We start from the raw sequence: 144,179 nt of genomic DNA on the forward strand, positions 1-144,179 counted from the left end.
GAAAAACATCACTCCCACACATCCTGCTCCTGGACTGTGGTGTCTGCAGCACAGACAGGGAGCGGGACAGAGCTGCTCTCTGGCTTTTACTTAGTTTTAGCTAGCTGAGGCAGAAGAGTTCCCTGGACCTTTGTTTTTTCCCTTTTTTCTTGGATCTGTGCAAACCTGCTCTGGACTGAACACCCAGCCAAACCCTGGGAGCTCAGGCCTGTGGCCCACCGGGGCCTGGGCCTCGCCACTTTCCAGCGCCAAAAGGACCGATAAGAACCTGAGCGAGCCGAGCTACACCACATGAAAAGGACTTTTCTTCCTGGATTTGCTATCCCATCGAACAGCGAGAGGTTTTATTATTTAATATTATTCAATTTCTGTTAAATAAACAGCTTTTTCCACTTCTCTCCAAGGAATTTTTTTTTTTTTTTCCTTTCCCGGACCAGTTGCTGGGGAGGTATCATTTCCCTGGGAAACCCCCATTTGCCCAATTTGCCCTAAACTAGGACACCTGTGTTTCAAGCTTGTCCAGGAGCATCTTGTTCATATGTGCAGCTGCCCTGCATCTTTGCCTGCAATTTCCCTTGCAAGGAGACAAGCCTTGAACATCATCCAGCTCTCTTGGGGCCCTGCTGCCTCCAGGGCTCTATCCCCTGGTACTCTACCAAGAAGAGGCTGAAATCTGCTCTCCTGAACTCCAGGGTTGTGAGTTTGCTATGCAAACTTCTTGCTGCCCTAAGGATCTCAAACTCCACCATTTCACAGACCCTGTAGTCCAGAATGTCCCTGAACTTCACATTCCCCATCAGCAGGCCCTCTCTGTCAGAACGTAATCTACCATAGTACCTCTCCTCCTTGGCTCATCTATCCAACCTCTAGAGGAAAGTTAGCACCAAAGATTTCCAGGAAGTTCCTAATGCAAATGGTTTATGCCTCTCTGCGTTGCCCGTTCAACAGACACTTGTGGTTAAAGTCTCCCATGAGAATCAGGGTTTGGGAAAGCAAGGCCACTCCCATCTTTCTGTGAAGGGCCTCAGTTGCTTGGTCTTCCTGGTCAGACAATCTGTACCAGATCCCCACTAAAAAGTCACCTGTCCCTTGCCTGCCTTGAATCCTGACCCACTAACTCTCAGTTGGCTTCATCCACCCAGAGGTGAGGCTCCCATGAACTCCTGCTGGTCATTGACACAGCGGACAACACCGCCTCCTCAGCTGCCTTGCCTGACCTTCCTAAGGAATCCTTAGCTCCTTTCCATTTGGGTTACAGGAATCAACCCACATTTCCATGATGCCAATGACTGCAGGCCTGCACCTCTCTCTACTTCCTCCTGTTTATTTCCCCTGCTGTGTGTTAGCTTAAGAGGCATTTGAGTTGGGCCCCTATGAAGCTTTCTGGCTGGAGTATCTGGAATTCCTTGATGTCGTAATTCAGGCTCTCTCCTGCTGACCTGCTTACCCCTCTCCAGGCACTTCCTGGTGACTGAAGAGCATGTTATCCCACACCTTATCACCATTAAATCTGATTTCATCCCCTTCCCCCATCATATCAAGTTTAATGCCCTATAAAATAAGCTCTATTAGCCCTCAACAAAGACCCTCCTTCCTCTTTTAGAGAGATGAATCCCATTCAAATTCATTATGTCCAGGACCATGGAGGCCAACCCATTATATGAAAGAAACCAAAATTGTGACAGTGTGTCACCAGCCCCCGGTGTTAAGACTGAGTCCATCTGATTCTTTCAGAGTGTCTCTATCTCCACCCCTAAGTTACCTCTCCAACTATCCCTTGAAGTCTCTTTTGACACAGTCTTCGGACTGTGCATTGTGGCTTTATCACCACACATATGGAGGACCAGCAACAAGTAGCATGAGTCTGATGGCTAGGGCTAGGTAGCTTCCTGGTGACATCCATAATTCACACCCCAGCGAGACAGACTTCTCTGCTGGAGAAGGACCTTTGTCCTAACCCTCCCCACTGATTTTCCTACCACATCCAGAGCCTCACACTTATTGCAGAGAGGCACCTGGGAGGGTGAGGTGGACAAGAATGGCTTTTTCTTGTTGTGCCAAAGGATGACTTGCCTCCATTCACCCTTTCCTTCTGATCTACTGCCTGGCAGGGGCACATTACGCAACACTCTTGATAGGGATTTCTTTCTGGTCCTGTCTCAGGAAGGCCAGAGTGCAGTTCAACTGGTGTATCTCCACCTTGGAGTCCCTGATACTTCTTTATCTTTCTATCTCATCTCTTGGAAAACACACTAGGGCAATCACTTAGTTACACTGCATAGCAGCCTGCTAGACAGACAGCAAATTAATTTTCACTGAATGCATTTAATGACTCTCCTTTATTATATCAGCCTAAGTACTGAGTGGTTAATGCAAACTAATTCTAAAGTAACAGAACTGGTACACAGCTCCAGTCTTACTTCCTTGTTGGTAACTCTTATCCTAACTGAAATTACTCAAAGGAGCTCAAAAGCTTTGCAGAAACCTTTCACTGAGATTGCTTACTCATTAAAGCAGTGGAAAATATGGCAAAAGACCAGCTTATGAGACTGTTTTCCCTTCAACTTTGTTTATTGATGTACTGAACATGAAAAAGTACAAAGAATCCAAACACAAAAGAAAACATGTACAACCTCTTAAATACCCAACAGAATATATTCTCTATTCCGACAAATGTGAATTAAGTCATACTATACAACTTCAAATAAATACCAGCCTTATATGTTACTTAGTGCTCTGATAAACACTGTAAAGTGAAGCCCAATTTACATGCCTTCTCATCAATGCCGTTAGTTGCTACAGTAGTATAGGAAAGAAGCATGTAGCTACTATTTCTCCCACATCGGAAAGTTTGTGATTTCTATACTATATACAACTTTTAATGCAGAGGATTAGCTTTAACAATCTAAATGCATCTAAGAATGAAGAAGTACTCAGGAAGCCAATTGACTTTTGAATAGCATTGAGTGGGTCAGCATGAAAATTTGCTTATTCACTTTAGCACGGCTTCACAGTATATGTACTGTACTATACTGAAAATTTTGTAACTACAATTGAAAAGAATAAGAACCAAAAACAACTGCAAAGATAGTGTACAACTATGGTATGCATAGAACATTGCTTTTTCTAAGGGGAAGCGTATGAGCATCTCAGTTTATACAAAAAGCAGGACGTAACTACATAGTTGTCAGTGCATCCTGGTGAAGGCATCAAACCTTCAGCTTTTTTTAAAAAAATTTAATTATAAGCTAGATGCTAATCAGAAAATATTCTGTATTTGTTTTCCTTAAATTTCTTCAATACATGGTAAAGACTTTTTCTATTTCCCCAAATAGTGATTTAAGCATCATACAAAGTTAAACTTCAATAGCATACAGGTATTTATGGTTTTCATATGAAAAATGTAAGGAAATTTGCTCAAAACATATGTTTATACTTGTTCTTTTACCACAAACATATTTATAAACAAAAATGTTGCATCACCATAAACAGTTGAAGCTAGACTATCTACAGACAAAAATAGCAACAGATCAGATGCACTGTAAATTCAAGTCCTCAGGACAAAAAAAAAGAAAAAAAGAAGAGAAAAAAAGAAGCAGACCTCAAGTAACAATGTTAATGCCATTTACAAAGAAAAAACTTATATAAAAACATTCAAAATTGAACATCACTTGGCATGTAACTTAAAAATAAACTATAATCAAAATTAGCTGAAAGGTTCATAACTTAAGGTCTTATTTACATTACACAAAGCTCAGGTGTTAGGCTTGAACATAACTTTCAAAATACCTCCTAACGTGTCCAACTCAGGCCACTTCTGCTGATTTGCTACTGCACAAACCATGCTCAATGTCTTTCGTAAGACAAAACAATTCTTCAAACCATAGCAAGTACATCACTAAACACCATGAGCTCTATCTGAAGGGAATTCTTTAGGAAGAACAGATTTTTTTTTCCCCCATATCTCAGTGTTTTAAGTTTTCTGCTTGCTCTTATATCCTCTTTTTTAAATTTTCATTTGTTTCAAAATCACAAATTAAAGTGAGCCACCTATCACTTAATAACCAGGATGATCAATGACTCCACTGATGATTACAAAAAATGAAACCAACAGTGCATCCCATTGACTTTACTTCTTAATACAAAGGTCTCAAAAGTAGTTCTACATCATAAATCTTTCTAAATTTTTTTCCCAACAATTGCAAATTTCCTGGTAAGTTTTAAAAGCTCACTAGGTGTCATACGAAGAGATTTCTCAAAGTATTCAAGTCAAAATATTTGTTCCAGGACCAGTAAAAAGTTTCTCCAAATTTTTTATTTTTTTATAAAAATAGATGCTTTTTTAAACCCACATCAAAGAGGCTCTTATCTCTTTGGCAAGGTACTGCTTTACGAAAAGTTCTCCAGTATTCTTACAATAAGCTTTTATAATGTGTTCCCATTCCCCAACCCAAATGAAGATGATGAAATAAATACTGCTTATAACTTTATAAATAAAATGTAAACTTCAGATACTTTTCTTAACAAAACAAAACAATAATGCATTACAATGTAAATTAAACACAAAGCAAATCAAGAAATGACTAAAGAAAATTTATAGTATTACACAAAGCCTCAGTATTTAATCATAGGTTAAAGGCAGTCATGTAAAAAGAAAAAAAACCGAAACTTCTTCCCTAAGCTGAAACATTTTAAAAGGTCCACCTTCTTCAAAGAAGGCAATAGAATACGCATTGTGACAGGTAAAAACCCTGTACCTCTTGTCAATACTCAAACACAAAAGATAGTTAAGAAGTTCTAATTCAAATATTAGCAATAAAAAAATCTCACATATTCTTAGGATGCTAAGTAGTCATTTTATCCCCATTTCCACGCTGGCATACAACAAAGGCATTTACGAATGCATAAAGCTTCTTGTAAATTGCCTTTGTTGTATAGTTTTCATGTATTAATGCACTGAGAGTAACTTGTTAGGCTTTGTGCGTTTTGTTTGTTTTGAAGGAGACCTGCAATACTCTGTCACCAAGGCGGTATCCATTCAGGCTGGCTATTGCCATAGCTGCCTCATCGTAGTTTGTCATAGTCACAAATCCAAAACCTTTGCACTTGTTGGTGTTAAAGTCACGGATGACCTTCACATTGGTTACTGCTCCGAAGGGTCCAAACATTTGCCAGAGGATACTCTCATCAGCATCAGGGGCCAAGTTGTACACAAAAATGCACCACCCAGTTCCTGCATGTCCAGGGATATTAATTCCGGCCAAACTGGTCATTCCATCAATGGTCATTGGAGGAAACCTACTAAAGAATGAGGGAAAACAAAATAGGATCATAAATAGCCGTTCACACAAAACCCCAGTGGAAGAAATGTCAAAATAAGAGAATGATACAGAGCTTTTCACAGAATGAACATGTTGCTCAGACTAGAAAGGTAAGATCAAAAATATTTTTTGCCCCCTAACTGTGCAAATACTATGTAAAAAATTATACACGAATACGGAGAACAGTGCTAGCTATGTCTGAAATGATGTAACAGAAAATCAAAAGGAAAGCATGCTATAAAACCAGTGAGAATTAGCAAGTCATTTGAAACAGGAGTTCCATGGAACTACTACCAAAGGCTTGTCTATTTCATGCAAAATGCATCAAACTGAACAATCTCAGCTGAAGTCTCAACATGCAAAAATCCAACATAAGTCTTACTGAAAAGTAAGAGTTTGCAAAATACTTCAAAAGTAATTTGGTTGTTATGAACCAACTAATCCTTTATTACCTCTTTACTCCATAAGCTATGTTGAGCAGATTGTCCAACCTGCAAAACATTTAGCAACATGTTCAGTCTTCAGACTTTTCCACCCTTTAAGATTAAGGAAACTTAGTATATTACTGTCACATCCATTACACTCTACAGAACCTCATGCAATGTTCAAGTATCACCACTAAAAGAGCCATGGCACCTTATTACACCTGATACTGAATACAAAACAGATATTCTTGTGTAGTAACCACGTTGTAAGTTCATTTCATAAAGTGCATCATGGCCACAAATTTAGCCTAAAATCACACACTGTTACCATAAGGTTATGGTCAGTGACCACATCAGTTAAGTTTTCCATATTACTAACTTGGCTGAGAAGAAAACTTTTATTGAGGCTTCTGACGTGTTTGCTGACATGACTACCAAGACAGATTCAAGTATTTTGGACCACTAGAAACTGTTGTAACAAGCTCCAAAGAAAGATTTTTTCATATTCCAACTCCTTCTGGCAATTCCAGAATGTTGGGAGGCAGAAGTATGGTTTGGCTGAGTAGGGCTAAGGCAAAAAAAAATTATTGTAAGGACAGTGGAGGCAAAGTCAGGTGGACATGGAAGGAATACAGAGATGTTGCTTGCCACTCAAAGGAGAAAATTTGTGCGGTCCAAGCTCAACAGGAGCTGAAGCTTGCCAAAAATGGGAGGGACAGCAAAAGAGGTTTTTAAATATGTCTCAAAGAGTAGTCCAAAAATAACATTAGCCTGTTACAGAATGAGGATGATCACCCCACAAACAGGGACACAAACAAAACAGAGAAGTTTAATGCTTCCTTTGCCTCCATCTTTAATGTCGATGATGGGCTAAGAGGGTCCCCGTGTCCTCAGCTGTGAGAATGATGAACAACCCTGAACTTGTGTGGGCTGTCCTGCACCAAATGGATCCCTAAAAATTTATGGGACTTGATGGGATTCATCCAAGAGCATCGAAGAACTGGCCGATGCCTGAGGACTCATTCAAGATTTCAATGATTTTCTTTCAATGATTTCTGAGTTGAATGGAAGCTGGCTAACACCACCTCAATTTTCAGTAAGGGCAAGAAAGATGACCCTGGAAACTGCAGGCCTGTCAGTCTCACTTCAGGGCCTGGTAAAATTATGGAAATTATTCTGGGGAGTACTGAAAAACACAGTCACAGCCAGCATGGCTTCATGATAGTGAAATCCTGCTTGTCAAACTTAATTTCCTTTTATGATACAATAACTCACCCAGCTGATGTAATCTTTTTGGAATTCAGGAAAGCTTTTGATACTTTTGATGCCCCTCCAGGTATCCTTCTGGACAAAATGTACAGCTCACAGCTGGATAAACACATCATGGGATGGGTCAGCAGGGGCTCAGGCACAAAGAATTACAGTGAACGGGAAGAGACCTGACTAGTCACTACTGGGATTCCACAGGACTTCATTTTAGGCTCAGTGCTCTTTAGCATCCTCATAAATTACTTGGATGCAGGACTTGAAGAATATATACTAAGTTTGCTGACAACAGTAAATTGGGACTCCCCTTACAGCAGAGAGACTGCAGAGAGACCTTGACAGAAGGTTGAGCAATCACCAACCACATGGCATTTAAAAAGGGAAAATGTCAGATTCTGCACCTGGGATGGGGCAACCCTAGATGTACAGACAGAACAGGGAATGAGACACTGAAAAGCATGGCAAGGGACCTGGGGGTCCTGGTTGAATTTGACCCTGAGCCAGCAGTGCCCTGTCAGGCAGGAGGGCCCCGGTGTCCTGGGGTGCATCAGGCCCAGCATCACAGCCGGGCAAGGGAGGGGATTGTCCTGCTCTGCTCTGAGCTGGGGCAGCCTCACCTCGAGTGCTGGGGGGCAGGTCTGGGTGCCACAATGTAAGAAATATAAAGCCAATTAGAGTGTTCAAAGGAGGGCCAAGAAAATGGTGAAGGGTCTGGAGGGGAAGCTGTACAAGGACCAGTTGAGGTCACCCAGCTTGTTTAGCTTAGTCTGACGGGTGGCTGGCCTCACACTCTACAGTTTCCTCATGAGGGGAAGAGGAGGGGCAGGCATTGATCTCTTCTGTCTGGTGACACTGACAGGACTTGAGGAGATGACCTGAAGCTGTGTCAGTGGAGGTTTAGGTTGGTTATCAGGAAAAGGTTCTTCATGCAGAGGGTGGCTCAGCACTGGAACAGCATTCCTAGTGAAGCGGTCATGTCATCAAGCCTGCCAGGGGTCAGGAACTGCTTCAGCCAATGCTCTCAGGCACATAGTGTAACTTCTGGGGACTGTCCTGTGCAGGGTCAGGAACTGGACTTGATGATCCTTGTGGGTGCCTTCCAACCCAGGATATTCTATGACACTATGATTTTCCAGGATGAAGTATTTCTAGAATATATATACACACAAACATATATGCATGTATTATTTTCAAGATTTCTCAAGATGTGTATTTTCAAGATGTGCTTCTTGACTCTCCTTCCCCCAATTATAGAATGATACCACTGCTCTAAACCCCTTGAAATTACCTATCCGATATCCAAAATATGCAGTGCATACCACTCCTATTGCTCTTACTCCTGGAATCCCTTAAACTGCTTCTTTCAAAAAAAATGTTTACCCTGAAGAAGCTCTTGTTCTTTCTGGCAAATCCCAGATACATGAAAAGGAAGTCTTATTATAGATCCTTTTCAAGACTCAATAAAATATGAGCTTAGGTAAAAAAACCTACACTTGATTTTATTTTCTAGAAAGCACTGATTCTGCAGTGAGCTGCATTTGCAGAATACACTGACCAGAAACTACCGAACCCCTAAAAGGGCAGAAAAAAGGAAATTAAAAAATACTTGACTACTATCAGTAGACAGTATGGATGACTGAGGTCTACTGTCATTGACATCAAGGGTGGAGAGAAAGGTGAATAGTTCTAGAAACACCACCACTTATAGGTCCTTGTTACAAGGATAGTCAAATGAGGACTTAATACAGTAATGGTATATCACTCGTATGATTTTTCATCAGTTACCCTGAAGACTTGAAAATACTCTGGAAAGATTCTCAGGGACTTGCACTGGAAAATTTTTAAAGATGCTTTAAGTAATACATCTTATAGAAACAGCAGCAATTATAATAGAGCTGCTTTCGAAAGTCCAGCTCAAGTTTTCTCTTAATAAGAGTAAAAGGAAGCATTGTTTTTATCCCGTTGCTTTCATTATTAGAGTTTAAGCTGTTTTTAGGCTTCTGTCAGCTATTAGCAGAGATGGGGCAACTGCATCAGGTAAGCCTGTCTGAAATGTCAACAACTAAGACTTCTTGCATGTGTAACATATTAAAGATCTGAAGCACTGGTGCTACTTCAATATCAGTCAATATCAGATCTGGGATGATGAAACACTGCAAGGAAGAAAACCTAAAAGACAAGAAAAAATGATTTCTCTTTACAGTGTAAAGATTTCAAATTTGGTAAGACTGTCTTTTAGTGATGAAATATTAACCTGAAGGCCTTGACAAAAAAAAGTAAAAATCTGTCTGCAACCTCGGTTTACCTTTTGACCAATAATTTAAACATTTTCTTCATTCCCTATCAATGAAAGTGAGAGTGATTTTACTTGCCTATTTACTACAGACTTGGTATTACTCGATGATTTTTACCATTAAACTTGTATGTGGGGGAAATCTTATGGTGCTTTTAAGCATAACTTTATGCTTATACTTTACACTTATGTATCTCAGAAAAAAACCAACAACTTCCCAGTGAAATGTAAATGGACATTCATAAAAATACAATTACATTTAAAGAAAAATGCATCTTCACCACTCAAAATTTAAGATACAAAGCCTAAAGTTGCAGGACAAGGGTAGTCTATTGAAGTTACCTAAAGTTACCTAAGACCTGCAAAGCTACAGGTCTTATAAAAAAAGAACCAAGCCCCACCCCCCCAAGAAAAAAAACAACCAACCAAAAAAACGCCAGAACATGCACACAAACCCCTCCACCACAAACAAATTAATACCCCAGAAAACCCCACTGCAAAACCAAAATACCTCTGAAAGCTGGGAGAATTTTTACAAATCATGATACCTGGAGTATCAGTAAAATACCAATGCTATCCCAGCCAACATCTGAGTGAAACTGAACAAAACAGTATCTTAGAACATGGGCAGTCAGAAGAACTCAAGGAGTCTGTGGGCCAAGACTTCCCAGCATATGTTGAATGTTGTCACACAACTCATGGTCTGATTTCATACAATGCACTCAACTCCATTCTGCAATTTCTGCCCCTACTCTTTCTATGGAATAATGGCAAATCTACTTCTATGCAATATTCAGAACACTGTTGCAAAGTAGCCCTTCTATTACCTAAGAAATGGTAAGAAGAGCCACAAAAAGCAAATGAAATTGTTTATCCCCTCTCCAACAGAACAGCTACTCCTCACACATGTAAGATGCAGCATGTAAGGCCAAAAAGCTGAAGAAAAGAAAATATGAGAAATTCTGAAAGAAGTGCAGTCCATGAACTCTTGAATATTTGTGTTATAAGCAAGCCTAGCCAATCCAGAGCTTTTGAAATCTGTTATTTTCTCTTTGAAGCAAGCTTTCAACTGGTTTTGTTTCTCAAAAAATAAAACAGAAATAGTCTTTGAGTGTATTACTATTTTACACAATCCAGTCACATTGTTCAGGGGCAGAGGGAGGATAGAAATAATCATTAACACCAAAAAAAAATCCAATGTACACATGGATGTAGGCAATAGTGTTCTCACTACCTGTTATTTTCAAGACAAATAGCAAAGGGAACTATATAGCAATCGTTTACAACATGATGGGAACACAAATCCCCAAAAAGCACATGCAGGAAATAAGTGAACAATCTTTATCATGAAAGGTTGTAACAAGTAAAGACAAAGTATGGCATGGAGAACACCGACAACTAGGCAGGGAAAGAACCTGAAAGCCAGAATGTGGAAGAGAAATGCAGGGGTAGATGAAGAGGAAGCTGGCTGTAGCATGCCACATGGCTAAGAAAAAACAGCTAAATCTCCTAGATCAATATTAACTGAATCAACTTGCACATTAATCAAGAATAACCTAGGAAATGAAAAATAATCTTTGAAAAAAATGAAAAATTTAGCGTCTGAGTGCAAGAAAGATGCCACCTTGGTTTAACTAAGTATGCATATTAGACACTCAAATGTTATCAGCAGGATGGCATGCATTTTTGGTTTTAGCTGTACTGTGGTGTAATAGCTCAAGTTGAACATTCACGTGTTTCCTTCCCACACAGAAGTCACAGCTAAGCAGGAAAGCACAAGTGTGGAGGCAAACAAACAGACCTGTGGGAACATGCAAGTTTCAGCAGAGTTGTGCACATTATCTGACTTACCTAAAACGTTGAGCCTGCTGAGCTAGAGGGGCGGGATACCTTCTGTTTGGAGAATGGTACAGCTGGGAAAGAATGGCCTGATTGGTTTTTTGGCTTGGATTGTTAGCAAACTTTACAGTGATGGGCTCTGTGGCACCTGGAGGTTTCTGGCCGTTCAAGCCCTTGATAGCTTCTTCTGCTTCAATTCGCTTGTCAAACCGGATAAACCCCACTCCCCGTGACACCCCTGCACAAGGTGAAAAAAGCATACAGCAATGAATTCACAGACTCCAGAATACTAGATGTTAACTTTTTATTTGTATGGCCAATTGCTATGCTGATGGTCAAATGCTGTGAATACGTGGTAACTTCGAGCTTAACAGACCTGAGCTTCTGCATAGAGTGAAAATTTTCTACTGTAATTTTGATTTTAGTTTTTAATTTAATTGATGTAAGACACATTTGTGTAAAAAGCTTTGAAGTTTGAGGGAAAACAGTGGAAACAAATATAGTGAGCCAAAGTGGAATTTGGAAACCAAGCAATTTTGTTGGATGGAGCTGAACCCAAACCAGCTGCACTGTAACCTCTGGTCAGCACATTCTACTCCGCAGCACCTAAATTCACAGAAATTCTGTACATAGCTTAGTTCTCTGCTCTCTAGAAGCAAAAAAAATTATTCTCCTGAAGTATCCCCTGAAGCTCTCTTTGGAGCAAATATGCTGAGAGGATGATGATGTGCAAATACTGTACTGCAATAATGGGAATTATGGCCATGTTTTAACAGTCAGTGGTTACCTCGAAGTAAAATATGTGGTTTTAGTGTAATCACCATACGTTACTTTTAAAGGAAAGCTTTCTTGCTATAGAAAAGCCAAAGGCAGCATGCAAAAGAATCCAAATGTGTTTATGGAAGGTCCTAGGAACATCACACATTAAAAATTCCATGTCTCTTAAACAAACACATTGAGCTGTGGATACTTGAACGAATTAACCTTAAAGCTACTAATAGGCAACATTAGTTAGATCGATGTTTTGTTGTAATATTTCTAGTGCCTTAGAGCCCCTTTACATTTTGGTTCATGAATAACCAGATGAGTTAGACACTTGTCCTCAATTGAGAAAGACATCAGTGATAAGAAAGGTATTCTGTTCATAAACAATGGTGATTTAAGCGATAAAAGTGACGATAAGAAAGTTTTAAAGAGGCAAATGTCACAGCTTCAACTTCGCATTTTTTACCTGTCAGTTTGTGTCACAACCTTATTATTCATACCATTCTGAGCCTACCTCTTCCAAGTTACTAAAAAGGAGGCAAGAAGGCTTAAGTCTTAACAACAATCTATATGACAGAAAGTACACTGCGAATAGCAGAATTCATGAATATGAACAGAATTATCATGCATATTAAAAGTTATAATTATATTTACTTTATGATCCATTTATTAAATTACATCTATTTCTGTGCATGAATATACAGGAACCTACAGTGAACAGCTATTTATTGCACAAAGACGAGGAATCTGTCCAGCAAATCTACTGCATCTACAAGTCAGTATCTGGCTTTCAGCTTTCCTTTCCAGGTCTCGCTACACTCTCAACTCAAACTACTAAAACACTCTCTAAGTATTAGGTGTCAATAATGTCATAATTATTGGTTATGATATTAATAGTAATACTGAAATTAACAATCAATAATAAATCTCAACTGAGATTTCTTTTAACTTAGTGGAAGTCAAAGGAGTACACACAAGTTCCTCTAAAGGTCAGCCAAGGCTCAAATGCTGGCATGTGCAAACTTTCCAAAGTAAGACAATTAAAAAACTTTATGACCTTATACAGTTGAAAGCTGTTTGCCACTGAACAGAACACGCAGCTTTGAAAAGGTACAACTATAAAAAAAAAAAAAAAAAATCACATCCAGCTTATTCAAGGAATAATTAGGTAAGTAAATTACTTTCTCCATCTGTTCCCCTTAGTGTTCCAGAAGAGGGAGAACTTGGAGACTCCTGCTTCTTTGTATGTTGCTTTGTACACTCAATACTCCTGACATGTACCTGGCTTTTCTTTCAGTTGCTTATTTCTGGCAGAGGCCTCACAGCCGGTGATTCAGAAAACCATAAAGCTCCTCAAGATCAGCCATTTGAGAGAGCAAAAAAACACAACCATTACTGTCTGAGTCTGAAGAGTAACCATAAAGTGTCACTGACAACCATTACCTGATTCACACACATACTGTAATAGTGCAAATAACTTGCTACATCTTAGTACTTTAAGGCATGGATAAACACAGAACTTACCTGCTCCTGAGGAACTCCAAGTTTGTATGTGCACAAATTTAATGAGTTAACCTAGAAAATAGTCTGAACAGCAACAGCAGGTCTGGGGCTCCTGTAATCCTAGCCTCAGAGAACCAGCTGTGCATTTCTGCACAAAATTTTCTTTTTAGAAAAAGCAAGTTTAATAGCATTTTGTCAGGCACTGGGAGACTATTTTCATGCAGCAGCTTGGAAAGGAAGATTATGGCAGCTATAAATTTATTACAAGGCATCAAACAAGCTTCAAACCTGCACCTTCAGGGTGGAAATGACCCAATCTGGCTCAGCACTACAGAACCTATTTTTGTCCATGCATATTTATGAACAATTCCAGGAGAAAAATGCACTTTCTGGCCTACATACACCTTTTATACATTATAGAGACAAGACAACTGTACTGAAAGATGAAGTATTTCTTGAACTGTGAGTCCATGAAAGGCCATGTAAAACTGCCTACTTACCAGTGACTTGGTCAACCAGAATACGAGAAGTAATAATGCGTCCATATTGGGAAAAGAGCTGTTCCAGTTCTTTCTGGGTCATTGTTTTTGGAAGTCCACTAACATACAAATTTGCATCTCTGATAGAAGCCGAACTTGGTCGTGCATAAGAAACCTTAGGAAAAAAAAAAAACCAAAACCCTAGAAAACAAACACTTTTAAACCAGCTGAAATAAGACAGTATTACTTGTTCTTGGACATTAAAACACCTCCAACAGCAGACAGAACAGTTAACTTTGCAAAGCTAATTCAGTGGGGTTTTTTCCTATTTTTTTTTTTTTTTTGGTTTTGGGATTTTTTTCTGGAAGCTGGCTTCCAAAACACAGAAGGAATGCAAACTTAGACCACACAGGAGAAGCTGACTACAAGGACTCATATATAAAAAGTACTTCCAAATAAATGAGAAAAAGTACACATTCCAACAAGCTTTGGTGAAGAACAGTTCTTAAGATTAAAGTGATAAATTTAAGAAGTTCCATGAATTCTCCTTATAAAACACTAAAACATACAAGGAATTAATATGTCACTAGGCCAAAGGCATAGAAGGACAGTGTGAAGCACTTCGAGGTTTCCAAGTGTTTTTCAAGTGCTCTGTCTTGTGTACATGTTGAACTTGCTACCAAATGACACAATCACAATCACTCATGACATCAAGATGAACTCTGCTACATCACTTTCACAGCCTAAGAATGAATGGCAGAAGCAGGAGTCCAATCTGTATTTTGCCTGTTCAGCAGTTTATCAATTTCTCCAAGAGGCCTTAAAAACAAATGTCATTTAGCAGTGAACTTCTTGGATCCTTTTGGACAAAAGTTTACCTGCTGCCTTGATGTGTCAGTCAAAATATTTTAGTATGATCGAGTAGATTCTTTGACCTTTAGACACATGCTACAAAACAACATGTTCACTACTTCCTACTGATGTTTGCACAAGTGGTTTTACTACAAGACTGATTAGGACAGATAAGCACATCTGTGCTTATCAAACAGGCCAGAATACTTCATCTATGCTTTTCACCTATGTAAAAGTAAAAAGGATCCTCAAGTAGTCAGATTTATCTCCTTTCCTACCCTCCCCTTCCACACACTGTTAGCCAATACTGGGCAACTGGAGCTTGATTCTGTCATTGTGTCTTTTTGCCTTAATTCTTTGTTAATTCTTTTAAAATCCTTCCTGTCTCATTTCCATGCAGATCAGCAGACACAAGACTGCTGGAGATTAAACAAGCAGTACCCTTAACACTGCTGTGTCCTTCAAGTTCCACACTGATGCATTGTGCTGGTTGAGGAAGACTGATCTCAAAAACTTGTAGGTATCCAACATGGAACCTTCTATGTCACACTGCCTTGCTCTTTCCACATGAGAGCAGCACGAGCTAAAGCCCTACGTTCAAAGTTACAGGAAATCAGAGAGTAAAGTTTGCCTGCACTCAGCCAAAGAAGCAACAAAGACAGCTATCCTTTTCTACCAGAAAGAATAAAACAACAGCTAAGGAATAAACAAACTTGCTCAACTTGCCCATTTGGCCCTAAGCTTCTGTAAGAAATAAATTTCCACACCTCACTTGGCAGGACTTTAAGGAGACCCAAGGCTAAGGAATGGAAAAAGACTGCCTGGGGAACAGGACTAGTCCCAGTAAAATCATGAATCACCAAACCCAAGCAGACACTGTCTTTCAAGGGGAAATTCACACTGCAGGACACGTGCTGCCACATATAAAAACAAACTCACACAGAGTCTATCAGAAGAGAAGAAAACTGCAAAAAATATTTGCTAACTTACTGCAAGTTTACCTTATGCTACAGAACTGGTATCTGTCAAGATATAAAGCAGCTTCTGGAAAACTTTCTCATTTTCCTCTGGTGAGTATGAGTTCTTGCATGGTGACAGCTGGTCCAGTATTGCCCATGCCCTCACTGGTGAAAGACATTTCAAATAGTTTGACATAGCAGCCAAGGCCTATATTGAACGTTATTTCAAGAATGCAAGTAAATGGAAGCAATACTCTAGCCAGTATACACTACTCTTATAAATCCAATTTCACTGTCATTACCTTCAAGTGACTACTCTAACACATTGAATTTGGGCACATTAATGGCAGTAATAACACATATTAAAAAATCAGTTGTTCATCATCAATATCTGAATGCTGCATTTAATTATCTTGCTAAGCACCAGAACTACTGGTCAGGCAAGAAATCTGAAAGAAACATGTAACTTCAGAAGTATGATGTAATTTAAATCATCACCTCTAGAGAAAAACAAAGACACCACAAAATATTACTGGCATAACTAATTCCTATGAAAAGAACCTTGCCTAGAGTGTGTGATCTATGTGGACCATATCCCTCTTCATTTTTGATGTCAAGGTCCAGTCATTTCACTTGTGATACACATTTAAAGCAGAACTACTCCACACTTATCTCCCTACCTATATCCTGTCAGTTTGCTCTTTCAGTAATTACTTGCTGATAGTTCTGTATTTAGTCTCTTTAAACAACTTTTCTGTGCCAAGATTTCAATTCCACAGCTAATTCAACAGGTGAACATTACAGCTATGTGGTATCAAAACCACTGAACACAAGGCAAGTCAAGAGACAGCCTGAAAACCTGCAGTTTTAAATATTGAATGATGACACTCACTTTACAACACTTAACAGGCACTACTCTGGAGAAACCAATTTGAAATTCAGTTTTACTGAAAATTTCCACTGTAGTTCATAGGAAATACACTTGTTTCCAGAAATGCAAACATTACACCACTAAGTCTAGGTATTTTCACTGCTTTAATACTTAATTTCCTAAAATCAAGATGAAGTGATTCACAATTTTCAAGTGAAAACTGTTAAAGTTAGCAGGTTAAACATAGAAATTACCAAAAATAATAAAGATCCACAGCCCCTACAAGTGAGCATTTCAGTTTCTTACTATCTGCTACTACCTACAGACACTTCAGTACTGTGCTTCGACCTCTTTTACCTTCTCATTAGTAGAAACAAAGTATTTTTATTCTCTCAAAGAAATTGAGCATTTAATATAATTTCTTCCCAAACACATCAACTTAATGTATTCTTCCAAGTCTTCAAATTTTAAATCTTTAAATGCTAAAATGTCTTTCAGTAAATATTTACATTCACTAAGTCAAGTGCAAACTTTTTGCTTAGAACACTGCTTGCCCTTAAGAGTAGTGTCAGTTATTTTAAAATGTATGTTTTTATGGGAAAAAAACTCCAACAAAAAGAACTACCATCCAGTATGCCCAGATGAAAATGGGTTAAACCTACCTACAAAGCAGACAGATTTATATTGAGAAAAGGAATACATTAGGAACAAGTATGCCTCCTCGGGAAAAACAATAAAAACAAGGACATACTGATTTTTCTTACAGTTATGTTCTCAGAGGCCATTGTGCCAGCCAAGTGTTCTTAACCTGCACTTAAATTAGTATGAGATACTATGATTTAAGAACTCTTCTTAATTTGATTTCTAGTAAGAAGATGCTGCAGAACACCGCAGAGATGAGGTCCTAGCTGTCTCTAGCCAGTGACAGGTTGTTGCCTAAGAACAGGCAAGTACATTGCCATGTATTCATCAACTTTACTTCCTATCTCCTCTCAAATATTGCTCCACCCTAAACAAAACTTCAGTGCCACTTTTCCCAGTACACAAGACTACCTTGTTGAATATGTACATGCTGTGCTGAGTTCATGGTAGAAGCCCACAGTAACACATTTCTGTGCACGGAGCCAACTGGAAATCCAGACTTCCCTTTGTAAAGGTAACTTACACCCAAGCCCGTGTGGAACTAAAAAAGCTCAACACAGCTTCACTTACAAGTTCAGATTAAGCTTATAAATACAACCATATCCCATAAAGGTCCTGCTTTTACAGCCTGATGTACGATAGGGGATGCACTGAAAAACCAGACACTGAAGCAATAGCCTTTCAGCACTATCATCAGAAGAGGTTTCACTATTTTGGTTCACCCCTCAAAGTGTTCCATGCTCTGACAGCTACAACCCATGCTGGAGTCACAGGCTTAAAGGTGGGTCATGGGATTCACAACTGCTGCTGCTCAGCTGAGAGCACAAATGGACCAACTGCACAAATTTAGACCTCAGACTAGTCTTTATAGATCACAGAGAATGAGAACTAGAAATCTTCCTCAGGATATAGCCAATTAATGACAGCACACTGCTCCAAGAGGAAGACCTCATAAAATGCTGCTGTATGTAGCACCAAGGAAGACTAGAAACAGGCTTTAAGAAGCCTGTTGAAAGTGACTGACACCCAAAACACCACTTTGTGAACAGAAGCAAGTGTATGTATGTGCTAAGACAGGAACTAGATGGGAATCCTGCCACTGATGGTAAACAGAAGCCACTGGTTTTCCCAGAAGTGCTCAAGATACTGCAACAGTTTTAAATCAGGGTCACAAATGTCTGATGAAAGAAAAACAATAATCAAGTTCCCCGACATAAAACATGAGATGGGAATTATGCACTACAATCACAGAGAGCAGTTCTGTGGTTTTGCCCTTAAAAGGACCAATACAGAAGAGCACCTTAAAACTTGCCATCTGTAACTAACACCATCTTGGCTAAAAATAAGAAATACTTAACTTAGAATTTAAGTACAAATAAAATACATGAAATGAAAGAAGATCAAGTCTCAAAACTTTTTGTTTCATACTTTTCACATTATTAAGAGTCTCAAAAGACCTTTCCTTCACATTCATGATTATGATCCCCACTCATGTCCAAACAATGAGAGCATAGGAGTTTCAGATGCACTAGGAATAAAACAAGGCAGCTACCTTTCTGGGAGGGCAGGAGTACACAGTATAATATTAAGCCCTCCACGTGAATAATACAAACAGGAATAGAATCTCAAAACTCACGACTCAATTATTCCCCTGAAGGAAATGAGTACATCTCAGGTTATACCTAAGGAGCTTCTACTACTGACAAAGACTCTGGCAAGCACAACACTTGAGCATCTCTTGCATTACTCCACAGGCACATCTAGAAATGCACAAAACACATCCATTGCAACTTACAGTTTACTGGAGTACCTTACAACCTTTCTGGAAAAACTCTTATTGCATGGATGAAAGACAGCAGAGTCAACATTTAATATGGCAAGAAAATGTTAAAGCTGATAGACTAACAGAGGTCTATTTGTCTCAAGACTGCCATAATTTCAAAAGTAAGCATGACCATTATATTAATGACTTTAATATTAATAAAAACTCTCTTACAAAGAAAACAGATATTGGATTTAAAACAATGAACTAAAAAAACCTCAACCACCACCAACAAAAAACCCCAAAACAACAACAACCCTCAAAAAAACCCCCAAAAATCCAAACAAACAAAAAACCTCATAACAACAGACCATAACAGATCTCTATGCCTGGCATTTACAGCATTTTGAATCCAAGCAGAAAGCCACAGCATTCAGAGAGGGCTCTTCCTATCATGGGGAGGGTAGGATACAAAGATGCATCATCAATCTTAGTAGTAACAAACAGCTTTTTGTTGGTTTTATAGACTTTTTTTGGGTTGTTTTTGCTTGGATATGACTTGGCTTTCGAGCAATGTTTGCAGACTTCCATCAATTCCACACAGGACTGCTGGCCCCTTCTAACATCTCCATTTCTGTGTCAGGAGTCCCCTGCGCAACTCAGGAAGGTCCTTACTGAACCACTGAAGCTCTCTGGCTGCAAAGCTGCTCAGCAGCCTTAGGGTGCAGCTGCACTAGTCCAGGAAGTCCTCAGAGGACTCAGAGTCCTGAGTCCCTCAGAGGAACAGGGATGGACTCTTTGCAAGACACTCTCATCAACACAAACATAGCACTTGGGGCTCAAACAGAAAACAAACTGTGATTCCTGGACATGAGGACAGCACCTTTTATGGCTTGGTCTGATACTCTCTGTGAATGGATAACCAACCACCTGGCCATGATGTGGGCTACAGAAAGTAACAGCAATATGCACCAGGATCAGAATCCTCCTCACAGTATGATTCAGCCACATGAAAAACAAGCAGCCAGCTTAAGCTGGATAAGTAACACTTGAAGTTTGAGGAGATTTGAACTTCAGTGAAGAACAAATTGTACCTGGGGGTGAAAAGATGTGTGTGTGTAATATTAAAATAAAAATGCTTTCAAAAGTTCAACTACTAACATAGCTAAAAGATTGCATAATTATAATTAATGTAACTCTTGCAAAAATTTAAAGAAAAAAACACCTTTACCTTTCTTCCAAGAAAAACTGTTCTTCTATTTCAGTTCTGCTAGAACATCACAATTTGACCTTAAGAATACAGTCCTGAGGTATTTAAATTACCCAGTCCAGACCACTAAGTGCTCTGGCATCATAGCCACTCCCTCAGCCTTTGCTGATTGACAAGACCAGTAAAACTCACTAGCTTTAAACGAAACTTCCACATTGGATTCCCTTTTGCTCATTACTAGATCAACGTTCTTTTACACAAGTGGAAAGATGAATGGGATTAAAAAAAAAAAGAAAAAAAATCTAGGTCACCTTCACAGCTTACTCACCTCTGGTATTTTAATAGAGTTTCACACGATTTTTGTGTACTTCATTGCTGAGATATCAGTTAATCAAAAAAATACTACTAAAAAGGGACACTACTAAAATTTTTCTCTTCAAGTATCAATGGTGAAGTCAGGAGCAATCTCAATCTTTTTTATTTGTTACACTGATCTCAAATCAAACCAGCATCTATCTTTTTTTCAGTATTTTGTTATTTTCCTTTTAAACACTTCCATTAAGTGTTTGAAGTGTTTTCAAGAGTACTATCACTGGTAAAATTTCTTAAAGAGTTCAGGTACTGAACAGTTAAGTTAGAGGATAGATGTAAAGCTACCTTTACAATGAATCTTACTGTAAATCTAAGTATAGTTCAAGACACCAAGTGAAATCACACTGTGTTAATGCCAAGTTTTAATGACAATGATTCAAAGAATGCTAATGAACTTGGAGTACACCCCTCATTTTCAAGTCTTCCCTTGCTATACAGCACTTTTTTTGGCATTTGTAAAGCTGAATGCTTAGTGTTCACACTTCTACTGAAGTCTTAACTAGCTCTTCTCATTACACAACTGTCTACAGTAGAGCAGTCAACTAGGTGATGATGGCAAAATAGGACATCTTGTGTTTGTAGCCAAAGAATTTGTCAAATTAATTCCAACAGGAAGTTGGCAGAATATTACACATTAAGCCTGTTTTTATTTTTATTACATGCAAAGTTCTAAAGGAGTGGGAAGAAAACCTACAGATTTAATGCTTTAGACAAAATATTCCTTAGATTTCTATTCCCCTGCCAGGTGGTAATTACCCACATAAATATCTCAATAATCCAAAGAACTTCAGAGAAGGAAAACCTTATTAAATTTCACTTTTAAGCAGCACTAGGCTAAATAGAATACAGACATCTTATAAATGCTATCTTATAAGAAAAGACAACTCCAAGGCCTCTAGCCTGGACAAACTATTTCCCCCCCCCCCCACTTTCCAACATGTATTTACAGACATCTCTACACATGTCTCATCAGCATTCTCTATTAAGAGAGCTGCCAGGTCCTGCATGCTCTGACACTTCATGCCCTGAGAAGGGAGGAACAAGCACAGCATTACTGTCGTCTTCAGTGTCCCCTTGGCAGCTACAATCCACAAAGAACTGCATCCATCATTAAGACAAAGATGCATCCACAAAGAAAAGTCAAAAATATTGTCCTGTGTCCTTCCTGCTACCCCTCATAGTCTAAATAAAAAGCTGCCTCCTAGTCACCCCATCCTGCATGGCTCTCACTAGTCCAAAGACAGGCATTTGTCTGCCCACTCCTTTTTAGACACTGAATCTTAATACACTCTTGTTAATGCAGAACTCTTTTACTTCACATTGAAAGATAGTCCTGCTCAGATAATCTCAAAATAAATTCACTTGTATCTTTTTGCTTTTTAGGAGTTTTCTCATAAAAAAACCCTAAAACAAGGGGAGGGGAAGCCATGGAGCATTTCTTCTATCCCAAACAAAAGCCAAGACAACAAAAACATGCACTCAATTTTCTTATCCCTACGTTGTAAATCAGTGACTCTCATATCATATTTGTTTCTCTGAGTTTTCCACATTTGTGAAGAACTGATCTTTCCAGGACAACCAAACAAAAAAGTCACAGACAACCAAGCAAGTAAGCAGGAAAATCATTCCAGGCACAAAAATCCTCATTTTTACTGCATCCTAAATAGAACAGAGATAAAAAGATTGCCAGCAGCATCACTGTCCAAAAGAGAAGCCACAGAAAATATTTTACCTCTTATAAGACGTAAGTTGTTTTCACACTAAGGATCTAATTCAATGAAGCCCAAATTTCACAGCCTATGTGTGGTACACATAAGCCTGTTTACATTTCAAATAAACCACAAATTATGCCACTAAGGGTACTATATAATAGAGGCAAACCATCCAGCTGAGGGGGGTTCACATATCCAACACACCCTAAGTGGCTTTCACTATCAGAGTATACTCCCACCCTAATGTTTTACTACTCAGTTAAATCAGAAGGCAATACCACCACACTAGGTTAGACAAGACTAAGGATGCTATTACTTGCTTAAGATACTCTGCGAAGAATTCAATAAAGTATTCCACAAAGTATTCCACAGGATCTTCTTTTAGAAAAGGGAAGAGGTAATAGGATTTTGTAATACTATCAATATTAAAAAAACCCCAGCCCTTAAGCCAGCATTTTGCACATCCACATTTTTCAAAGTATTTTATTTCAAGAAAACACTAGGTGGCATGCCCTTAGGGATGAGAAAAATATCCAATGATGAGCAGGCTAGTATAGAAGCTGTGGATCAGAGGTATCTGTCACAGCCCCAGTCCAGAGCATCAGACATCAGGCTCAGGACAGTCAGTTTCCTCTGAGCAGGATTACACTCAGTTCAGTCACAATGTGAGGATACATCATGCTGCGACTGGAACCAGTGAAGCTCCTTACAGTTTTATATACAAATGGGAATGAACCATCAGTCTGGTAAAGTACTAAGCATTCCTACAGAAGTCCCAAAAATGCAGAGAGAGAACAAATACCTAATTTTTTTTCTTTTGAATCCTAAATATACTAACATTCCTATTCAACTTTTTTTAATTATGAAGGTACAAATAAAAATCTCAGTTACACACACTTTTTGAAGCTGAAAGTTAGGGGTTAGATTCTGAGTTTGTCAGACAGTTTGGGCTTTTGTTTTGGGGTTTTTTGTTTGCTTTATTTTTTGGAGGGTGTTTTTTTTTCTTGGTGGTTTGGTTTTGTTTGCTTGTTTTTGTTGCTGGTTTTTTTTTTGGTTTTTTTGGTAATTGACTTACCAACTCTGGACAAATAGGAACACTGTGGTCAATAAACAGGAAACAATCTCTGCAAAGGCCCTGGGGCTGAGACCTCATAGCAAACTTCCTCCACCCAAGATGTTGCCTCCAGAGGCAGAAAAGATCTCAGACATCGACTGTCTGCTCACTGTTGCCTCCTGGCCAATATGAGGAACATGTAAGCTACAAAATGCTTCACAGTAGGTTGGGCATTTCTACTGATTCACAGGTAAATGCAGTGAGCTTGGGTCTTTAATGTCCATTCCAACCACTTAACATTCTATGATTCTGTGATCTTAGAAAATCCAGTCACAAAAAACTTGACCTGAAAATGTCCAAGAAGGAAGAAGAGTAAATAAAGGAGAAGAGAGCAAAGTAGTTTTGGCACTCAAGTCATGCCCACTATCACTGAAAGGTGCTGCTGAAGTTCAATAGGCTTGACTAGGGGCAGCTATTGTCAGCATTTACTTGTAACATTAACAATCAGCATTTAGAAAAAGATACAAATACTTTTCTCTGATTAAACAGATTTTTTTTATTTTGGCAAAGAGGCTTGTGACAACTCCAGAGTTGTAGCTTTGCTTTAGCTAAAGATATCTAATATACTAACACCTGGAAACAAAACCATAAGCTTTAGTCTCACTGCAAAGGTCTTTGTCTGGTATCTAACCTACAATGCCACTTTTTAATCCTGGGAAGGCAGGAAAGAAAAAGCATCACTGTCATAACACGTACCTGTCTACGCAGTTTTCACCTTTTTTCTAAAGGTGAAAATTTATTAAATTAATCACTTACAAGGTGAAGAAGGATTAAAAATTCATGTATGGCTGGCATGAAGTAAGTTACCACAACCATCCTGAAGAGAATATTTTGATTTGGGAGACCTGGTTTGATTTTCTATAACCACCTCCTTTTTTTTGTCTATATAGTCAACAGAACTTCCAGTTTACCAGCCTGGACATACAAGTCATGTTGGCTCAATCCAAGGAATTACGTGCAAAACAGCATTACTGGAACAGAAACAACCTTTTTACCACCATGCAAAAGACAGCTCAAAAAAGCCCTGGAGTACAAAATTACTTTGCTCAATTTCCCCCTGGAGTAGAAAATGAGAGATGACTATGGGCAAGAAGTCTGCCAGAAACAAACAGGGAGCTTTCAGCAGCAACACATCTGTCCATGTCTTTCATCCACACTTGTGTGCCAAAAGTCACCATTTATTGTTACAAAATAATATTTAAATTTCAAATAGTGTAATCCACTTTATCAAATCATATAAATACAGAACAGGTAAAACACTTCAGCCTAAACACTACTGCTATCTTATTTTTGTCTCAGCTGTCTTTCAGTGGCTCTGCACTGGTTTTTAAGTGCACATGCTTTTAGGGGTGAACTTTGTTTCATGTCTCAAACATGCTCCTAGTTAGAAGGCAGCCACTATCCAAGAGATCATCTAGCAAACCCTGCTGTTTAATGAGGAAGAACAGGCTAGCTGGAACATACCCTATCTTCAGGCACCAACACCTGTAAAACATGTTCAAAGGTCTAATAGTATTACAAAGGTTGTAATAGTTTTATTTAATATCCTCTCTCTCAGAATTTCAGAGCTCAGTTGCTCAAATGAGTATCTTCAGTCTTCTGTTACTGGATTAAAAGAGGAGATAAGAAAAATAACTCTCAACATTTGTTTCTAGAAATTTGAGAAACCCAATTTAGTAAACAAGTGTGTGAGAAGTTGTTACATGACAGAAAAAGACCAGAAAACCAAACGTTAGAGACAAAGACCAGAGCCCTAGAAATAGAGTGATTCACAGATAACCAATAGTTATTTCAGCATTTCATTCTAAGGATTTGTAAGAGGGACAAGACAACTAGCAACATTAAACCTGAAGGACTAATAAGGCAGTTATAGCATCCTAGAGAAAATGAAGAAGCACACCGTGTTCAAACAATATGCAATATTGCATTTCTTCAACTAAAGTATGTAACAATTTCTTGATTTAAACAATTCAACTGTATACCTAAAGTGTTAAGTGAGTTAAGAAAATGCCATTTTCTATACTTTCTATACTTAATCTAACTCTAAATATAAACAGACTACAAAGAACCATTTACTACAGGAAATCCCAGTTTATTCTACTGACATTTGCTGAATGCTTGTTACACTTGTAAAGGTAGAACAAATCAGGGAGTCAGAATAGTTCAGTTCCTTTTCATTATTTTAACACTACATACCTTTATAGTCTTAGTTTGAAGTCTCAATCCATTCAGGGTATTGATAGCTTTTTCAGCATCCTTGGGGTCAACGTAGTTCACAAAACCATAACCCAAGCTCTGTCCTGGTTAAAAAGACAAAAGACATGGTTAGACTTTTACATCTGCAGTGCTACACAATGAATAACTGTTTAAAACCTACAGACACTCTGAGCAAACATTGCATAGACTGAAGAACAGTATGCACTTCAAAGAACAAAACTGCAAAGGGTCACAACATCTAATTTTCCCACTAACACTGGTAGATTTCAAGTAGCTTCTTATGTTTTTGTGTTCAACACAAAAGAGTTCAGTTTAATGAAACACTTAAAAACTGCTAAGAAGAATAGGTTCAGAAGTGTGTTATGATCTGTTAGACACAAGAGGATGTGCAGAAGTATCAAGTTTGAAGTGACATCAGGAATCCACTACTTGCTCAAACTTTTTTATTGAACATAAAAAGTGTAGTGGCAAAATTATGGACTACTGCTTGAAAATGAAATACATTTGAAAGTCACTCAATGTCAGAATTTGAGCAAAATTAGAAGCCAAAAATTCTATACATGTTATTGATACACTACATATAGCCTTTCAGTAACAACGAGTTTAAAGGCTCGTTCTGTTTCAATACTCAAGAGAACAGGTAAAAGTATCTGATCAAGAACTAAGTATCAGCCAAAGTATTTCTGCACTATTATTTTCAGGTCTTTTAGTGCTGGAAACTCAGATGACAAATGGACATCAAGCATTTTTAATTATTAAAATTAATTCGTTTTTATCTCTGAAAAATAGCCCCTTTCTAACCATTAATTTTACCTAAGCACTTAACTTGAGTTTAGCAATAGTCATCTTTAGACAACTTCAAAACCTACAGTATATACTGTCCCTAACTAGCATCCTGTTTTGTAAGTACTTTTAGTGTGTAAGAATGCAAATAGGTGGAAAATGTTAACATAGTGAAAAGTTACACTGAACAAGAATACTATCCTTTATTAGCACATCTTTTTCTAGAAATACTCCCATACTCTGAGGTGGTTTTGTTTGATGGTGTGAGGTTTTTGGGGTTTAAGATACCAAAACAACAACAAAAGAAATCAGTCAACAAGCCATAGGGAAGCATTTGACGTATCTAATTCACAAAATGCTAGTTAGCATGATTAGCTTGGGTACACAACAATATAAAAGCTAAACAACATTGCATAAAGCACAGATGATACATTTATTGTCCAATAAAGATATAATGGAAGCCATGCTGTGTCAAATTCTTGTATAGTATCTATAGAGTATGCATTTAATAGTATGTAAGGCAAAAAAAACAAGAGGAAATTTTGCACTTAATTAAATACCTTAAGAGGGTTTACTAACTAGCCCATCATCACCAGCATTTACAGTTTTGCACCTATTATGCCCATCATGGCACCAAGGTCAGAGGACACCACCACCCCACTCCCCAAAGCAACTTCCATTCTCTCACATGTCCTCCTCAGAATACCTCAGGCAAACTTAAATTGTCTAGATGGATCCATGAACAGGTTAACATTAACAGAGAATCCATTAACAGAGAATCCAAACCCCAACAAGATAGGGGACTGAGCATCTCTAGAGAACCCTGCTCTGAGCAGGAGATTAGACTCCAATATATTCACGCCTTCAGCCTCAGCAGTTTGTCGTGTTTCCATATGGAAATAGCCCAAAGCATTTCTGTATTCATTCAGAGCTCTACCTAGATATTGCTAAGTTTCTAATCCTAGAAGTCTTTTTAATTAGTTTGATTACAGTAGAGCAATTTCTATACCTGTCACCTCCATCACTCTCACTGTCTGCAGAAACCCTTCCCAACAGCATCTCCAAAAAAGAAGAATCTCTCTTTTTGTGCATGACTGATTTCAGTGTTACCTCTTCCTCTTAATAGAGAAATGCTGATTTCAGGTGTTTGTTATTCATCTCCTGAGAAGCCCTTTTAAACAACCTTAAAGGATGTTAAAATCTCTAAGAGAAAGCTATTTCTTACAGAATGTTTCCAATACAACATTCACTCATTCCAGATCCAACAGGAAAAAATGGGAAGAAATTATTTCTCCTATCCCTCTCGATGTGATCTGCTTTTCATATGAAGAACACCCAGACTGCAACAGATAAAGAGCTTACAGCTGTTACAAAGGATTCAATTCAAGACCATTCTTCTGGAGACACTCCAATAGTTAAACTTGATAAATATTAGGGCACTAGCCTAGGAAGGTGGCCCCAAAAACCCCAATAATTTATTCAGAACAAGTTTGAAATAATTAACGCAATTTTATTCTATGACTTTACAATTAAAGAAAAGCTTTCACCATGACAGTGGCAAAATATGGAACAGGCAATCACAGGGGTTGTAAAGCCTCCATTTCTGGAGATACTCAAGAGTCTGAATGGACATGGTCCTGAGCAACCTGCTGAAGGAAAATCTGCATTATCTCCAGAAGTTCTTTTCACCCTTGATGAATCTGTGAATGAGATTCTATTTACTTCAGTTTTGTTTTACTTAGGTCATCATCTAAAATACAAAAATTTTCTTCATTTATTTATTTAGAAAGGTTAAGAAAAGACAAGACTTCTTAGACATTAAAATTATGCCTGAAGATTAGTTGTTCAATTAGACTGTAACAATAATTGAGAGTCAGAAATCACCTTCACAAAAAATAAGGAAGGCAAATGTTGACTTTGAACAAGCAATGCAAGTAAATTCAAATCAAACCCGATTTCTGTAATCAGTGTTTGAGGAACCACATCTTCCTGCTTATATTAACCACTTGTTAAGGGGTTTGTCAGTTCATAGATGGCCGAGTTGCAGAAAATTCAGACAAGCATTAATAAAACATAGTAGAAGCAGTTATTCCAAACACCCCATCAGATTCTCGTTCTGAGCTATGTCTGACAGGAGATGGGAAAGTACAAAGTGGGTTACAAGGAAGAAATGAATTTGTAAATTCTAGGTGAAAAGAATTTCAGTCCAAACTTCAAGTACCACTACAGCTGTACAAGCTAAAGAGAAGTGTCAGTTTACTGTGGGCTTCAGACAGAGAGACCACCATGTACTGTGCGCAAATTTTAGTCAAAATTAGAGGCAACTGGCCATGGCAACTCAAACCAGTCCTCCTGTGCAGTTTTTCCTCATTCCTCAATGTCTGAATATTTGCTTTCAAGACAAAATAAGGAGAAGCGAGATGTAAACCAAATCAGCTGCCAGCTAGGATATTTAAGAGGAACTACATTGTTAATGAATGTAGAGACTAGTTGTATTGTCTGAAGATAAGGACTGAACTGGACTCTTCCATCTGTGCTTCTTCCACACTCAAGTCCATTTGCCAGGACAGCCACGTCCTGCAGAACACATATTTGTCTCTCAGTGTAGTAACAGGCTCAAAAATAGATTATGTGTCTCAGTCTGCTAAAAGGTGACAGAAGAAAGAAGGTAAATCTATAGCTATCTGCAAGTTAAACAGTCCCCAGAGTTAAATGTGTATCAAAAAGCTTTTTAGTCTCCTGCTAAGACAGGGTCAGCTCCAGTAGGCTCTTGCTTTGACTTTGTGTTTCTGATTTATGATTAATGACACCATCTGATAAAACTCTTACACCTCTCCAAGTTAACTGTCCTGGTGCTCTGCCTGATACTATGTGTTTAGGTATTTTGAATAACCAGTTTTGCTTTTTTGAGGATCTTCAAAATTAAGGCCTACTCAGCCTTAACACAGACAAGATACTACCTGTGTCATCAGCTCTTAATCTCCAAAGTCAGATGAACATGTACTATTAAATTCAGATTATCCTAAATAAAGGAATGTCAAGAGTTTCTTGTTCAACTATCAAGTGAGCTTACACTCCTGGATAGTTCTTGTAGCTACTTCACTAACCTGTTTAAAGATGTTTCTGTAAACCTCCTACTAGATTTTACACTTTCAACACTATGAATATTAAGAGAACATAGAGTAGAAAAATCCCAACATTTAGTTAAATGACTGATAAAAGTCACTGAATTAGGAAAAGTAAAAATGATAACATGATCTGGAAGAAATGAGGAAATAAATGGGGAAAAGCAATCTGACTTGAATTTTTCTTCCAGTAAGTCTGAAAAACCAAAAGCCACATAGTAGAAGCAGTGCATCTAACAAGCCTGTAAGAGAGCAAAGAAGTTAGAATGAAAGTTATGATTTGAAAGCTCACATTGGAAATTCACAATTATCAATTTCATTTTATGTTTTATCTAACGGACACTTGTAACAAAGTCAAATTCAAGAAGAAGTAGCAAAAGAACTTTCAGTTAGGCATCTCTTTGAACCTAGACACGCTATATCCATTAGTGACTGACAAATATCCAGCCTCTGTGGCCTGAACATGAAAAAGTGCAAGAAAGCACTTTGCTATTCAGTTATTAATAGGGGAAACTGTTCCATTTTAATTTCATGTTTTTGAGCTTTGTAAATATGACTTGATCAACATGTATGATGATGCAAATTAAGCATTAATTAATTAGATAATGCCAAGTTGCTTTTTAGCACTACAGTCAATACATGGAATGGATTTTGAGATGAGAAGAACAAAAAGTTATTTCAAACAATTTAATTCTAATCAGTATAATCAGACTGCTCGAGAGACTGATTTGACATCCAAGTGTACACAAGAAAAGCATAAATGAAGTAATTTACCATTAGAAAACAAGTAATGAACACACTGATTCAGTATTTAGGAAAGGAGAGCAGACAGACTTCATAGGTACCAATCACCAAAAGATCAAAGAAGTTTCAAGCTCAAGTAGGTAGGAAGTCACAGCTATCTATGGTCACAGTGCTCCTGCATTCACTATTATCCCTTGAAAGATGACTTTTTTTTTGCTTCAAAAATGCACAAGCTAATTCACAATACCTACAGAAGAACCACAAATAAACTAGTTGTATCCTACCCAAGTTGTTTCATAACTGCTTCCTATAAGCTATAAATAATGCACACAGCTGTAAAAGCCCAAAGAAAAGCCTCTGCTGTCCAATATTCAGAACAAAATAGATGCTATCCAAAGAGAAAAGAGGTTGTGTAAAGTAGATGTAATAGAGGTGACACATCCATTTTTAACATTTTGCTTTTAAAGGTATCAACAACATTCCTTAAAGCAGGATAGAACCCCCTCTGAAAGCTAAATAATTAAATCTGGCCAGGGATGTTAAGGCAAACAAGAAAGGCATCTACATAGAAAGCTGGTGAAATAAAAGGTTAGGGAAAATGTGGGCCCTCTCTGGAATAGGAAGACAACCTGGTTATCAGGATATAGGGAATACAGAGGGATACTGAACAACTTTTCCTTACTCAGCCTTTACCAGAAACAGTGGCTCCAGCCACACTGCCCAAGTCACAGAGGGCAAAGAAGGGACTGGGACAATGAAGAACTACCTTCTGTACAAAACCATCAGGTTCAAAACCATCTAAGGAACCTGAAGGTGCACTAGTCCTTAAGAGCTGGTCAGATACATCTATGGGCTACTAAGGGAATGGGCAGAGGAAATGGCTAAACCACTATCCATTGTATTTGAGAAGCTGTGGCACGATGAAGTTCCCACTAAATGGAAAAGTGGAAACCTAACTTTCATTTTCAAATAAGGAAATAAATAGTGGGGTTACTATTGGCTCATCAGTCTCATCTCAGAGTGTGAGATCATGAAGCAGATCTTCCAATAATGGTAAGACAAAGAAAACAGAGGGGGTGACAACAGTCAGCAAATTGTGCCAGACAAATTTGGTGGCTTTCTACAATAGAGTTGAAGTGTTGGTGGATGAGGGAAGAGTGACTGATATCACCTACCCACAGCTGTGCAAAGCATTTGATTCTGTCCCACACAATGCTCTTGGTCTGTAAGTTGGAGAAACATGGATTCATTGGTCCCTAAGGAATTGATGTTCCCTCAAAGTGTTGCTGTCAGTGTCTCAATGTCCAAGTGGACATCAAGGACAAGCAGCAAGTAGTGTTCATATGGGGTCAGTATTGGGACTGGCCCTGTTTCACTCTGTCCAACATGGACAGCAGGATCACGCTCACCCTCCTCATCAAGTCTGCTGACAACACTGAGCTGCATGGTACCATCAATACTCTTGAGGGAAGGGATGCTATCTAGAGGGACCTAAACAGCTTGAAAGGTGTGCACCTCTGTGAGAATCTCATGAAATTCAACCAGGCCAAGTGTAAGGTCCTGAACCTGGGTTGGGGCAATCCCAAGGACAAATAAAGGATGGGCAGAAAGTAGACTAAGTACAGCCCTGCCAAAGAGGACTTGGGGGATGAGAGGCTGGACATGACCCAGCCATGGGCACTCCCAGCCCAGAGAGCCAAACGTGTCCTGGGCTGCATCCAAAGCAGCGTGGGCAGCAGGGGAGGGAGGGAGGGAGGGGATTCTGCAGCACCTCTCCTGTGAGGACAGGCTAAAAAAACTGTGTTTATTCTGCCTAGAGAAGGCTCTGGAGAAATTGCACAGCACCTTGCAGTACCTAAAAGGAGCCTAAAAGAGAGCTGGAAAGTGACATTTTACAAGCAAACATAGTGATAGGAGAAGGGGGAATGGCTTTAAACTGGAAGAGGCAAGATTTAGATCAGGTACAGGAAAGAAATGCTTTCTTTGTATGGTGAGACACCAGAACAGGTTGCCCAGAGAAACTGTGGATGCCCCATCCCTAGAGAAGTTCAAGGTCAGTCTGGATGGGGCTTTGAATAACCTGTTCTAGGGGAAAATATCCCTGTCTAAGGAAGGAGGATTAGAACTAGATGATTTTTCAAGTTCCCTTCCAAAACAAACTATTTTATGTTTCTAAAAGTTCAGTTATCTGAACTGTTCATTTTGCATAAAAGTGTGCAATAACTATGCGCTATACATTAAAAGGAAGACTTGAAAGGTAGATTAATACAATTTTTTACATAATGGTAGTTAAATAAGGCCTTTCAAGAGAGGTGGAGTCCCTCACAAATGCCCAGTGAACTAAAATGCTGCCTTTTTGGTAGTCCTGCAACATTTTATAGGTCCTGCAAAGAATGGGTATTACTTTCTGCCTGACACCATGACTAGAGAGCAGCTGTTAATATTGTAGTTTTATTTAATGACTGATTAAAGCATCTTGGTATTCCACTAGGTCTTCTCTCAATGGTTTTTGGGCAGAAATTTCAAAAGGTTTGCCCCTGGACATTTCTGGCCTATGGTCCTGATGACTCCTGCTGTCCAGCTATCTAAACCTGTGTTCCCATGATTTCCCTCTCTAAATAGGTGCTGCTGAAGATAATATGCATATCTGAGAAGCCTGTCTTCCCCAGCAGAATCTAGAGACAGTGCTGTAGAACTACTTTGCTTAAGCATACAGCTGGTACCTTCTTTTCCCCCCAACACTACCCACTGCAGTATACAATGGTATGACTACCAGATAACTAGCAGGTGCTGAAAGGAAAGCAGCTTCAGCACTGGAAGAGCCTGCATTGCTGCATTTCTTCCCACAGCCAACCAACTGCATCATTTCAATGCACACTTTCTACTGGCATGAACCAGGACAGCTTTTTGACAATGTAGCACAATTCTTTTGGAAGTCTGGGATACCCACCACACGAGGGAGTCCTTGGCTGCTGTTTCCCATCAGAGCTATTGAATACCCAGTCAAAGGGTTGAGCAAGCTAACTTCTGGAAGCAACTGCTGATTACATTACCAGAGTAACCAGATAATCCTGCATCTTGTCTGGAATAGTAAAACACTCCTGTAAAGTCTGAAGGTCAAACAAAATAAATAATTAAGAGTATCAGGTAATAATTTTTTCCACAAAAAAACTGAGTCAAGACAAATTCTAGAATCAGCTGAGCTCTCAAAACCTTTTCAGAATATACTGATCAAGTAAGACTGAGTGAGTTTTATGAAATGTACTGGTTCATTTTAAAGAGAAAGAAGAGCTGTTGTTTCTAAGTTTCTCACTAACAGGTAGAAGTAAGGTAACCAAAGCAGCCCCACTAATTGAATCCTGTTAATGCTAAATTTTGGAAGAGAAAATCCAAAACTGTCATAAATGACCATCCCAATAGGCATATAAAAAAGAATGAGAAAAAACCAACAAAAAACCCCAAAACATTTACAACCTCATTAATAATACATCTTAAAATTAATACACACCACTAAGGTATAAAACAATTTTCATGGTCTAATACACAAACTAAGCAGAGACTAACCAATCATACTCTGGAAAATTCAGAATCTGAACAGCAAATAACACATTCATACATTTCCACAGAAAAATCAAAAATTATCAATGAGCATACAGTTAAAAAATGGGATTTTTCTACAATAGTCACCATACAATCACTTCAGACATACCAGGCTCTTTCAGCTTCTGCAAAATAGATCTTATTGCAAAAGACTAAGCTACAGGAATATAACTGGTAAGAACATCAATATCACAGAAGAAATGGTAAAAAAACCTATATTGAAAAAAAAACAAATGGGACATACTATTTGCATCATTATTACAGTGAAGAACACAACTCTGAGTCTAAAAACTGGGATTTATTGTCTACAAGTCTACAGAAAGAGAACTTACAGGAATTCCAGAAGATTGAGGATCTTATTTCTTTTGATAATTTAATTTCAGCTACATATGCTGCCTTCAGTAAGGCAACTCTTAACTCCTCCAAAAACTGCCACCCAGACCTTGACTGGAAGAGAATAGTCCATTTTCTAGTGAACAGTAATGTATTTTCTGCTTCCAGCCATGTAAATGGTCATTTTACAAGCACTGTTTTCAATAATCCAAACTGTGCTTAAAGCCACAAACTTCTGCCTCTGTGTATGAAGTTAACTGGCAAAAATCCACTAAACTACTGCAAGAACAAGCCAGCTTCATATTTTTGTAATCAGGACCAAGTCAAATTCACAGAAACTTGGCATTACAGGTTTTATTCTGCCTTTCATCACTCCAAAGGCTGCATGCACTGGTGGAAGAATGCTGTTAAAAGAAACATCCACGACAACATACAAAGACCATGTATAAAGCTCCCATTAAAATTCTTCTCATGGACTCAATTTTTCCAAGTCCCCTAAAATTTTAAGGGTGAAGATCTGTTCCATGACCAGTACACCAAAGCAAAAGCGGCACTACAGAAAACCAACAGGATTATGTAAAGATCAACCGAAAAGCCGCAAGTAGTAGTCAACGCTGTTCTGAAAGCAAGCCAGCATGGCCATAGAAAAGACAATTCTAATAGACTCCAGCCCAACTTCAGAAGCATGGAAAGTTTAACAGAGTTTCAGATATAGAAGTAAGAAGCATCCAACCCTTTTGTCTATGTGGATTTTGCAATTCAAGTTGTTGGAATGTTTATGATAGTGCTAGAGTGATCCTGCAGAGTGAAAACCTCACAGAGGACTTGTGAGCCAAGATGAAGTATCATTCAGCTGGCACCAGCTCTTCTACAAAAAGTTGCCTCATATTCTTAAGTCACTACTGTCATCTGTGATTAATGCCTTGGAGACTACCACACTATTATCTTGGCACTGAATAAGGCCAGGAGCACACACTCAGACATACAACTCAATTAAGCATAGCACTGTATCTGAAACTCCCTACATGAATGTGAACAAGAAGGGCTAAATTATTAAGTAGAGAATACAATCAACCTTTCTATTTACTTGTAATGTAAGTCACTGTTCAAGCTTCAAACTGTATTTTAGTTTACATTAAGGCTTGAACTGAGTTTTAAGAACAACTTAGCAAAATGAGGGAACCTGCATATGTCATTGAACAATCCCTAATTTATTAAGTTAAATAACAAATAAGTTTGCTTATAGTTTCAGCAGATGGATTCTATTTACTGAACACACAACCCATACATCACTGAGCAGGTAAGGCTGAGCAGCATGTACGAAAACACCTGTAAACTATGATCGCTACTAGATTTCAGTATTTGATACTTCAATGCCTTTCTCCCAAACCATTGCTCAGTTATTTCCCTAGATCTGGAATAATGGAAGTTCAAGAATGAATTTTCATTCAGGATCAAACGCTGATCAAAGTATTTGACAGTATATCCTGCCACACAGTAAGTAGATTATGTATAATCTCAAACTCTTTATTAATTTGGTGCTATCCTCCTGCCTTGTAATTCTTCATCTGGTGCCTCACCAACCCAAGCTTGTTATTGCTGGATACAAAAGTGATAGTGCAGTTCTGGTTCTTCCCTGCAGCATCAGGATAAAGTGGTGGGGGTACAACGGATGCTAGGCATTATATGAACCTGATGAAAGATGTTCAACAAGCCAGAAGAGACAACAACTGAAGGTTATTAACAGGTTATTTGTCAAAACAGAAAATCACAATGCCAGAAAGCATGGTTGAAAGCAGGAACTGCATGGGAAGGTGCATGCTGTTGCACAAGAAACAGTGAATACTCAGGGACACTAAAGGAGGAAGAACACTGAGAATCATGCCCGTTACTGCCTCGTGTTTAAGCATAACAAACAGCCACAAACTACCTGAAATAATGAAGACTGAACCAGACACCCACACTTTCTTACAAACTAGCTTGTCATATTACAAGGAGAAGATCCTTACCACACCAAGGTAAAATAACACCATGGAATTTGCCAAACCAAGTACTTTTCTGGAAGCTACCTATACCCTTAATTTTTGCCATTATTAGCAGTAACATGTTCCAGGCATCCCAGTTTTGTCTTTTGTGTTCAGTTTACTCTTTGTCAGGAATACAGCCAGCAGTGTTACATATTCTCCTTAATGTTTCTACCTAGTCACCTTAAATAAGCAAGTGGATGTAGAGCACTTTATTCTACTCCTGAGGTGTTTCAAAACCTGTGGCAATGTACTCACCAGAGTTAAAAACTGGCACGACAGTTTGTTGTGGTTTAAACCCAGCTGGCAACTAGAAGTACACAGCCACATCTAAGAACACTCCCCCTCACATCCTTGTCAAAACAGGAGAAGTTAAAAAAAAAGCTTGCCAGTGAAGACCAGTTGAGTAACTGAAACAAAGTAACATGAAATACTACTAATGAAATAAAACAAAAAAGGAGAGAAACACCAAGGAAAACAAGTGACAGATAAAAAAAAATGCTCATCATCCACTGGCTTATACCAAATCCTATCCCTGAACCATGAGCAGTCCCCAGTTCAGGTAACTCCCCCAGATTATTAATTTGGGCATGAGGTTCTATGGTGTGGAACACACTGCTGGCCAGTTCAGGTCCCCTGCCCTGGCTATGCTCCCACACCTGCTCGCTGGCAGAGCACAAAACACTGAGCAGTCCTCAGCTCAGGGTAAACACTGCTCAGCAGCAGCCAAACCAGCCGCGTGCCATCAACATTGCTTTCACACCGATTCCAAAGCACAGCACTGTACCTGCTGCTGAGAATAAAGGAACTCTCTTCCCAGCCAAAAGCGGAACACACCTGAATGTAAGTTCTTTTCCAGAACTTCACAGAAACACATACTGCTTTGGAACGGTTGTTTTGGTTTGGTTTTTGTCCAGGTGTCCTGCTATTTAACCTCAGAGTTTTGAAAGACATCCTGGAATGTGCCATGATGTCAAGTTTGAAAATTATTTCCCTGCTCTAGGGAACTTTCTTCATAGGTTAACTTCCAATGTTACTTTCAATCACATGCTTCTGTTTTGATTTTTTTTTCCTGGTCTTTACTGATGAATAAAAAAAACGTAAAAAAAATAATAAATGGTTCTCAAAACATAATTTCTTTCCCTAGTAAAGGGTCTTAACTGTCAACTCAAAAAACATCTGCTTGAAAGTATGAACAAGCAGGACATTTTTTTCCAGTTTCAACAGCTGCAATTAACTAACAAGAACAACTACTAATCTGTAATACTAAATAGCTGGAAAAAGCCGTTTCTCTTTGCAGTTGCTAAAGGAACATAGGAAAAAAATATGTTGAGAAAAGCTGAAGTTTTCATTATTTGAAACTCAAGTATGTCTCCACAACAATTAATTCTTACACGAACACAGCAAAATTCTTTCACAAGTAAACCTGGCATTTTTAGTTTAGAAGGTGGTGGGGAAGAGGGGGGGGGAACTAAAATAATCAACACATCTTACTATAGATGCAAGACTTCATAACAATTGTGTAGCATTATTAGGCTCCAAGTGCATTTCAAAAAGAGCTTTGGTTTAACATGCACACAGCCACAGCTACAAGAAAGACTACAAAGAATACTTTATCCACAACAGATCCAGAAACTCAGAAGACACGAAAGAATTCAGATTAAAAATCTCCTTCTGTTTTAGTAAATTCTGCTAAATGCCTCAAATAAGCAAAGGTAAAACCAAAGTAATTGCAACAGCTGGTCAACAGTGCAGAAATTTTGAAAATAATATGGTTGTGTCCTTGATAACTGTGGGAATTAGTAGATTTTAAAAAAATATTAAAGGAATCATAAAATAAAGTACAAGATCTGAGCCCTCTCAGTTATTTTCTCTTTACTGTGGATTAAAGTATTGGGTCACTAAAGCCATAGGCTTGCATAGTTCTCTTCTATGGCATTCTATAGCTCTCCATTTCCATTCTGACTTGATATACTCCAGGAAGAAAAATTCCAGAGAATAGTAGAGTAAGCCCTTTTCTGCAGTTGTACACAGAAAACCACAATGGCAGTCTGGCAAATTTTTGTAGTAAGAGCTGCCTGTTAAGTACCATGACGAAAGAAAATAAAATGTAGCTATACATATATTTTATGGAAAATAAACACATGCAGCTAGAAAGTTCCTTCAATGTATTTTAAGGTCTTGCTTCTGCAACACGATATATTAGCTGCCTCAATACATGGACCAAACATGAACCTATTAGAACCACCTGCATGCTGGAGTCTTATTACTTACCACTCAGCTTGTGGAAGCTAAGAGGAAATATCTACTTTCTGTAGGGACATACAGGTCCTTATAATCCACATTACATCCTTGGAGTGAAAGAGCTCCAGGGCATGCAGGTCAGTTACATCACTACCCAAACTGAGACAGAAATCACTGAAACATACCTTCATACTTTGCTCTAACTTCACAGCACAATTACCCTGAAAAGAAGTTACGCTGTAAAAATTTATGCCTACGAGAGGTCTCTCACACACTAGCTTCCACTAGAATCAAACATTTATTCAAACAGCTGGCCTAGCTGTTTGATCACCAAGATGTAACAGCAACACATACCTGCATACACATACGAAAAAGTACACAGTGTAAGATATATCAAACGGTCAGCCTGGGACTCCCAGCATGAAGCAAAAAGCATGTGAGATAGTCCACATCACTACAGGACCAAAGCAAGTTTGCAAACCCCAACGCTTTCACAGCTTCTTGCAAGTTATGGCAGCCACTGACAAAAGTGAATGGTAATCTGTTTGTGGAAAGGTGCAGGATAATGTATATTGCAATCATCTCCATCAAAAGGCACAATGTTTGCTGAAAAGCAGTGATTCTGCAATCAGAAAGGTCCCTAGTTATATTTAGTCATATAAAAAGAGTTAAATTTTTAAAACATCAAGTTCTTGCTTATGCTATATATTGAGATCAACTCATTAGTTCACGTTAATATATGGATGAATAACCATTTTAAAAAAGAGCTTGCTTCCACAAAGTTAGCACTATGAGTGAATCTCTGGTAGGTCAGTCGAACAGGTCTTTTCTACCTCCTTTACCTGTGAAAACAAAGCCTATGAACTTTGAAAAGTCGAAACAGCGTTGTGCCTGCGAAAGCAGAAAGACAATTAAGTGCTTTCTTGAGTAACACAAGATGAAACAATTTTCTTTATCCTCACCTGTTTACATGACTCATTTCCAGGAGACATGTGAAGTATAATAAATTATGCCTTTACTATGTAAAGGTACAGTAAATACTGCTTAATATTTTTCAGTAATATTAAATAGCAATCAGAAATATGAAACACCACAGAATTGCCTGGGTTGGAAGGAACGTTGAACCATTTAATTACAACCGGTTAGGAGACTTAAGATGTCAGTTGTGCTCTGGGTCCACACATAACGTTTCTTTGAAACTTAACTCTTTCAGGATTATCCCTGTAGGATGGTATTTCAAACACCCAAGCTAGCTAAGTAAGCCAATACTCTGCTGCTGCACTTTTCTGCAACAAGCACATGAAGTACAGAATCGCTTTATTAACTTTGTGCTGTAACTCACCAAGTCCCTAGGCCACACCAGATACTGCATTTTAACACTGGCAGAGTTTGAAACAAACTTGAAAATTACAGAGGTGATTTTAAGATCAACCCTCCCCATCCCCAAAAGATCTATGCGTCAAGGTCTTGAGCAAGATGCTCCAGAGAGCAGTCTGTCACCACAAATATATACAAATTCATATAAATAGAAATTTGCCTCCAATCCCATTTGGTTTCTCTTCTTAACTTCACATTTTTAGTCAAGTTTTGCATAACATAATCTACTGGCAAGATACACTTTTCCAGGCAGCACCTTCTGTCCACAACCCTGCCTTAATCAGAAACTGTCAGGCTGACAAAAGCTCACTCACCTCAGCACACCACCTAGCATTAGCTAGCAAGTACCCCTGAATATTACAGACTCAGCACACCACTAAAGAGCAGGCAGCTTCAACTAGTTCTTCCTTCAGCTACCAAATCACTCTACTCTCCCAGCCAAGTGCACAAAACATCTGATGCATGAGAGCGACATAGGACTGCAAAGATCAAACACATTGGGAGTAAAGGCTAACAAGGAAAAAGATTTGGGGAGTTTAAAAAAATAGCAAGCCTTTCTTGAAACATGATGAAGTTGTGCTCTGTTCATCCATTAGAACTCTCTGTATCAGGCACTCATACTGTATGAATAAGTGCCTGAAATTCCAGCTACTCACTGCCCTACTATGCTCAAAATTATCTTTTTTTCCCATGGAAATGCTTAAAACTTTCTACACTGTAAATAAAGTAACTTTAAACACTAATCCCCTCCACAGATACACCAAACTCTCTCCTCCTGCTTCCTTCTTGCTTCTTCTGGGGCATAAAAAGTAAAACCTACTTTGCCTCCTACCTTATCTTCAAGGCAGTAAGAAGCATCAAATTAAGAGCCTCAGATTAAAGCATGATCGTATTTTCTTTCTCAATCTTCCTGTAAGGTTAGTTTATGTACCCTAAAATTAGACTTCCATTAAGGGAAGTGTAAGATTTAGAGCTGAAGAGAAAGCTAAGACTGCTCAGAGCAACAGTGACAAGAGACTTGAAAGAAACTGGCAGCCCAGGCTCAACTGAGATCACGTTCAAAGTCATGAGTTTTAGATATGCAGTAGCACTGACAAGGCATAAGGTTTCCAACAGATCTGCCCTTGCCAGACAAAAACATTTACAATGTTATGATAGGAGGAGTGAACACTGCAGAGCTTAGTGAGTTTCACGTGTTCTAGATTCAAGCAGCCAGTCAGATAACACACTGTGTATTGCTTCCACTAATGACACAAGGAGGTTTTCCCTTGACTACCAAAAGATTGCTGTCCAAGTCACAGCAGGTGTAAGAACCCTCTCTAAGAGATGAACTTTTCATCCATTCTCTGCTGAAACAGGCCACTTACCCCTCAGAAAAGAAAATCCTGCTCCAAGTCATGGCCCCAGTTGTTCTGGCTGACTAATTCAGCATTGTGACAAGTGTTTCTTCTGACTGCACTAGAGGAGACTGCGTGACCCATAACCAAGAATCTGGTAGAGAAGAGTCCCTCCTAACAACACTGATCAGATGCACATACATGGCCAACACTGAATTGTGACAAGTATTACCACTGTGAAGAACACAAGCTCTGCCTGATGACATTATGTCCAACTCTGTAATTTCTTTCTGTTTCTATGACCAACTCAGAATCCCTTGCATTTATTACCATGGTACTTTAATGAAGACTAAGAACATGCAGGAGAACTGAAACTGTCTGTACAAACTTTAGTTGCAAACATATTGACACAGCTGCTTCAACGATTTTATGGAAGCATTCAACTTTAAGGCAGTTTTTCTAGAACTACAGGTCTAGACATCTGAATTGTGTGCTGCATTTTACATCTTCACTTTGTGTAACACAAGAAAGAGAATACTTCAAAGTATCTGAGAAACTATTGTCTTCAAGAAGACAAGATGAAATCTACAAAATTAAGCAAGATACCCTGTAAGCTTTAGTCTTATGGAAACATGTTAGAGATAAAAATGTGACCCTTCCTCTACGTATCCATCACTGTACTGCAGACTGGACAACAGTACTCTGGATTGTACTCGAGACTGCAAAAGCCTATGTAATTTTTAAAGGGGTCACAGAAGACTTGAACTTTACTCTGTGAACCTATAAGGTTGACTGTAAAGAAACACCACCACAGTGGTCTGACAGACAGCTGCCAGCCACAAGACAAACAGGAATCCAGATTTTTTTGAAGAAAGTGTGTAAGAGGACCAGACTCAACAGCATGTAAGCTCCACAGCAGGGCAGCTGGACCGAGTCTGGAAAAAACACCATGTAACAGTGATCAGCAGGCATGTCCTAAAGTGGACTTACTCTTTATCTTCAAGCAGAGATGAGAGAAGGCAGCAGGAACTGATGAAGTCTTCAAGAGCAGAGCATCTATCTTCTTGTACTAAAAGTATTACCACAGCTTCACAGTTCATACACAAGTCTATGAATGTGAAACACAGCCCTAGGCTAAGTCTCTAAGCATATCCTGCCTCACTTTTTAGACAGAACAAGCAGGAATGCTAAACTGCAAATTTAATCCATATATAACCATTGTTACCAGTTCAAATACAGTCAAGGAGACAAGAAAACCAGACCTATTTACGAGCAGGTTCTCTTTTGAAGAAAGTAAGTTGTGAATTTTATGAGTACATGATTATTTTAATGAAAGAACAGTACAGAAGCTTTGAAGCAAAAAAAACCCAAATACTTTCCCAAACTTAAAACATCTGAGTTAGCTGCTTTCTGAAATTAAGGAGTCTATATTCCATGAGTTTCAGTTTAGCTAAGAATGCCACAAGCATGACTGAAAACTGGAACATTATTCCACCATGTGGAAATTAAACATTTATCTTCCACATGTACAACTGAAATTGTACTAAAAACAGTAGGAATTAAAAGAATGAAGCCATTGTTTTTTTAAGGCGACTATAGTCACATTTTTACCTATATTCAAGTTTCAGAAAAGTAGGTCTAGAAAATGTTGACCATACTATGATATTTTTTGCTTTTTAAGTGCTAGCTACTACTGTTTCTTGTATTTTTTTCCAAAAGCTGCTAAATCCATCTATCTTGTGCAAGCAGAAAACATGTGCTCTCTAAAGTGCTTAACCAGGGGCAGCTCCAATAATTAAACTTCATTCCATTTTATTCTCTTCCCTAACATTTAGAGTATTTTTAGCTTATTTTTTGTAACTATACATGCTTAACACTAGATTACATAAAATATTATCATTATATGATAAATGTTACCTCTGCTGCCTTTAAATATGTATAAGCACTTAAACTAAATTAAACAGTTATCTAAAGTGGCTGCCCGGAATTCAGTAATGTTGCTTTGTTGAGACCAGGGTCCCCTACCTATTATTAATCAATGTACACGGTAGTTTTATAATTTGTATTGATATACATCTGCATTAATCAAAAGCATGTAAGAGTTAACACATAACACAGACTCTAAAATATCTAGGCACAGTGACTCATTCCTGACAGATTCTCTGGTTAACATGTGAAGATAAAGTGATGCTCATGACCCACTTATCAGATGCTGCTGTCAGTGGGATTCTCACATGAAGAGAGACTCTTGTTCAGCACCCTTTAGAATTGTCAATACTACCAACATTTCATTTATTTACCTTGAGTAAAACAATAAAACAGCAATCAGCTACTTTAATTCTTACTGGCAACTCTTGAAATGTTTTTCCATTAATAGAGAAAGAAGACTTCACTTTAACTATTAATGCTACCCCCAACACAAAGTTCTGCCCATGAAGGGCATTCTTGGAGATCCATCAGGAACCTTCACAGATCAGCTTTCTCCCTTATTCACAAAGAAGTCCCAAGATAAAAATCAATAAAATAATCAGGACTTGGACTTCAAACTCCTCACATGAAATTAGTAAGTAAACTCCAGGGTGCCTCCTTCCCCTCAAACAGGTTTTCCATAGGGGAAACAAAACAAGGAAGGCCTTAAAATTCAAGTCCTCTCAATCCTAAAGAGTGTAGACAGCTTCAAGGAAATCAAGCACTTTGACCTCTACCCATGGCAGTGAGGTTGGAATTAGATGTTTATTAAGGTACCATCCAACTGAAAACATTCTGTGCTTCTACAATAATGCAAGTACACTTCAGTGCTGCAGATGTGATCACAGAGTGAGTGCTGAATAACAGGGTGGGAGATAACTTGGCTTAAGTCCACTGGATGCTTATGAGTATTTGGGTCAAGATGACAGTGGCTGGCCATGATATCTCTGAATTATAACACATGGGCCTGGCAACCCAGTAATCCCAGGGGGAATAACTCTGACTCTCAGGACAGGACTGTGGTTTCTAACTGGGCACAGCTGCAGAGATCACACTTCACACACAGCACCACTGGATGATGCCCTTTGGGCTAAACAAGTTGATCTCTGTCCCAGAGGTCTGTGGGCTATGGTTACTTCCTCCCTGTTGTTGGTCTTGAGCAGTGACAGTGGCCATGAAGTGAAACGCAGTCTTTGACACTGAGCTTGGGGGATAGTAGCACTCTAAGGCAAGGATAGGATTGGATTGGCCCACATGTGTTGCCACCCAACTTCACTCTGTTGGCAAACTAGCAGACACAGGGTGGTGGAGACACCAGCCATTACAGACCTTGTTGATATCCTAAGTATTGAAGTGTATTTCAACTTCTATGCTACCCTAAACTTAAAATCTAAAGATACTCACCAAGTAACTAGCACATATGACAGTTCATTTAAGAAAAACAAAAAGAATTGTTACATTTTAACAGAGGAACAAAACCAAAAAAAGGTCTGAAATTCATGTCGTATTTCTTCCTGGTAACAATCCTTGTTCTGAATTTAGAAGGAAAAGAAGAAATTTGCTTTTCAAAACTCTCTGAAAGTGAGTAAAAACAAGCTTGAAAGTTGAGAGCTTTCTCCTCAGCATCTACAAACACAAGGTTATCTTGCCCCAGGCTACTTAAATCAGAAGTATTGCTCCCAGTGCAGTTACAAGGTAAGACACTGTATTTCTCAATCTCACTTACAATACTAAAACCTTCTGGAACAAGACCGATGCAGAATTTTTTTCTGGCAGCTGAAAGCGTATCTCAAAGCTGAGGAGCTGCTCTCTGATAAAAGTAGTAAAACTATCTATCTATCTCAAATAATTTCAACTCTGTAGTTCTCTGCTACTGATAACATACTTTAAATTCAGGATCCTTTTCAGACATCATTTCATGTTATATGGAAAACATCACACCTTGAAACAATTAAGTCCAGCTCTATTCACAAGTGAGGAGTTTTTTGAAACTACACAGCAGCAACAGTGTGCTTCTGGCATAGAGATCAGACCCATCACGTAAGGATGTGGGCAATCTGAACACTGATCATGAAGAGCTTGAGGTTAACTTCTGTGGGCCTGCAGTAGCTTCTGAAGTCCTTTCTAAGCAACTTTGATAAGGAATGACAAATACATGGGATATGCAAGATAGAGCCAGTGTCTTTGAACAGCCATCCCACTAACTGATGAGATGGTACTTTACATCTTTCCACTCCAACAAGAAGAGGTCAGGAAACACCTAAAGAAGGGACCTTTGGTTTCAAAGCATTGAAGTCATTACCTACAGAGAAAACAGGCTTGTTTTCTCCATCAACCAGTCTTCACCTGAAGACAGCAAGCTGTGCCACCAGCCCCATCTGGTTTCTTTGTCATCCCCAAGAACATTCTTTACACTGAAGAGCAAAGATTGCTTTATGGTTTGGTCAGGCCAGAGCAACTAAAAGCAGTGATTTCAGTATCCCAGACTACCATGCTGAAGGAGGGTGCTTCACAGATTTACCCATTACCTAATGTCTTAAGAAAAAGTCATCTGCTGCAGGAAGATCTGCTGGTTATTCAGAGCCGTAAGGGAAACAAACAACAGAATTCAGCCAACAGAAGTCAGACAGAGACTGTTCAGTAAAAAGGAAGCAAAGGAGCATAAATTGATTCAAGTGTGTATCCTAAAGAAACTGTTCAAGTGCTGCAATTCAAAACCAGCTTTACCCATGAAATAAGATAATCTGCCCTTTTTCCAAGGTACAAGCTTCATCACCTGCATCGCTGAAAAGAAGCAGCTTTGCATCAAGCGCTGAAATCTAACTTCAATGAGGTTGAATTAAAATTCAAGGAAACTTTGTATAAACATCTGTTTTGCCACATGTGAATCTTCTTTCCTAGTACTCTGAATCCCAGATAAATGTCCTGTAAGCATTTATAGCACTCAAACTAACCTAAATGAAATGCAAATATAAAAACCTTAGTTTTGGGGTATAAAATTTCAAACATTAATATAGGTTCCTTCTGACCAGTAGCATCAGCACTGCTTCCTTCTGCCTTTATTCCACAACTTAAAAGAATTGCAGAATACCATCTGAAAGTTTGCTTGTTGGAAAAATGAAAAGCTACAGAAAACTCCAAAACCAACATACCTGTTATTTTGTCCCTGACAAGCTTGCAGGATTCTATTTCCCCAATGCTGCCAAACAGACTCTTCAGTTCCTCTTGGGTCATGTTTTGTGGAAGGTAGTTGACTATTAAATTGGTCTTGCTGTCTTCTGTGTTCCCAGAATCAACTGGTGATGAGCAATTGTTTATGGTAGCTGAACCATGGGCTGTGTTATTACAAGTTGGTCCATTAGACAGTTGTGTTTCCATGGCAGCAATTACCTGCTGAAAAAACCAGAAAACAAGAACCATCAAAATTTGTATTTCAGTATTTAGCAGTTGAGTTCAAACAAGAACCTAAAAGACCTGTCACTATGCAGAAATGGTACTGTCAAGGCCATATACTGCCTCTACATGCAAGAAAAAGAACAAGCAAACACCAGTACAGAAGGACATTAAACTGTTAGTCAAGACAATATTTTAGAACCTTGCAAGCAAATAAACTGTCTTCTACAAGCTCATTAAATGAAACCAGCACTCAAAGCTTAGTTTCCATCCTCTGCCATTCCCTCCATTCAGGGGAATCACAGTCTTTTTATTAGAGAAGTTACGAAACAAAACTAGCCTCTTTCAAAAGTAATCATTTCTAGCAACTTACAACTGGTTACTGAAAAAACATGAAATGCAGCTTTTAAGGAAGTAGAATTTGAGTATTTTCAAAAAGAGGTGGGCATTAACTATATCCAAAGAATACTTCTCATGAGAAATAGCAGAAATCAAGATTAGTATTTTGAAGAGATATTTAGAGGATATATGAATGCGCTGGGATGGAAAATACACGCTCTTCCTTGACAACATCCATGTCAAACCTCTGTCATCGCAGGCTGGAATCCTAAATACTTTTATTTGCCAAAATTGACGATTCTTATTTCTTCCCTCACCTGAACTCTGAGAACAGTTAAATTTGAATCTTGAATTTAATTTACTTTTAGACCATTCCAGAACTTCTCTGTGCCTGGAAGACCACAGAACAGATCCACCTAGAACCTGTGCTAATGCAGATGGAGAACAGGAAGTCCTGTCTGACCAACCAAGTGGCCTTTCTGTGATGAAATGACTCCATCAGTGGACATGGGAAGGGCTACAAGATGTTATCTATCTAGACTTATGTAAAGCCTTTGACACAATCCCCTACAACATCTTTATCTCTAAAATAGAGAATATTTATGGGTGGCTTAATAGACAGATAAGAAAGTGACCACCAGAGGTGGTGGTCAACAGTTCAGAGTCTCGATGGCCCTCAGTCACAAGTGGTGTCCCTCAGGGGTCCATACTGTGACCAGTGCTACTCAATGTCTTCACTAGGAGCACGACAAACGGACCGAGTGCACCCTCCACAAGTTGGCAGATGACCCCAAGCTGAGTGGTGCTGCTGACACGCATGAAGTTCAGGATATCATCCAGAGGTACTTCGACAGGCTCAAAAAGTGGGACCATGGGAATCTCACGAGGTTTAACAAGACCAGGCATTAGGGGCTGCATCTGGGCCAGGACACTCCCAGTATCAGCACAGGCTGGGGGATGAACAGGTGGAGAGCAGCCCAGTGAGAAGGGCTTGGGGGTGCTGGGGGTGAGAGGCTGGACATGGCTCAGCCAGGAGCACCCACAACCCAGAAAGCCAAACGTGTCCTGGGCTGCATCCAGAGCAGCGTGGGCAGCAGGGGAGAGGGGGATTCTGCTTCACCTGAACCCTGCATCCAGCTCTGGGGTCCCAGCACAGGAAGGACATGGAACTGCTGGAGTGAGTCCAGAGGAGAGCTTGGATTAGAGGGACAGAGCACATCTGTGACAAATCACAGAATTTGTCACAAACCTGAGAGAATCAGGTTTGTTCAGCCTAGAAAAGAGATGAATTTGGGGTGGCCTAATTGTGGCCTTTTAGTACCTGAAGGGAGCTTACAAGAAAGATGGAAAGAGCCATTTTTGAAGAGCACAGGACAAAGCGGTATTTCTTCAAACTGAAAGTTTGTGAGGTGGTAAGGCACTTGCCCAGAGAGGCTGTTGATGACCCCATCCCTTGAAATGTTCAAGATTAGGCTGGATGGAGCTTTGAGCAACCTGATCTAGTGGAAGGTGTCCATGGCAAGTATATTAGAGACAGACAATCTCCAAGGTACTTGCAATTCAAACCTGAGTCTACTGTGTCTCACTCCATAGTTACTGACTATGACTGCAAGATGCAACAGAAATAATCAGAGAGTCTGCCTGTACACAAGCACTTGTCCACAAGTTGCCACATATACAAAAGGCTCTCTGCCACCTCGATCAGTGACTGAATGGCAAAAGATGGTAAATACAATGGATTTTTAATGGCATCTTAATATTTAAGATTTGGGCAGCCTACTCTGTTTGAGACCAACTGTTTAGGGCAATATGCAAGAGAAAATTAAGTAGGTTAATTCTCCAGTAATACATATTTCAATGCAAGAAATTCACTAAAGAAATCCATCAATCACTGAAATTTAGCCTCATAATTAAACTGCTAAGAGTAGTTCTCACAAAAAAGCCTCTTGTAAAATCACAGAGCAGCATCACGACCTCTGAAGGGTCTGTCCTTACAGTTCTGTTTAGAGCATCATTTGCAATCAGTACATATCCAAACAGCTGATGAGGTCAGCTGTGTTCAGAGACTGCATAACTCAATCTCCTATTAGTACAAGAGGGTGTAAGTTGAGTTTCTTACTAGAAGTCCAACTTGAACATTCCTGGGAACACATTTCTATGATCTGTGCTCTGCATACTGAAGTATTTTCCAAGAGGTTACTTCAGCACAACACACACAAAAAAAAGATACATCTATTAGGAGCACTCATTAGAAAAGCGTGATCTAGTTTTCCTGAAGAGCTGCAACTGGAAGAACATTTTCTTCCCTTGTGACAAACTCCAATGGGTAACTTGCTCCTGGCACTGATGAACATGTCCACTGAAAAGATTACAGATTATCCCAATTAAGATAAATCACTTTTCAAAACACTAGCATACCTGTTAAAGGTAGTCACAAATGCTGTGCTCTGAGGCTATGTAGGTTTGCCTTTTTCCTCTTTTTGTGTTTTATTCTTGAATTCGAAGTGTCCATTGATCAAAATTAGCAGGATTTAACAAGGACAACAAACAATTCTCTCTTAATTGCACATTTACTTTCATGTTCAGGTGGCAAGAATGGGATCCTAAGCCAACATTCAAGTGAACAGCTGCAGTAGCCTGTGTGTGCTGAAAATTACAGCATCTCTCAGCTATAGAACCATCTGCTCTGAATAAAGTGATACTAATATGTTTTACAAATAATGCATACCCCACTAACAAGAAATTGTTCATAAAAGACAATGCACTAAATATTTTTCACTCAGAAAAATAGTTTGAGATTAATTTACAGTTTTAAAAAAAGTTCTTAGAATAGACTGGCAAATATAATTTTAAAATAGTAATCTTAACAACACAACTATACAGGTTTTCAAAGTTACTGCAATTTAGTATTCAGACCATACCAAAACCATTTTAGTACAATACTCCTCTTCAATTATCCACTGTGTATTTTCAATTAGTACTAAAATCTAATTGACAGTAGAAGAAAGGCAAGCCACTGCAGTGTAATTTCTACAGGAGATCACCATTTTACAGAGAAAGTTTTCTTGGTATGCCACTGTGCTCTAGGCTCTCACAGAATAGGAACACAACCTACAGCCCATAATGAAACATGTATGTGAGTTAGCGTTCCAAATGGAAGGTTAAAAGACTTTGGTATGGCCTCAGCACTATTAACATGTAAAGAAGTAGCCTACAGAATTTAAGAAAAGTCCCACAGACCCCAGTCCAAGGCTCTGCTGCCCACGAACCACTTCTAAGCAGAGAAGCCACATCACACAGTCTGACTGCCATGTTAGTTTGGAGTTGCCGTCTGCAATATGGACACAAAAAGTACTGTATGTTAGATTAGCAAGATAATGCAACAAATCAGCTTGTACAAATTTACAGTAATTGCATTTATATTCCCAGCACGTCCATGCAGTGTGGCTTAATTGGATTTGAGGCAATTCCAATCTAATCTTTACAAATTCAATTGTAAAATTATTTTTCTTATGTGAAATAAGATGCTTATTTTTAAGAAGGTTTAGAAGACAATGCAGTTTAGTTACCCCTGCATCTACCCTGGAAACTACCTCCAGTACCACACCATGCCTAAAAGAAACTATGCCACAAAACATGTTTTCAAATCTTCAAGATAGAAGAGGAAAGACAAGAAATACAAGTGAGTTGATTTTCCATCAGTACATAAGATGATCATGCACCACTAAAAGACAGTTCCCTTTACATGTCCTTTCCCAGCCCACTGGAAAAAAAAAAACGTACAAAGATGACAAAGTACTGTGTTAGAATCCAGTCCATTCTTGTGCAGATGGTACCCACTAAGTTTCTTTGCAACAGCTGTTTAAAAGTACCACTGAACATACAAGGGCAAACAGAGTCAAGGATTTATCAACTGGAGTAACAGGAACAAAATATGCAAGTGTTTTTCATAAGGGTGTTCTTATAACCAAGAAGCTGTTCTTCATTTTAACTAAATCACTGAAAATCCAGTTAGATTTACCCTGAACAATTCTAGGAGGATACCACAAAGGCTAATAGGCCATTTGCAGATGATTACAGGTTGTCCAGATGTGAAACATAACCACAACAGGAACAAATAGAAAGGCTCCTGAAGACTGCCATAGCTTGAGACTGCTGTTAGTGAAGAGATCCTTCTTGCCCACAGTTAGCAGATGAGGTAAGTCTAAACTTGATAAAAAAAGACAGGTTTCCTAAGGCTGCTGCATCCAGGACTTATAAAGATGTACTATAAAACTTCTTCTGTTTCAAAATGGTGCACATTACTTTTCACGTCAGTTTGCTACCAAGGTCCATATGCTTAGCTGACTTCATGTCTGGTCTTTATTTCTAACTTAGGTGAATAAAGACCTTCAATAACCCTTTTATACAAAATACTGAGGTTTGGAATCAAGTGCAAATTTGTATGTCATTCTCTGTGGTCTCAAACCAAAAATAACAGGAACTTCTCAAGCTCTCCATTATTCATTGGCAAACACATTCGATAAACTGCTTACTACATGAATAAAACCTGGAGGTAGGTTCAACTGACTTCTCTCAAGTCCAGACAAGCTTTAGTAAGAAGACTGCTTTAAAACAGCAGTCTCCAATACTCTTGTCCTACAGAGACTGTAGTGATGTGCACAAGATGATGCATTTGGATCTCTATGGCTCTCAGCAAAGCAGTGTGACCCCACAGATTGTTTGTTTCCTGTGAACCACACAGGCTGTAGATGGAAATCGTCAATAGAACAGCTTACTTGTTTGTACAGAACTTCAATGTACTCACTTCACCGTTCTCTCAAGCACTGCTCCACTTCTCAAAAAAAGCCAAGAGCACCTGTCGGTTGAAGTACTTCCAGCTTGCATAACACATTTATCTTCACTGAAGCCTTCTATACAGAACTTGCAATCAGTGTGCAAGTCAGCTCTCTGACTAAAAAAAACATTATGTCTCAAAAACTTACTTTGCTCTACCAGTTCTTCTACCATTTTTATTACTTTCAAGGCTGTACAGACTGCTCTCTTACATCTAGTTTGGAAAACTGGAATTCTTAAGATTTTATTTACATTTCTATCTGACCTAAAAACAGTATTCAATATGGCTAATTACATTCTAGGGAAAAAAAAAAAGAGAAAGCTTCCTGAAATGAGTTTTCAGCTTTAGCACTGTAAACCAGCACATTAACAGAGAATTTGAGCTGTGAGTTTTCTTCCCCCCTCCCACCAAAGATTTTTAAAATACTGAACTACTCAAGAATCCCCAGTATCATTAAAAAAAGCTAATTCAGTTTTTGACTACTAGCCTCAGAGACAGTATTACACTTCAGGTCATTAAAGTATCTTAGCAGTTACCGCATTCAAAACCTATAAAAAAACCATTATGCTCAGGAAGCAGGGTTCTATACCTGCTAAGGCAAAGTTTGTCTTTAAATACATTCAGATTAAGAGGGGAACAAAGTCAAGTTGACTGAGTAAATCTCTTTATAACGCTGAAAGGAGGCAGAACTAAAGACAAAGTTGTTCAGTTTGGCAATCTAAGTAGTTGTCTTTATCATACAGTGCATGGCAGACATCGATCTTTCAATAAACTTGCTTTTAGTTCATCAAGCACAGTAAGATTTTAAACCCAAACACTCTTAAACACTGTTTATATCGCATTAACTGAATGCCAGTTTCTAATTAGCTGCAGTTCAAGCAAGTCATGAGTAAGGTTTGCCTTGCAGAGAAGCAAGTAGGCTTTTTTGTTTTTCAAGAAAAAAGACATCAGAAGTTCAAAAGACATATGGTTTATGCAATTAGTTCTGGTTGCTATAGAACAGTTCCAATTATAACATCATATTTTTGTATGAGAGCTTTAGAAAATATACTGGAGCTAGCAAGATGAAGACTGGATAAACAATAGCCACAGTGACCTACTAACTTTCCCTTCAACACAGGTATTTTGGTGTGCAACATACTCAACTATTCACGCTCAGCTGAAAATTCATGCTGAGGCTGGATCTCAGCAGTGCTGACACAGAACGAAGGAGGTGACAAAACAGATAAGCCTTCAACCACCATTACCACCTCACATGCATACAGACGCTAGGCAGAAACATTTAGTGCATCAGACATATGACTGAAGTCTTTCTACCACCTGCTTCAATTCATATCTGTGCATCCTGGTCATTGCTGGGTGAGAAATCATTTCACATAGGTTTTATACACATAATTTAATTCTAATTATAGGTACTGCACTAAAAAAGTCGCTGCACACGTGCCTGCCACAATTACATCATATTCTTCTAAACAGTATTATCACATCAAGGTGATTACACTCTGAATTTAAGACAGCAGATACTAAATACATCTGCTTCCTTCAAATATGTTATGACTGTTCAGAGGCAACCCAAGCTAGACCATCAGATGCTGCCAGCCACAAAGTTCACAGCTGATACAATGCCCTTGATTAAGTCCTAAGAGATCTAAAGGTGCTCCTGTACATCCTCCTCAAGGCTTACATACCAGGAAACCTTCAGAGCATGCTTTAGTATTTAGTGTTTGCCCTCCCATCCTGTTTCCCAGTGCAAGGGAAGCATGCAATAATTGCAACACATCATTTGGACAAGCAAACACTACAGATTTTTTCGTAATACCGAACTGCAGAACAAGAACCACCTCTGGCTGTGCACATCATTCTTTATCTCTTCCAGACAGAAACGCCTAAACAAGAACTTTAGTCTCTGCTTGTAATGAAGTTGTTCTTTTTCCAGAGGATTTATTCCATCTACTTTGACTTACAACAGTAATTAATGCATTTTAACAAGGATAAGCTGCTTCTTCTCTGTGGGGACTACTGCTAAACATGTTAAATAAAAAAAAAAAAAAAAAAAAATCAATTATTTGAGGGCTCAGTGAAAGATAAGACCTGGCACAATACAGATGCTGAATTCTGCTTTAAAAAACAGAACGCAGCAAAACAATTTTTTTTTCGGGGGGGGTATTAAATTTTAAGTGCAGAATTACTGATACTTTGAATAGACACAATTCTTCATGCTTCCTCTTTAGTGATCTTCTTCTTTACTGGAGTGTTAATTTGAAGGACTCCTTTTTTTCAAATTGTCAAGTATCTTAGAAGCATACATAAAAGGACAGTACTAATTTGTGCACACTCAAAATAGCTGTACAGTAAGAGATAACAGAGACTGTTCAATCTAGCATATGGAAACTATTACATAGTTTGCTTGAGCACCCCAAACTCCTTTGTGGGTAAAGGCACACACAGGCCAGAGGGCATGTCTTCAGTTAACAACCTTGCCTGTCAGAGTAAAACACTACTCACTCTTTCAATTTCCCCATAAGAAGGATAGCTGTCAAGGAAAGCCTGATGAGTGCTCCAAGCTCCACATATTAACAACACATCTTGTGCTTGGCAAGTCTGCACTAACAGGGCGAACAATGCTCATTTCTTTGTCTCCACTTTTTGTTTAGTAGTATTAACCACCATGTCCCCATCAGCAGCCCTTCCCACCTACATGTACATTCATTTGCTGTTCTCCCTCCATTACACTATTTAAGAATGTGCAGCACAAACTACATTGGAGTATTGATTGATGAGAACTCATGCAGCTCAGGAGAACAAACCAGAGGAGTACCTCTTGATTTATGCTAAGTTACATGGAAGAACTTTGATAAAATAGATGAAAGACAAACTTCACAGAAAATTTAGAATTTTTCTGATAATGAGAAAATGATAATTTTCTCAAATCTTCAAGTAACTTGAAAAGTTACTAATGTAAACAAAGGCAATTAACACCAGAAAGCATGAGCCCTTTGCAACAATAAAAAGCAATTTCTAGCCTCCCAAAAGTGGCAGTTTACGAGAACCTTTCCACAGTGACTCTTCAATGATTCACTAAAAAAGTAATACCACTTAACATTTCTACATCTTGGCCTCAAAGTCATAATGAATTGTAGTAAGTAAAGAAATGGTTATAAAAAAAAAGTCGCATGAATTTTAGGGAAAAGGATTGTAATTCACCTTTGTGATTGCCGCTGCAGAAGCTAATCTGCAGAAGCTTTCAGCAGGAATGAAGAAGCAGCCAAAGCAGACTTTAGCCTATTCTAGGTAAGCAGTGAGAAGAAAATTGAAAAACTGCAGACAGTTGAACAAGAAATAGCTATTAGAGGCATGAAAGAGCTTAACAGTGCTGGTGACCACACTAAAAGAACAGAAGCAAGAAAGTGAAAATTATCTACTGAATGTAAATATTTGTAGGAACACTAAAAATGTATACATAGATTAAAATAAAAAGTCTCCAGTCATTATGAAGTGGTTTTGCAAACTCTTAACATTCCTACAAAATACTTAAGAGTATTAGGGTACTCTAAACAATGCCCTACTAAAGCTACTATGCATTAGGAATGAAGCCAACAAACACTTGCAAGGGGTTCTGAAAAAATAATACATGTACAACAAGGTAAGGGCATTGCTTGGCAATGGACTAATCTAGAAAAAACAAAGGATCTCTTCTGACTAAAAATTCCTGATTATCCTATCAGATGGGGTAAAGGGAGGGAAACATACAGGGTAACTTAAGTTATCCTAGAAACCATATTAGAAAGCTCAGCTCCAACAGTGTTCTGTAAAGAAAACAAGCACCTCCATTCCATTCAGGGATCAGCTCAAGTGAGACTCCAATAAACCATTAACCATTTTTACATTCCTAATTATTCAGGTAATGTAGACACACAACCACTTCTACCAACACAATTCCCTGAGCAAGACAGCATCAACATGTATTACCAATTAGCTCATATAAAAGAAAAAAACCCCAAAACTCAGCACAAAATTATACTTTCTTTTTCACTGCCCTCTTTCATGTTAAAAACACTCAAAGCCAGCTGAGGGAAAATGATTACTTTGGATTGAAATTTTTTTACTATTTGAAATTTTAGCTACATGTCAAGTTGGGACTGTTTGAACACAGCCAATATTGATGTTCAAGGAGAGTTCCACCAAAGTGATGACTAGATCACACAAACAGCTATTTCAGATCTCAAATAAATAAGCTCTGAACAATTACAATCCTTAACCAATATTTAAATAAGATTGATTTTTAACAGGAGCAATTTTTCAACTGCACTATACCAGCCACATAATCTTGCCAACTAAGTCTATTGTTCTTATTTGCTGTCCCAGTCTCCTTTGTTAACTCTCCCAGCCTTCTAGCAAAATGCTCTCCAAGGCAATACGGCTCTGTCAAAATGTGTATGTATTCTTCAAGATGAAACTGCATCTTATTGCAGACATTTCCTTTCAGCCTTAGACATTTGCAGTCCTCTCAAGCCTACTAACACAAGAGAACAGAAGATTCAGTGAGGGTGAAAGGAGACAACTTGATGACTCTTCAAATATAGCAACTTGATAGGTTGAAGGGTTTCAAAGTCAACATCCACTTGAACTGGCTAGGATGCCTACTTCAATTTTTCAGCATTTACCTCAGCATTCCAGTTGGGCTGTGTAAAACCTTCTCCCCTTACATACTGCAGTTACATCCTTCTTCCCCACTGACAAATTAAAAAACTGATGTTTATCAACAGAGAGGAAGAGGAAGCAAACAAAGTTAGTATGATTGAAGAGGTATATAAATCAGAAACACACAAATAAAAGAAATGGGTTCTTCCTAATCAAGAAAGCATGTGTCCAATTCCAAGGCCACACACTACTCCACAGTGCATCTTCCTGAAGGACAACATGGTTTTGTCCCTCATGCACTCAGCCTTCTTCACTGCAACAGAGAGCCCAACAGTGAATGACAGGATTCATCTTCCAGGATAAGGAAGACAAGGCTAAAGGAACAGCTCTCTTGTGCTGGCTTTTCATGGCAGTACTCCTTGCCCAAGGCTCACTGATAAACTGGAGAGACAGTCCGGCCCAAAACACACCCCCACCAGACATTCCATCAGAGGGTACACCCCAGCAGATCCACAGGGCACCTGGTATCCCCACCACAGCCCTACCCTTCAAGCTACAGGATGAATCCCATCTATTTTCTCCCTTAGGACAGTTTTTGTTCTGACAGAAACATTCAGCTCAAATGCAGATTAGACAAGAGAAAAGTTGCATGACTAAATATCCCTACCCCTTAAACACTCATGTATACTGCCATTTAGCTCAAAAAATGACATCCTCAACACCATACAAAGAGAGGGGAAAATACAAGCAGCTGTAAGTCAGAAGCCAGTAACAAACATGCCTCTCCCTTCCTCTACAACCATTTTTAGAAGTACTATCAAAGTGGTATTAGGCTGGACAGCAACACAATGCCTACACATTCAGATGTCTCCTTTGGCCCAGACCATCGTGGCCTGACATGTCACAGCATCCTTCCTTCTGCTCCTGAAGTCATGACAAGCAAAGCTTACATGCAACACAAAGTATTCAAATCAAACTGAAGCATGCACCATTATGTACACATATAGAATCAAGTAATTTTTGCACAGAAAGCATTAATACTTCCATTGAGGAAACCTTCTGGGGAAGATGATATCTCCATTAGGGTAACAGCTCAACTAGCAACACAAGGCAAGAGGTACTGGGATTTGTCAGGTACTCTGCACTCCAGCAGATACGACAGCAAACAAGACACCTGAACATCCCCAAAATTGTTTTAATGGTGTAGGATTACATCTTAGAGATTAAGTACTACTCAAATAATAAATACTTGCTTTCATTCTTTGGTGAAAGGTCTCAAAGTAGAATGAGAGGCAAAGAACAGGGACTTGTGGCAACAACTGACTTGAGCTGCCTTTTTTTTTTTTTGTCACAGCTGGGCATGAGGGCTTGGAAGAACATAAGGAAACCCTGTTCAAACTGAAACACTTCCAGTCAGCATACTCTGCTCTCATCAGTCAAGAGAAGATGAAATTTCACCTGAAGTTACACGGCTTCTATTTTATTACTTCTTTAAAAAAAGATTTCAAATCACAAGATGAAGATATCAACAAACCACTCTTGTTAACAACTCACAGTGAGCTAATATGAAAACATGTGGCCAAGGCCAGTTTATTTTCAAAATTTACTGTGGATTAAGACTGACTATTCAGTCCCCAAGAAGTGTTCTTAATGGCCGCAAGTTCATAAGCACATCTTGCAGGAAAAAAAAACCAAACAAGCTGAACTGGGGCTATGATTTCACCCATCCTGCCCAACCTACATAGGTTGGAACAGGAATAGGTAGGCACTGGAGTAGGTTCTACGAAAGCAGTAATAAAAGGCTTCCAACAGCAGATGAAATGAACTTTTATTTCATAATCCTGATAAACCATGAGAAATTAATAATGCAACACAGATATAACATGACAGACCCATATGCTGTGCTGTCTTGCGTGCAGAAATCTTTATTTCTATAATCCAACTAAAAATGCAGAGCAATGAATATTTAAAAGATTTGCTAGTTTAAAATAATCTTGCTCTTGCTTTCAGTCACCACAGAAATCCTGCCCAGGTCTTAAGGTTTCTGACCTCAGGGGATGGGAATTCTTGCACAAACATGAATTCAAGAACTGAGAAGCCAGAATGTCAAAACCTCTCACAAAAATTGTCAATAATTTAATACATCATTATTAATACTGGTAATCAGCTTTTCTTATTATTCTGTCCACAAATATCAGGTTTCTGGGGCCACTTGGCATCCACATGCTCTAGTTCTTTCTTCTAACCTTTTCTTCATGGCAAATTCAACCTGGTTTGTCTCCCACTCCCAGTTTTCTTCAGTAGTCCAAGTACCATTAAACTGTATCACTAAATTACCTTAATATACTTTTGCTCCTTACATGGGCTAACCCACATATCTTATTTTGACTCTCATGCTTTGTTCTTTCATGTATTATTCTGTGCTATGTCTGATATCCAAACCCATTAAAACTACAACTCAATGTATATATGTAGCTGACATTTCTATCATCTGTGTCTTAACATTATATATACGTATTACCGTAATCTAAATTTTTTTAACAACTAAATCTAGATTAGGCAATTTTCTTTCAAATTAGTTTCAAAAAGATTATTTCACTTAGATATTTATCTCTGCATCAAAAAAAACCCTAAGCTAACACTCTACTTCACCACAGAACTAATTACATGCCTAATTCAATAGCAAGAGAAACACAGCCACAGAAGTATGTCACTATAACAGAGCTCCTAAATACTTGAAATCATATCTATTTTATTCCCATGTATGTCTTCAAGTCTCAGTATCAAAGGAAAATCAAGAGAATTGTCTGTGAAAGAGACGGCAATAAGTATTATAAGATAGCAAAACAGCATAAACGAAGTCCGACCAACAGCACACAGCTCTGAATAAACTTTTCTGCCCTCTATCAATGCTTATCAAGGTCTACAAAGTCACCTACACACCAAAATCTTGCTCAGTTTACACAATCAGTAATACACACTGGGGTACAAAGGAAGAGCTTGGAAAGAGACACATACACACACAAACCAAAAAATCACTTTGAGAACATCAAAAGGTGAAAACTATGATACTGATGTCATCTGATTTAGAATATGCTTGCTTTCTGTACAGGCTAACCTGCATATTTTTACTATCATTTCATTACAGAAATGCACTAACTCTGAGGCACAGCAGAAGCGCTTCTGCTTTCACCCAGAACACAAGTTTGTGATCAGAAAAGTTAAGTCTTAGTTTAACTCTAGCAGCCCTGTAAGAGACCTGTCAAATCACATTATTTGTCATGGCACCCAAAGGCTGACTTCTCAAGTCTTGAAGAGTATCTTAAAATAAACTAGATGGATTTTATACCGCAACATTCACTCTAACATGGAGAGAGGAATCCAGGTTTGGAGATTTTAGCCGTTGTTTCATAATGAAGCTGGCTAGCAAAACAGGTAAGTTTCACTTCCATGGACTGAACCTTATGCTTGGGCAGAGAACTGGCTATCCTGTGCACAGGAATCAGTAAGTTAATGAAAACTGTTTCGGAGACAGTATGCATCTTCCCTCCTGACACTTTCACTTGCAAAAAAGATGACAGTGGTTTATACTGCATCACCTAAACTAGAGTACTTACATCTATACTTTACCAGGGAAGTCAAGAATGTTTTTTACTACAGCAGGAAAAAAAAAACCAAACAACCAAACATCAAAAGTAAGCCTTAATGACATGCTGACAAGAAGCCAAAAGGCACCAGTGCTTTGGAAGAATCTGAACAAAGGCCCATAGTAGGTATTAAAAACCTTGCTGGTATCAGGCATAGGGAATCACTGTGCTACCTCATATATTCCCATTAAATATACACAAGTCCAAAGCAGTTAAAAAGATAAAAGCTACACTACTTACATAGCTTGGTTTTGTTAGTAGGAGTTGAACTCCCTTAGATGCCATTGTCGTAAAAAGGGTCTGGAGAGTGAGTTCTGCTTTAGTGTGGAGGAAAGGAGTCTCAGGGGAAACCTTACAGTGGTAAGGTTTCAGCTCCATACAGCTTTACAGGTACAGCTCCATAGCTACCTGTAAAGACTTTAGACTGCAACCAGGAGGGGCTCACAGTTTCTTCTTCCACACAACCAGAAAGAGGACAAGAGGAAATAGCCTTAAGTTGGGCCAGAAGGTGCAAGATGTACATGAGGAGGAATTGCATCACTGAAAGGATTGTTATACACTGGAATGGGCTGCTCAGGGAGGCGACAGAAGTCATGACTGCTGCAAGTGCTCAAAAAATGTCTGGACATGGCACTTAGTGCTACTGTTTAGTTGACATGGCCATGTCTGGTCAAAGGCTGGACTCGACCTTGGAGGTCTTTTCCAACCTTAGTGATTGTAAGAATTTCCAGAAAAAAAAATATTAAAGGAACATTGGTTTTAATCTTGTGACTGCCAAAATTCATTTAACCATACCAAAGCTCTGGAGCCTGATGTTGAAAAGACTTCTAAGAAGTCAGTGCACAGAAAAGTTTAATAAGTCAAAGTTGAAGTTACAAAGTTTAATGTCACTTTAGCTAATGTCTATGACATTGGAAAAGATGAGGGCAAAGGGAAGGTAACACTGGGATAGTACACAAGTAAAGAAGGGCAGTATTCTGACACTGAGGACCTGCCATCAAGCATCACTTGTCTGACTATGAAAAGAGTTTCTAATATAGTAATTCTTTTCTGTTTGCAGAAGACAGACTATTGGTAACTTATCTCCCAAACATACTGCGAATTTCAAGAAGAAAAATACCAGAGTCTACATATACTAATTATAACCTTTGCCACAGAAGCATGTACAAGTTTAGACTTTGCTTTCTTGACTGCACACCTTGAAAGGACATGCAATTGCTCTGTAGGAATTATTCTATTTGCAGGCAACAGCTTACTGAAAAATGGACCAACATAAGCAAGTATCAAATATTCTGTTATTTGTCTCAGCTATGTCTAAACTCCCTGCAGGACAAGGAGGAACTACTCAAGTAGGGTTTAGCACGCATGGCTTTGAATTGCCCCAATAAATCTATAAAATCTCAGAAGGTTGCTAGAAGGTTGAACAACTGCAACAGAAAGGCTTGAAACAAATACAGGCAGGTATTAGTCTTGATTTGCTGTATTTTTCACTGGTAACATTAAATTATTTTTTCCGTTTCTTTCTAACGGAGATCCAAAATACACCCAAGTAGAGAGAAGAACACAGAATGCTGCTGTAACCATCCCTGTTAAATTCAGAGAAAATAACTCCCTTTTCTTCAACATCTTTGGACAACGACAGCAGCTCTCATTTAAAGCCATATGACAACTTCACTGAGATAAGAAACAGCTAAAAATGTTTAGGCACAGAAAGTGCTTAAACACAGGAAGGTTCTCAACTAGCAGAGGCTGTCCTCACAATAAAGACATTCCATATGGCAACTATTTTTAGACTGTTAAGTATCAGAGGTTAGAGAAATCACATGGGTGTCTACAAACTACCAGTTCCTCAACTCATTTTTTATCTCTTCCATAAAGAAAAAAAAACATTTAGGATAATTTTTAGACCTAACATAGTTGAAAAACTCAAAAACTGTGACCCGTCCCACCCTTCCAAGTTTTTCATAGCTACCCATTCTTTCAAGGAAAGGCCTGAAAAGAAAGCAAGCCTGTAACCTTTCACAAAAATACCTAGAACATTCAAAGCAGATCAGCTGAGTTTACTTAACCTGGTTCTAATTCACTGCAGCTGCATCTAATGAACCACAAAGAAAAGCTTATTACTACAGTAAGTGACAGAGTTAGTGGCTGAACACTCTCCAAGTTTCCAGCATACTTCAGTTGGCTGTGCTCAGTGTCGGCTACTGAATGATCTCTGTAGCGTAGCTAAGCATACAAAACCAACAGAAAACACCACCTCCCCCAGCCTTTGTAACTTCTAGGATGTACTTATCAAGAGGGTATTAGGCAGGGTGCACTACCAGATACGTTCAAACAATTGGCTGCTAGCAGAGAATGTCTGCATTCATTGATCCCTCAAGTACTCACCTGCTTTAAACACTGAACAAGAGTTATAGAGTTCTTGTAACGCTAAGGCATACACAGACTTTGACACAGGAGTTTGTCATCTCCCACATGGAAGACAGGAGAACACCCTGAGCTGCCTGCAAGGTCTTCAAGCTCATCTTTACATATGGGTGACCTAAAAACCTCAGGTCTTAACGCGGCTTGGTTAAATGTCAGTTAAAAACAGACCCCATGCATTACCTCTACATACTCACACAGAAATAACTGAGGGATTCCCACAAAGAATTATGTCAAACTTTTATTACAGTGAGCAGATGTGTGCAGTGCACAGGAGTCTTGGTGACAGATTACTAAAACCAAGCTTAATTTTCTAAAATATTGTCAGTTCTCACCACTGAGAATTTGACCTTTGATATACTAACTAGTATGTTTAAGTTTGTACTTTAAGACCAGGGTTCCATCAGGAACTTCATTAATACCCTTCTCCAAAATTTCATGTGTATTACTCCATGTGCCAGTTTTCCAGCCTCAAACACGACATAAAATAAATATATCAAAAAGCATTGCGAATAAACTGATTAAAGATTAAGTTAAATGCATCTGCTTCACCTTCTTCCTCTTATGTCAAAAAGGAGAGGGAATTGAGGGATGTGGTGCAGGAGAAGCCTCAGAAGTTACTCAATGTTTTTAGCTTTGACTAAGATGGATTCATACCAGGTGCTTCAAAAAGCACTGCCTAAGGGAAAAAAAAAAAAAAAAAAAATCAGCAAAATTTAAGGTCTCCCTTCCAATTCTGGTAACAGATAAAGTGATACACTGAAAACAAGAAACTTCACCAATTTACTCAGAACTGTACTCCTGCTTCACAGAAGTATGCAGAACACATAAAAAGATTCACAAATATACAGGGGAAACAATGACTGAGAGAAAATGCATTTTGTTCCAGGAAATTAATGAATTCCTTTTTGTTTGTGAAATAGCACAGAGAGTGTTGAGCTTTCTACTTCATTTATCAAAGAAAATGTACAATTAAGTCAACATTCTTAAGTAAACCCTTCAGAAGGAAGGTAGGTAAACCTCAAGGAAAAGAGGTAAATTAACCACATATCAATTTCTAACACACAGCAGCAATGACTTTAAACAGTCTTCCAGAGGAAGAGACACTAACAGGGATTTTAGAAATATCTTAGTATGCCCAAGCACTACAGGCTAAAATTAGAAAGAATATTTCCCCCAGAATTTCTCTCATATTTTTCGCCCTTTAATTTTTCACACAATACCAAAACCTTAATTCATTGAGAATTTCAAAAAGGACACAAATTCTCAGTGACATGTTTCCCTATAGATGATTTACAAAACAAGTACAACTTTTCTCCCCCTACCAGCTCCCACAGGGTCCCAAAAACAAAAGTGTCAGGTGAGAATCTGAATGAAAAACTAAAATAAAAAATATAAAAACTAATATAAAATGGCAGAGCAGAAAAAAAATACAAAAACTGTTCTTATTTCCAGTATGTTAGAAAACATTAAGCGGTGCAGTCTCAGAAGTATCACACCAGTCTGTTACATTCTATTTTGCCTATGCAAAATACAGATTGTTATATTTCTCTACAGGATCCACCACAGTAAGTGGATTAGCTATACAGAGTAACATTATTAGCAAGGCTCTTCTCTGAGGCACTAAGAGGTACGACTCTCAAGAAGAATTTCCGCATTTATTGAGACAGGGCACAGAAAAGAAGCAGCAGGAATCTTTCAAGAGAACTAGGAAAGCAGTAAGTGGTAGAGATAATTCAGCTGGCAGAGAGAGTGCACTTGAAAAGCAAGTGGAGAAAAGTGACATCAATTGTTTTGCAAGCCTATCACAATTGGATTACCTGATCCAGAATAAACTGCACCAGTGTAAACTGACCTAGCAGATTCTGTGCACCTCAGGGAGCAATCGGCTTCTGGGACTGTTTGTTCCTTCTGGTTTTTAGCCAAGTGTTTGTAATTCAATGATTGAACAGCACATAATCATGGGATCTTGGGAGTCCATTATAGAGGTAAACACTCTTATTACCACCTCCATGAAACCAACTCCTTCACCCCATGAAGCTGTGTCCCACAAACACAGGTGCTGCACAAGACTACAAAACAGAAATAATGAGTCAAGTTTTTCTAGCAAAACACAGGTGCACCTTTTTAGCTTTCAAGTGCTTCTGAAAGCTTAAAAATAAAGGCACTGAATCCTTAACAATTTAGCATTTTATTATAAATATTTACAGGATGCATCAAGCAGAGGATATCCCAAATGAAAACTGACATAAAATGTTAAAGCGCATCAATACAACCCAAGTAATAACAAGAGGAAATCAACAAAATCTTCATCAGGTGAGCTGAAGGTTGCTGGGATTCCTCTATTACACATAATCTTGACTTCCAAATCTTGAATATTTGAAAGCTTCATTTATGTTTTAAAAAAAAGCTATCAGCTAACAAACATTACAGCCTGCTCTAACTGGGTGTGTCTTTACAGCTCTGAAGAAATGGCTTCTATACATAAAGTACACATCCCAACACTATCCATGCTACTAACTCAAATCACCTAGATTTGACTACTTATCTTGTTTGTAAGCCCCAACTACACAACATACTTTTTCTCTAGCCCTAGATAGTTGCTTTTGGAGAACTTTCTAAACTTATCACATCAACAACACAACAATATTCTCACTGAGAAAAAGACTAATGTCCTAGTAAGGAATAAGATGAATGCTTAATCCCTTTTGTTTATCAAGTTCACCTGCAAAAAAGCAGAATTCAACAAATTTGTGGGGTGCGTTTTTTGCCTTCTTGTTTGAGGGGAGGGGTGAAGTACTTTTTTTGTTGGCTTTTTTTGTTTGGTTGTTTGTTGTTGTTCTTGCTGCTAGCTGAATTTGAATAACTAGAGAAAGTTAAAGAATCTACACCAAACACAGACAAGAGACTTTTCACTTGCAATTTGACTTTGCAGACCCTACTTTGCTTCAAGCTCCATGTCTGCTCCAATAATTACATGTGCTGTTTCCCACAGGTTTTCCAAAGTAGAAATTCAGCTCAATAAAGCAGCACATACACTATACCTCGCCATCTAGACCAGAGTCACACAGCAATCCTTCAGGTTTGGAAGAACCACTGGGTCCAACTGCCCTTTTCAAACAGGGCTAACTAGAGCCAGCCCAGCCACCCTGGACCATGTCACTGGACCATGTCAAGACAGCTTCTGAGCATCTCTGAAATGACATACTCCACCACATCCTTGTTTCACTCCTAAAAAGTCAACACAGAAATCTACTTCAAGAACTTAAAAAAGAACAAGATCTGGAAGCGTGTCAGTGGATGTGAAATTCTACCCATGGAAGGTGGGAGATGATCTATCCCATCTACTCAGCCCTAGCTGAAGCCGTATCTGGAGCTCTGGTTTCCTTAGCAGAAGACAAGGAACTACCAGAAAGGACCCAGCAAAGGCCACAAAGATGATCTGGGGCCCAGAGCATCTCCCTCATGAGGAGAAACTGCAGGCACTGGGCCTGCTCAGTCTGGAGAAGAGTGAGAGGCAATCTCATTAATGCACACAAATGTATCTGAAAAGGCAGATGCCAAGAGGATGGAGCCAAGCTCTTTTCAGTGGTGCCCAGAAACAGAATGAGGAGCCATAAACTAAACCACAGGAAGTTCCACCTCAACATGAAGAACTTCTTTACACTGAGGGTGGCAGAGCACTGGAACAGGCTGCTCAGGAAAGCATGAAGACATTCCAAACCCACTTGGACGTGTTCCTGTGTCACCTGCTCCAGGTAACCCTGCCTTGGTAGGGGGTTGGGACTGGATGATCTCCAGAGGTCTCTTCCAACGCTAACTGTTGTGAGATTCTGTAAGATATCATTAGCTACTACCTTATCACTTTACTAGAATTTATACAATTTTAAGAATGCAATGCAACATATTCAACCCTCCACTATCACTCCTTAACTACTTCACCATCAGAGTATTTTGTTCAGCTTTCAAAGAGCTAGTAGCTCAATGAGACTGCTGCTAGGCTTAAGTGAGAACTAATTTTCTAACTTTCCATTACAGGTGAAAATCATTTAAACCATCCCCCTGTCATGACAGCTAGAATATTAACCATTTCAGTGGTCTGACAAAGTCCAGAACAGCTGAACAGCAGTCCTCATGACCTACTTGCAAGGGACCTTTCCCTGAAAGATGGGCAGAATATAGTCATACCTGATTTCAGGTGTTAGCAATGCAAAATCCAAGATACCCAAGACGTTATATTTGACTTTACTAAAACATTCATCCAGCAATCTCATTTCTCCTCAGTCTGGGTGCCATACAAGATCTCCACTATGCCTAGGGCACTGTGCTAAGTGTCAGAGCTTGATAATGACTCCCCTGAATTGTTATGAATTGTTATGAGCAGTATACATAACCAAAAGATACTAATTAAGAAGATAAAAACCCCCATAACTACAGGTTAACTACCCACGTCACTCTCAGGTGAAACATCCTGCAGCCTTGCAGTTCTCTTTTGTCTTTTCATACCAATAATCCCTGACATCCCAACCTGCAACTGTAAACTAAACAAAAGGCAACTCTTTCTAACAGCTGAAGTTTTGGAAGTCCAACTGTATTGTGTTTGCACAAGTATGAAATGCCTCAAGTTTGACAGAGGTGACTAGTACCCATCTACAGGCATCAAAGTTGGCTCTTTATTACCAGCATCATAAATTTTATGTCTCCAATTTACGGCAAACTATTTGCTTCCTGACACCTCCCCAGTAAACCTCTGGCACAAGTAATGCTGAAACAGACAAGCTATTTCTTTAAGCAGGTTTCCTCTAAACTTTCATATACAACTACCAACAATCTCATCCAATTCTAAGCAGATAAATTGTCACATAAGAGATTTCTAAAAGCTCCTCTCCATTTTCAGTGAAAAAAAAAAAAAACACCTCACTTTAAGGGCAGTTGTTTGCATACAGAAACAACTGGATTTTTTTTATTTTTTTTTAAGAAAAAAAAGCAAGACCCATCAGATACTTAGCCTGCTGTGCAACCTACTACCTGGTGTCAGAAAACAAACTTAACCTATAAATAAATAAATGGAAACCATGCCAGAGTATGTCAAACATGCTACACCAACCTCACTTTTCCCAAATTACCACCCTACTCAATCCCTTTATTAAGTCAGTTTTTAAAGTCTGCTTCATGCACTGAGTATTCCACTGGCGCTCAGGTTTGTTTATACTCAATTTCTTTCAATCCATTGCCTCATTGAGTTAAATGCTCACCGTCCTCCTCAGCACAATCTGTCATACAGGGGTAACACTGTCTCACAACCAGGAAATCTCACATAATGAATGATTCAAACTTACTGGAAGTGTTAACGGGCATAAGGCACAAAATACTAACTTTTCTTTAGCTCATAACACTTCATTTTTGTACAGACTGCCTAAGTGCTTTTGATTCTGTCTTCTATTCTTTGCATCTGCTCAGCTCAATTGGTACACAGGACTCAAAATTTTGGCACACAATGGAGTTATTTAAACAGTGACAGTTATAAACAACCTAAAACAGATGGCCAGTTCTCCTCTAAGACTTCAGAGAAAGAGTCATGAAAGCTTGGATGTGTTCACTGGACCTGTTTTCCTGAAGCTCTGAGTCTAGCAGACTTACTCTGGAAGACTACCCTAACACAGGTTCAACCTGTCTTCTGCTTTTCAACACCATTTTCTACTATGGAAATAGATACCAGACATTTGCTGTTTCTTGTACTAAAAAAAAAAACTCCTTTAATCAAAACATGTTAAAGCACAGGAGTTTGTATCTGCATCACAAAAGCTAAGCTGGCCAGCTCCAGGAGAGCAGGGCACCATCACATGTAATGTCTACTTGGGAAGACAAAAGCTGTAACTGCAAACATCTGCCCCCTCACCTAGCTTTATACATTAAGCAGGATATCATGGTCTGGAATATCCTTTTGGTCAGTTTGGGTCAACTGTTCTCATGGTATCTCACCCCCAAGCTCCCATGCAACCCCCACTTCATTACCAGAGTGGCAGTACTTGTGCTCAGCACAAATAGAAAAGTACTTTGTATAAAATATCCGAGTATGGCTCTACACTAGCCACCGTGAAGAAAACTCAGACAAACCCAGTACACTCACACAGCAGCAGCCCAGAACCTATGGTATTGTCTATAAAGCCTACCCAGAGATACAAAGATACTTCTAATCATCATGCCTTTAGTATGCTGTACCATTTTCTTCCACCCACCTTTCAATGGCTAAACTTGTAAAAATAGAGCTGGATGCCATGCAGAAGGACCTGAGCAAAGTCATATAGTGGGAATCTCATGAGATTTAACAAGACCAAGGTACAAGAATGAGTACAAGGTGCTGCATCTGGGTCACAGCAAGTCTATGTATCAACAAAGGCTACAGAATGAACAAATCAATAGCAGACCTGTGAGGAGGACTAGGGGGTGCTGCTGGGTGAGAGGCTGGACATGACCCAGCCACAGGCACTCCCAGCCCAGAGATCCAAACGTGTCCTGGGCTGCATCCAAAGCAGCGTGGGCAGCAGGGGAGGGAGGGGATTCTGCCCCTCTGCTCTGCTTTGGTGAGATCCCACCTGGAACCTGCATCCAGCTCTGGGGGCCCAGCACAGGAAGGAGATGGAACTGCTGGAATGAGTTCAGACAAGGGTCACACAATTTGTCAGAGGGATGAAGGGAAGACCTCTCCTACATTAGGAGAACTGGGACTGCTCAGCCTGGAGAAGAGAAAGATTTGGGGTGACCTAACTGCAGTTTTCCAGTACCTACAGAGGAAGACTGCTAGGTAAGATAGAGAAGGACTTTTTGCAAGGGCAACTAGTGACAAGACAAGGGGAAATGGCTTCAAACAGAGACAGTAAATTCAGATTAGACATCAGGAAGAAAACCATTCCAGTGAGGGTCGTGAGGCACTGAACAGGTTGCCCAGAGCTGTGAATGCCCCATCCCTGAAAGTGCTCAAGGCCAAGCTAGATGAAGCTCTGAGCAACCTGGTGTAATGGGAGGTGTCCCTGCACATGGCAGTGGGATAATAGCCACATGATCTCTAACGTACCTTCCAACTCAAACCATTTTATGATTTTTACAGGGGTGACTTTGACAAGAACTACGAAACCTTCTTGCTGAGCTCAAAGTCTTGTGGAAGTTTATTTCTAGTCTCATCAGTAGTATTTTTGTCCTTTATTTAGAATTCATTTAATTTAGGATGATAAAATGCTTGAGTTTGTCAAAAATAGAGGAGTGATACTAGAGCACTGGCTCAGAAAAGATACCTAGCTATTTCTGTAACAAGAAAATTACTTGGGCCTTTAGTATTATCTGTAATTTTTACTGGTACATCCGTTCACAGACAGAAAGCCATAATGTAGCATCCTCAATGTCAAACACAAATAGAAAAGGTAAATGCCAGCAAGCAGACAAAACTTTCAAACGATAGTGAAAATCGGGATTTATTCCATCAAGCTCTTTACTAAAACACAAACTTATGGAAAGAAACAGCCATCTCTCTAAATAAGAACAACCTAGTATAATTTCAGGCTCCACTACAATTTGAGCAGTCTTACACGCAGATTAGAACACTGAGGATTATGTTAGCCGTAAAGCCTGAACACGGTGGAAATAAGCTTCCCTAACAAGTTTATGCAGATAGAAGACCTCTTACCCCCAAAACATTTTCAGTCAGAGGCTGCAAAAATGATGAGGAGATAGCTGTGGCAAAAATGTTCCCTGTGATTTAGCAATAGCTTCTGCTGTATTATACAACAAGCCTAGTACAAATTTACTCAGCTATCAATCATTTCCAGTCCTCACCATTTCATTACAGGATGTTGCTGATGACAAACAATGCACTTTACTCCTCCTCTGAAACACACAAGTTACTTTTTTTCCCCCCTCTGTCTAAACAACTGTTTAGCTAGTGCAATAATTTTCCACTACAGATTTGAGATCAAAATTAAACTCTAGACATATTTGATGGTTATTTGCTTTCTGACAAGGTCAACAATAACTTCATGTAGACAAACCAGACATATTTTTAGGCAAGTCTTGGAACAAGAACTTAGCTGGTACTGCACATCCAAAGCTCTTGTAAAACCAGATCTCTAGTAAGCATTGTATCCTTATCACACAACTCACAATACAGAAAGTGGATTACAAATATGAAACTAATTTTAAAAAGAGTACACAGTTTTGCACTCTTATACCCAACCATGCACCCTATACCACACTAAGTCTCCAAATACAGCCTAACATCCTGCAGAAGAAATGAGGAGAAAATATTCATGGTGTAACACTATTTTAAATTACCCAAGCTGCGTATTTAAACACAAGGGTGTTAACTACTCTTAGATAAGATGAAAATCATGTTAACTTTTCAGTAATTCACAGAAAATTTATTTTGTAGCTCTTTACAGATATATTTATCAATATAAACTCTTATTAATTTATTTTATTAATTTATTAACATAACTCTTCTTGTTAAGAATGTTAAAAGCAGAACTAAAGCCAGCCAGCTGCACAAATTCTTAATCAAGCACCTTAATATAGAGGGAGGAAAAATAATTCTGTGCATTGTTTTATAAACTGCTAGCAGGCTAACTGATTACACGATATGTACTTTAAAACTGCTGAAGTTAATACAACTTATTAGCATTGCTAGAGACATGTCAGCTTTAGAAAGTTGTCTGGGAACAGCAAGGCAGAAGGAAGACTACACAAAATCTGTGCCTTCTGCTGAATGGGGCAGAGAATCTGGTGACAATAGACATGGAAGAAGCTGAGTTTGTCTTAAGCCTTGATCATGACTGGTAAGATCAATATAAATACCAGATGGAGGGGAGTAAAGAATGTTGAGACACTCTTTTTAGAGTTATCCAATGTCAGGACAACGTATGTTTAAACATATGAGAACTTATTCCAACAGCTACTGACACTGACAAGCACAGAACAATGCCCACAGAGAACACAGACTCTCTGGACAGAGCAGGAGACATCTAAAACCCAAGAGAACACTGACTGGGGCAGCCTGCTCTAGGCTAACCCTGCTTTAAACTAAGGATTGAAGTAGAGTATCTCCTGAAGTGCCTGCCAAGCTGAATCATTTCAGTCATTAATATAACTTAAGTACCTTTGATAGTTTTTAGTGTATTAAAAAAACTGAAGTATGCAGAAGAGGGCTATTGACCACTAGCATCTGAACTCCAGTCAATGAGAAATGAATGAGTTGCTGAACACAAGAGTCTATGTCCTTCTGTCTTCCTGCAACTAAAGAAAGATCTTTCAAGATGTTTCCATGTCCATCTTGTTATTTCACCTGTAATGACAAATAGCGTTCACTTATACTGTATTTCATTAATATTCAAGAGCATTTGCAGGTACTGGAATATATTATGGTATATCCACACATCAGCTATTACCTTCCACAATTCTGTCAACAGCAATTATGTAACAGGCAAGATAAGGCAATGAGAAAAAGCTTCAAGGGATACCCAACACCTTAGGTACTCATGTAATTTTCAGACCAAGGTATTTTTAGTAATTTTCTGGTTTAGTGTTTTTTATTTTTAGTCAAGTTTCCAATTAGCATTGTGATATAATCCACATGAATATTGGGATAAAAAGATAATATATCAACCATACAGCCTGTGGACGGAATGCTACCTTCAAAATGACTTTTAGAGAAAGCACCAACAAAGTATATACTTGTGTTACACCATTAACCAGCATAAATGGAGAAAGAATTAACAAACACATGACTCACAAAAAATTAACTGGCAAACCAGCATTCAGCTTCTAAAATGAGCTCAATATTGTTCTTTATGAGCTCATTATATTACAATTATTTGCACAGTTTTCCACTTAACAAGCAATTACATTCTCCAGTTTATCAGACGAGATACATTCTAGAAGATGGGCCAGAATAACAGTGTTCTCAAGAATACATAAACATTCCACTTATGCTCAGGAGAATAGCCTACATTTTCCTTTAAAAGTCACACTTTTCCCCCAAGCATATAAATTTGCTGCTGTTACCAGCATGAATAGGTAAGTAAATGCAAGACCTGTGTCAAAACAATGCTACCCTCAAAAGTCTTGCCAACACCACCTTCTAAGGAACACCACTTTTCTAAGGAAATTAATGCAATTAATGAATAACCACACCTAGCAAGGAAGTTCGGAAAATAAAGTTTTATGCTTCAAAATTTTTGACAAAGATAAAACTCCTCAAGTATTAAGTTGGTATACCTCCCCAGTTCTGTTCTGACATTTCTACTGTAGTCTACCTCCTCAAGGCTGCTGGTGACAGCTTCTTTATCAACCACAGACAGACAAGATGTGACATGCCTTTACAGAGGCTTCAGAACTGAATTCTTCAATGCTAAGAAACAGCTGCATACAAGCTATAAAAAGAACGGCAAAAACACACATGGGAACGAACTGAAGCAGAAGGAAGCTGCCTCAAACAGCAACTGTTGCATGATCCATTGTGCAAGTTCATCATCCCTGTTCTGGCTTTCTAGGATTTTCCCCCTACACACATCAGATCTTGCCTATGCAATTCTTCATCCGTATCCACAGACCTCTCCTGCAAGTACTGTTTCACAGCTGTGTTATGCAGAAGTAATTCCATGGTCACCATGACCATCTGCTCACTCCTTTCTTGTCTGGAGCGCCTGTTATACTGAGCACACTTGCATTTTTCTTTTACACCCACCTCTCCGGGTGCTGGAGCTACCAAGCACCTCTGACTTTATCTGTCCGTGAACTGTAATTTTGCTTTGATCCACCACCCTCCTGGTCCTGATGGATGCCACAGTAAAAAAATTAAAACACTGGTGCAAAACTATAGAGAAGAAAAGGACCGGATAACAGTCCAATATTACCACTCAAGTCAGACGTCTTCTAATTACTTCTAGCTAAATATCTAGGACCTGCATTTCACCAAATACCTATCCCAAAACACAGATATGTCTATTTAACAGACCAATACCAAGAAGCAAATAATTCAAATTGAACCAAATAATTCAAATAAACACATAATAATTCAAATCAAACACAGCTTATTCCTGCTGGTAATTAAATGCACTCTTACTTTTCACACAGAATATGGTTTTGCAATGTCACATACATTGTGCACAAGGAGACATAAAGAACAAAGTAGAAACAGTCCTGCAACATAGAAGGCAGCTCTGGCTTTTGTACCCTTACCAGTGCCTTGTTGGCTTAGTAAATGTTGGAGAAACAACACACACCAGAACCAGTCACAATTATTCACAAAGAAGCTTCCTCTGCTTCTGGGAGCTCTCCACACAGCAGGCCAGGCACATGAGAGAACACCACCACAGCTACATATTCCATTTCTTGATTCATCTTGCATTAATTCAGCAGAAGATATATATATATATGAAAAAATGAAGACAACTGATATCTTAACATGAACAACAGTAGCTTATTGCTACTGAATTGAGGAGTATACAGTTGCAGGATCATTAATAATTTTCTCATTGGTAGGAGGCTCCACAGCAAACACAGCCACCTTGCAGGTCCCACCACTTCCATCTCCAAATTGGACAGTATGACATGTAAGCTTGACAACTTCAAAAAACACCTGCTACCTGCTTCACACAAATGAGAGTGGGACATATGCAAAATCCCAGAGTCACATACAACCCGTGTTAACACAACTCATTTTGTGCCCAAGCGATGTGGACAAAGAAGGGAAGAAAACACAGGTCTGTGTTTCTACACAATTTCCAATGATGCTTTACAGTTAAACAGCAGTAGTACTGCAGATTTTAAGGGTGAATACACTTAGCTTAAGCAGTTTTCATAATTGAATTTTTAAAAAAGGCAAGGAAATATTGACTAGATAGCGAAAGGCTGTTCTCTAGCTATACCTATACAATACAGTAGGTCATAAGCACTTCCCAATCCAAATTAACAGCAAAGCAGTTCCAGGAAAGTATACAGCAGGTACCTGTCAGGAAGTGTGCTTTCAGAGAAAAAGCCACAGAAATTGCCAGCTGCTTGCCATCAAAAGCATGCCAAGTGATACTCTCCTTAATACACTGACAGCATTACCCTGGTTTGTTACAGAAGTGGACCTTGAGGAGAGGCTATTTTTAATTAAGTTGTAAAGTTATTACAACTCACTGGACTGAAAAGATGTTTAAAAATTGATGTCAGCTTCTCTAGAAGAGGGTGATAAAGAACTCCTTTTATACAATTCCTTCTTGATGTTACTTGGAAAGGATGAGATTGAAGACCTCTCCTAGATATTAGTGAGGAGCCTCTGTGGCAGAACAATCTCAACATTTAATCACAGAAGAAGCACTAAGGACATGCAAGAGTTTCATCTGACTACTTCACAATTGGAGGTTTTTTATCCTTCTCTACAGTATCAGTCTCTATCCAGGCTTCTCAAGTTTCTTTTGTACTTGTTCATGACTGGATTCAGCAGCTTGCATAGACAGAACAAGCTTTCTCATATCATCACTCCCAAATTTTATTTGCATAGTCAGATGTTTGCTAGCCCCGCTATCTGTTTGGTCACTCCAATGCATCAAAATGACTCTCAGAATTAAATCCTGAGCTTCTCCTGAGAAAAGTGGGAATTTGAAAGGGAGAGAAAACAAGACTTCACCACTAATTCTGTTAGGCCAAAACATTAACATAAGTTAAAAATAGAACAGGTGAGGTTGGACCACAGTAGGTCACCTTGTCCAACCTCCCTGCTCTAGTATCTTCATCCTAGAGCACTGTTGCACAGGATTGCATCCAGACAGTTCTTGAGAACATCTGTGAGGGAGACTCCGTAACTTCTCTGGACAGCCTGTTCCAGTGCACAGTCACCTGCACAGTAAAGAAGTCCTTACTCAGGTGGAACTTGATGTGCATTTACTTCTGTCCATTGCCTCTCATCCTATTGCTCTGCACCACAACCTGGCTCTGATCTCCTGACACCCTCCCTCCTTTCAGGTACTCATAGACATTGATGGGGTCCTCCCTCAATTGTCTCTTCTTGAGGCTGAACAGGCCTAGCTCCCTCAGCTCTCCCTCATGAGGGAGATGCTCCAGTCCCTAAGTCATCTTTGTCCCCTTCTGCTGGACCTGCTCCAGGAGCTCCACATCTCTCTTGTGCTGAGATGCCCAGAACTGGATACAGCATTCCAATTGTGGCACTACCAGGGCTGAGTAAAGGGGGAGGATCACCTCCCTTGACCCACTAGCAGTGCTCTTCCTAAGACACTCCAGATGTCACTGGCCTTGGGCCCCAGGGCACTGCTGGCTCATTAAGAGCTTGTTGTCCAGCATGACCCTCAGGTCCATCTGGGCAGAGCTGCTTCCCAGCAGGTCACCCCCAGCCTGTGCTGGTGCCTGGGGCTGTTCCTCCCTGGGTGCAGGACCCTGCTTTTGCCTTTGCTGAATTTCAGAAGGTTCCTCTCTGCCCATCTCTCCAGGTGTTGAGGCCCTTCTGAAGGGCTGCAGAGCCCTCTGGGGTATGGGCCACTCCTCCCAGCTTTGTGTTGTCAGTGAAATTGCTGAGCAGGCCTCTGCCCCTTTACCCAAGCCATTGATGGGTAAGTTAAACAAGACTGGGCCCACTATTGAACCCTGGAGGACACCACTGGGGACAGGCCTCCAGCTAGAGCCTGTGCCACTGGTAATGATCTCTGGGATAACAATACCATGGCTAGTTACTAGCAGTCTCACATGAGTAGTTTTAGATCCACTTAATTCTACCTATTTAAGGAGGACAGTTTCTTGTTAATCTTAACATACATTTTAAGATGTAGCGTGACTACAGAAGACAGCCAATATTATGGTTTGAACTGCACAGACAGTCCAAACTGTTATGTGGAAAAAACCGTCATAAGGCAGAATGCACTAGAAGTGCAACTCAAGATTGTCAACACCAAGCTATATGGCGTGGCTGACACCTAGGGATGGACAGGGATGGAGGTGATAGATGCCCCATTTCTGCAAAAAGTCTAGGTCAGATTGGATGGGACTCAGAGTAAACTGAGGATGCCCCTCCTCTTTGCAGGGGAGTTGGACTATGTGACCTTTAAAGGTCTACTTCAAACCCAAACTGTTCCATGAAACTTATTTTTCAGTCCCTTTAGAGGCAACTCACATTACTTCACTCAGAGGACAGCAGGCAGGGAAGAACACGTAAGTATGAAGGTGAAGTTGAAGAACAACTTCATGTTCAGTCATGTTTAGCAATCCTCCACAATCCTCCAGGTAGTTACCTGGTTTTCATGACCACTACTGTTTATCCAACAGAAGACACTGCCATGAGCTGCTTAAACACGCATTCCATTCCTTCCTACCTCCAAGGTCTAAGAGAATTGTCCATATCATACTCCAAATTAAATAATTTTTAAGCATGGAGTAAACACGGAATAAGGGCAGTTAGCTATTATGTATAAAATACATGAGCCAGAAGCAATACCTTAACTATTTACAATCCTCACCTGCTCTGCTATCCCTTCCTTTCATAGTCAGGACTTCCTTACCCTTATCCCCGCACCCAAATCCTCCAATTTGACCCAGAGATCACCCAGTAAAATGTAACACAGAACAATGGATAGCCAATAATGTACTGTTGATACAAACAGGTTATGATCAATCAGTCACATACTGTTAACTGGCAAAGATGCATGCCATTCACACATTATCAGCTCATAACTGGGTGCAGAAGTATGTGACAGAAGCATTATTGTCAAAAGTAGTTTCAGACGAAAGTATTACAGTTTTTAGTTGTTATACAAAAGTTCCCCTTACATATATGTACCTAGTCCTTTGCCTCCTCTCTTTAACCTACCATTCAACTGCATAATGCCACAGCCACTTCCAGAAATCAGGAAGCTAGAAATGCAGATGTTACGTGTGGATAAACAGGGATATTAAAGTCTAACACACCATAACATAAATCAGACTGATATTGCTCCATGAACAGGCTTATTTCAATCTTCATAGCCACCTTCCATCTCCTGACTCATTAGCCATGTCTTCCCACTCTTCATTTCTTTTTAAGCTACGTTTCCTCTCCTGCTCTACCAAAAGCTGTTCTAACAAGCAAAGAGAGATAGTACACACACCAAGGCACCCTGATCCACAGGACATCATACAGCCCCTCCCTGAAAAGTCTAAACAAGGCCAAAATCCAGACGTGTTCTCCTAGAAGTGTGCCCGGAGCACCCTACACCATCTGAACCAGTATTTTCAAAAAGAAACAAGAACAAAAAAACCAAACGAAACAAAAGGTAGCAAAGCTCACAGTTAAACTGTTACACAAGCAACAACTTTGAATAACTTCTAATTTACACAGACTGGGCCACTGTCACCCCTTATACAGAGAGGTCATCACTAATATCATCACACTAATCATTCATGTTGTCAAAGGATTGTCATTTAGCCCAGAATTACCCTTAAGGATTTTCAGAAAAGCTTTCTGACAGACACTGCTCTCAAGTGGTTCATGCAAAGGTACATACTTTTAGTTCCCAGAGGGCCCTAAGGACTACTTTAAAATCTAAATATGTGCACCTCTAGGCTGATCCCCACCAGGAAAACAAGCTCAGACAGATCGCTGCTACTCTTTCAATAAGCCAACTTACACAGAGGAAAAGACAACTAAATTATTTTCTCTCAAAAGAACACTGTCATACAAGTCCTAAGAATTAGTAAACATTTGGGTCTACCATTCAGGAAAATGTTTGTCAAAAAAATGCTGATTGATGATACACTCTAAGTGCAAAGTATAAGGGCAGCATAAAGTAGCTAACAATATTATTTGTTCAATTACTATCCCAAATACCTGAAGACTGAAGGACTCGAAGAATGTCATTCTGTAAGACTGACACAGAAAACAAGTGTTACAACTGTTAAAATTGTGCAAATGACTGAATTTCACCTTAAAATGCACTCAAGAACAGCCAGTAATTTTATACCGTGCTGGTGTTTCTGGTTCAACCGCAGCTGAGCTGGTTTCATTTTTTTACTAAGATTCGAACTCTGCCATGCCTCAGCTCTCTGTGCGGCATTTTGTTTTGCCAGCAGAAGTGGTAGACAGATGAGTCATTTGGGTCAGTAGAAACTTCAGGTCATCTCTAGTCTCACCCACCACCATCTCACATGCCACGTGGAGAGATTGCTCAGGTCTTTAAACTGTATGGGCTGAAAACTCTCCAAGAACGGAAGCAGCACCATCCATCTCTGTAGACATTAGGCCCACTGTCCAGCTGTTCACAGGGAAAGAAAAGCTCTCCCTCACCCCATCTCTATGATCCAACCCAGCTCACCACCCACCAGGGCTCAGGACATTCTGCCCCTAGTCCTGCTGGCACCACTGCGACGCCTGCTGAGTTCTCAAACAGCATTATGGAGTCAAGCACACCTTAAACAGACCAGGAGGCTGATTAGCTTCACAAATTCATAAATTTGGTTAACAAGCACAATTTGAGCAACCCTCAAACTATTCATATTGCATTCAGATATGAAAGGTACCCTCATCTCTTTGCTACATCCGCAACATTTTCACGTTTCATGGAACTGAGGCTCTTATTCCCACTTATTAATCTTGATGTACAATTTCCGTAATTTTTCCAAGGAGGATTAACTAATTCTTTAGTCCATACGCATGGCAAACATGTACCACTCACATTCAAGTATTCAAAGCTGCCCAGGCAGTATCAAGCTATTCCCGAGTGTACCATTTCACATCCTTCTGTGTGGGGCTATGTGAAATCCTGCCTTCATGTACTGCATTTGATAGCAGTTTACTCACAGTTGTCCTAATCTGGACTGAACATATGAATAACCACATGTTTACAGCTCTTCCTAATAACCTAACAGTCAGACTTTTTGAGATGCATGCAGATAAAAAAAACACAGCCATCTTAGGTCAAGCGAGTCATGAAAAGATACATAAATCAAATTTTAAAAGGGCAAGTCAACCCAATTTATAAAACAGGAGAACAGCTACAATTAGATGGTCATTAATTTTCAGTATTTTCATGATTTATCAAGTAGTACCAGCAGCCACAAAAATTAGATCTTGGACACTTTCAGTACACACAAAGATTAGTCAAGATTGATATGCAGAAGTGTAAGCTAAATCTGATACTGCACCGTTCAGTTTTTTAAAAAAAAATAAACTTCTACAATAACTATCAACTCATTTTCTGTTCCCATGCACTGCTTCAAGCAGGAAAACTGATGAATTCAATCATTCTATGCAATTAACTCCAAAGACAGACAATTTGACTTATCATTTCTTCAGGAACATTGACATTCCTCATTTCAGAACACCTAAAAATGTTTCAAAACAAGTAATCCTTACTATGCCTGGTTACACAACACACAGTACTTGTAAAGATCAAAAAAACCTGCATCCACAAAAGAAAAACAGGCTGTATTTTTGCCACAGCTAAAGTCTGCATTATCTACTCCTTTTGTAACAGCTAGTTCTACACTTCTAACAGTACCAAACAGGCACAGAAAATTCCTGTAGATTCACAGAATGGTCTGGGTTGGAAGCAATCTTCAAATCATCTAGTTCCAACACCCGTGCCATCAGCAGTAGTATCTTCCACTAGATTAGATTGCTCAAAGCCTCGAATAGGTCATCCTCTGTTATATCACTCAATGTAGAAACAGTCACCATCTCAAACATCTGCGTTGCACATGAAACCTTCCACACAAAAGAAGAAAACCCATAGCCCAGTTATAATTTCAGCAGAAAAGATATTCTTGATCACCAGAGGTATGTCCAAAAACAAAAAGCGTTGATCTCCACCACGATAGCCAGTTTCATATCGTTCAGCTGCACTGGTTCAGAGGAATTTCACTACAAGAACCACTTTTCTTATAAAAATAGCCTCTAGCAAAAGACAAGCGTGACTCCATTTAATTTTCTTTCAGTTTGCTCAACTGTTACAGAAAAAATTCAGCTACTCAGTTGGTTAATGAGGCTGTAATTCTCATCTTGCCTACCAACATCTCAACCATGGATGCAGTCCAAAGCAAGTGCTATTGCTATGCCAAGTTTCACAGTTTAGCTATCTGAATGCAAAAGCAGCTTCTACTGTCTTCTTCACTTTATGCAATTAACTTTGTCAGCACTTCTCCAGTTCCCTTCAGAATGGGTGCTCTGGCCAGATTAGCTATAGCAGTTTTATGTCAGGACCTCAATTTGGGCTTGTAGCTCAAGGTACAAGCACATAAAAATTAAAAAGTCAAACTCATTAATACACTAATTTCTTCTCTACTGCATGCATGCAGTACATGCATAGTCTGTTACAAGCAGCATATGGTGTTTTAGAGTTATGACTTTAGTCGTCCTTCTTTTGGAAACAGAACGTGGCTTATAAAGCTTATTTGGGTGGAAATGAACCACACCAGGATGTCTGAAGAGATTTCTACACGTGTTACTAGGGGTAAAAATAATACCCTTAATTACAATTATAGCAGGTACTAGGATTTTAAGATTTAAATTTAAAAAATTAAAAAGCCTTTCTTAAATCAACTGTGATATGCTACCAGTACATGTTCATATCTAGTTATGCTTGCTAGATCAACACTAGAGAAGAACAGCAGACATAGAAAATTTAAATAAATCCCAGTATTTTGCTTTGCCTTTAAATTGGGCTGAGTTGATGCAAATTTAATTTTATTAAATTAAATGTAATGCTAATGGATAAATAAAAACAGAGGTCACAGCAATAATCTTCCAGCACTTCAAGAGGACAAACAAAATGGATGGCACCAAAACGAAGACTTCATTACAAAAATAAAATGGAAACATACAAAGTAAGTATGCTACCATTCCTGCAACACATTGCCCATTTCAGTGCAATGGTGACATATGCATGTGCTCAAAGCAACTTCAGAAATCGAAATAGCCCATTAACAGTCTTCCTCTGCCAAGACAGATGGCCACAATACCTACTCCCTCCTGCATCCATCTTCCTTCCTCTATTAAAGAGAAACACTCTTTGCTAGACCAGAGATATAACAGACCATCTTCTCCCCCTCCTCACTACTTTGAGCACGGCTTCTCACAAGGTCACCTGGAGCAGTGTTGCGAGGAGCCCTAACTACTTCTGTAGGTCATCAAATACATTTCCCCCCCACTGGTCCCATGAACTATAAAAAGCTATCTCACCATTCAGCACACCTTCCTCCAAAGATGCTGCTCAAGTCCAGCATAGCTGTTCCCACATTATGTAAGAGACCGTAACTTCAAGAATGCATTCAGAAAATAAGCTATCACAAGTAAGACTTGGAGAAGTTCTCCACTTTGGTACTGAAACAAAAAACCACATACCACAAAACTAGAAGTGGCAAGTTTATAAGGCCAAGTTTGAATAGCAGGGAGACAAACACCTGCCCTTTTTCTGGTGTTTAGATATTTAATTCTTAAATGTTGATATCCAGTACACCAAGTCTAAACCAGGGAACCACTGCCTGAAGGCACTTTATAGTTACATTATTAACAACAAGACACTACCATGACATCCTTAGCCAATTTTATTTACATTAAGGTATTTTAACAGCAAGCTTTCCATAACCTGACAGAGAAACAGCTGATTGGATGCCAAGGCTGACTGTCCAAATCCAAATATATAGAGAGACAGTTCTAAGCTCAGGACCCTCAAAATCACATTTTTCCCTAAAAAAAATCAGGTACCATGAATGTGACTGTTTGGTATGTATCTAGAAGTGTATTTAGAAATTAGAGACAAAGCCAGCTCAAGAAGCCCATTTTAGATGTTTCAAATGTTTATGCCTCATGGCATGTAGATACAGTATAAATACCTACAAAACTTACTGAAATCCCTACCTCATCATGCCAATGCAGCTAGGTGGAAATAGCATAGAGCATCCAAACTATCTTCTGCCCTCATTTCTCCTCTATCTGCCTCCAGGTAATACTGCAAAAATTTTCATCAGTATAAATAATAAACAACAGAAAATTAAAAAAACCAAAACACAAGAAAGACGACTCCTAGTAATTCTACCTCTGAAAAAACATGTAATAACAGAATTGCAAAATACAATCAGCAGAGACACTACTGGTAGTAAAGTTTAATTTACATGACCTTTCCCTTTCCATGGCTGAATCGCTTTCTCTCAACCCTTATAAGAGGAACTGACTAAGGCATTTGCCTGTAAGTACTTGTTTGAATTTCCAAGAAGAATTCTTTTCATCCATTCTGTAAAACAAATCGTACTAACTTCCTTTCTGACATCAAGATTTAAGGCACAGAAGAACAACAGTATTCCAGTGATCATTCAATGGCAGTTTCATTCCATAAGAATACATAAAGCTTATTCAACTAACTCTGAGTAAGGATTTAGCTAAACAAACTCATCCAGAGCAGTCTAAAAGCAAATGCAGCCAGCACAGACCTACCTACAGAAAGTCTGCTCAACACATCACAGTGAATATTTCAGGACACCCTGAGTACTCTTTCCTACATCTGTGTAGACTGTCTTACAAGGTATTTGAATGTTAAAATGTTCCCTCTTTTGCCAGTAGCTAGGTAGTATGTACTCACAAGACCGCATATGCACACTTTACAGTATGTTACAGCAATTCAGTTACTTTCCATTGTATAATGCTTTCTTTCTACCTCTACTCCACACTCACCTGAAGAAGTTAGAAAAGTGTCTTACACCCTTAACAGATCCCAAGTGTTCCACCACCTCAGTATTTTCTAGCTTCTGCATCACTTGGGCAGCTACAGCAGGCTTACGGGGATATATCTGGTTTTTTGCTAACTGCAGCTGAAAATCAAGCTACGCATTCTCACAACATCCTACAGCTCCATCTAGTCTAAGAATCCCTGCAGTTTCTGGTTAGCAGCTGGACTATTTGAGCCATCAGCAATGTCATGACTGCGTGAGGGAATGAAGACTCAGTATTACCAACGTTCCACATGAAGTGCAAGACTGCCTAAAATTATGCTCATTCTGATCCTTGGCTGGCATGCTTACTGCATGCAAACACCTAACTCCCATCCTAACTTTAATCAAAAAACCACAGCCTTTTTCAAACACTCGTTACATTGAAGTTTACTATGACTACCAAAAAAAATTAAAACCCCTGTTGCTTAAGTACAGGAGAACCACGAGTCTCAGACAGAATAGGAAACAGTATGACACTAGTTTAATCACCATCTGGAAAACTTCAGCTTGTTCCCAAGTCAATTTTCAAGTGTATGAAAATAAGACCTTCCCGTTACAATTTTCTACGTTATGTAATTACTGCTCTTAAAACTCAACATATTTTTCCAGCCAAGTTGAATTTAGACTGTAAGCTACTTCAAAAACTTAACATGGCTTTAGAATTTTTAAATAAGTTTCTGTGAAAGCATATTTAAGATTCATTCTGTGAGCTTTTTCTCTTTCACTTGGTTTTAAAGCTGAAAATCTGCAGTCCTTACGAAAATACTGACTACTAAGGCCAAGTGTTTCACTGAGGCCACCTTTCCAAGATGTACTTAACTGCAGAACTGTACGTCATAAAGTCTACGTAAAACATATGCTCTTCCAAATACAGTGAAGACCAACAACTAGCAATTAGGTCTCTCATCAAAGATTCTGTCAGACTTAGCACTGCATTTAGTAGCTCTGTAAGCATTAGATGCAAGGGAACTCCACAAATAAACAATTCATACTGAGCAGTAAGAATTCTTCTTGCCCAGTATTGGCAGTTTGTCTGAGCTTCAGTGGGAATCAGTCAAGACGCCTGTAAGTGTTATTTAGCCACCAGAGACTTGGTATGACTTTCAGAATTTCCATATGGATTAGGCTACAAAACATCTTGATCTGGCCCACCAGCTGTAGTAGCTGAAACTTAAAAATGGTCTTATTTCAGCTTCTCCAGAACTAATCCTCCTGAGTGCGTCAAATTGGGTAGATTTTACACTGGCAAGATCAAAAAAACACATGTAGCAGCTTCCTTCAGAAATGGAACTACAGATGTACACCATCAGCTAATCCTGCTGGACAGTGTCGTGATTTTTCAAATGATTTGGGGGATGTCAGGAATCTCCATGCACTAAAGCAACATTCTCTCACACTTTTCAAATGTTATCAACAGCTGGTAACACTCACTGTCCTCTGCAGACACTGGCATCTATCAAAAAAGCATTTCAGCAAAAGTAAAGATGGCATTAAAGCAATACTGAAATGTATTTCCATCACAAATTGAGTTTATCCATTAGCTGACAGTTGGATTTATTGCAATGAAGAACATCATTGGCGACAAATACAGCCAAAAGGGATTATGTTGTAAGAAAAAGAGTTTTACCTATAGAAGCAGCATTTCTGCATCGCTGTTACTAGACAGGAGCTTGTACTTGCATCCTTGTACTATTTTTAACTGCAAAGTCTACATCTGCAGGGGTATTGACTTATTTTAAGAAGCACAAGAAAACTGAGCTATTCCTTGGGCTTTTAGAACACTAGATCATATGTCATCTATTTCCTACCTAGTCTCCAACTAAAGTAAGCTTAGCTTTGTCTCCCAAAAATTCTATCTTAGTATTACAAGGACTTAAATAGAACTCAGTTTGGGCCTTCACCGCAGTTTGAATATTGTCATCTAGAAACCTGAGAAATATTCTGCAAGCGTTTCTGTCTTTTTCCTTTTAACCTAGATCATCTAGCTCTGTCTTAAATATGGCAGGTCACAATTTCTGAAAATGCATTAAGTAAATCTTTCCCTCCCATTAAAACAGCATTTAAAAGCAGTCAGAAGAAAGAATAAAACTTCAATGTCACATTAATATGGCAAAGTCACAATAAACTTACTTGCAAGAATATTAAACTAAATGATTACCCTAATAATAGGAAAACATTAATGTAAATACAGGCATATTTGAGACATATCCACCACAAAGAATAAAGCAATTAAAAATCTCCACTGCATATTAAAAAGATGAACCACTCTACCAGAATAAAACCACATAAAATAAATCCATTGCCGAAGCAGAAATACCAGTGTGGGTAAATCCAGAAGACATTTGAAAGGAGCGTTAAAGATGTGCTTGGTCAGATTTGAATACATCTGATAAAATTCCTTAGCAGTTTCAAGGTCATTAGTATGTATCTGTAGTTACAAATGCTCAATAATATATCAGACAAAAACTTCAAGTATCTACATTTCTCTCCAGTTAAGTAATATTCTGTTGTACACAGTGTACACAGAATTGCCAATTTTATATTTGCAAACAAAATTATTTACACATAATCACTATAAATGAGTTTGAAGTCCACTACTAGAGACATCACTCCTAATACAACATTTCTAAAAGGTCAGAGAAACCAGATTAAAAATCCTGAATGTAACTTCAGGATTCATGGAACCGAAAAAGGAACACTGAAGCTGTAACTAATACCACTGTGCTTCCTCAACCAAATGTCCCCAGATAGAGGAACACCTTCCAGCCTCCCTCGGTTTAATTTAAAATTTGCCATCAAAGCAAGGACAAATTCAAATGGCATGGAGTTTTTCAGCACAAAAAATCGGGAACCTACTACTTTTCAAGAAAATGCACATATCCTGGACCAACCCATTAGGTGTCACAACTTTATCCAAGATCACTTGTAAGGACACAATACACTGAAGTCCTACGTAGCTACTAAACTTTATCAACCAAGGATGTCTTCTTAACTTAAAAAAAAATAGGGCAACACCTTTTAGTCTCAGAGACTTCAATTAAATGAACTACAATCAAATGCTGCTTTATAAAAACAAATTTTCTTGTGCGTTTTGCGTGGTTTCTCTCACTGTTTTTTCCAATAGCTTTCAGTTTTCTAGTTCTAACAAGTAACACCTGAATTTAAACGGACGCAATCAAGGAGGTAACGAGGTGGAAGAGCTGCCTGGCTGCTCCGGGAGTTCTCACCATCAGCGTTACGCACTTGAAGCAAAATCCACTCCACGCACGCAAGGCAAGAACGGGAATTCTTTTTTCCGGGACGGGGCAATCTGAAAAGGCAGGTAATACACCGAACCTCGGTAATGCTCCGTGCATAAAGCAGGGATGACGATACCTCAGGCTGACCAAGCTCGGACGCGCCAGGCCGGTGCGACTCTCGGCTGCATCAAAGAAAGCATTTGACCGCGCACGCTCCCACCCCCATCCCCCCAACAACGCCGGCTCCCCTCGGGCGGGAACTCCCCAGCCCAGCAGAGCCCCTCTGGCAGGGCGGGACGCTCCGCGCCGCCTCCCGCGGGGCCTGGGGCGGCGGAAGGCCGGGACCGAGCAGGACCGCGTGCCCCGCCGGGGCCGCCGCGCCCGTTCCAGCGGAGGGAGCGCCGCCGCCGGCCCCGCCCGCGGGCGCGGCTCGGCTCCCGCAGGTGCGGCGGGCAGCCCTGCGGCCCCTCCGCAGCCAGCCACAGTCCCCGCGCCTTCCACCCGCGGCCCTGCGCTGCCCCACGGCCCCGCTCAGAAGGCGGCAGATGCACTAGGGCGGGCAAAGCGCTCCGCTTAGAGCAAACTCAGGCGCGAACAGGACGGAAAGGAAGGCGCAGCTTGCGGGGGGAATGGCAGCCACGCTCAAGTGGCCAAACTAGGGAAATAGGTGGGCTGACAGTGATTCACAGAGATGCTGCGAATTAAACAGAGGGTTTATTGAACAGTGTTTTGTCTGGAGGACAAGTGTTTAACCACACTAAAAAGGGGGGAGTGGGGCGAAGGAAACGGTCAGAAAAGCCCTAAGGTTAAAACAAAAAGCGATTAAACGTCTAGTACGAGACGGAGAAGGGGATGAACTAACCGCTCGCAGAAAAAAAAAAAACACAAAAAAAACCACTGTCGGCAACTGTCAAGAAACCCCTCTTTAAGTAACACCACCGGTACCTTGGAGTTTGGAATCCAGACCGCAACAAGCCGGTACCGAGGGAAAGCCGCCGGTCACTGACAGTAATAGGGGACGGTGAAGGTTTCCGCACACGCCTTGATTTACCTTTACCCTTTGCTCGGGTAAAAGCACGGCCCTGGCCGTGCGCCGGAGACCCCAAGCGCAGCCCGCCCCGCCTTCCCGCCCTGCTCCCCGCGCCGGCTGCACTCCCGCTCCGGCTCCGGCTCTCCTGCACTCCCGCTCCGGCTCTCCTGCACTCCTGCACTCCCGCTCCGGGGCCAATGCGACGTCCCACCAAGCCTCCGCCAAGACAGCATGGCTCCCCGTAAGCCCTGTCTCCGTTCCCAACCCCTCGAGCCGCTCTTCTTTAAGCAGCCCGGGACCGGCAGTCCGTCTACTCGCTGTCCTGCAAGACCAGCGAGTTTCCCGGAGCGCGCTGCTGCCGTCCGACCCGGGAGCGGAGTGGGGGAAAAGTGTCTTCTACCCAAGAGAGCGGCGCAGTGCGCCCCGCAGCCTCCTCACCTGATGGCTGTGGTGCTCCCGCTATCCCACCGTCCCGCACTCGCCCTGGCTCCAACAGAGGAGACTGGGTCGGTGACGGGCAGATAAAGGCCCCCACAGCCCGCCCCCGCGGCCACCGCCTGAGTGACGCTGCCGGCGGCCACTCAATAAGCCCCGCGCCCGCGGGGCCGCGCCCCCGGGCAATGCGGACACTTGGCGGAGCCAAGGCCGGGCGGGCCCTTCTCCGCGACCGAGCACCTTCGGACGGCGAGCGGAGCATGGCCGCGGAGTCTGCAGATAAGGATGGGGCGGGAGCCTGCCTTGCCCGTCCCCGGTGGGGTCAGAGGCAGGACACCCACAATGCTTGCTCATCTCCCTATAAGGGTCGCCGACTGGCCGTCTTTCCCTGTGCAATGTCGAGCCCCGGAGGCTTCACGCTGTCTCCTCTCCCGAAATGGCTCGGCGGGGCGGAGAGCCCCCCCCCACCCCCCCTGCAAGCCGCCCGCCCGAAGGGGCGCAGCAGCAGCGAGCGCTCCGTGACCTGCGAGGAGCAGAACCGCTCCCGGAGCGCCGTTTCCGAGAGGCGTCCGACAGCGGGGGGACCCGTCCTCGCCCCCCGCGAGGTTCGGCTGCCGAGCCCCGCGGCTGCGCTCCTGCGGGCGGCTCGTTCCGCGCGGGGAGCGCTCCAGCCAGCGCCCAGAGGGATGTGTGCCATTTGTGCCGGGGGGAGGGTCCCGTCCCCGCGGGAGTGCATGGTTTGGTGTGTCCCCCGCCCTCCCAGCGCTCCAACTAGTCAAAATACACGACTAGTCAAAATACGCCGCCTCACCGCCAGTCCTTGGAAATGACTTGAGATTTAACTATCCATTTGCCTCGCTCATATAGATATCACATTAGTTATTTTCGTCCGTGATATAGATGGGTACGGTGTAACGTGCTGGCAGCAGCATAAACTAAACAACAATGGCAGTGCTCGGGGCCGGTCTTTGCCGGTAGCACAAGCTGCAGCGCCAGCGTTTACCATCGCCGCCTCTTCCTCCTGCCCAGACCCTCCCACCGCAGCGGGGACGGAGGGCGAAAGGACGGGAGACGCGCCCGAGGACGGGACACCCCGTCCGTCCCCTTGCCCGGAGCCCCGCAGTGATCCCTGCTGCGGCTGCCGGACGCAAACTTTCCCCGCGCACACCGGGTGACCGCTGTCCGCGTCCCCCGCCGCCCCGCTAGGACCACGGACAGAGACCGGGGCCGCCCCGCCCACGCTGCCCATGCACCGTCGCGCAGTGAGTGCCCCGACGCCCCGAACAAAGGGACGCGCCCCCCCCCGCCGCGGCGGCTTATTCATCGCCACGAAAAGACACGGGTCCGCCCCGCCCGACAGCAGCAGACTTCTCTCCGGGAAAGCTCAGCGGCTCTCCTCACCCCGCCGCCCGCCCTCCGCACCCGCTGACAATAAGGCCGACCCCGTCTTTGTGCGCCGCGGCACGCAGTGGTCTCCCAGCCCCGCAGGAAGCCACAAAACGCCGTGCGGCTAATGCAATTAGGCGCGGAGAGCCTTATCCCGGCTAATCTGGAAATGCGAGTTGATCTCCTCAAAGTAATACCGTCTCCCTTCACCCGCGCGGTGCGGGTCCGTCCCCTCGGATACTCCCCACAAGGAGACGTATCCGGAGCTGGGCGGGCGCAGTCACTGGGGCTGGGAACTTTGCGGCCGGGCCAGCCCAGGTAGGGGTGGACACGCCGTCCTGCGTGGGCGCGGCGCGGTCCCCCAGGTTCAGCGGCTGCCCTCCCGACGCTGCAAACACTTCCAGCAACTCGGCTCCGCGGGCACGCTGCCATAGCCGCGCACCGCCTGCCTCAGCGCCGCCGGCACGAACCGTGTCAGCACGGAGCGAGGAGCACAGGTGATCAGCGTATTTGTACAAGGCATGCACCTCTGGGATCGGTCGTGTGCGCCCTATCGTACACGTACAGTAACAGAGAGAATCGAGCCATAACTTACCTTCCTCTCCTCGGCTTACAAAAAAAAAAAAAAAAAAAAAAAAAAAGGAAAAAAAAAAAGTATCGGTGCAGTTCTCTCCCGATAAAGGAACAAGAGCCAGATGGATAGTTCTCTCAAAGACAAGAGCTAAATTGCTGACAGTTATAAAAGGAAGCAAATAAAAACCAAAACAAAACCAAAAAAATCCTTTCCCTCCCCCACCCCCAACAGTCCGACACTAGGGGGGGAAAAAAATCAAAAATTAAAAAAAATGGAAAATTAAAAAATGAAAACGGGAGAACTCAAAAGGGAGAGAGTGACAGGACGAGCCTCCTTTCGCAACCCAATGGAACAAAAAGAGGGGAGGGAGAAATGAAGGAACAAAGAAAAGAAGGATGGAAGGGCGATTTTAAAGACGCTCTCTCTCTCTCTCTCTCTCCCTTCCTCTCCCTGCTGGTCACTTCCTAGCGGCTCGCCACCCGAGCCAACTGCAGCATCGCGGAGTGCGCGGGGGGCCGGGGCGGGGGAGGGGGCTGGGGGGGACACGACGCCGTGCGATGCGGTGCCGCGCCGTGCCTCGCAGGGAGGCGGACCGCTCCGCAGATTTATAGCAGCCCCGCCGCCCGGCTCCTGCCCGCCGCCGCGCCGAGGTGCGTGCGTGTGCGTGCCGCGCCCGGCGGCGCGGCCGCGGGGGCGCGGCGAGAGGCGTGTGTCCGTCCAGAGGCGGCCGCGTCCCGTCCCGCGTCCGTCCGTCCGTCCGCGCCCGCCCCCCGCGCGGCAGCCGCCCCACGCCTACCCCGGCGCCACGCGCGGCAGCGTCTCCGCACCCCGGCGCAACGCAGGCTGCTGGCGGCGCCGCGCGCCCACATTGGCCCGGCCGCCGCCCACTCGCCCCGCCCCCGGCGAGGCGGCGGCCGCCCATTGGCCGCGCGGGCCGCCACTCGGCAGGGCCCATGGCGCCGCGCTTCAGCGTGCGTTGCGCCGTGCGGGCCCGCCTCCGCGCGCGCGGGGGGCCCCGGCGCGGAAGTGTGCGGAGATGTGCGGAGATGTGCGGAGGTGTGCGGAGATGTGCGGAGATGTGCGGAGGTGTGCGGAGATGTGCGGAGGTGTGCGGAGGTGTGCGGAGGTGTGCGGAGGTGTGCGGAGGTGTGCGGAGGTGTGCGGAGGTGTGCGGCCGCTCCGCAGCGCTCCCGGCGCCGCCCGCCAGGCAGCGGGCGCTGCCCCGGGAACACGGGCAGATGCGCGGCGCGGCGGCCGCTACTGCCCGCTCGGTCAGCCACGTGGGAGCGGGGCGGTGCATCACAGCACGCCTGGGGCGGCCCGCTCGCGGTGCCACCATTCCTTCGCAAGAAGTGCTGCCGAGAAGGCAGCCTCTTTTTTTTTTTTTCTTTTTCTTTTTTTTTTTTTTTTTTTTTTTTTTTGTATGTGTGTGTGTGTGTGTGTGTGTGTGTTATTTGCCTGCTTGTTTTTGTTTGCCTTTTTTTGTTTGGTTGTTCTTTTTTAATTTATGCCCCCACTCTGCCCAGTTCTGTCCGCATGTGTGCCAAGTTCGTTATTACCATGTGTCCTTCTGGGAGTGGATATATTAATGAATGTTAAATAATGATATGTTAATAATACCTCTAATAAACATAGGGAAGGGAAGGGAAGGGAAGGGAAGGGAAGGGAAGGGAAGGGAAGGGAAGGGAAGGGAAGGGAAGGGAAGGGAAGGGAAGGGAAGGGAAGGGAAGGGAAGGGAAGGGAAGGGAAGGGAAGGGAAGGGAAGGGAAGGGAAGGGAAGGGAAGGGAAGGGAAGGGAAGGGAAGGGAAGGGAAGGGAAGGGAAGGGAAGGGAAGGGGAAAGGGGAAAGGGGAAAAAATAAAGGAGAAGGGAGGTTGGTTTTATTCATGATGTAGTCAATCCCTGTCTTTCAGAACAAACAAATATTTGCAAAGAAAAGAGGTGATGTACAGAAGAAACAATCCTGCATGGTATTCTGAAGCATGCCTTTTACTCTGTATACTCTTTGACCTTCACTGCACTTGTACATTTATTTTCGGAATCAGAAGTGCTTCCTAGATGTGGCTTTTTGTCTGTCTTGTGTAACACAAGTGTGTGTCGTGTATTTCCAATAGCAAAGCACTTACACCCCGCAGAAAGCAAATGCTTATTTAGAGTATTCTGGCATTTGTGTGTAGCAAGGGACAAAAATAGAGGCGTGTGATTTCAAATAGAGACATAGCATTTCAATGAGAGTGTCCCTGTGTGTTTAAAAATTTTTAATACAATGAATTGTGTATCATCTTTTTCTTATGATCTCCCTATCCTACCACTGTGACAACAACTGAGAGTTATACAGGGACTGATTTTACATTTAACATAATTGGTTCTGTGCTTAATGCATCTGCTGATTTTCTAGAACACACAATCTGATCATTAACAATGTATCATCAACGTTTTAAATCGGCAGCATTCCAAAAAGGTGAATAACTCTCTGGTGGAAAAAGTACCAAACTACTGGCTCCAAGAACTGAATAAAGAATGGGATGGGGGTGGCTACTTTCTGAAAGCTGTTCATACAAAAGTCCTACATGAAGTGATGTCTATCCACAAACAGTTTGTGGATGTATGTATAAATTGTGCTCTTTGCAGTATAAGTATTCAGAAAAGTCTACACTTTTTTGGCTTATATCTGAGGCTCAGACTTGTTTAATTATGGCACATTTTACCCTTTGATACAGCAAAACTGTTTCTGAAAGTCTCCTAATGATATCAAAATTAATCTGCTCATGTTCTTTATTCTGTAGGAGCATTTATCAGCAAGTCTTATATATATTTGTATCTCTGAAATTCAGTACTAAAAGTACTGTTTGTTCTACCAAGTACAAAACATTTATAAAAAAATCTGCACAATCTTTCTGTCTTCAGCATTACTAGATTTAGTTGATTATTACCTTCTCGCTTCACGTGTTTAAGCAAAAAAAGTGTTCCTTAGGAGAATATTGTCAATGTATAAAGAGAGAAAGGAAGGAAATAATAATAAAATAAAATATTTAGAAGATTTCTTAAGCAGTCTGATGCATTCACTCAGTATCCCCAAACATGTCAGGCCCTTCCCTCCTCTCCCCCGCCCCTCCACCACAATTTTAAAACGGTGTTTTAAGAACTGAAGATAATTTGTTTAAAGTGAATGCCAAAATACAAAATGTATGCTGTTAGAAAGCAGAAGTGTCTTTCTGAACTTTCAGGAAATGAAAGGACTCTGCTTTCAGCAGCTTCCCTGTCAGGTCTGATATTCAGGACTCCTGATTCCATCTTCCCCCCAAACACTCCCTGCCCAAAAGGAGCAATCTTCCAGCTATAATTAGTGACCAGCTTTTAGAGACAAAAGCCAGAATTTATGCATTTTCTTTTGAGGCTTAATATCTCTATCAATAATGTACTCACATCTGTCATGTTTGTCAATACACAGAGCTAAAGTGAAATTAGGCAGAAAATAGCTGTTTTAGCAAGTAGCCTTGTCATTGGCCTTTCCCATCTCAGATGTGTATTCAGAGGCCCTTGATTCCAGCAATGGCAGAAGAAGGAAAGCGAAATTTTCCGTTCTCCCAGGAGAAACACACTTTCCTGTGAGTTCTTTGCTTTGGTAATATGTCTGAAAAGACGTCTTTATGATTAGTGGTGGCTGGCTGTCTGGACATAGCCTTTAGCTAAAACGCGTATGGGTTATTAAACAGGCGCTGGACATGGAAGGCTGTAGCAGGAGGGAAGAGCGCTGGTTCTTCAGGAGTGCTATTGAACCCCCTGGCCGGGACTGAGCGGTCAGGGATTATCAGTAAAAGCAGCAAATTGCGCTGGAAGAAAAAGGTTTACCAGCTATCACAGAGGGGATATATATATATATTTTTATTTTTTATTTTTTTTAATTAAAGTGATAAAATAAGCAGGAAAGCCAGCGAGGAGGCGCCTGCTGCCCACGGGAGGGGCTGTCACGGCAGCGAGGGCGCGGCCACCGCCTCAGCACCACGGACAGCGGCGGCCCCGCCGCGGCTGCGGAAGGGCCGCTCCCGAGGAAGGGGAATGTCCCCCCTCCCTACCCTCGGGAAACACTTCCATACCCGCGTGGGCTTGGCACTCCCTCTCGAGCACTTCGGAGAAATGGTTCTTGACTTCGTGGTGCTCGGATGCCGTCATACGGATGGGTGTGTGTGTTACTGCACCCCCGGGACTCGACGGGCTCTTTTCCTAGGGGTAACTTAGCTTGTTCCCATTACTTTCACAAACAAGTACGGTGACAGGCAGGAGGGTTTCAGACCAAGTCTTGAGACACACACTTCCTGGGACAAAACATCATGGCCTTCAGTATGGGTGTAGGATTGTTTTACCTACTTCTTTGAGCCTCTCTCCTGTCATAAGATACAGACACTGTACAAAACTATAGTATGGACACTGCAACTGAGACCACTATATCTTTTTCTATTATATTACACAGCAATGTCCGAATGCTCATAAAAACTATTGTCAAAAAGAGCTTAGCATTTAGGCGGGTAAAGGAAAGGGGGGCGGGGTGGTGTTTCACTTTTTTATTTTGATTGAGACTAAAAAGGTATCTCCACAAAAGGTAACCACAGCTCCACAGATTTTCTATAGAAAACTGGGACCTTTGTCTGGAAAAAAGTAATACCCAGAAGAAGTTGTCTATTTATCTAAACTGTTATATATTTACTTGTTTCCGACTGTGACCAGGAAAAGGCAGACTGCTGCTGCACTACAGCTGAGATAGTTTCTTTTATTGAGGATTTGTATTTCCAGTGGTGTGAAATGCACATCTAATTGTAAAATAAGACCCATGTCACCTGCCAGTCAGTTGCTGCCATCAACCTCTTCTGTGCTTGGATCAAATTACTGCACAACAGAGAAAGTGACAGCATCAGGGCACAGTGACAAAGCTGTAGTTTGTAGGGAAAGAAGACCGAGGCCTAGAGAGACACTGCAGCTACAGAAACAGCTGTCTTATCAGCACACTGCAGAGATAGAGATGGCTCAAGAGGTCCTCAAGAGATAATGACCTGAATAGCTTTGCAATGCACCAAACTTCATGCTTGATAAGACCAGGCCAGTGTAGAAAGCAGCAGAGATCAAGCTCTATTCTCTTTTATCTGTGCTGTAAATTAAGCAATTGAAATTCAGGTGGCACAGCAGCCAGCACGTTGCTGATAATCCAGTGAAGTAAACTGTCATTAGGATCTTTTCAGCAAAGAAAAATAGGTTTCTTTTACTTGATGCTGCTTTAATAAAAACACCTTAAAAAATCCCCATCCCAAATTGCTGTTCCAGCAGTACCTGAACTGGGGTGGGGGTTCCTTGTCTGTTTCACTGTTGTGACATATCTTTGAGTCCCAGAGCAAACCATCCATTTGGCTGTCAAGTTCTTTACAAAGGACAAAACACTTTCACTTTGAAACTGCAGCAGCTTATTTTCAATTCCCCATCTCCCTCCTGCGGGAGAAGGAACTGCACTGTCATTTTTAATACACAACAGTCAAGCTCACATGAAAGCACACAAACTCAATTCTGTAGCAGGCAATACAAGCATGTGTTTGTGAGCACAGCTAAACAAAAATTAATTGCTGCTGTGAAAAGAATCTATAATGACCTTTGGAATTATTCACTTATAAAAATATGAGCCATGGTACAAACACTAATATATTCTATAGGAGAAAAAACCCCCAACTGTTTCAAACGGTGTTTTTAGTTTGATTAATGGCAGCAGATTAAAATATTACAGCTCCACCTTTTTCCAGCAGAAATATTTTAGACTGAATTCACTTTTTATTTGTGTTTTTTTTAAGAAAGCTTATAAGACAGTGCAATTAAAAGGAGTATAACTGGAGCATATAACCTAAGGTGACAGATCATTATTTTCTAAATAAGGTTTTCCTACATGCACTTAATTCATTGTAATTGGTTCTTGAAGAACCAGAGTAACTGTATAGGCTTGTAAGCCATTAAGTTACCTAATTTTGGCCACTAAGGCTACTTTTCCATCTTCTTTGAATAATAAATTAAGGCAACGGTAACTATTTCTTAACAAAAGACGAGGTTCTTAAGCCAAGAGAAACCTGAAGAGAAATGTAAGGATTTACCACTCTGATTTGTTCAATGGAGGGCAGAGAGGCGAGGCTACTTCTATCCTCTGACAATCTAACCACGTATATTTGGCCTTAGCCTGTCATTTAAACATATCTGATAGCAGGAGCTAGCAAGAAAGGAGTAGCAAGGACCCAGAAGATGAGTGATTTATTTCAAATATTAAAACAGTAAGCTTTCTCAGTGCCAAGAGGTAAGGCAGAACCAGGGGAGAAGGGAAGCATCTTTGGCATATGTACTTTGTTAGATACACCCTTTTGCTTGTCCCCGAGATCTGGGGGCTTTTCTAATGATGTGGCAGAGAGCAAAACCAGAGTGTGATGTGAGAGAGCTTAAGGCACCTGTAGATAAGGTCAAAGCTGTTCAGCAGCTGAGGGCCACTAAGTGCAGTTTTAGTACATGCAAATTACTGACAAGTGTCTGTCCCTGAATCAGAAAAACACTTGGATTTTGAGATGCATTTCAGAGTTCACAAGAAGGCAGGTCATTTTGATAAAATTCACAAACTAGAGAACTCAACTATAACAACTTGCCCTTTTGCCTTCTAATTTGTTGAGAATACGTAAACAGAGCCTGAAGTGATTGATACTCTTGCCAGCAAAACACTGTGTAAATGTGAGGAGAAATAACCTTGTGTAAGAGACAATGAAAAGCAAGAATGCAATCAATATTTTTAATGCTGCTTTTTATCCCAAAATAACAAGTTCTTTTTAAGTTCTCCAGTGAATCATCCCAAATACTGTCAATTCAGTTAGATTAGATTTCTGCCATAACAATAAGTTTCTCCAAGAAAAAGATGTATGGTAATAAAGTAATTGTAATGAGCATATCCTCTCGTGGCATTAAAGCTACAGGAATATTGACTTAAAAGATGGATTTTACTTTTTTTTCAAGAGCCTGTGCCTACTTTCATTTGTTGAGGAAAGCACGTATTACTCAAAGATAGCTTTTTAAGTACGCCAGTATATTTCCTACTGACAGCACAGTGAAGCAATATAGTCACTGATGCTACCACTATTTTACTGAAAAAGTCCTTGTAAATTCCGAAGTGTTTGTAAAATAATGTAATTAGATAATTTTCAGGTAATCAGACCTCATAGGTAGTAGATGGAATATTTTTGACCTTGTAAAGCAAGTATTTAAATATATTCCACATAATTTTAAGTATCTACTTCATTTTTTTGTTTCATTCAATTAAGATAATATGGCTCCAGATGACAATAATGATTCAGTAAAGGTGCACATTGTGTTCTGCACTGACATATAAGGGCAGGATCTCAGAAAGTGTATGAAACTAGTTTACCTCCCTCCTTCTCCAAATAAAGTTCATCTTTTTACAACACACACCTGCTACGACTGCTCAAACATGGCTAGAGAACAAATGTCAGCACGCTCTTGAGAAGGGGTATTAAAATGCTTTTTTCATAGCAATATGTTAAAGGCAGTTACCTCTCTTTTATGTGTTCTCCATGCTTGCCATGTAACTTTACACGGTTCTTCATAGTTTTCCTTTACATTTATACATTATGTTACATTTTTTAAATTAAGAAGTGGTTCAATATTCAAAAGATGTAGAAATAGACTTTGCCAGTTATTTCTTGCAATTATCTCACTTTTTGAAAACCTCACTTTTAAGAAGGACTTCTCTTATGCTATTTACATCAAGATATTTCTTTGAACTATCAAGCTTAAAATTATCAAAATAACTACTTTTTATTCTTTTTTTATGTCAGAATTACTCACTTACGGATGACACAGTGGTCTTTTACTGGTGCTGTCCTAATTTTCTCGTCTTTAAATGCTGGAGGTTTTGTTTCCTCTGCTGATACAACTCAGTTTTTACATAAGCAGTACGATGCATAGCCCTGTACTACTTTGATTTTGGTGGAGATGAGTCACCAGCAAATCCAAATCGTAAATGATCATGTAGCTGTAAATATCTAAAAGGTTATTCAAACTAATAGTAATGTGTTGCACTGTCCTAAGACTTAGTGGAACAAAATATGTCACAAAATGGCAGCAAATAATTCTGATGATGTCATGGACATTCACTCTCCTGAAAGTTCTGTGTATTTGGTCCTTAGGAAATAAATAAATGTCCTGCAGAACAGGCATAAAGGTGCTATATATTTTTTGTTGTTGTTATCATTTTAGCAGAGGCTCAGGAAAAAGACAGAATAACGAGTCTTATTTCTGCTTCTTTGTCCAAAAGAAGCCCCCAAAATTAAGACACTAAGAAATAAAGATCTTTGAAGAACGCAGTTTTGGGCAAATCCTATTTTCTTCTACAATCAACATGCCATGAAAGGCAGAGAAAGTAGAATACATTTATTTTTAAATGTTTGTTGTCAACTTGCATTGCATTCTCTTGGGATATAAAGGAAGCACAGTGTTAATTAAATTACTGTAAAAAAGGGTATACAAAAATATATCTAGAGAATACCTACAGATAGTACCAAATGAGTGGGTCTATAAAATAAGGACTAATTGGAGTATAACTTTTAGGGTCAAGATAGTATTTCTGTCCATGTTTTGGAAGATGCAACACAATGAATGGAAACTGCAGACTTCTGCAAGCAGAATAGTAATAAGCATTTGTTTAAGTGCTGAACACAAAATGATCTTTTCAGAATAGAGAGACTTACCAGCAAGATAAACCACAATAAGGATAAATGGCAAGTTTGGAAAAATAAGATCATAATCAAATGTGCAAATAAAAACCAGAGAACAGCCGTCCTGAAGACAGGGTTGTAGGATAATACTAGGAGTCATGGAAATAGGATGTTGCAAGGAAGAGAGATTTTACTCGGAGATGTACAAACAAGAGTGTGATTTAAAAAGACATACAGAATACATTCTGTATTTGACATTGATGAGCTGAAAATAGAACACTGCATCCAGTCTTTCCTTATTTTAAGAAAAAACTGGAGAAAACCCATAAAAAAGTATTTAAAAGAAAATATTTTAGAAAAGAAAATCTGAATATAATTTAAGAGAAAAAAAGTTTAGAAAAAGAAACTTTGATAATGAATATAGGAAAATGCTTTTAGAAATAATCATTATTGGCAGATTATTATAAATCTTATTCATGTGTAAGTTCAAAAAATAAGGAAAATTACTCAATTTGCAACACATGAAATCTAGTCTAGCAACTGGAAAACACTTTTTAAGAATAGTAAAATACTGGATCACATCACTTAAGCAAGTTGCTGAGGTTCCAATTTAGATATAAAGTTTATTTTCCCTCAGAGAATAAGATTTTTGCATCATTCCCCACCATCAAAATGACTACAGCTCAAAATAGCTATTTTCTCTTTTTGTATTTTAAAATCAGTTGAATATCTAAGGAAAAAAAAAAATCACATGAAACACCTAAAACAGATTAAAAACCCACAGAAAAAAACAAAAAACAAAAAACCCAGGAGAGAAACAGATCTCATAGGCTAAAAAACCTTGAAGCAGTAGATGAATTCTCTATGTATCTTTCTAATGTTGTCAGTAAGCACTGAAACCAAGCAAACACAAGTCTGATGAGAAAAGCTATTTGCATTCTAGCATTTTCTTTCAGATGAATTCAAGGCCTGATTGTTGGTTTGGTTTTGGTATTAATCTTCCAGACCTCTATCTTCAAAGTGCCTTTCAGCATTTGGCTGTTGATTTGCAATTTGCTTTTATTTGGCCAACATGTGACCTGAGAATCCAGAATTAAGCTAGCTACAATCTGCATTCTGAAAAATCATGCATCTTTTCATAATTCCCATTTGGGCACTTAAAATGGTGAAATATTAACTTACTGGTGATAACTTTGAGCAACAAAAAAAACTGCATCAGGCAGAGAAATATACATACTCACTAAATTCCTCCTGAACAAGAAGGAAAAAATTCTACACTTCAGAGATAATTATCAGACATAATCAACAATATCAAAGATTCTCCTGTAAATTGCAGATTGTGAAGCTACAATGAAGAATCTGCTATTTTACATTCAAATAGCAAAATACTGAAACATATATGATTAAGGACCAGGATTAAATTTTCTTGGTCCAGAAATGGTTCCTAATGATGGGAACTGGTTTTAAACAGTATTTTCATGATAGTAAGATTTCCAGTCTTTCCCCAATCATGTCTATGTTATTTTCTTCATCCTTTACAGAAAGTGGAAGATACATTGTGAGACTTAAAGATGATTTCAATCATGTGATATTTAACACAAAACTGAAAATAGTCATGTCACAGGTCAAGAAGCTGTGAAGTCTTTCTTTTGATACTCAAATTTGCTTTGCAAACTTAAGACTTGCCTGCCTTCTTCAACTCACCTTTAACTAGGTGGAACTTAATTCTTTTTCTGGTTCTGCTTGTTTGTTTGTTTGTTTGTTTGTATTAATGTGGTGACAGGGAGAAAAAAAGGAAATTAGTATTACAGCATAACTGGATTTGGAAACCTACTGCTCTTCCCAAAAATATGAGATCAACATTTCCAATGTGCATGAAAGAGGATGTAAGCAACAAATGCAATTAAGCCACAATTATTAAAAATGCTGTAAAAAGGCTTACTTAGCCTTTCCATCCACAGTCTTTTTCCTCTTTTCCCCTGCATGGCAAATCTTGAAACTGACATGATTTATACCAGATGTATCTAATCTACCTACCAAGTAATCAGTGCTCCTTGCTGCTACACAAAGACTAAAGGTAAACATTAAAAGTTAAACTCCAATTATTTGAATATTTTTTGGCTATGGTTCCTTCTAATTCCTTGTAAAGCATCCCTGTAACAGCCAATGAGCATTCAGAGTCAGAAAAAAACCACTGAATTGTGAAACTTACAGCCATCTTCCCACTTTCTAATAGTCAGATATGGCATTTATTTGCCTTGAAAAAGGATCTTATTAGTTCTCCTAGTCTTTGTTTGATGTATTCAGACCCCCCATGTTTCTTTAGCATGCTCAGATAGGCTAATATATTTTTTCTATTTTTTCTATTTTGACTGGGTGTTTAAGGTCCTAAAAGCCTACTATGCAATTGAGCATCGTGGGCCATGCAGATGGATTGTGTAATGTGATGTTCAGACAATCACTTATTCTGCAGGCTTTTCTGCTTGGAATAACTGCATTTTCCATGGAAGATTGAGACAGAGGGATTAACTATGTATTGCTTGTACCTGTGCAGAATCACCTTGGTTTCTATATAGTACATGTTAAAATATACAGTGTGTATATATCTTAAGAGAATCAATATTTAATTGCTTCATCAAATACTTTGATGAAGATGGTTTACCAAACGACTGCCATTTCCACATCATGTGATAAAAAGGCTAGTAAAGTCATAAGAATAAAAATGTTCCCCATTAGATCTTGTTCTACATCATCATCATCATGTAGTTTGCCATAAATTGGTGCTAAGTTGTGACAATGCTGCATCACCCAGTGCTTGGAAGGCGTGGACAGAAAACAAGAAACAGAAGTGTGAGTGAGAGAAAATGGAGGTGTCAAAGAATAAGAAAAGGAGCCAATAAAGTATTTTAGGCTATAGGTATTTGAATTGGGAAAGACTGCTTTTTTAATACACAAGAAAGGAAGAAACAGAGACTCTGGACATTTAAGGAGACTCTTAGCAAATTAAAAAAATAAAGAATCGTTACCCCAGTTAAGCTTGGGAGAAGAGGTGAGGAAGCATCAAATTAATTCAGAACAGATCCTTTCCACTCTCTAAAACCAGTATTTCTCCCCAGAACTTAATGCTTCCAAAGGGATGCTCTTCTTGCATCTCCACAGCACATTAAGAATAATTAAACAGGATCTGCTGTTTGGAGATATCACTTTTAACATCTCTCTTCAGTTCACAAAGCTATGTCTTTTCTCCTTCTCGGTAAGACTGACACAAGAACAAACAATGTTCTTAAAAATTACTGAGCTGAGTTTAGTATTTCTATAATTGTTGCTTCTCCCAACTCTGGTTGTAAAGTGCTGATTCAGCCATAACCCAGTATTGTCTTGATTAACCAAAATGCTTTTGGATAGAAAGAAAAGGTAACTACAGAATTTTTATGCTTTTTTATTTTTCTTTAAGAACAAAGTTACAGCTCCAGAAAGTGTTTGTATAGACTAAATGAGTGGACAGAATGTGTTCTTCCTTGCCTTTAAGTTTTGCTGATGTTCTTTGCTGCTTTCTTTTTATTTCCATTTGGGTAAGACTTTGGAGTAGTGCTGTAGAGACATAACACTGTGGAAACTTCAACACATAGTTTGCTCTCCTTGTTATGGTAATCTTACTGAGATAAAAGGCAATATTTATAGCAGGTAAAGTCAAGCCTGTAGAACAATTCTCATCTATTTAACCACAAAGAACTTCTATTGCTTAACACATTTATCTTATACATGTATCATTTTGCCTGAGATAATTTTTGTACTGTATGTAAGAGCTGTTCTCAAAAGGACTGGCAATGTACATCAAATGTGCCACCTTCTTAATTCTGCAGTTTCATATGAGAAATAAATACTATTGTTGCTTAGGAAGTGCTTTAGTAATCGTAAGTCAATTGACCTAACATAAAAAGTAATAAAGATGTTTTTAAATTGTTTAAATAGCAACAGTTATTTTCATTAATTATTCTGACATTATATACCGTGGAACATCTCTTTTATTCTGACTATGCTACCTTAAGGTTACAAAGGAAAGAATTCCTTCCAGTCTTTCATTGTTTTACTCCTATTATGCCAAAAATTTTCAGTTAAGCCTTTTCACCTTTATTTCTTTGGTTTCATTGTTATTATTTATATTAGACTTTCATTTTCTCTGGGTTTTATTTTTGGTTTTTTTGGTTTTTTTGTGTTTCACAGAACTCTGCAAAAAAGACGTGAGGATAAAGATACCATATTTTTAAAATAAACTTTCCTTCTCAACATACCCAGTTAATTTATATGCATAGCCATTAAGAGCTGAGGCATTGCCTTCACAATTTCTTATAACAGCACAGCTAGTTTGTTAATGCTTACTGCTTCTGTAAGAATATTTTGTAGTTCTGCAAATTTTGGTTCTAAATTAAACAGGGAAACCACACCAGAAGTGGACAATGTGGGGATAAGATCAAATATCTACAACTAAGAAAACAAAAACCTGAAAACCAATTGGGAAAAAAAAAAACCCAAAAAACCCAGGTACAAATTATGGTTGTTTTCCATCCTATTGAGGTAATCCTAACATGCAAAATCATAGTTTTCAATTAATTATGAAATATTCTGCTTTTGAACAGTTTCCTTTCAATGCTTATTTTGCATATACTTTCAATACCTTCCACGTCAATTTGATCCAAGATGCTTACTCTGAATGATAATGTAACAAGAAGGAAACATAAGCAAGTATTAAAAGAAGATGCTTAAATACTTCTTCAGCTGCAGAGTCTAAGCACTCTTCCACTGGCACATATGTAGTGTGGCCAGCTTGCAAAGAGGACTCTGAAGTACCATTTGGCATTGTGAAAATGCACTCTCTGCGAAGAATTTGGTGTTTGATCTGAGAGTGATATGGCAGAATGCAAATTGTTAAATTGCAGACTCACTGTGCAGAAACACACCTTGAACAGTGAAATTAAGTACCTTTGGAAAGGTAAAAAATTTGGAACTTATATGTAGTGCTTTGTTTAATAAACCATTTATAAAAATAATTAATACAATATTCTCCACAATCTACAGTCTGCAATCTCCTGCTCCTTTCCTCATTAAGTGAAGAGCTTTTTGCAAATACAAATTTGAATTACCAGCAATGGGAAAACTAAGTTCTAAAAACACTTTAAGTTTTATGTAATGTAAATGCATAATAAGTAAGAGAGGATAAAGAGCAAAGCAAAAAATTTAAAATGGAGACAGGATTCACAGCTCAGGATTTCCTGACCTGTGTTGTTCTGGCTGAGCTCTGATTTTTAGGTAGTGGGGCATGATGAAACATTTCTTGATAGTGAACGAGAATTAGGTGATAGCTCTGATGAGCTCTTAACATTAACTGCTTTTAAAATCAGTCACCTATTCCTTATTTGCTTTATGGATAGGACTGCTCTCAGTGTCACTGATCCACTTTTAGCAACCCATTTAATTTCCTGTGCAAGAAAGCAAGTTGCTGCAGCCTCTGGAATCCTCCTGCCTCAGTGCATGAAGAAGGGAGGAAAACACAGCTCAGTTAGAATAAACTAACAGCAGAAATGCAGACAAATGTAGATGCAGTATCAAACCTTTGGAGGAAGTAAGTGATGTTTTCATTTGAAAGCAGTTTTCAAAAGGAAATGCACCTCTGCTATTGCTCAGCCAGTGTTTGAATATGTAGGTTTATAAAACCCAGCACAGGTGTGCATATAACAGGGGCAGAATAATACTTCCAGAGCAGACCTCACTGTGGTGGCTGCTGGTTTACATGGGAAGCTTGATCTAGACACTTTAGCTGGAGATGAAACTGCCCCAAAACTGCAGGCCATACTGAATACTGCTGCTGGGAATCGAAAGGGAGAGCTATGCTCCTGGCAGTCTGCTGCCCGAGCTCTGGGATTGTACCCTCTGCCTTTTGGTCTCAAGGAGATGTGGATTATGCTCCTGATGCTGACAAGGCATTGTTAGTTCACAAGACTTCATGACTTCTCATCTTGTACCAACAAACATGCAATCAGTGCATGTTTCAGCTATGTTCTATTTGAAAGGCCTTTTTTTCCCCCCCATCCATTCTGTAGGCCATGAAATTTTTCTCTCACCTTACACTGCTATAGCCAAAATTCAGTAACATTCTGGATAACCTAGAAAGGCATGGGTTGACAGAAATTTTACTTCCATAATTGATGAAAAGGACTTTCTGATAGTTGGCTGAGTTTAACCTCTGCTCTCCTATAGGTTTTTAAATTTAAGAAATAAAAATCCAAATTCATCCCTTTGTGGATTTCTATTTTTTTTTTTTTCTTGGTCATCTCCTTTGCATAAATGTGACTTGTGGGAGACCAGAACTGTGAAAGATTCTTGTTTTCTGTGATGAAAGATCCATGTTTTAAGACAGCTGCTGCAGTCAGTCTGTCTTTGAAGAAGAAACTGATGATGGAAATGTTTTTGTACCAGCCCCCTTGAGTGGTAAACTGTGATTTACACAGAGACACTGTCACTGATTGCCTGCATAAAGAAAGCACAGAGGACAAATGGCAACACATATGGTCAGACATCTTCCTGTAAACTGTAGGAATCAAACTTCAGAGAGCAGGTAGGGAAAAATACAGCAACACCACTTACATTTGTAAGATAAGGAAAACATCAGAAGATACCTGCAAAAATATAATTGTGTGAGGTTTTTAACCAATTATGTGAACTAGAGAACTGTCTATGTATTTCTAGATCTTGTGAAACCTCTGAGTCTTTTCATCCCTCTTTATGCCAGTGCTCAGGGACTGACAGATATTGCAGCATCTTTTTGCAATTAACGGGCATCCTTTTCTCTGCAGCACTGATGCTCACTGCAAAATTTCTCCATGAATGTTCTTAAACAGGAATTAAACTAAAATTTATTGCTGAAAAAAAATCTAGGGAAACCTTCTGGTCTAGCCCAGCTTGTTCCAAAGATCACTAGGGGTGACAGATACAAAGAGTGAACCTATGATCAAAGCTTGCATCATTTGCCTATTTATTATCTTCTTTACCATCTTTACTCGTCAGTGCCTGCTCCAACATCCTTTCCTCTTCCCCCATGTTTCTGCTTACTCTTAATTCTCGTTTCTTGCAGAGCAGACAGACCAGAAAATACCTTGCAAATTCTCTATCAATCTATGTTTTGTCCTCCAGAAACTGTCCCAGACACAGTGGAGATCAGAGCAACTTCTGCTGACTCTGGTCTCTAGCACTGTATTTCAGGCTGACATGAAGGGTCTGGTCTTCCAGTTGGCACCCCTGTTACAGTACTGACTACATCTTGGTGTTTGAAAAGCCTTCTGCTTTAACACCTCCTGTTATCCCAGTAAAGTGATGTTTAAATAACTGAACTGGCTTCAGTGAACTGCAGTTGCCATTTTTCTGCTTCTAAGTGAGAAAAAATGGAGATAATTATGAAGTGGATGAGCAGGTTTAATGAAAGCTGGTTTCTTTTGGTACATTCCTGAAGCGGCAATCATCATCTGTTTGGCTTTTGAAGAGCAACAATTATAATCACTCAAAATCCCAAGGGGAACAAAAATAGAACTTAAATTAGCATATAAAATATACAGCTGGATTGGGCAAGCCTATAAAAATCTGGGAAAATCATTCTAATTTGAAAGCTATTCAAAAGCACAAGCAAAATGAGTAGAAGAGTATTTCACATGTTTCTTCCTTTCTTTCCCTTTTTGAAGTAGTAACATAACAACATTTATAGGATTTTCCTAAAACATGGAAATGAAAACCCATTGCCAAGAGAGTAAGCAAATATAGAATAAAGGTGCATTTTCAAAATAATAGATAAATTTAAGTATTATAACATCATTTTAGTGATATTTCTCTCCTAAAGTTCTGATATAACTGTACTGCAAAGTTATGTGCACTAACTTTCCAGAGCTGAAAAACAAAAACAAAAAGACAGCCGCATTAAACATATCAGTTTTATCAGACAACTGGGCAATGATAATACTTAAAAGAAACCAACAACAAATGAGAAAAATAAGTTGCAAAAAGTTGCAGGATCTGTGAAGCTTTCAGTGATCATTTCAGATGGCCATTTTTATAGTTAACAGAAATCCAGCAATGAATAAGAAAATTATTTTCCTTATGCTGCAATGTCCACATTTTGAACAGTTACCTAGTAATAATACCTTCTGGAAATAAAACTTGATTTCAGTAAACTGAACTCAAAGATGGAACTGCTTTTTTTAATACTACTGAATATTTATTACTTTTAGTAATTTTGACTTGAAATGCTATCTAGGTATTCTCAGTCAAGGTTAAATAAGACAGGATGCAGCTGCAGGAATTGGATTTAAAAAAAAAAGGAGAAACAAAACAAAAAGCTACTTCTAAAAATTTATTGTGGACAAGAACATGAGGAATTTGGATTGCTTACAATTTTATAATACTACCAGTACATGAAATATCTTCTAAAAAGACATTGCCTTGCATATTCAGATTTATATACTAGGGTCTGATTTTTATGCCTCTAGTACAAAATACAATGCTTTCCCTTGGTTAGAAGATTCTACATGCTTAGAGATTTTGAACCATAACCAAGCAGGTCTTGGAGGCACAACTGTTACTTTCACAAGGAGGCCTCTGAAATCATAATTAAAAAAAAATAAAAATTAGAGGTTTCAAAACTTACGTTCTACTATATTGTACACAAAAATGTTTAAAGATATCATGTGGAAGTCCTGATTAAATTTATTTTTCTGCATTGCTCAGTCCTGTGACAAGCATCTTGAAAAAAAGTTTGCCCCCTTTCCCACTGCAATTTTCCATTCTTCCTTTCATGCCCACAATTTCAAATAGTTTTATTGTTCTATTACCCTGACATAGGTATCTGTTTTTGTATGTGTTATCTGTATTTATGTATGTATTATATGCAGATGTATGTATGTATTTATATGTGTTTTCTGTATTTACATGTGTTATGGTGAGTAAGCATGCCTTCAGAAACTGAGCTCCCTTGAATGCTATGTTAAAGCCAGAAATTACAGCACACTTACTCATCCTCTTTTGCTTTAAGGTAATACTAGAGATGGCCCAGCAGGTTTTAGTCATAGTCTTCCTGAGCCTTCTGTTTCATATGCTGCATGTTTTGAACAACATAGTGTGCCATGGGATGTGAAAACTCATCACAGCATATTCAGTTTAACGTAAAATCCAGTGGTCACTCACTTTTAAAGAAATCATAACTCATGGTGAGACACTAGTCAGGGAACTTATTTTGTCCTTGTCTCCCCCTCTCCCCTCCGAAATTTGCCTTGTAATTTTTTCAAAATTTAAACCTTTAATATATCTTATTATTTAATTATTAATTTATCTTAAATATCAATATTTATATATATTATATTAATACATTAAAACATTTTAATGTTATATTTCAACACTTCTATTAAAAGAGGGTTTTTATTCATCAGCCGGATTAAATATCCCAGCCTGCTTTAATGAACACTTCATAACCAGAAAGACAAAGTGAACCTAACAGGTATTAAAATCTTAATATAGGTCATAATCAAGACTTTGATTCACTGGTAAAAATTGGCTAAAAATAACATCCTGTACTCCCCGGGTCTCAATGACCACTCCTGCCATTCTGTTTATAAATTATCACTTCTGCAGATTGTCTGAATGGTCAGTAGGGCTACAGGAACAAGAAGGTGTAAAATCATGCCTAGAGGGAATAACCAACTTTACTGTTGACCCCAGTAGCTATGACACATTGTAGAAAAAGTAGCCACTGAAGCAGCAAAGACTTTATACACATTAAATTGTGCTCCTGGGGGAAAATAAAAGTGCTTGGAATTGCAATATTTGTAGATTTGTCCTTATGCTGAGGCCAGATGTGGCCATATCTCTTGATACTAACATCAAGTATTTAGATCTCAAACTTCAAAAAAAAGCAGTTCTCAGAAATGCACGGGTTTTGCACTTCTGTGGCCATAGATACTGCTGAGCATGAGGACTTCATTTCCAGCAGAGAAGTCAGTCTTAACTCTCAGACTAAACATAGGCATCAGGTGAATAGGGGAAGGAAGTCCGCTCTTCATAACCCCAAGACAAGCACAGCATCACAACACTCCCAACAGACTGGTCAATACCTTCTGCATTTCACAGAAGCAACTTGTCTAGCCATAATAACTACTTGCTGACTACTCAGAAGAGTAACACCCTGATTTTTATATCTACAATTTCTAATCCTATTAAGGACCCTATCTAAACTCTACTTCTGCTGAGCTAGACTAGGCTGACACTCTCCAGCACTTAAATGGCTCCATTTCTATACAGATTCTCCTTCACAGATACTTAAATACATGTTCTCTATTGACAGAGGTTTCTGAATGCCTGAAGTTGAAGTACTGATCATAATGTCACAAATACACGTAAAACCAAAAGTTTCAAGCATTTAGGTTTTAAAAGGCTTGGTGACCTACAGCTCTTAAGTATTTATTATGTGTTTTGCACTTCCGTAATGCCTAAAGGTTTTAATTTCAAGGACTAAGCAAAATTAAAAATGTTTAGTTCTCTGTAGCAAATACGAGGCATGTATCTGTGCAAGTGTATCCCTGTTATAAGTAGAGAACGGAAGCAGGTTCACGATACCTCATGTAATTTTAAAAAGAATCAAAGATATATGCATTTCTCTAAAAGTATGCCTAAAGTTGGGTGGTTTTTTTGGTTTCGTGTTTTTTTTTTTTTTTTTAACTTTACAAGCATGCAGAATTATTTTCAGGATTTGGGTCAACAGCTTTCCTTATATGAACCACCACATATTTAGGTTAGGAAAATTAGGCTCTAATAATATTTATCTAAAAGCTCCCAAACAAAGCAATGTGCTTTCTTTTTTTTCACTTTTTATTTTCCTGAACATGAAAGCTTAGAATGTGGTAGACTTAAGCATGCAATTAACTAAGCTTAAAATATGTAAGGTGCTGCAATGATTTCATGACTGCAGCTAAGATAAATTTTAAATGATTCTCACATCTTTGACCAATAGACATCTGCACTATTTGAAGATGGAAACCCTGCAACAACTGCAATCTTATTTTTTCCATTACTTTCAATCTCTTCTGTAAAAAAAAAACAAACAACAAAGTAATGCCATTTAGAACTTTGAGTCCCAAAATTCCAAACTTTCTTGTGAGGAGAATCATTACTGAAAAATAGTGATTGAACTAGCAAGTAGTTCAATATGAACTCATGCTTTGATTATATATTATCTGTAAAATAGAAATTTTCACAGTATTGTCCAGATTAAGACTTCATGAAGAATGCTGGAGTCTGGAATACAGAGTGTGTACTCTTGTTTCTGATACTTAGATATAAGATCCAGAAAAACACTGAATTTCATATAATACGAAATTCATGAGCATGTTTTCATGGTGATACATGAGAACAAATGCTAAAGTTAGAAAAAGCTAAAAGTGTAAGTGTATAGATTAGAAAGTTTTTTTTTTTAATCACTGGGTGAAAAAGTTAGTTTAGAGAACAGGAGACAAGATGGAAGATTTAGGGTGTTGTCCCTTGTCCCTTCTTCTTTCTTCTTCATGTTCTTCTCCTAGAGGTTTTTGGGTAATAGTCAGTGACTGGATAGAAAATGCCACAGTGCAGCACATAAGTGAAGGGTCACTGGGTCATTAAGAAAAATAATATATGTGACTATTGTTAATTGGGTAAAAATAAGTATAAAGATAAAAGAACTGCGTATTTCGGGGCCATTTTGTGCATCAGACACAAAGTGTGCCACAAGGCCTTGTTTGTACCATCAGAAGAATGAAATGTGCCAAATTGCAAATATTAACCTTGTGTAACCAGCCTGGAGAGATCTGTCAAGTTTTGTGATCACCTGTTAATAAACACGAGAAACAAGATTCTAACGAGCTCGGGAGTTTTCTTCCAATCATAAGAACTGAGATAAGCAGGGCTCCCCACGAGGGAGGATCCCAAAAGAATTCAGTCCAAAGGAGGATGAGAATCCAAGAATAAAAAGAAAAATACGGAAGAGAAGCAGCAGAAGCAGAAAAACAGAAACAGGATTTTTTAGAGAAAAGTTACTAAGTTAAACAAATACTTTGGCTGAAAGGACAGAATTTGAATTGATCTTATTTTTACTTTTTAATAACATTAAGGCACTAAAACAAGAGGTTCTTGCAACCCTGTTTTGTTAAGTGTTTCAAGTATGAAACTATTGCTGTAATTAATTATTTTAACAGAATAAATATCAATGTCTTCTGTGCATTTTTGGTATTTGGCATCTAGCAACTGACAGGGGCTTTCACAGATTTTAGGTGGTTTGGGAAGGAAATAATCCCAAAGAATTATTTAGAAAGTCCTGAGGAAGAAGAATAGGATGACCAGGAAGCTCCAGAAAATCACCTTTACCATAAATTTTCAAGAAAATCTTTCCTATTTGATGCATTTCTTCTGCTATTTTTGCTTCTGCCTTTCAATTTTGACTCTCATTTTTCACACTAAGGCTGGACTTTGAAGTTAGGAAGTGTGATATCAGAAGAATTTAAACTCATTTGCTACTTGTCTGCTCTATGGTGTGTACATGGGCTTCCCACCACGCCCCTGGTAATTTCACACAGGCAGTCTGTGTACATTTTGCTCACAGTCATTGCTCTGACTTTCAGTTACACTTTCATCAGAACATCCATCCACATATTCTCAAGGAAGGTAGCATACACAATGTGTTCGCACAAGCATGCAGACCTTTTCCCTAGGTTTTTCCAATTATTGAGGAAAATAAGGCCTCTTCTCTACAATCATATACTCTGACAAACAAATTCTTAGCCACTGTCAAGCAAGATAAATCTATTAAATATTGCATCCACAAGTCTTCCAGTTTTCTTGGATGCCAGTCTTTCTCAGCAGTTTTGGCTATAATTGATCTACAGCATTCTTAGATTTCTTGATTTATTTTTTTGTTTGTTTGTTTTGTTTTTGTTTTATTTGGTGGTGGTAGTTTGGGATTTTTTTTTTTTTCCTTTTTTTTGTAACATCCAGGGTCACTAGTGATACCTGCATAACCAGATGCAGGTGAGGGTAAACAAATGGGTGGGTTCTGGGCAGAGACTACCAAAGGGTGGCTGCTGTCTCCATGTCTGAGAGCATCTGTGTGAGGGGTGATAGAAAAACACACTAACCATGGGCACAGCCAAACCTATCTATTCCCTACCCATGAACTTAATGACATCTGTGGAGAAGACTTGCAAGAAAAGTGAGTTTCCTTCTATTTAAGTGAGTTTCCTGACAAATTAAAGATTCTTTCCTGCACATGCTCACCACTTTTCTCCTGCTTAGTGCTTAAAATGGCAAAAATAAAAGGTGAGCCATTAGTGAAGGCATAAAAATTATAAATACTTACAGCACTTAAATTCAGTGTCATTGCAATAAAAGGAAAATATGAATACATGGTGGTGGGGGGGGGGGGGAACAGTCTTTATGATAGGAAGAACACAAATACGTGTTTCTGGCTTCAGAAATACATGAACAGTTTACCACCTGCAGTATCTTAGAAGGGTTCAGCTAACTTCTGCCAGCGCAGGATAAAACTGCAGAAATTACTAATTCTAGCAAATATTAAACTGAACATATTTATGTACTTTACAGATTACTGACTTTTTCAGAAGAAGACAAGTATTTTTGAAAAGAAGACACTGCCAAATTAATTGTACAATACATCGATGTTCACCTAGCTGTATTTGTGGAAAATATCTATCTAAACATTGCTGCCTTTGTATAGACAACATCAAAAAAATAAAATAACACAAAACCTTAATAAATGATTACAGGAAAAAATAACCCTGAGTATAGCTACAGCTAGGAAGTTCATAGTTTGAAGACTTCTCACTCAGTGCAGACTTCATTTTTCTCCTTTTCTTTTGCTCTATTACTCACTTTAGAGTACCTCACTGTAAGTTACATATAAATTCAGGTCCTTTCAACAGCAGTCAATAGCCTGAAAGCCTCATCAGAACAGGGACTAAATTTAAAACTGCTTAAAATTATCTGTATTGCTTTAAGTAATGGTGAAGTTAAGTAATACTTACTGCTACTTCCCATATTCTATTATTCTGATATCCACAAAATGAGGTCGATGCAAGTTGACTATTACTGTCTACCAGGCGACATAAATTCTCACCTATTGCTAAGTGTTGCAATCAGCACAGTTACCCACGGTAGTCATGAAGCAAGGAAACTTGCTATTTCTTCAGATGGCTCAAGCAGCTCTCAGCGTCCACCCCTTAAGAAAATTAGATCGATCTGACAGATTAAATAAATAAATAAATGAATGAATGAAAAATGAGCCCTCGCACTGCACAGCCGGGCTCCTCCGGTGAGCGCTCCCCAGGAGGGGAGGTGGGGTTCCCTGCCCTGCACACACGCCCGTCCGGGCGCACATGGGTTCGCGTTTGCGACGCCCGCCCCGCAGCAGCGCTCCGCCACAAGGGCAGCGTGCCGGAGCACAGGGGGCCTGCAGGCGGCTTCTGCCCTGCCCTGCCCTGCCCTGCCCTGCCCTGCCCTGCCCTGCCCTGCCCTGCCCTGCCCTGCCCTGCCCGCCGCCGGGGACAGCGCCCGCCCGCCCGCGCCGCCCGCGCTCCCCCGCTGGACACGAGCTTCATGAGACTTGCGAGGATTTTCTCCTCCGCCCGCCCCCACCGATAGTGCCTGCTACCTCTTTTTTTTAAAAAAAATAATAAAAAAAAACCTTTCTAAAATTCTAAATTCTAAAAGAAATTGCAATAATTAAAAAAAACAAAAACCAACCAAAAACCAAACAAACCAAAATACAAAAAAATAAACCCCAAAACCAAAAAAACCAAAGCACTTACCATTCTGACCTCATAGTGCTTTGTCATGGGCTTAAAAAAAAAAACAAACCCACAGACACATAAAGACACAGACAGACACACAGACACAGACACGCACAAACAAACACGCGCGCGTATGTATGCGTTTTCAAAACATTTGTGCCAGGGTCACGAAGGGGATGTGGGGAGCTGCCGGCGCAGCGCAGAGCAGAGCGGTCGCTGCACAAAAGGAGGGCGAGCCCCGCAGCCCGGACCCACCAAGCGCGCCCCGCACCACCGCCCCTCCAGACCACGCAGGAACAGCAAGAGGTGGGTGGAGAGGCGTGGGTAGAGGGGAGGGACCCACGCACCCATCCCACTACAGGAAACACCCGCCTTAAAACAAAAATAAACAAAACAAAACAAAACAAACCCGGAGCGAGGGGCGGGGGGGCGTGGGGGGACGGCCCAGGCGCGGGGCTGGTGCTGTCGGAGCCCGCAGCTGGCAGAGCCGCGGCTGCACCCGCCCAGCCCGCAGCCAGCCAGCCGCCTTCTGCACCACGTCCCCTGTCCTGGGCAGCCTGTGCCATCCTCCTGGCAGCCTCCTGGCCTGGTCCCGAAACTGCTCCCCTGCGCCAGTCGCTGTGGCTGGAGGTGGGGAGGTGTGACAGCAGCAGCTCAGTGAGTGGAGTCCAAGATGTCTCTCCAGGAAGGTGCTGCTTGTGCACGTTGGGAAAGAGAGGTTTCTCACTGCCAAATGCCGCTGTGGAGTATTGACAATCCACACATAAACACACATAAACTGTCTGGAAAACCCCCCTTCCTAACTCCCCCCGCTCCCCACACAATGTTCTTTCCTTCCCAGAGACTGGCATCGGTCCTCCGATACAATCTGTTAGCTCAAATGACATGGAGCCATGGAGTCCATGGCTGTAGGCACGTTCAGCTGGAAAATACTGCCTCCTCTTCTGTCTTCCCTGCGCATCATGAACTCATGCTACTGCTTCCTCCTCCTGCTTTGCTCAACAACTTCCCCTCAAGCTCCTGGGCTGTCCAGCTGAAGAACTGAGCTCCTCCATAGCCATAAATCCCTGTCCTGGAACAAGGGCACATATCATCCCTTTGCTTTATGATATGAGTTTAGATAAATCAAATCAAAAGGAGATGGAATTCTTGAAAGTCTTTTATTTTCCTTAGCTTGTCTTCTATCTGTTGTTTTCCCACCTATGATAGCACCACAAATACACTGTTATTGACCTTGCTGAAATCCTTGAATCAATAGAAAAATAAGAAATTACAGTTTGCTTTTTGAATTTACATTTCTCTATGTCTGCAGCTGAACAGCAGTGTACAAAAAAACCAAACATTTTGCTTCTGAAAATTATATGCACATGGTGAATACTCAAAAAATAGAATTATTCTCATGCATAAAGATATATACAATGCACAAGCTGTATGACAACCATGATGGAGAACCCAAGTTTTGAACCCCAGTTTTTTCCAGAGAACATGAGATGAGAGTCAAGTTTAATGTTTTCCAAGTAAGTCATTGTGCTACACTGTCTACAGCAGTCCGTACCTATGGACAGAGAGGTACAAGGCTGTGTTTGGAGGAAGGCTCATTCCACTCATAGCACACGGAAATGATGGTCTGCTCTTGCACAAAGGCTCATTTTTGAGTCAAAATGACAGGGGATGGCAGCTTGCCATTAAATGTCAGGAGGAACAAAGGCTTCAATGAAGTCCCTAAGCATTTGGTGGTCACAGAGTTGTTGTGTTCAGTGTTAGGTATCTGTACAGGGATGTGGGAAAGAAGAGAATAGTTCATGATGGAAGAAATTATAAAAACATTAAAAAAAAAAAAAGAAGCTATTTTGAGCAATAATATCCTTCTTATTTTTTCACCAAAAAGTGTATACTAGTTATGTTTTCTCCAAATAACCATCTAAGCAGAAGTCCTGTAGTACTAGCAAGGGCATGTACTTTTTGAAAATTTTTGAAAGACATGTTCTTCTCTGCCTATTTCATAAGGTCCCTAATTTCTCTGCAGCTTTTACAAGAACTCTGCTTCATTAATGTTATGTCCTTTTAGATAGTGAAGTCCAGGGAGAGTTCGTTGTACCCTGTAATTGAAAGTAACTTTTCTTTAGTTTGGTCTTAGATTCCTCTGTACCTTTCTACCCTGCTTCTACATTCACCCAATTTGAAGTGACTGAAGACTAGTTACTGGAAAACTAGTGAATTTCCTTACTATTGTCTGGAATTTGAGGAGGTCTGGATGATTGCATCTTTTAAAAAAGAAATCCTTTCATCCTTTTCTTTTTCTGGAAAACCTCCGACCCTCAAAAATGTAGGTAATGGAAAAAAAAGTAATTAATGTAGAACAATATTGTAGATGGTAAAGATTTCCTCTGTAATTAGCCTACTGATGCACTAATAAATTCAAATAACAATAATAATAATAATAATAATAATAATAATAATAATAATAATAATAATAATAGTACAGGAACATGTTTATTACCATGGCTAACCTAAATCTCTGACTGAGAGCTTTTTTTTTTTCCTTTTATTGGAGGTTGTTCTTGTTCACCTCCTTTTCTGGATTTTATACCTGTTTACATGTAACTGAACATGAGAGAAGTACGGATATAAAGTTTCATCTCTTGAGTCATTACAATGTCTGATAATGAGATATTTCAAAGCAAAAATTCTTCTAAAAAAATTTATCTCCCATTTGCATATCTGTCTTCACTGTTTCAACAGATTTTGTGCTCTCACAATCTGTGTTTTTTGGGTTGATGTTATTTATGTAACATATAACAAACAAAGAACAATTAGTTTCTCAATAGCTGCTAGGCAAATGTCATGCCCTCACATTTTAATCAGCAAATGCAAATATCATCAGAATATAATTAATTTGCTATGTTTTTCTTATTATATCCTCTAAGAAAATGTCTTTTTATTTGAGTTCATGTGTATGAACTTATTTTTAGATCTAACTTGCCGAGAATCTATTCTTTCCATAGATACTCAAGTAGATACACTGTTTCATTGTATTAATAGAATTATAATAAATGAATAAATATCTAGATAAGCATTATTGCTCAGTCTGGATTTGGGTAGAAATACGTCTTCATTCTGGAGTCTGGAAAGTGAATATTAGTAAATTATAAATATTTGGTCTTGGCTTTCTGCCAAGATGAGATGATTTAGGCTTTTTGCTTTATATATCACTTTGTAATTCATTTGACGTTGATTTACCACCCAGTGTAGCTGAACTGCCTGCTTGAGTTATAGGCACAGCTGTGGCAGAAAAGGATGTGGGTTTCCTAACTGAAATGACAGGGATTGTCTTGTTTCTTTCTGTCTTTAATTTTGGGATCCTGTGTAAGCAGTTTCAAATTTTCTCTTCTGTCTGTCCTGAGGCCAGGACATCCTCAGGTACCATCTGGAAAACAGAGTCAGAATAAAATATAGGGGTTTTTTATTAGTAAATTCCTATTCTAAACACTGAGGTACTCAACCTTTAGCAGTATGAAATACATCATGTCATCAAACAGTACTCCAGAGAGCTAAAAAACCATTGCATTGTAGCATCTTTGTGACAATAGCTAATGATGCAACAGCATGACCTGATGATTCTGTAATATCCTTACTTAGCCTAATGATACACATGCCATGTCATTTAGTTCCTGCTCCTTTCACACCAAGTCCAGTTGTTAAAATGCAGTGAGAATTCTACCCCGCTTCATGTCCTTATGGGGATCAGGGAGATGTCATCTTTCCCCTCACTCCTCCTAGCAAAAGTATTTGATTTCTCTGTGTTTTGTGATGTTACATCTGCTACTGTTGTGAACATCCACTCCTGCAAAGTTGGTATTCAAGGAAATGGGGGAGTGGGGTGGGGAAATGTCAGCAACTCCCAGCAACTCTATTACAACAGGTTGCACCTATGTTCACATGGGAACACCTGGGTAGGAAGTGTGCTAAATTTCAGTTTGGTCCTCTTGGCTGCTGTTCCATGTCAGTCCTCTGCAGCCATCTGTCTTGAATTAAGTAAAGAACCTCACTTATTGTAAAAACAAAAAATGTAGTTTAAAAGTCAAAAGACTATAAAATCAAAAAGAAATTTTCACTCAGAAGGTAAATAGACACATGAGAGCTGTGATGAGAGAAGATGTAGATGGTGGCTGATAAAATCAGACATCCAAATTGTCAGTAATTTGAAGGGTTGCATTATTTATTCATTGTAGCAATTACGAAGAAGCATGTGAATCATACTTCTACATTTGAGAAGTTACTTTGCCTTTATTTTTGCTCTCCTTCCATACTCCATCCATTAGATAAGAAAAGATCTTATGGGAATGCTTTTCATACTAATGAGAAATATCTGCATGTGGTTCGCTCCTTTTTATCTGTTTGCATGGCAAAGAGCTTTTTCTCTTTCAGGAATTGTTCAAGCCACTCTGGAGGCTGTTTGCTGAACAGAAGAGGAAGCAAGCTCATTAGGAGGACTACAGTTGGAAATGTGCATTAGTACATGTACAGTCATCACCATGAGACTCTGGTGCTGGAGGAAATGTACTCTGTTTTCCACATTAACCTGATCTTAGGGGTAATGTGGACTTCCTTTATTTTCTTTAGAAGAAGATAAACTCACAAACATTTAGATGAAAAATAAATTGTTGGGAGATAAGTCCTTGCCTTTAGATAAGGAAAGATTTAAAGACAGATAAATAGACTGGTGTATTTGATTTATTTTGGTTACACAGTTCAAGTGATTTGTTTCTAATGTAAAACTGTCATTTACTTTCAAAGTGCCTTTCACTCAAACATCTTAGAATTAATTTAAGTTGATGTCTTCTGATCTTGTGAGATAAGTGCATTTTTACCATGCATTTTGTAAATGGGCAAACCAAGGCAAAATAAATGAGAAAATCTATTTCCATCATCACTAAAGTTCCTATCAAAACATGAAAATCTGAAAAAGAGCTCCAGGTGATTTTACTATATATTTGAAATATGTGAAAAAAAAAAAACCCAAAAAAACAGCTCTTTGAAGCTGTTCTTCATTTTAAAAATAAATTATTTCTTGCCTCCATGCCAGCTCTCATCACTAATTTAAATAGGTGTTGGACATATTTAAAGGCTTCAGGAATGTGCACAGAAAATAAAGAAAAAGAAAAAAATATCTACATAATACATGAAGCCTACTATTGATGCATTTGTTAATTTAGCTAATTGAGTGACAGAAGTTCCACCCAAAGGTGAGTACCAGGCTATATCTGCAAAAGTGTATGTGTGCAAATCTTTCTATCTCACATATATCTTTTTCTATCCTTAGTAATAAAGTTCTATTCTGTGTAGAAGCTTTTGATGTAGCATCACAAAAGATTACAGCTAGAATTAAAAACACCTTATATTCTTCAGAAAAGAAACACTGCTTTTAAGTGAAATGTTTTTAAAAGTCCTGTGACATACTAGTGATGTGACTTAATCTGGTGATTTTTTCTGACAGAGGTACTTTGCTGAATGGGCTTTTGACTATACTCTATACTGATTGACCAGGCTTTTGGAGGAGGAAACTGAGAAGTGTGTAAACAGGTTGTATGACCACACACAATTTTTTTGCAGGATGTTTTGATGTTAGAGTAGTCATTGAAAAGGAGTGGAAAGAGTGCATGAAATATGCATCTGGTCATATACCACATGAAAATCTGTCTCAATATCCCTCCAGCTTTTGTTTCACTGTATCTTGCTATGAGAGTTGGTGGCAGGAAGAGTCAATTTACTCATGGCCTAACAGCCTGTTGCCAAAATCCTGGCTGACTGTCACAAGGACAAGATTTCCCTTTGCTTTTCAGGCCACAATAAAACTGGTTTGTGAGCAAAAGTGAATTGCTGCTGAAATGCAGCACACTGCGGGTGGTGCTTGGTTTTATGTGAGAGTCTGGCTGCAGCAGGACTTCATAGCCAAGCGATAATGTCATGAGTAATCCAATGAGTGGTTACAAAGTGTGAAGGATCGATAAGAAGAGCTATTAATTTCCATCCTCACCTCAGATACCAAATCTGTGATTATATTTAATTCAGAAATCATATTCACAGGTAAGGAAGAAAGGAGGGAAAATCAATTTTTTTTCTCTGTGAACTACAGATTCATTTTCTAAGCTGGAATTCCTAAGCTTAACAAAACTCAGAAAGCACTCTTCACAGTATGTTGGAAAAGTAGCTTAATTTGGAGGACAATGAGCTTGCCACGCATATGTGGAAAGTCCTATTCTCTGATTTGTTGTGGTTTTGTGTAAATACTCAAGTGTTCCCTTAAGACCAAATTTTTCTTTTTCACCTCAGATCAACAGCCTAAAGATACTTCATCACTCTAGCTGCTTAGTTTTGAATTTCTAAAATAAGGACATTTTCTCCATCCAGAGTTCTCCTCTTTCTTATAGCTAACAGATGTTTTTTTAATATTTAATGAATACTCTGAATGATTTAGGTTGAGGAATTGTAATGGAACTGATAATGCACAAATTCAAAACACAATTAGATTTCCATTAAAAAGTCACAGACCTTAAGTGAGATTGAAGTGTGAGCCCCAAACTTTGTAATAAGCATTAAAATATAGTTTTCACTACTAATCTTCCTGGATTTGGATTCAGTTTTTTAAGCTACCACTGGTTCCTTATAACCACATTCCCAAGCTGCTGTTGTCCTTGTAAAGTCCACAGGTGTCTAAGTGAAAACAGCATTTTCTCAGAGGTGTCCAATATATCTGTCCTGGTTTCAGCTGATACAGTTTTTGGCTTAGTATCAGGTACAGTGCTGTGGTTTGGACTCAGAGTGAAAATACTGACATCACACTGCTGGCTTGGCTGCTGCTGAGCTCTGCTTATCTTGAGTCAAGGACTGTTCAGTGGCTCATGCTCTGCCAGTGAGGAGGTGCACAAGAATCCGGGTGGCAGCATGGCCAGGAGAGGGGACCTGAACTGGCCAAAGAGATAGTCCACACCACAGAAGGTCATGCCCAGTATATAAATGGGGGAGTTGACCAGGAGCATCTGATCACTACTCAGGAGTGAGCTGGGAATTGGTTATCAGGTCACTGTTAACTGTGTTCACCAGTTCTCTTTCCTGGGTTGTATTTCTCTCTCTCAGCAGTTCATTACAATTATTATTAGTAGTAACAGTAGTAGCAGTAGTAGAATGCAATAAGGTTGCCTTGTGCGTGGGTGGCACAATTATGTTACCGCCTATACAAATATGCAGGATGAATGGTGTGTTGAAAACCTGGTTATTCAAAATGCCCACCAAACACCACAGTGACAACTGAACTAATGCTGAAACAGAAAAAAATGGTGATTATACCAGGATTTAAATATTGAATATTGTTCCAGGAATAATGATAAGGAAAGAAGAGGTAAAAAATAAAAACAGTAATTATCAAACAGGTAATTTCACTGGTGTAGGTTATATAATTTTTACTTTTTCACTGGGGACAACACTGCATTGGGTTTGTGTGGTAATGCTTTGGTAGGGAGGGTTGTAGGGGCAGCTTATGTGAGAAGCTGCTAGAAGCTTCTCCTACATCCAGTGCAAAGCCAGTGGCTCCAAGATGTACCCAAGGCTCAACCCCTCTGTGACAGTGGAGTCACCTTTGGGATAAAACAGTTAAGAAGGATAAAAATGTTACTGTATAGAAAAATATTGCAGCCAGAGGAATGCAGAAACTAAGTCCAAGTGAAGAAGGAGGGGGAGGAGGTGCTCCAGGCAGTGGAGCAGAGATTCCCCTGCAGCCTGTGAGGAAGGCCAGGGTGAAGCAAGCTGTCCCCCTTGCTAAGATCTGACCAGTGGGAGGGGTCTCTGCCCCAAGTATGGTGTGACTGAAACCATATGCCAAAGTTAATAATATAGATTTTATTTAATAAGGAATGTAAGACAGAGAGACAGAAATAAACAGGGGAGGATGGGGGAGAGGAGAAGGAGGGGAAGGGGCCAGGAGGGAGAGAGGGAGGGAGAGAGAAGGGGAAGGGAGAGGGAGAGGATGGGAGAGAGACAGCAGAGGGAGAGAGGGTCAAACAGAAAATGTTCTCTGCCTGTGGGGGTCCCCAGGTCATTCTAAACTTTTCAGTATTTACACATCTTTTAGAGGTTTTATGAAACAGAAAAGGACCAAATGCATGAGTTCTGTATGAGTAAGGAGCACATAGCAGAATTGCTCTTTCTATTCAGTGTGTAATACTCAGGCATAGGACAAGTAGTGCAATGGGTCACTTCCTCAGTTTCCTTCTCTGCTCCTCAGCAGAGCCCCAGTTCTTGTTCATGTTTAAAGGATACAGCAGAGAATATCTAGCCTCACAGTTTGAGGTGACAGTTTTGAGTGTGTTGTTCAAGATTTATCTTTGTTACTGTGAAGGAGTTCTTGATAATTACACTTAGCTTCCAGCATCCTACCAAGTTTCCTTCTAAAGTATGATTTCTTTGGAATATATGCATGTGTTTTATAAATGATGATCAAAAGTCAGAGCATCCTGATCAAGAGAAAAAGTAAACATTTTGTTTGTTTGTTTGTTGAGGCAGCATGTAATATTTAATTCTCTTCTGTTGTCTTTAGCATTCCACTGCTTCAGCTGATGTGTTTTATGCTTTCTCCTTCATTGAAACAGAGGTTGAAGCAGCACAATAATTCTAGTACATCTACTTTTCAAAGTTTAAAGTTGTGTTGGAATACAAAAAAACCCTGAATTAATCCTATTTAAATAACGTATGTCACATTATGTATTCTGAAGATGAAATAATATTAGTTGAAGAAATTACGATATTTTTCTTAAGATTTGAGCAAGTACACTGTGGACAACTGTTATGTTCCAATTTCTGTAGTAGTACATTTTTCCTTGAGGCAATGAAACTTAACTCAGCCTTATACAGAGGGCCCAGTGTAAATTTAGATTTATCCCCGTGAATGTGCCAACCGTGCGAATGTAGGGATGTGATTTCAGTTCTGTGGTTTACTTTATCTTCTGTCATTCAATACTCCAGAATGAGTGGTGCACACAGTGATAAGAACGAATCAGCCGCTGCTTTTTTCTGGCTTGGTTGAGGAGAGTAATTCCTAGGAAAATTCTTCTGTGAGGGTTTGGCCATAATTCACCAGAGGTTGTGAGGTTAAGGATGGAAGGACTAAACAACAGTGTGGATACCCTCTTTATTTGCTGTGTTGATTGTGTACTTTAGATGATTTATGACTGCTCTTAAATGAAGTACCTTCATCTACCAAAGCCATTCAGAGCTCCTCCTGTAATGGACAGATCAAAACAACTCAAAATGGCTTAATTAAAGGCTATAGCTATATTTAGAAATAATGAAAAAGCATTCTGCCTTTGGAAATTCATGTTTCTCCACTCTTAATATTGTTTTAATATTTGCTGTAGTGATACAACCAGCAGTATCTTTAAAGCTTCTGATCTTTTGCCCAACAACCTAAGGTACATGTAAAAAGTGAAGAATTTTAAATATCTTTATAATGAAGATGTTTCTATAGAAGAAACAGAGTTCTGAACAGTAACAGAGATATGAACTTTTATTTCTTGGTCTCATTATTCTCCGTGTTTTGTTTGTTTGCTTGCTTGTTTGTTTGTTTTTTAAACAAGTTTGCATTGGATGCATGCCATGTTCTACCAAAATTGTCAGAGAGTTAGTAAACCACAGCATCTGCAAGTTTGTAGATGCCAATCTGTTTGCACCGATTTTCTTCTACCCACTGTTTGTATTTTGGCTCATACATTGTTGCTGACATACAAACTGGTTGTGGTAATTCAAAATAGATACTAAAAAGCATATTTATTTAAGTGTGTCTAAATTTACATTGTAAATTCATTTCCATATTTAGAGTTGGCGAGCAACCTGTCTGTCAATTCAAATCTCCATGCTTGTATTTTAGAAGTGTACCCATCAGAGACATAAGAATTTCTATACTATTTTCTACATATGATGGTGTTACTCCTGTCTTAGTTACAGCTTCATAAATGTGTAAAACATTAAGTATACCAATAGGTTATAGTTTTGAATAAATATAGTTTCAATTATATTTAACATAAAAATCATTGGCCTAGGAAAAAACAAGGTTTAAAATTAAAACTCTATCCTCACTATGTATTATACTGATAAAATACTTCTGGTACTATATGCTTGTTTCAAACTCATATAGCAAGTCAGACATTACACATTAGAAGAAGAGCTCAACGAGCTAAGTGTGAATAATAAAACAAACCCACCATTTCCCTTAACACAGCTGAATAGATGCCAAAAACGCTGTGCTGACTTTGGAAATATCCTGTAGTTATGGTTGTATTATGAAGGACCAAAATCTAATTTTATGGAAATCTCTCCAACATTACTTATTAGTCCTACTTCTTTCTCAGTGGGTCATAAAGATGTCTTTTTTCAGAAGTCAAGCATTACAGTGTACCAAAAAGACCTAGTATTTTGTTTACTTTGAAACTGTAAAATATCTAGTATGCTCACATTTTTGATCTGTCATTTAGTGTTCATCCTATCTTTTATGGTTATATCTGACTTTGAAGGTCATAGGTCTTTATTTTTCCAAAACACTGAATACCTGCAACTTCTCTATAGGTGGTGGCTGCATATAAAAATTTGATTTTACATGACTTTTCAGATCTACCCTTTTATTCGTATCACTGATATAAATGCTTTATCCTTAAAATTTATATCTCAGAAATTTTCAGAATTGCCATGCGTTTGTGTCCCTCCCAACACAGATATTTTAAAACCTGCCTCCTCTGTAGCTGAGCTCATTCTGGGCCCCTTCCCTGATATTGTTAGATTAATTCTAAATCTGTAAAAGTCTGTGTGTTGACAGAGACAATTAATACTTTGAAATACTTGTGATGCTCTGTACCACACACAAGCTGAAGTTTGATGTGCTGTTAGATAAGTCATTAAAAGAGAGATTTTTAAGCAGAATCTTCAGCAACAAAAATTTACTTCTGCCACTATGGTAATAATTAACATAATTTGATATTGCTGAAGTAATGTGGTACAATGAAGATGGGCACAGGTCTGCTATGTGTACCCATCTTGAACACATGATCTCTCTACCTCTAACATTGTGTTCACATTTGTATTTGAAGCTGGAGCACTGGTCAGCTCTGTACATTATGCACAGAAGAGCACATTGTGCCTGCTCTGAAAAGTCTGCAGTCCTTTTAAAGTCCAAATATAGTGCATCAAACTGTAAGTTACAGTCACAAAAAAAAAGATATGGGGAAAATAATAAAATTTGGAACTGACAGGGGATAACAAGGGGATACAAAATCCATGGAACTGAACTGCCGTTGCTTTCTCCAGGTGCTGTAATATGATCCACTGTTCTAAATTTTTTGATACAAATAAGGTTTTTTTACAAATAAGAAACAAATAAGCATTTTTACTTTTTAAAAATAGTTTTATCCAAGTATAGTACTTCAGGTTATTGCCATTGTACATGCTTTCCCATGCAGAGAAAAAAAAAAAAAAAGAAGAATCATGTATTTTTTTCATATTTTAATATTTCATCTTTGTACATGGACACTGACCTGTCAATAAGTTGAGAGTGTAGAAATCACAGCTCGGTGTCCAGGAAACTCCAGGGGCATTCACTTCTAAGTTTCTCTTTAAAATCCACCAACAAAAGGAAATGTAAAATCTGTCTCTAAGGTTCCCAGTTACCAGTGGCTGCGTGGCAACAGGTCTGTACTCCATCACTTTCACCTCTTCTTGCCTCCAGCCCTTCCCTCCGCTCACCCCCTGCATCAGAACTTGGCTTTTCCCTCTATTGGTTATCTGGTTTATGCCAGCTGAGAGTCAAACACTCAAGCCCTCAGAAATCACCTTTTCAGTATAAAAGTGATTATTTATCACTTCAAAAAGAATTCCATATCTATGGTGGTTGCACTTTAGGATTTTGGCTTGGCAAATCCTAAAACATTGCTCTCCTGGTCACATAAGTTGTTAAAGTAGTCTGTTCATCTGCTTTTCTACAGTTCTACAAGTTACATTTCTGTGGGTTGGATTAAATAAATGTAAACAAAAGAACTTCAATCTTGTTTTGTGTAGCTTTTCCCATGTAAGAAAAAAGGCTGTGTGAACTTGGCGTAGGAAAAATAGGATAATCTTTCATAAGCACATAAGGATTATTTAGCAACATAATTTTATAGATGAGGGAGGTGGTCTCTAAAATGTTAAATTTTAGAGCTAAAGGCCAATGCTTTATTATTATTATTTTTAATAGAAATCAATGTCAGCAGGTTTCTGATGAGAGGATTAAGTATTTAAATGTCAATTTTTGTCCCCAAGCATATCACATCTGCCTGAATGATAATTACAATTGTTGAAGAAATAGATGCTAAATTAATATGATAAAATGAGATGAAATGAAATGAAACAAAATAACATAAAAAAAAAGTTTAGTGTAGGAATACATTTTTTATTCATAGCTCTTGTGCAGAATACGGTTATTCCCATTTATTGTTAATTCAGAGCATGACTTAATTCAGATTTTTTGAAGAAGCACATGGTAGGAATGGCATGGATAGAATGCACGAGAGAAATTTTGTTTTCTTCTTCTAGTTTTGTAAAGTTCATACCAGTTTTACATAGAAAATTACCCCTAATGATGGATTTTCTTTTTCTTGAATATCAAAAACCTGGGTTGAGAGGCAGAGTATTCACACTTTTCTCTCAACAGCCAGTATCAGTTATTTCAAAAGAACATAGAAAAATCATGTTCAGACAGCTTTGAGGCAAAAATATTCAGATATTTCCACAGAGATATTTTTTTACCTTCTATCTATAACTTGACATAAGAAAACTGTCATGGACATAAAAATTTTGCTTTAAAGGACTCATTCTCTGTTCATCTTACACAGCTCCTGGTTACTGGTTGTAGACTTTTATGTATCTTGGTACTCTGTAACTAGCACATAGTCACATAAAATACAAATAAAGAAAATATAATTATGAACTTTTCATTACAGTTTATTCAACTTCTTGCCAGAAAAAGGTACCCTTGTAAGTGCAGGTTATATGACATGTAAATAGCTTCTAAGATTATATTTTATTGAAACCCCTCTTAATGATGCTAATTAAAAGTAGATAGTAAGTGTCCAAATTAAAGTAAGATTATCAGGTATTTATTAAGGCTCTTCAATCTTCATATGCCAATAAGATATCATTGCATCTACATTTAATCTCTTGCATTTTTCTGATTCTCCTGTGAATTAGACATTTGGCTCAATTTGCATTTGGCTATATAAAAAATGGAAAAAATTTGTAACGAAAATATCTGCATCATTTCAGTTTGTGTGGGATGGCAAAAGGTTTAGATTAATAACCATATACATTTATGCTTAATTTTCAGATTTCATTGTGCTCAAGTCATATTTGTGATTCTGCAAGTAGATATTCACTGTACTGTTAAAGCATGGGATGCAGAATTCACAAGTCTTTGTCTAGTTTGTCTTGATTAGCTTGAAGGGAAAATACAATTATCAAGAAGTAAAATGTTCTTTGTCTAGATCATAATACCAAAATTTTTATAAGTGACTGCTGCCAAAGCAACGCTTTTAAGTTCTGAAGGTGAAAGTAACTGCAGAAGCCAAAGCTGTAAAGCAACTGATGCTTCTGAAACGGCACATAGGACAGAGAGAACATCAAAACTGGCTTTTATTCTCTGGGCTAAAAAGAATGGTGTACCCAGGCCAAGCATGAGTTGAATTAACACAGCTCTGTGTAGGGAGCTCTTGCATTATGCCTTGCTTTCTTATCTGCAGATAAAAAAGTCATCATTCTGGTTGCTAAGGGTAGCAGTCCCATGCCTTCCACACCATCAAAAAAGTAAACCATCACAGTAAATAAAAGGAAATTATTTGAAGGGCAGAAAGAAATGTTTCATCCAGTCATACTATTTATGAAAGCTGACAATTTGTAATGGGTGTTGGCAACAGAAAGGTGCAATTACTTCTCTCCTGCTGCTGGGTTGTGTGTTGGGAGCCAGGGATTAGAGAAGTTGGGAGAACTGGGGGACCCTGTCCTATTCATGTTCTGTGGGCTGTTGCAGACAGGTACAAAGCAGTAGACAGAATATGAGGTGGCAAATAATACCTATTACACAATAAATGGGGTTCTCATGCCCGCATACACAGCTCCTGTGGCACTGCCCCTGAGACTCACTGAGCAGGTGGAGAGGAGGGGGAAGATGCCTCCTGCAAAGTCCCATTCATAGCTTCAGTGACAGCACTGGAAGCATGTTTACCAAATGGCTACAGTACCAAAGGGCTGTAGTTTTAATTTCCAGTTTAAGTTACACACTATTTTCATATCACAAGGATTAGAGTTTCTTAACAACATGGTTTTCTTGGCTTACTTCAGAATTGCAGAAGGGGTAAGCTTGCAAATATTTTAATAAGGCAATTACATGCACACAAAGATTAGATCTTATGGCACAATAAATTTCTGGTATATTATTCAGTATCTTTTTGATATTCTACTGTCACTAGACAAAAGCTCTAGATAGTAATGTGACAAATCTATTCAGGAGACAACAATGCATATTCCTTATTTGTGCTCACTCTTATGCCACACAAGCCTGCAGTTAATTTACGTGCCTCTTTTGAAAATGTGGAAAAAAAGGTTCTTAGATTCAACAGTGCTTTATCTTTGAAATCTACATTTTGCATTTGCAAAATGAAAATGTTGAGATAGTCAATCACTTAATTTTTCCAATAGAGTAGAAATCTTACAATCTTCTGATTCTGAATGTCAATCTTAATATAGAAATGAACTTACTATTAAAAAATAAAAAAAAGAACAGAGCAAAATAGACTGCAAAAAGGAAGCTGTGCTATTTTCAATATAAAGAGTCTTTAACCTCATATTTGTTTTCCCAATGTCTGTCTAAAAAATAAATCAAGAAAGTCATGGAAGTATATTTTCTTGCCACAGCATGTTTTATTATTGGCATTACATAAGTAATAACACCATTAATTCTTTTTCTCACTAAAATTAAGTGCATAAAAGAGCAAATTATCATTATTCACAGATTTCAGAGGGAGGTTAAGGCAGATGTATGATGGTTTGCAGGAGTTCATTTTTATAGAAAATCAAAGGTCTACACCAGAACTACTTGGATTCCAATGTAGACATGGAGAAACATTCCAACAGAGATGGAACACTTCTGTCATGAATTAATTTCTCACTTCACAATAAAAAGTTATAATCAATTCTATGTATCAATCCCAAATCTATGAAGCCGTTCTGGACACATTTCAGAAGACCTGAGGGGTGTTCATTGAACTAATAGTGATGATTGTTTTTACTTTTTTATAAAAACAAATAAATATTCCTGTAATAAAATAAATGTGCATATGTGTAGTCATACTAAATTAGCATAAAATAACAATTAAATCTTCACATGTTTGTTCTTGTCTAATTGAGGAATAAGCTCTTGCCTGTAGGAGTCCATTGTATTTGAAAGATAACTTTATTTAATTTCATGCTTAGTGCAGCAATGCCTTTACTGGTGCATAGGTCTCGTGCAAAACATGGTTGTTCATGTTTATTGTTTATTCAGAAAGTTACTTAATTCAGATTTTTAGGAGTAGTGTTTGGCCACATTACATAGTTAGAAATTTTCAACAGTTTCAGGCTATTCATTGGATATATATCACATCCAAACCCAGTAGGACATAATTCCAGGTTTCATTGTGTCTAGTGAGCTGTTCTCCAATGTATTACATTCAGTTTCCCATTAGGATTTCAAACAGTAGATACAAATTACAGAAACACTTCATAAGAAATTCCAAGTTTTTACAACTGACCACATAATCTTTCTGCATACCCTTTGCTCTTGCACTCAAAAAATTGCTGTCTGCCTTTTTCTGAGGTTTTTAACTGCTGTATTTCTAAACCACTAGAGTCACAGCAGCTAAAGAAAATCTTTGGAATCTGTCTATTTTGTGTGATAATGTTGAATGACTTGAGAGGTGGAGGTGCAGGACCTCTGGCTGATCTCAGTTCAGGAGTGGTATCATGAAACTGAGAGCAAAGGAGCACAACTGAAAAAGATATAGCTCCATGAAATACATACTACATCTGCTCATGAAGTCATGGTAAAACTGGAACCTGTTTCAAAAAGTATCTATTCCCACAAATATATGAATGTAAATAAATTAAACTTAGCACTGGAGTGTAAGTACTGCAAGTGAATAAAAAGATGATCAAAACCTGACGTGCTGTCACCACACAGCACCCTGTCTACCATACTGTGCTTGGAGCCTGTGATTCCTGCTGAAATAATGACAACTAAAAAGACAGTGCCACAGTCTTGCCATGAACATTTTCTTACCAGATGTAGTATGGAAAATAGAGTAGCTTTATTTTAATAAAGAATATCATTCTGATCATGCAAGCATTCAGAGTTAGGTCTTGTAATTGGATCTGTGTAAGCAAGGTGTAGCAATGTTTACTACCATGATCCATCCCATTGAGTTGACTTGGCTGGGATTACAAAGACAGTGAACTTTTACTTTGTGTTATTGTTCAAAGATTGTAACACCAGTCCTTAAAATTTACACAAAGACTGAAATTAAGGTTTCGTGTAATAAGGACGGAGGAGAGAAATAGAATTTGAATAACATTTATGATTTTTTTGTTTGTTGTTTGTTTGCTTTGGGTTTTATGTTTGAGGTTTTTTTTTGGTGTGTGTAGAAACCACTTTTTGTCATTGCTTACTGAAGATTAATCAGGGTAAATTACAGAAGGGTCTATTAGTTCCAAGTAATTGCTGCAAATTTACACACAAGGTATATACGAGTGTATATTAATGTCCTTTTTCTCATATACCAAAATCAAAATAGCCCTTTAGGAACATATCCTACTTCTGAATGTCAGACAACATTGTATTTAAAGAGCACAGAGGTGACACCTGGGAATGCTGCTAGTTTTTCACATTGGTATGATGTGTATCTTTCAAGCTGGAGCCAATCCATTGTCTAAAGTCAGGGTATATCCTCACCCTTCTTTTCTGTGTCAGCTTCTCTGCCCTTGTGTCCTGATTATTGTAAAAGCATTGCTTAACTTGTTTTGAATGTAGAAAATGCATTTTTCAAGATGCTATAAAGAGAGTGTTTCACACATAAAGGGAATGACTGAGGGAGCCAGGTGCACAGAGACGGTTTCAGACATCCTACCTCTGCCTATCAGCCTGATCTGAGTATTTATTGTATCCAGTGATCATAACTTCACTACAGATCAAATGGCCCAGACAAATACAGCAGTTTTCACTGCAGCTTCAATATTCTTCCTCTTTGAGCTCATCTTGAGATCTTCTTGAGCTTCCTGGCACTTTATATAGGATGAAATATTCTTGTGATCCCTCTGAGGAACTGGAGAGCTCCATCTGCAGCCAGATAAAGACAGAGATAAGGCTAAGGTAAGAACAGAGCCAGAGTCTTCTAATGAATTATGCCAGCTGCCTGTGACAAAGGATGCTTGCAGCATCCTGATTTAGAGAGGGTCAAGCCTCCTGCTAAGGCTAGGACACATGATCATCTGGCCTGCAGGAGGTGTACAGCTGCTGAGGAGCTACACCAAGTGAAAGAACAGTGGAAGGAGATCAACTTGCAGAGCATCAGAGAGTATGAGAAAGACATTGAGCTGGTCTCCTCCAGGTCCTCTGAGTCCAGCTCTCCAATTGTAGTGGAAGAGCAGAAAAATTCTCTGAGTATGAGGTTAGAAAGAGAAAGTTCCCCTACCCTAACCTGGTAGAAAAGTCTTTATACTGGGAATGATGGAAAAGACAGTGATTCATTAACAAAAAAAAGTGTGAGGAAGGTGAGACAGTCATGGGAAAAGACTTGGAAATCAGTGGAAATTAACTCAAGTAAAATCACTTTGACCAGAGATATATAAATAGGGAAATGCTGAAGGGGTGGCCTTGTGTGGAAAATACTTACGCTCTTTCTGGGGAAGCAGCATGTTTGCATCCCCTTTTTTATTGTATGCAGAGTAGGAAAAAGGCAGGAGGAATTAGAAGTCTGCATGCAGCTGCTGGCCTATGAACACACTGGGCTCATGCAGATGTTGTCAGACAGCTTGCACAACTGGGGAACAGCCCTGTATGGATAGAAGTGCTTTAGGATGCCCAGGCTGGGACTCTGAGGAGGGGGCAATGCTCTTTACGTGAGACAGCAGCAGGAACATATGGACCTCCAGCTTAGGCTGTGCAGGGGCTGGGGCAGCACGCACTGGCTCTGGGCTTCCCGGCAGCACAGCAGCAAAGCTCAGTCACAGTGCCACAGCACAAGGAGACCAAACCCACAGAACCAGCAGGATGGCAGTCCAAGAGACCGGCTGTGTGTGTCCTGTGGCACCGCTCTCTGTGGTGAGGAGGGCCTCTCGCCCACGTCACCAGGCCCCGGGGCCTGCGAACATGGTGCAGTGGGGATTGCCACCACTCTGGGCACAAACACAGCAAAACAGACCCCCAGAATGGGATGGGATAATAAACCATCCCTGAGATAGGTAACTAGGACAACTGGGCAGCCAGCAGCCACCATGGGACCTACTCAGGGTCCTTGAAAGGATGGTGCATAATAAAAAAGAGTGACCACAACCCTGGGCTTCAGAGTATCAGACCTTGGGCTCTTCATAGTTCAGTTTTGAAGATTGTTTCAGCCTGTGATACTGGAGAATTCCCCTTCCTTTCAAACCTCAAACTGATAGCATGTTTCAATGCTGAGACTTCAGCAGCAATGTTGAGGTGCCAAAGCACCAGTACAGAGTTTGGGACATACCTCAGCCAACTGCCAGAGTGATAAGTGGTGACACAAACATGTAAACCTGGCTTTGTACACTAACAAAGGGAACAAGAAGGTGCAGAAAAAGGGATGGGGATCATTTAACGAAAGCCAGTGGTGACTGGCTTTCTTACAGAAAAAATAAACCATCATAAATCCAAACCACCCAACCAAAGAGTCAATCAAAACTCAGAGAGGGAGAAATGATGTTGCCCTTTTCAAAACCTGAAAATTTTCAAAAGCACTTTTCTTGAGAAACTGCAGCACAGGGTTCATTTATTCTTGACACAGAATTTATTTCAAGGCTTTGTACTCTGAAAGTTACAGCTTCAAAATACAGCTGTCTGGCTGTGCATATTGTTAATCCAAAATGTAGGAAATACTATTAAAATGTCAAAACATTTCTTGCTTTCTTATTTTCTAATTCTGGGATCTGTGTCTACAACTACAGCAGGAAAGGCCATACTTTGCCAATAGGGGATCAAAAAATGATTGTACTTCTTTTACAGTGATTCATAATTCCTGATCTAATAAATAGGAAGAACTGTAGGTCAGGATTCAGATCTAATCCTAATGGGGATTTTTTTAGATTTGGATTTTTTTTCACATTTCAGAAAGTTTCTGAAAACAGTATGACTTTGATGTTGGTACATTGAACTGTTCTTAAAGCTCCTGTTATTTTTCTTATCATACAGCCTTCTCATAGACTTAATTACTAAATACGTGCAATAAAATGGAAACGTTTTCCTATGATCCTGTTACCTAAGTTATAAAAACCGTCTTTTAGTTCATTGTTACACGCAAATTAAGTAAAGGCAGTCTGTACTCTGGAAGGTAATTTTATTTTATTTTACATCTATTAAAATGTTTTGGTTTTTTTTCCTGAGCAATACACAGACTGCTGGCCAAAGCCTTAGCTAGAAGATATGAATCAGTTGTTGACCATTAGACATCGACTAGAAAGCCATAGTGTGGGCTGACTGTGCTGGAGATGATGGAGCATCTTGTGGATTGCAGAGGCTTTTTTGTCTCTTGACTCATTGTTCTCTGTGGGTCCACATTGTGCAGCTTCTGTTCTGCATGCTGTGCCATTTTTCTGGGACCACTACTCCACATAAAATACAAGCTGATATCTGGCTACAATGGTGTGAACTAAAGATAAGTATGGAGGTGAAAAGTTAATATGAATGCTCTGAAAATGATTAAAGCATAAAAAAGGCTCATCCTGACAGACTATTTAAAGAGACACTCTAGGTACAAGGGAAGACTAGAGAAATTCTGTTGTGTTGTTGGTATTAGATTCTAGCTGGTGAGAACACTAATTCAATGAAGTTTCACCATTTCTCACTGTAATAAAGTCTACACTCTTGCTGAAATCAACACAACACCCTCCTCCCCACTCCTCCACCCTTTGTTTTCACTTCAGTCTAATCAAGTCAATTGTAAAATAGAGAAGATTCTGAGGCTGCTTTTTCTGGAGTCTGCACAGGACCATGGATGACATCTGAAGGCACCTCTATATAATGGTAAACATATATTATATATAATATAAATAAGGCTAATTGTGTTTCCACCTAGATATAGATATAAAGTCTGATCAGGTTTGCCCCTTCATTCTCTTAGGAGAGCCATGATTTTACAGTCAAAAAACTGATACAGTGGTGTGTACTCATTTTGTTTGTGGTGGAGCTAAATTTCCTCACAGTGTCTGGTATGGGGCTGTATTTTGAACAGAGGGTTGATAACACCAAGATGTTTTTGTTATTGATAAGCAAGGCTTACCCAGAGCCAAGGCCTTCTCTGCTGTTTGTATTTCCATGCTGGGGAGGAATTTAGTGGTGCCTGAGAAGCTGGGAGGAGACACAGCTGGGACAGGGAGGATCAACGGGATATTCCAGACTATGTGACATCATGCTCGGTACATGAAGGTGGGGGGAAGAAAGAGGAAGTGGAGGACATTTGGAGTGATGTTGTTTGTCTTCTGAGTTACCATTACACGTGAGGGGGCCCTTCTCTCCTGGAGATGGCTGAACACCTACTGCCCTGGAAGCAATGAATTAATTCCATGTTTTGATTTGTTTGTGTGCATGGCTTTTGGTGTCCCTATTAAAGTAGCTTTATCTTAATCCATGACTTTTCTCCCTTTTACCCTTCTGATTCTCTCCCAGTCCCACTGGTGGGGGAGTGAGTGAGTGGCTGCTGCAGCTTGGTTGCTGGCTGAGGTAAAACCATGACATGATACCATCAGCTTCTGCATGATTGCAGAGTTTTTTAGACAACACCAGAATTATAATCTGTGCAATAATTTAGAATTTTTGTAAATTGAAACTAGGAATGCTACCATAGGTCTGTATTCAATATAGTTGGACATCAACATAGATCAACATAGATGGATGACAATTCTAAAGTTGAAAAGGGAAATAAAAAACTTGAGGATTTCATGACTGTGCTAAATCAGAGAAATTATAACTTGTTGGCTGGAGCCAGCAAACAGTGACAGAAAAATATTAAATATTTCTTAAAATTATGAAAGAACCTGTACAGAAGATGGCTATCACGATTACAGTATTGAAAAATAATATGCCTCTTCTTGCTCAGCTTTGAGAAAAGATTTCATTTCTCATGGCCAGAGTTTCCACAGTATATATATATATAGAAGCATTCCTTTTGGTATATGTATCTGCAGACCTCTTCTCTGATGCAAAAAGCTGGTTTTAGCTACTATAAACTTGTGTAGCATTACAGAGGAGGGAGTCTTTGACAAAATCTTAACCACTTGCTTTTTTCAAAAAGAATCAGTCACTACTGTTTCCACAACTGAGCACAACTGTAATAAGAAAAGATGGTGATCTACAATAGTGATCATGATAGCATCAGTGATCTACAATATTTATTGCTTTGCACTTTTTTCTAGACTATCCAACTAACAACTGCATACTTAAGATCCAAACAAGGTAACTACACCTTCAATTTTTCAGCTAACTTGTTTTGAATTTTTTTTCACAAGCTCTTCCTCCATTTCCAGAACTGTCCCTTTCATTACAGATTTGAATTCAGGTCTCGTGGAATAATATTTCCCTGGACAAATCCCTTGATTTCTTTATGCCTCAGTTTCCCTGGTAACGGAACAAAGAAAAACTTTCTTCATTTTGGCTTGTAGGTAGAAAATACAATGTAAATCACTTGATTAGGTATAGTCTTTTATTCTCTGACAGTCAGTATCACTTCTAATTAAATAATTTTAGTTTCATTTTTATTTGGACACCTTAATTTCACAAAACTGGAATCTTCTGCCCATTTAGACAAGAAAGGATCTTATGTCTGGAAAAATACAATACAGACACCAACCCATTAAACTGGCTGTCTCTTAATGTCTAAGCCATCCATTTTCATTTAGTCATTTTATAAATAGTTTTCTGTTTGACATTGAGTTATTACTTATTTTCTCTGCTAAAGTGCGCTAGAATTTCATTTTTTCCTGTGGTACCTTCAGAAAACAGCCATTATACAGAGTTAAAGTCTGAATTGTCCATTGCTTGCTCAGTGGAGTGTATGAAAACTGGTGTTAAATAGCTTACCAGCCCACTGGTATCTTGCTTATCCAACTGTAACATTATTTATTATTTTAATTGACTCAGAAATGAGTCATTCTTCCATAGCAAAATAAAGGATGGTGACTTTTCTTTATTTTCCTGAAGTGTTAGATTTAAGCTTTTTTCATCCCAGAAAGACGTAAGGTGATTTTGTAGCTCTTTATGTAGGTCTGTTCCTATTCAAATCAATACCAAATGATTTGTGTTCTTATACATTAGCTAAAGGCTGGTATGAAATTCGTATCCCTAGCCCATGCTGACTGATTGCTGAGCATGACTTCTGTACTGAGACTCAGATCTGAGCCTAACTATTCCTTCTGATAGTGTTTATACCCTTCTAACCAGTCTGTGTTTCAATAAACCTATCCTACTTCATCTTCTGAGTTGGTGTTGATCTGATGAAGGGCTCAGGATGCTGGTGCAGTACCATATTTATGTAGAGGAAATCTCTTCCTTCTTCTCCCTATCTTGTAGAAAGCCACTGACTTATGCATTTGCTATTGCACTTCATTACCTGTACAGTGAAATGTGAACATAAAGATTTAGTCCATAAATAAAAGCAGAAATAACCTATTTTTGTCCTAGTGAAATCTTGCTTGTGACAACATTTTCTTCTTTCCTCCCTTTACATTTTTAGTCTGACTCTAGCTGCTGCAGAGAGGCAGCTGTACTTGTCTTCATGGGGCTGTAAGGAAACAATCAGAAGAGGGGCCATGCTGATCACCTCTTGTAGGGTTGTCTGCCATTCTCAGAGTTCCCTGGAATGGCACTGAGCATGAGGGATTATTTTAATTTTGTTACAACCACAAGTCAAAAACTGATGCAAATTTGGAAGCTGTTTCATAATGGCAGGGGTGAGTTAAACCAAAGAGAGCAGGGATATTTGAAGTCTTGTGGGAAAGGGAAGACATTGCATCTTATCTTCCACAGTACAATGTATTTATTATATTATATTGTATTGTACTGTATTGTATTGTATTATATTAAATTACATTATATTATATTATAATTATATTATAATTATATAATATCACGTTATGTTATGTTACGTTATGTTATATTATATTATATGAACTCTCAAACCAGCTGCTGAAAAAATGCTGTCAATGCTATGAAGCTGGAGGGCAAGGTTCACAGGAGCTTTCCATATATAAAGTGTCCCAGCTTTTCATGTGCCTTCATCTCCTCACTGTGCCTTCATCTTTCAGGTCTGCTTACCTGAAGGAGATTTAGGGCAAACAACATAAGCATTGTGACTTGTTTCATTTAAAGATAGACAAGAAACAACAGGTCATGAGAAAACGCGATATTCAATTTACCTTCTCCTCTATAGCTCGCATAAGCACATAAATGCATAATAGAGTTTATAAGCAATGTATTTTTTGGATGGTTTTTTTGGTTGTTCTTGTTGTTGCTTGATTATTTGTTTGGATTTTTTTTTTTTTTTTTTTTTTTGTCTCTCCCATACTCTATTTACATACAGGTTTTTTCTTCCAAGGTCACAGTTACCTGAGGTTACAGCTGCAGAAGAGAAGCTATTGCTAGCTAGCCAAAAAGTTGAAATAGTGTCATACCTTTAGCAGTAGCTTGTGACTGATCCAGGTAACAGTTTAACAATGGGTAGCAAGATATTAACTCCTAAATAAAGGCCAGAGCTCAGTAGTCCAGCCAATAACATATTCCTATTGCTTCTAGCACTGTTGTGTATTTAGTCCATTACCTGCCATATAGTATCTCACCTCTGCTATGAAGGTGTACTTGTGATAAAGTGAGAAACAGAAAGAAAAAGCAGATGTACAAAATGTAGACCTCTGCATACTATTCTTTTAAAGAAGTAAATGCTTTACTGTCCAGAAAACTTACATTGTTGTGAATATCCTGGAACTGATTTAATAGCAGTAGTGACAAAGTTCTAGTGGTTTAAAACCTTAGAAACATGTCTGCTTTTTACTTCTAATAATTTTACCTGGCTCTTACTGTCATATGATTTATTTAGTAATTTCTTCCAGGTACACAATCAACTGTGTTGCAAACTTTCCATATTTCTTGATATTTCTAATATTCTTAAGGTACAAAATGCACAATTTTTATTTAAAGTAAATAGTATTAAAGTGATTTTTTTTTGAAAATTTGAGAACTTTGAAAATATGAATGTGGAAATATATAGAAATAAGGACAATAAGGGAACCAATTTTTATGGTTGTTTGGCTTTGTGCTTTCTTTTTCAGCTGTTTTGTTTTGTTTTTTTTTTTTAAATATACATGTTTCATGAAACCAAAAAGTCTTTTATGGCATAATTCATGCTTTAAAAATGCTTTCATAGAAAATATGTGGGGAAAGGCTTTCAGACCTATAGCCCAATAAATCTCATCTGAATTCTTTTGCCCATAATGCTGCAGAGAGCTGTAAGCCAAAACAACAGAAACCTCTTCTATTGTGGTACAAATAAAGCCCTTTCAACAGCACATTGGTACTGCTATTGTTGTTAGTACCTTACGCAGTAATGTAAACGTGAGGAAACTGACCTTTAGATATTTCTTATTATTGTTAGCTATTTCTTCCAAATTGGTTTGGCCTTGTTTTAGTGTCCAAAGGTTAATACTTATCCTGAAGTACCTGAAGCACAATTTTCTTTCATGATAGCTAAAGTTGCACAAAGGTGGTGATTTCAAGCGTGGTTCTCTTTCATTTGATGCCACAAAACAAGCCCAAGATATCATCAATAACCATTTTTTTCTTCTGCAGTATTCTGAACATTCTGTTCTGCAGCAATGTACTTTCAAGCTTTGACAGGAGATAAGAGAACAAGACTGGGGCATGCCTTATTGTGAAACAATGCAGCTTGTTTTGAAAGGCGGCAAATCAATACAGCTATTTATTTAAGCCCACAGGCCAGTTTAAACTAAAATGATTCACAATGCAGGTTAGAGAGACCCGGCCTCCATTCTCTCTAGAGAAGACACTGCTGCTCTTTTTATTACAAAATTCTCATCTTGAAAAGCTTAAAATGCAATAGATTAAAAAAAAAATCTGAAGAAAGAAAATATTCTGGCACTGCTGTCTCTGAGGACAGGATTGTGAAATTTAAAAGAAGATCAAATAATAGAATATCTCTCACACCTACAAGCAATGTTTGGGCTGTTTCAGAACAAGACCATTGGTATCTCTACTGGGAGGAGAACAAGCAACTTATTAAACTATTCATGTTCCAGAAATGAGCTATTTTTCCCCCCTTCCCTTCTTCACTCAGTCTCTTAACAAGGCTCAAAAAAGATGATTCTTCCTGAAGAAACCATTTTCCTTGGATCTCATCAAAGTCTTATTGCTGGGATCCTTTATTAGATTAGTAGTCCTAACCTATTCATCAATATAGCAGCAGCAGCAAATGTAATAACTGATAATCTTCTTTTCCATCTTAAATAAAAAAGTATTTTTCAATATTTTGTAGTACTTGCACTGTTGGACATCAAAATGGAGAGGTACTGCAGGACTGAAAAAGGGTTCTGGTGCTTGTAAGTACAACAGATAGAATATTATAACCTCCATATCCAAACCTCTTTACCTTCGACATTTATTTTTGAGAGGGAATGTCTCCACTTTCACTATTTTAGACAAAAACATAGGAACAAGTGTTCTAAAATGCAATTTACTCTTTAGAGTAAAAAGAAAAAAAAATGTATTCTTTTTCAGCTCACCTCACAGCTGCAAAAGCAAACAATGCTTTTGCTGGTATCCGAGATACATTCTCTTATGTGTGCTTAAAAAAAGAAAAAAGTAATTGCAAATACCTTTGCGGTACGACAGAAGTTTCATTACATTTTTATGAAGAAAAGATGCAAAAAGAAATCTAAACATTTCCTGTATTAATGTGAGAAGAGTATAAGTATGATACATAATATTATCCATATCCTAAGCCAGAAACTTACTAATAAAAGTACTCTAGTGTTGTTTCTGCAGCTAAGATGAGCTCAGTTAGCCATTTCAATGGGTGTACCATTCATATGCTGAAGCGGAGTCTACCTTGAGAGCTGGAGTTGTAGTCTCTGCAGACTGAAACAAGGGTTACACCAGAGAAGGGGTCTCCCACTGCTTCCATGACCTGCCAATCCTGAACAGGCCAGCCAGCACAACCATCTGGTAGAGGAAGGAAAAAAAAATTGTTTTGGGGAAAACCCTGAGATCTTTTCCTTTGTAAATTAACTGATAAATGGCCAAACGTTAACCAATCCCTCTACTGCACTTTACTCAGCTCAGGTGATGAAGCACTGAAATTGGTAAACATTTCCATACTTTCTTATGGTATATTTGAAGTGTTTTGCACTCCCTACTCAGTTTTATATATATTTTATATATAATGTATAATGTATAATATATAATATATAAAATTATATCATGTATAATGATATAATGCTTTACAATGTAGGACTGTAGTTAAAGTTACTCCTGGTATGTACTGCCCCATATTTCTCAGCATATTGCCTCATTTGCCATTGTTGTAGCTGTTTGCCAGGCTCTAGTATATTGTGTAAAGGTTTTCTTGCCATCTGAAAACTTTGTAGTCTGGCTTTCCAGGCATCTCTCTCAACCACAACACATCCTTCATAAATCTCCATTCTAAAACCAAAACAAATCTGTTTTGCTGGAAAATACAAACGATTAGTTTTAGTTTTACAATAAATATTGACTTCTATTTCATGGATCTCAGAACTTAATAGACCTTACTAGTTAAAGCATGTGCTGAATCGTAGAACAGCAGTTTGGAAGAAACCTCAAGGATCATCTGGACTAGCCTTTCCTGGCAAAAGCACACTCTAAACAAGGTGGCCCAGCACCTTCTCTAATTGGATCTTAAAAGTGCCCAGTTTTTGGGAATTCACCAGTTCCCTAGAGAGGAGGTCATTACCATGGTTAAGTGCTCCTCTTGTGAGAAATTTTCTCCTTCTGTCCAACTGGAACCTCCGCAGGAGTAATCTGTATCTATTATCCTTTGTATTTTCCATGTGACTCCTTACAAAAAGGGAGCTTCTACCTTCAACCTTCTTGTAGCCAACCTGTAAATACTGGAACATGGCATAGCAGGTTAACTTTGGCTGGGAGCCAGGTGCCCACCAAACCACTCTGTCACTCCAGTGGGACAGGGGAGAGAAAATAAGAGAGAAAACAACTAGTAGGTGAAATGGTAGTTTAAAGTAAGGAAAAAGCAAGACAAAAAAGCAAAAGTTTGCATGCACGTAAGAAAAGGGAAAAAAATTGATCTCTACTTCCCATCAGTGAGTAAGCCACTTTCTGGGAAGCAGAGAGTCAGCATGTGGAGCATCTGCTCTGGAAGGCAAACACTGTAAAACAACTAATGCCTCCCATTCCTCTTCCTGCCCTCCCTCAGCTTTTGTATCTGAGCTGACATCATATGCCATGGAATTTTACTTTAGTCAGTTTGGCTCAGCTGGCCTGGTTTCGTCCCCTCCCAGGATCTTGCCCATCCCCAGCCCCCTTGATGGAGGAAGGAATGTTGGAGAGACAGGGCTGATGCTGTGCCATCACTGCTCAGCAAGAGCCAAAACACTGGTGTGTTACCAGCACCTTTCCAGCCATCGATGCAAAGTGCAGCAAGGTGAGGGCTGCTGTGGGGGAGATGAACTCCAGCTCAGCCAGACAGAAAACACATGGTAATAAGATCTCCCCAAGACTTCTATTTTTTGAAGATGAATAAACCATATCTCTCAGCTTTTCCTCACTCAGCAGGCTTCCCAGCCCCTGAACCATCTTTATGGCCTCCTCTCCAGCCTCCTGGTGTAGGGACTAAAGCCAAGCACAGTATTCCAGGAGTGGCCTGACAACCCCTTGGTAGAGTGGGGTAGTGGTGCCTTTGTCTCTGTAGGTGATGCACTTTTTGGTGCAGTCCAGCACTGGGTCTCTTTTCCACAGCACTCTCTGTACACCCAGTGTGGGGTTGAGGTCTCCTATGACCCCTGGGTCCCTCCCCACAGGCCTGCTCCCCTTCTGGGTAGATCCTGGCCTGTGCTGCCCTCCTGGATTATGTTCTTCCTGGTGCAAGAACTTACACTTCAATTTGCTGAGCTTCATAAGGTTCTTGCTAGCCCCTCTTCCAGCCTATCCAGGCCTTCCTGCAAGGTAGCTTTCCCTTCCCAAGAACCTACTTCCCACTCAGTTTGGTACCACCACAGGCATCATTACACTTGATCCCATTGTCCAGATCACTTAGGAAGATAATCAACAGCTTTGGGCCCAACACTGATCCTTGGGGGACACTCCTTGAGAGAGGCTGCCAGCTTGGAAATGAGCTGGGGGCCCATGAGACAGGGCCCCATCCATCCCACAGACCTCTTGTCCAGACCACCACACATCGGTTTGTCTGGGAGGAAGCTGTGCAGAAAGCCTTGGAAAAACCCAGGTAGGCAGTGTCCCCTGCACTTCCTACATGAACTAAGCATGTTACTTTGTCTTATAAGACAATCTTGATGCTTTGACATAAATGATTTGCCCTTGGTGAATCTGTCTTGGGTTTTTCTAATCATGTGCTTCATCTGACTTCTGACAGCCTTCAGGAGGGTTTGTTCCATAACTTTCCCAGGGCTCAAAGTAAGACCAATGTGCCAATTACCTGGATCTTAAGAACTTGTATCTGAAAACTTCTTGTAGATGGAGTGACATTAGCCTTCTTACAGTCTTCTGGGATCTCTCCTTGTCCTTGTGGCTTCTTAAAGGTTATGGAGAGCATCCTCACAATGACATCAGCTCTCTCAATACCCCTGGGTGCATATTTTCAGCTCCAGTGGTAATTCATATACCCCCTCTTTCTTCACTGGCCATGCATTTGCATGAAACTAGGTATTTGGTCCCAAGGCTTGGGGCCCAACAGTGGTGGTAAAGACAGACATGAAGAAACTGTTAAGAACCTCTGTCTTTTCAGCATTGTTTGTAACTGGGTAATTAACTTCTGCAAAACACCAGTTTATTGTTCCCTTATATTTTAGCTTATCGTCTGCATTACTGAAGAATACAGCCTTGTAGTTTTTCATATATTTGGTCAATTTCAATTTGAGTGGAACTTTTGATTTTCAAATTGCTTCTCTGGACACCCTGACAATACTTGTCTAGTTTTCAAGAGATACCTGTCTACTTTTCCGTCTCTTGTATGCCTCTTTTGGTTTTGAGCAGACTCAGAAGCTTGCAGTTAGGCCAAATGGATCTCTAGATCTACCTACTTCCTTTAACTTTAGAGGGCATGAATGGTTATCATCCTTCCAAGAAAACTTCCTTGAAACACTCACTAGCTCCCTTATCCTCCATAGTGTCTTCCCACAAAATTCCCCCAAATTAGCTCTGAGCTATTCAAGTTTGCTCTTCTAAAATCTTCAGCGTATTCAGTGGGATCCCAAGTTCCATGATATTGTGATCACTGCAGCCAAAGCAATCACTAACCAAGGTATCACAAAGCAGTTTTTCTTGGTTTGTGAATAACAAGTCCAACAATGCCTCATTCCTGGTTTACAGAAGTAACATTTTTTAATGAGAAAGCAGGCCTCTATACATTTCAGAAATAGCTGCTGCACTGTTCTACTAATGAATGTCTGAGTAATTGAAGTTATCCATAATAATCAGATTGTGTTGACCCAAAGCTTCCTTGAGTGAGCTAAATATTGCTTTGTTTGCCTTATTATCCTGGTTTTAAGGTCAGTAGCAGATGCCTACGGTGAGATCTCCCTGGAAGACAAGTGCTCTGATCTTGACCTAAGGGCACTTGGTAGTGCTTCCATAATCAATACAGTTAAACTGAATACATTCAAGGTTCTACTTAATAGCCTAGAGTGTGACTCTTCCTCCTCTTCTTCACTGCCTGTCTTTACAAAACAGCCTGTAGCCACTCACTGAGATCTTTCAGTCATGTGAGTTGTCCCACCACGTTTCAATTGTTCCTAGCAATTGAACAGTAATTCTAGTAACTCTAGCCAGACAGTAAGATAGTGTCCAATTTCTCTAATTCCTGGCAGGACATAAGGGAGTTCTTCACTTCTATTTCAATACCACCAATTTGTCATGAAGGCCTACCAGATGTAACTGGGCTTATGATTTTTGTAGGTGCTCAGTGAAAAGCACAGGATGGGAGAAAGCTAACCCAGTAACCTAGAAAGATGGCAGAAAAGTTTGACAAACAGTACTGGAAGACATATGTTTATGCATTAGAAGAATTCCAGGAATGTTTGTCAGAAAAAATGTTTTATCTTGCACATTCGGTATCTTAAAAACACAGCAATTTTCTTTTTGTTGAAGATGTAATAAAATGTATGTAAGAATGTTTATGAGTTTTGGTCACATGTTAG

General features: G+C 39.4%; 1 protein-coding gene across 50 annotated transcripts; it reads right to left on the bottom strand.

Moving 5' to 3' along the window:
• Positions 1–2,552: 2,552 nt before the first annotated feature.
• Positions 2,553–90,634, bottom strand: ELAVL2 (ELAV like RNA binding protein 2). Of its 50 annotated transcripts, none has more exons than XM_086869712.1 (8): positions 90,597–90,634; positions 50,110–50,200; positions 46,290–46,527; positions 25,582–25,685; positions 13,913–14,066; positions 11,157–11,382; positions 5,774–5,812; positions 2,553–5,298 (listed from the first exon to the last, which is right to left on the bottom strand). In XM_086869712.1, exons 2-8 carry the CDS (start codon positions 50,179–50,181, stop codon positions 4,971–4,973), a joined length of 1,161 nt encoding a protein of 386 aa, XP_086725838.1. In that variant the 5' UTR covers positions 50,182–50,200; positions 90,597–90,634; the 3' UTR covers positions 2,553–4,970. The 50 variants fall into 50 exon arrangements, with proteins under 50 accessions (XP_086725838.1, XP_086725831.1, XP_086725829.1 ...); XM_086869705.1 differs by having other exon boundaries at positions 2,553–5,301; XM_086869703.1 differs by having other exon boundaries at positions 2,553–5,301; positions 46,290–46,530.
• Positions 90,635–144,179: the final 53,545 nt, after the last annotated feature.

The sequence above is a fragment of the Cyanistes caeruleus genome, chromosome Z (assembly GCF_971803275.1).
Source record: "Cyanistes caeruleus chromosome Z, bCyaCae1.hap1.1, whole genome shotgun sequence".
NCBI lineage: Eukaryota > Metazoa > Chordata > Aves > Passeriformes > Paridae > Cyanistes > Cyanistes caeruleus.

Bases quoted from the DNA above. Each gene is read 5' to 3' on its own strand.
- ELAVL2 (XM_086869700.1), bottom strand. From the start codon at position 51,879: ATGGTAGAAGAACTGGTAGAGCAAAGTAAGTTTTTGAGACATAATGTT. The intron at 46,531-50,109 runs GTCTGTGGGACT...TGGTTTTTTCAG, and splicing joins CAGCAGAGCCTTGGACTGGG to CAGGTAATTGCTGCCATGGA. The intron at 5,302-11,156 runs GTAAGTCAGATA...CTCATTCTTTAG, and splicing joins CAGCAGGCTCAACGTTTTAG to TAGGTTTCCTCCAATGACCA.